Source organism: Budorcas taxicolor, chromosome 9 (genome assembly GCF_023091745.1).
Source record: "Budorcas taxicolor isolate Tak-1 chromosome 9, Takin1.1, whole genome shotgun sequence".
In the NCBI taxonomy this organism is placed as follows: Eukaryota; Metazoa; Chordata; class Mammalia; order Artiodactyla; family Bovidae; genus Budorcas; species Budorcas taxicolor.
This window is the reverse complement of record NC_068918.1, coordinates 15,552,617-15,696,795: the sequence shown is the minus strand read 5'-3', so window position 1 is coordinate 15,696,795 and position 144,179 is coordinate 15,552,617. Positions and strand designations below refer to the sequence as shown.

The following is a 144,179-nucleotide window of genomic DNA, read 5'->3' as shown; positions in this document are numbered from 1 at the left end:
CTGTTTCAAATCCTGAAAGATGATGCTGTGAAAGTGCTGCACTCAATATGCCAGCAAATTTGGAAAACTCAGCAGTGGCCACAGGACTCGAAAAGGTCAGTTTTCATTCCAATCCCAAAGAAAGGCAATGCCAAAGAATGCTCAAACTACCGCACAATTGCACTCATCTCACATGCTAGTAAAGTAATGCTCAAAATTCTCCAAGCCAGGCTTCAGCAATACGTCAACCGTGAACTCTCTGATGTTCAAGCTGGTTTTAGAAAAGGCAGAGGAACTAGAGATCAAATTGCCAACATCTGCTGGATCATGGAAAAAGCAAGAGTTCCAGAAAAACATCTATTTCTGCTTTATTGACTATGCCAAAGCCTTTGACTGTGTCGATCACAATAAACTGTGGAAAATTCTGAAAAAGATGGGAATACCAGACCAGCTGACCTACCTCTTGAGAAATCTGTATGCAGGTCAGGAAGCAACAGTTAGAACTGGACATGGAACAACAGACTGGTTCCAAATAGGAAAAGGAGGACGTCAAGGCTGTATATTGTCACCCTGCTTATTTAACTTCTATACAGAATACATCATGAGAAATGCTGGGCTGGAGGAAGCACAAGCTGGAATCAAGATTGCCAGGAGAAATATCAATAACCTCAGATAGGCAGATGACATCACCCTTATGGCAGAAAGTGAAGAGGAACTAAAAAGCCTCTTGATGAAAGTAAAAGAGGAGAGTGAAAAAATTGGGTTAAAGCTCAACATTCAGAAAACGAAGATCATGGCATCTGGTCCCATCACTTAATGGGAAATAGATGGGGAAACAGTGGAAACAGTGTCAGACTTTGTTTTTTGGGCTCCAAAATCACTGCAGATGGTGACTGCAGCCATGAAATTAAAGACACTTACTCCTTGGAAGAAAAGTTATGACCAACCTAGATAGCATATTCAAAAGCAGAGACATTAGTTTGCTGACTAAGGTCCGTCTAGTCAAGCCTATGGTTTTTCCAGTAGTCATGTATGGATGTGAGAGTTGGACTTTGAAGAAGGCTGAGCGCCGAAGAATTGATGCTTTTGAACTGTGGTGTTGGAGAAGACTCTTGAGAGTCCCTTGGACTGCAAGGAGATCCAACCAGTCCATTCTGAAGGAGATCAACCCTGGGTGTTCTTTGGAAGGAATGATGCTAAAGCTGAAACTCCAGTACTTTGGCCACCTCATGCGAAGAGTTGACTCATTGGAAAAGACTCTGATGCTGGGAGGGATTGGGGGCAGGAGGAGAAGGGGACGACCGAGGATGAGATGGCTGGATGGCATCATTGACTCGATGGATGTGAGTCTGAGTGAACTCCGGGAGTTGGTGATGGACAGGGAGGCCTGGCGTGCTGTGATTCATGGGGTTGCAAAGAGTTGGACACGACTGAGCGACTGAACTGACTGACTGACTGATGTGGAAAGATGGAATGGTTACTAACTGTGATAGGAAATACTGCAGGTAGGGTCTTAGCATTTATTCTTTCTTTTCAAGTTTAACCTTTCTCCTCAATGAACAGTAATTGTTACTGTATACCAAAGCTTTGTAAACATACCTTGTTCCCTGAACAAAAAAATAATCCTAAGAAAGCAATCTCATCTCAAATTGTACAGTGAGATAATGACAAGTTGCGTGGATCAGTGTGTTCTAGATACTCTGATATCCCATATGGTCTAAAGCACACTACAATCCAAACTGCATCCATAATAAGTGAGTCACAAACAGGAACCATTTAAGGCTTGGAAAAAATACAATATAAATGCCAGAGTGGATTTTAAGATTTATTATGAAAAACTGCTTTTTCTTTAGCTCTGTTTTATAACATTTTTCCTCTTCATCCTCTCTTCCTCTCTTCTGTTACCTTCTATTTACTTTGCTATTCTTTTCTCCTTTCTAAAATGGCATTTTTTTTTCTTGGTTTCTCTTTGATCTGTTAAATTTTCAAGACATCGGTTTTACCCTTAAGTTAAAATGTGATTTTGAAGCATGTGTGGATGAAACTCATCCAAATTCATCACGTCTTATTTTCATCAGCCTGTTTCTATTAGTGATACAAAAGACCTAAATCTACTGCAAAACCTAACCGGTAACAGAGAGGCACTGGTAATTCTTTTCACTGAGAGTAGGTGAAATACGTATTTGCCTTATTTGCTCAAGCAAAGTACACACACTCTTTTAAAAATAGAAAGTCCCAGGGTAAGGATAATCAAATATTTATGTCAGCCTGGGAAAAAAAAAGAAAGCATAAATTTTAAAGCCAGAAGACTTGGGAACTACATATTATAGCTTGTAAACTGAATTCAGGCAAGTCATTTAATCTGAGTCATATGAGTTGTAAGGCATCATTCTGTAGTTTTTGTCTTTCTTTTCTTCCTGTTTTTCTTATTTTTCTCCTCCCTTTCATCTTTACTTTCTTCCACTTCCTCTTTCTACCTCTTCTTCTCTTTCTCTTTCCCTTCCTTCTTACCTTCTTTCTTCCTTTCCTCCTTCTTCCTATTATACTTCATGCCATATAGAATTTAAGGCAGATTTCAAAACAAACATACTGAGTAAAAAATAGAAAAATGAAAATAGGAGTAAGAAGCCAGGAGTACAAATAGGTAACCTAAAAAGCACTGACAGAGCTGTGATAGTTCGCGACCCCATGGACTGCAGCACACCAGGCTTCTCTGTCCTTCATTATCTCCTGGAGTTTGCTCAAACTCATATCCATTGAATCAGTGATGCCATCCAGCCATCTCATCCTCTGTCATCCCCTTCTCCTCCCACCCTCAATCTTTCCCAGCCTCAGGGTCTTTTTCAATGAGTTGGCTCTTCGCATCAGGTAACCAAAATATTAGAGTTTCAGCATCAGTCTTCCCAATAAAAGTTGAAAAGATTTGGCTTAGTTTACTATGCTATAATTAGAATAAAGATATTCAATCAACACTGTCATCTGCACAGAAGCAATTACACCACTTTATGGAGGTGTTTGCAGCCTCAGTTCTCAGTCTGCTCCATCATTTGCATACATGTATACATGATGGGGGGATTTCCACCTCTAATATGATCTTTCTATTAAACTCTCCCCATCCTTCCTTACACTTACGAGGTTGGCAAACACTGACCAGTTGTTTAACCTCTCTGAAGTCAGTTTCATTATCTGTAAACACTGAAGTAAAAACATAAATCTGTTCATCTCCCTGAGAATGAAGTAATATATGTAAAAGTGTTTGTCATAGTTCTCTATTACTGTATACAATATTGTCATATACCTAAAGGCTTAAAACAACACAAATGTATTATTTCAAACTCCCCAGGATGAATTGTCTGGGCATAGCTTAACTGGATCCACTGCTCAGGCTCTCATAATACTGCAGTCAAGGTGCTGGTCTTGATGCTATTCTCCTTTGGAGCTCAGGCTTCTCTTCCAAATTTAGTCATTTATGGGAGAACTCAGTTCCTTGCAGTTGTAGGACTGAGGTACCCATTTTCTTTCTAGCTATTGACTGGTGATCAAAAGCCGTTCAAAGTTCCTTGTCATGTGTCTCCCATAATGAGTCCACAATACCTTCTAGTATATCTTCTGATAGTTCTTACATCTTTTAAGAGCTCACTCAATTAGGTCAAGATCACTGAGAATGTCAACTAAAAATATAGTCACAACCTGAAAGTAGAGAGTTATTTTATTTGGTAGGAATGTTAAGGACCCTGAAGCAAGGAAGGAGATAGCATCTCAGTAAGTGACTTCCCCCTGGTGGCTCAGATGGTAAAGCGTCTGCCTACAATGCAGACTTGGGTTCGATCCCTGGGTTGGGAAGATCTCCCAGAGAAGGAAATGGCAAGCATCTCAGTAGCCCTGAGAAAACTGCTCCGAGGAGGCAGGAGGAGGAATCAGTCTATATACAAGTATGCAACAAAGGGAGCAGAATCTGAACATCAAAAATTGTTGTGAGGTAAGAAAACTCAGAGATCAAGTTAAACAATTTAGCATTCTATGTATGAGAAGTTGCAAGCCTCTGGGTTCACCGAATTCCTTCCTTCTGTACATATCTCAGCTGTGTGCTGTGCTGTGCTAAGTTGCTTCAGTCGTGTCTGACTCTGTGGGACGTTATGGATGGTAGCCTGCCAGGCTCCTCTGTCCACAGGTTTTCCAGGCAAGAATACTGAAAGGGTTGCCATTTCTTCCTCAAGAGGATCTTCTGGACCCAGGAAAGGAACCCGCTTGTCTTAGTCTCCTGCATTGGCAGGCAGGTTCTTTACCACTAGCACCACCTGGGAAGCCCCATGCACCTCAGCTCTCTGGGGCCAAATCCTGTTTCCTTTTTCACCTTGAGGAGTGGCAGATGGCTGCTTCTTGCAATCCCCCAGCTCCTCAGCAATCACCGTGGGGTGGCAGCATCTGCTGGTTCACAGTTTGGGGAGCCCTCATTTACATTTGGAGGCCAGAAATCACTGATGGCTGTGATAATTCTTCTTTATTGATATGGCAGGAGATGTTTTCATTTCACAAAGATAATCTCTATCTTGAGATTGGTCAGTCAGCTAGTTAGTAACCTAGTCAGAAGAGTGATACCCCACCATATTCAGTTTTACCCACACTCAAAGGGTGGGGGCCATACAAGGTCATGAATCCTTGAGTGTTAGTCTAGAATCCTGCCTATTTATGTAGCATATCATTACACCCACTCTGCACGTATAAACAATTAGAGCAAAATTTTATATAAAGTGCAACTTGGTTTAATCTTTTGGCACACCAGATCTTGACTGGTTCACTCTGCATAATGATAGAATAATGTTACCTAAAGGATTTTTCATATTCATGAATTTTTGCTTTCTTCATTCATTGTCATTCATTTAGCAAATATTTGTTGACTATTTACTATATACTAGGCACAATGCTAGGCATTGGTGACATATGCTAGGCATTGGTGACGTAATAACACAGGCATAGCTCAGCCTTCACTGAGCTTATAGTTAGTCCTGAAAGAATAAAACAAACAAAAACCCCAAACAAATAGATACAATCTTTGCTAATTATGTTAAGAGATTTCAGTCATTAAAGGGCTTTTAGTATAATGGTGATATTACTCAGATGGCATTTCTGAAAGTAACACTGAACATTGTGAAGACATTAATGTTTGTTGAGATTGATTCGACTTATTCGTGAAATGTGAATTTGGGACTTTTCACCACATATAAATATAAATACATTGCCTTTGGGAGGACTCAAGTGTCTCTCATTAGCCTACCTTAAATTCTACTCACAATGCAGAATAACTCTAGACTGTGTGGATCACAAGAAACTGTGGAAAATTCTGAAAGAGATGGGAATACCAGACCATCTGACCTACCTCTTGAGAAATCTGTATGCAGGTCAGGAAGCAACAGTTAGAACTGGACATGGAACAACAGACTGGTTCCAAATAGGAAAAGGAGGACGTCAAGGCTGTATATTGTCACCCTGCTTATTTAACTTCTATGCAGACTCCATCATGAGAAACGCTGGGCTGGAGGAAGCACAAGCTGGAATCAAGATTGCTGGGAGAAATATCAGTAACCTCAGATATGCAGATGACACCACCCTTATGGCAGAAAGTGAAGAGGAACTAAAAAGCCTCTTAAGTGGAGAGTGAAAAAGTTGGCTTAAAGCTCAACATTCAGAAAACGAAGATCATGGCAACTGGTCCCATCACTTCATGGGAAATAGATGGGGAAACAGTGGAAACAGTGTCAGGCTTTGTTTTTTTGGGCTCCAAAATCACTGTGGATGGTGATTGTAGCCATAAAAGTAAAAGACACTTACTCCTTGGAAGAAAAGTTATGACCAACCTAGATAGCATATTCAAAAGCAGAGACATTACTTTGCCGACTAAGGTCCATCTAGTCAAGGCTATGGTTTTTCCTGTGGTCATGTATGGATGTGAGAGTTGGACTGTGAAGAAGGCTGTGCGCCGAAGAACTGATGGTTTTGAACTGTGGTGCTGGAGAAGACTCTTGAGAGTCCCTTGGACTGCAAGGAGATCCAACCAGTCCATTCTGAAGGAGATCAATCCTGGGATTTCTTTGGAAGGAATGATGCTAAAGCTGAAGCTCCAGTACTTTGGCCACCTCGTGCGAAGAGTTGACTCATTGGAAAAGAGTCTGATGCTGGGAGGGATTGGGGGCAGGAGGAGAAGGGGACGACAGAGGATGATATAGCTGGATGGCATCACGGACTCGATGGATGCGAGTCTGAGTGAACTCCGGGAGATGGTGATGAACAGGGAGGCCTGGCGTGCTGCGATTCATGGGGTCGCAGAGAGTCGGGCACGACTGAGTGACTGAACTGAACTGAACTGAGTCTAATTCAAGCCTCAGAGCACTGAGCTTGTGCCACAGTCCTAGGTGTTTTCTCCAGTTTAGTCACTCAAGTCTCTTCTTTAATTTCTGGATATTTTTGCGTCTGATCTTAATTAGAATTTTCTCCCGCTGGAGTGACTCATCATTTAGGATTAGCTTGGCTACATATAACAAAATAATATTGACTTACACAAAAAATAAGTTTATTTCTCTCTCATGTTTAAAAAAATGCCTGAAGATATGTTTGCCAGGGGTGATATGGAGCTTCATTATATCATTGACCCAGGTTTCATCAACTTCAGCTCATGCCTTCCACCTCATGGTGCAAGGGAACCAGTCAATTTCCCTGGGAACTGGTAAGAGGGAAAAGCCAGTTGAAAAGAGGGAGGCTTGAAGAAGAAAGGAGGCAAAGAACACATACAAGCTGATCAGTAAAGAAGGTATTTGAGAAACTGTAAAAACAAAAGCCAAAAAAAAGAAAAAACCAAACCTTCTGCTTACATATCATTCACTTCAATTGCATGCCATACCTAGCTGCTGGGAAGATTAGAAAGTAGAGCTTTTTTCTTCCCCAGGTAATCATGTTTCCATCTAAAATCCGCAGTTTTCATCACAAGGAAGAAATGGGGAATGGAAAGTGGAGTGGGCAACTAGCAGTCTCTGCCATGAGGTCTAAGCCAAGACATGAGTTTGGGTGGAATAGGCAAAGTCCTCCCCTTTTGGCCAGTTTTGTTTTGGGTCAGTCAGGCTAACTTGGTCTAGACAATAGGGGTGCTCTACCTGGGCCAGCACCGTCAACTAGCATTCTCAGTACAGAATCTAAAGGTTGAAGCCAATGAGGACACATAGAGCAATTTGGGGGGGACTGCACTGGGTCAGGTACTGCATGCAGGCTTCCTCTGTCTGCAGTGCATGGGTTTTTCATTGCAGGGGCTTCACGGACTTTAGGGCATGCCAGCTTCAGTACTTATGGTGCATGGGGTTAGCAGCCCTGAAGCAGGTGGAATTTTCCCAGACCAGGGATCAAACCCATGTCCTCTGCATTGGCAGGTGGATTCTTAACCACTGGACTATCAGGGAAATTCAGCCACTTTTATGTTAGAAAAAATAGAACAATTGAAGGTCTTGATGTATTAGTCAAGATTCTATCATATATGAGTGACAGAAACCCACCTTGAACTAGCTTAAGCGAAAGGGGAAATTTTATTGGAAGGATATTTGTCTAATGTTCAGAACTTAGAAAACAATCAAGACTTTGGAAGAATGCGTGTTGAACTAGCCTCAGGAATAAATCAATACTGAAGGACTCTTCTGTATATGGTAACATTCTCAAGACATTCTCTCTACTTCTCACCTCTATTTTGAGGGGTAGGAATTAGCTTTATTTTCCTGGATTTCTTGTTCTGGTCAATATGTAGAATGCTTCCTGACTATTTACTTACATCCCTATAGTTTATGACCAGACAGAAGATAGAAAGAGACTGATTTGCCCATTCTGGGAAATATTACCATCCATGGACCAATCACTGTCAGCTGCCAAGTGAATCAAACAGATGAAAACAGAAGTAAATGGGAGCTGTACATGAAGAAGCAAGAAAACAACTGAGCAAATAATCTCAACAAAAGTTGCTAGACTTGGAGCTGATATACTACAGTTTTGAAAGTCCTATACATTGGTTTTAACAGCAGAGTGAGAGGCTGAAAGAGTATAGATGGTTCTGTATATATTTTAATATTTCTTCAGGAATACTTTGAGAGTAAGACCCCTTTGGGCTTCTTGTGGCTCAGCTGGTAAAGAATCTGCCTGCAATGTGGGAGACCTGGGTTCGATCCCTGGGTTGGGAAGATCTCCTGGAGAAGGGAAAGGCTACCCACTCCAGTGTTCTGGCCTGTAGAATTCCTTGGACTGTATAGTCATGGGGTCACAAAGAGTCATTCTCTTGTGATAACAAAGAGTATTCTTGATTAAGAGAACAGGTTCATTTTGCTGTTTTCATTTTCAGTTTTATAGAAAGCAAACTGTTTTCAGACACTTCATATTTCGCGCTTTCATCTGGTCTATGTTGCATAGCCCTGGATAGTCCTTCCACCTAGCTGCATAAGAAAAGCCGAGGGATCTTCACTGAGTTCCTCTTCCAGACAACCCCAAAAAATGGAGAAGGAGGGAATCCAACCAGCTTTGCCCTATGCCTTGAGCCAAATACTTTCTTGATTTTTGTGCTTTCTTCCTATTTGTTGCTAAATGATGTGCTTTCCTTGAGTGCTGATATTCAGAATTCAGATTTAAACCTTGGACTAGAAGCAAAGAAAACAAGAGAGTCTTCCTCTGAACTCGGTCCTAGGCCACTTAGGACCAATCAGCCAAGTCAAAAGAATTAGTGTATGGTCTAGGCTAGCCCAGCCACTGAAGATCCCCATGGGACTTTGGAACCAACACCAGATAACAAGAGTGTTCCTCTGTTTTTTCTGTGCATGGCTTGGGTGTTTTTGTTTTTATTTTTTTTAATATGGGTAGGTTGCTCAGCTTGTAAAGAATCCGCCTGCAACGCAGGAGACTCTGGTTCGATTCCTGGGTATGGAAGATCCACTGGAGAAGGGATAAGCTACCCACTCTAGTATTCTTGGGCTTCCCTGGTGACTCAGATAGTAAAGAATCCACCTGCAATGTGGGAGACCTGAGTTGGAAAGATCCCCTGCAGGAGGGAACGGCTACCCATGCCAGTATTCTGGCTGGAGATTTCCATGGACAGAGGAGCCTGGCAGGCTACAGTCCACGGGGTCACAAAGAATTGGACACACCTGAGTCACTTTCACTTTCACCTGTTAAGACTAGAACTGAAGTGTTCTGTCTTGGCTAACCATGTCTCTTTCCATGAAAGTCAGTTGCAGTCTACACATATGTATATATGCACACTCACACACTCACATACTTTTATACAGCTGTGCCTGGTGGCTCAGCAGTAAAGCATCTGCCTGCAATGTAGGAGATCATTTACAACATAGAAGACATACGAGATGCAGGTCCATTTCCGGATCAGGATGAGATCCTGGAGAAGGAAATGGCAGTGTCCTTGCCTGGGAAATCCCATGGACAGTGGAGCCTGGTGGGCTACAGCACTGGGGTCACAAGAGTCAGACATGACTGACATACTTCTGAACTAGATGTTTAGTTCTTTTTTACTGAGGAGCTTATGAGAGCATTTTAGTCAGTGTAGATGAGAATACATAGTACATATACTGCTTCAATCTGGAATTCTCCTATATTCTCTTCTCTGGCTGTGATAGTTTTATCAGGCCACCCACATTGGGATTTGTGTATTTCTTATTTGAAAGCCCTCGTTACTATTTTCAGAGTATCTTCATTTTTTCTATCTACATGCTCAGATTTCACTACCAGTTGATTTCTATGGAGAGTTGATTCCTCTAATTTGTTCCATAAAATGCTTTCAGCCTGCTTTACTTCTTAACCTTGAAATGTGCCTTCTCTCTCTCCTTCCCCCTCTCCCTCCCTCTTTCTCTCTCTCTCCTATCTGTTTCTTCCCTGGATGGATGGATGGATGGATGGATGGATGGATGGATGGATGGATAGGAAAGAAGGGAGAGAAGGAGGGAGGGAAGAAAACAGAAAGAAAGAAAGGAAGAAAAAAAGAAAGTTCTCAGAGAGAAATAGTCTGTAGACATTGGTAAGATGGGTTATCTCCAGATGAGTTGCTAAAAACTTAGATATTGATTAAAACATGAGTATCATATATGACATGTCCTGTGTCAACACAGACCATAGCAGTTGAAGATGTGTCTATTTAACAGCTTCGCACACAGCACCAAAGAGGTTAAACATGGTTAAAACTCAATTAGTTCTCTATTGGTTGAGGATAAATTCTCAGGAGCCCCAGCTAAGGAAAAAAAAAAAAGCTCAGAAAAGAGAGACCGAGGCTGCCAAGTATAAACTTTACTGCCTCATTGCTTAGCTTTTTCGGGGCCTTTGGAATGAGGTGGGGAAGGGCTTTTCAGGGCCTAGGAGTGAACTGAATGATCCATTTGGTACATTTGAAATCAAAGAATCAGTAAGAGATGGCATCTCCCTTAACTTCCATTGTTTTGTGGTGGCCGGCTCCTGTCAGAGAGCCCAGCAGTCATTAGAAGTTACCTCTTGCCCCCTCATTTGGGCTTCCCTCGTAGCTCAGTGGGTAAACAATCTGCCTGCAATGTGGGAGACCTGGGTTTGATCCCTGGATCGGGACGATCCCCTGGAGAAGGAAATGACAACCCACTCCATTATTCTTACCTGGAGAATTCCATGGACAGAGGAGTCTGGCAGGCTACAGTCCATGGGGTCACAGAAGTCGGGTACAGCTGAGTGAATAAACCACCACCACACACTCATTTAGAAGACTTCTTAACCTGAAAATGTTAATGAGCTTGTGATATGCATTAACCTTGGAAAATCTCTTTTATTTCCTACATCATTATCACTTGTGCCAACTTGTAAGTATAATTATAAGAAAAGTGAGTCTGAATTACGTTTCAGACAGACTATAGTTACTATTCTTAAAAAAATGGAACTAGTGTCTAATCTAACTAGGTATGTGTTGTCACGACTCAAGAAGTAGGACAACCAGATGTGGAAAATGCCACCTGTGTTAAAGCTCCAACACTTATGAAGGACTAAAATTTTAAAGTAAATTTGAACCTATTCAAATTTTATTCCTAAAATATTGTCAATTCATCCTGCATTTTGATATGTGTAGGGCTGGGGACTTTCTCAGTGTTCTGCCTAGAGTTCCTTGGGTCCCCATTTCCTTCCCTGAGTGGCCCTCTGCCCATTTCTAGCCTGTCCCTGAGTCTCCTCAGAAAACTGCCGAAGGCCACCTGAAGCTGTTTGCCTGTAGACTTGGAGCGAAAAAGTGAAGGCACCTGAGAGCTTATGTACCTCCCATGGTCCCAGCCCTTATAACTACTGACATAGAAATATGAAAGCCTAGTTCTTTCCCCCTCCAGTCAGGACAAATGTTGAGGGGAAATTCGCATTCTGGAGAATGTGACATTCCCTCAAATCAGGCTGTGAGGCTCCTCCCTGGTTTCTTTCGCTTCCCTGTCCTGGTAACGTGGCCCCTTTCCTGTGGTCTCTGAGCACTTCCTTTACAAATCATGAACCTGGGGGCTCCTGTGCTTCTCAGAAACTTGGCCTAAGACTATATGTTATCTTGAATAGAAGAGAAGCTGATAAACCTTTTTCTCTCTTCCAAGGCACAAAGACTGAATATGTTAGAAAGATTCTCCATCCAGGCTTAATTGTGGAGGGATTGCAAGGTTTCTTTTGGAGTGACACCTCTGACAGATGGCATTCCAGGAGGGATGGTTCTGTGGGTGAACTTGGAGTCCTAAACAGTTTTTGACAGACCATCTCGAAGTTAGTCTGTGTCTATGATTGGGCTCTATTATCATCTGAATACTTCAAATGGGAAAACTGCAACTCTGAGATGTGAAGATCTTTGTCCAAGGTTATCTCACAGTATGTGGCAGAGCTGAGGTCTGGTCCCAGGCAATCTGACTTCAGTGTATGTCCTCTAATCCACTCTGCTCTACTACCTGCCCTGGGAGAGAGTGAGAGAAGTAAGTAGAAAGTGGCAGAGGCAGAAAAGGAAAAAAAGAGAAAGTGAATTCAACACGTAAAAACTGACCCATACATAAAGATAAAGGATTGGGCAGGAAGGTATGAACAGAGAGAAGCACAAACACATCCCAGAGAGGCAACAGGAAATTGATATTAAAAAATTCATACGGTGACACAATCACAAGGAGAGATCCACACATATGAAAGAGGCATGTACTTTATAAAGTACATTTTATAAAGACAGATCAATATACAAACCAAGACAGGAAAGAGCATACATATACACAAACAAGCAGAACTCAGGAAGAATGGGAAGATGGGCCACTAAAGGAGACTGGGAACTGGAATTCAGGCAAAGAAACCTTTGTCTAGTGCAGGACTGGCTTTGTTGGTGTGATTTGAAAGGAACCACTGGGGCTTCCCTGGTGGCTCAGACAGTAAAGAATTTGCCTGCAATGCAGGAGACCCAGGTTCGGTCCCTGAGTCAGGAAGATCCCCTGGAGAAGAGCATGGCTACCCACCCCAGTATTCTTGCTTGGAGAACCCCATGGACAGAGGAGCCTGGCTGGCTGCAGTCCACAGGGTCTCAAAGAGTCAGACACGACTGAAGAGACTTAGCATGCATGCACACACCCACATATAGCACCATCAGGATAACTTTTCTGCTTGATTTGGTCCTGATGTATCCAAGGAGAGAGATGTGCTCCACATCCACCAATTCCTCCACCCTCTTATTGCCCCGTCCCTGCTTGATTTGTTAATTGGAAGATACAGACAAGGACTTCCTTGGTGGTTGGTCCAGTGGTTGGGGGCTGAGACTCCTCGCCCCTAATGCAAGGGCTGGAGTTCGGTCCCTGGCTTGGGAACTAGATCCTGCATGCCTCAACTAAGACCTGGTGCAGCCAAACAAGCAAAGACTTTTTTTTTTTTTTTTTTTGATGTCAGACACAAAGTGGATACATGCCTGATAACAGTACTGTTGCTCAGTCATGTCCAACTTTTTGCAAGCCCATGAACTGTAGTTGTAACCTGCCGGGCTCCTCTGTCAATGGAATTTTCCAGGCAATAATTCTGGAGTGGGTTGCCATTTCTTGCTCAGGGGATCTTCATGACTCAGGGATCAAACCTGCATCTCTTGTGTCTCCTGCATTGGCAGGTGGAGTCTTTACCACTGAGCCACCAGGGAAGCTGATAGTACTGACCAATTAGTAATTAAATCAGCAGGATTTTCTTCTTCCAAGGTGAAAATAGAATAATTCGAAACAAAGTAAGTGGTATGGGCAAAGTACTCACTCTGGAGTCAAGTATAAATCTACCATGCCATTTGAAAGGTTACTTTTTAATTTTATATTTAATATGAAGTTAGTAATATTTATTTTCTAGGATTGTTGGGATTATTCAAGAAAATGCATGTTATGTGGATAGCACATCATAGTCATTCAACATATTATACCAATCATTATGAATACCATAACAATTCAATATCACAATGCAAGTAGGGAACTAAAATAAAAGAATAAAACCTACAGGTGTAGCCCTTGAATCCAGTTAAACCTCTTCACCTCTGGAACTTTAATTTCTAATATTTTACTTATTTTATGGTTCAACTCATATAATTACATGAATATTATGTGGATAGTTTATATGTATAACTCATATGATTATGTACTCTCCTTAAATCAGAAACCACACATTACATTGAAGTTTTCACCAAAATTTATTTTTTGAAATATTGTTCATTCTATTGCAAATTTGGTTTGACTAGTGTTATCTATTTGCTTATCCATTCTTCATTAACATGAAAATGTAGAAGATATTACTGTTAATGAGAAGCAATAGATTTAAAAGCGACTTTTTAAGATCATAATGACTGCTTGATGGATTATTTCTAGATCATCCCCAGTATATTTAAAAGGAATACACTTAAAAATCTGTGTAGCACTACAAAAGAAAGACCCCCAAAAGTGAGTCTTCTAATATAGAAGAGACTTTAAAATAGGTCCCTATAGGGACTTCTCTGGTGGTCCAGTGGTTAAAAATCTGCCTTGCAATGCAGGAGACAAAGGTTCAATCCCTGGTTGGGAAACATGCGACAGAGGAACTACTGAGCCCCTGCTCTGCAGTGAAAGATCCTGTGTGACGTAACATGTACCACAACCAAGACCCGATAAAGTCAAGCAAATATTAACAGGCCTCCCCATATCTGTTTTACAGGTTCCCTTACACTAGAATTTTCTACTTTCTCTATGACCAGGATCTGGTCACCAGTTTGTAACATATTATTTGTTAGCTCTTCTCTGTATACTTCAGTTAGAATTAATCTCTCTTTCATCCTCCTCTGTTTTTAAAGGGGGTATGTTGTATTTTTTAAAGAACTATTTTAACATTTTTATTTGATGCTTTATATAAAGTTGTTTGTTTTCTGCCTGCCTCCCTCACTTACTAATGAGTTCATGAAAGATTAAAGACATTAACCTATGCTTAAAATATAGCCCAAAATACAAGTCAAGAATCTTTGTGCATAAAAGTTCTTCAATAAAAGGGATTAAATTTGCTAAAGCATACACGTAAACTAAGCATGTACTTTATTAACCAAGCAAAACCAGATGATAATACAAAACAATAAATACTGGCTTTATATAGCAACAGAAATATTTATATGATGAACTCTTCAAAACACTGTCCTTACTGGAGTATTTCTGACTAGTTTTAATCCAAAAATTTATCGTCTATTGTCTTGAAACAGAATTGCAACTATAATTTCTAAAGTTTAGACCAGTGTTACTCCAAGTATAGTCTGAAGACCACAATAGAATCTTGACCTCAGAATTTGTCAAAAATGCAAAGTATCTGGCTTTACCACAGATCCACTGAATCAGAAACTCTCAATGCAGAAATCAGGAATCTATGTTTTAACAAATTCACTGGGTGATTTTGTTGCCTGTTAAAGTATGAAAGATACTGTTAAATACTTCTTTTAAAAAAAAAAGAAAAGAAAGGAAAAACTCTATGCTGGAAGAAAGTTAGAGAATCTTTTGAGTCTAGCCTTTTACTTATTTATTGGATGAGAAATTGAGGCTAAGAAGGGATAAGGTAATTGCCTAAATGGCAGAACCAAGATCACAATCAGAACTTTTATTTCCAGACCAGTGTTTTGTTTTGTTTTGTTTTTTTCAATGTAACTTCCCTAAAAAAATCATCACCTCTTAAGCAAAACAAAAAGACTTTGGGCTAATACTATGTAGAATTTGGTTGAACTGAATTCAAATTGAATCAATGTGAGGTAGAATTTGGGACTGAAAATAAAATCATCATTTGTTAAAAACTGTCAGGGTCACCAAAAGTTCTTAAAAAGCATGGAAAGGTTGTATTCTTTTGGCTTCTGGGAAGGAATCGTCCTATATGTGACCTCCCTATTCGTGACCTCCCTATTCGTGACCTCCCTATTCGTGACCTCCCTATTCATACTATCACTGAGCAATAAACAGTTAGTCACTTGCATGTATTCTTACAGATATAAACAAGGGAAATTTCACTTCAGATATGCAACTCTGTCATGATGTAGCCCTTCCTCCCAATGATGAATTTAGGAAGAGCCAACATTTATGTCTTGTTCCTGCCCTTAGAAGAAAAACATTTGTTCTTTTACCATTAAGTATTACATCAGCTGTAGGTTTTGTTTTTGTTTTTGTTTTTTTTTACAGATTTCCTTTTTCAGGTTGTGGGAGTATGCTTCTGTTATTTCTTTGCTAGTATTTTTACAAGGACTAGATGTAATTTTCTCAAGCATTCTTTCCATTTGTTGAGATGTTTTTGATATGATTTTTCTTTTTTAACTTGTAATTTAGTGAATACATTGTTTTATTTTCTGTAAAACCAGCTTTCTATTCCTAGGCTAAAACCCATTTCATTATGATATATTATCCAGTTAATATATTTAGGGGCTCAGTTTGCTAAACTTTTGTTTGGAGTTTTTTATAGATGCTTATGAGGCATGTTGCTCCATAGTTTTCTTAATTGTTTTATTTTGTTTCTTGGCACAACTTTGCTTGGTTTTGGTATCAATTTAGTGGTAGCTTTACTATCTTTGTGCGAAGTTATATAATTGTTATATAATTATATAAGTTATATAATTGTTATCTCTTTAACAGATGTAGGAGCATTAAAATTATCTGTTCCTGCTTGAGAGAGCTTTGGTAATTGACGTCTTTCAATTTAACGATTTCCTCCCTCTCCACAGCCTGGAAACTGCTTCCCCTGGCCCTTTGGGACTACTTTGCCCCCCACATGCACCCCCCCCCCCCCATGTATTCCTCTATGGCATATGGAGACTTGGGTTCAATCCCTGGGTTGGGAAGAACCCCTGGAGGACAACCCATTCCAGTATTCTTGCCTAGAGAAACCCATGGACAGAGGAGCCTGGTGGGCTACACATCCATAGCATTGCAAAGAGTCAGACACAACTGAAGCAACTTAGCATGCACACATGTCCACTCCCAAGCTGTGAGTGTATGTAGCCAGTAAACCTCTGCCAATCTCCTCTGTCCATTGTTGAGTGTCATGTGTTTGGCCACTTTATACTATTTAAGGTTAAGTCACCCTCCTTCATCAACAGGCTAAATAGGAGGTCATCAGAACAATGTCCAAAGTAGCTTCAGTCTAGAGCTAAAGTAGTCCCACTAACGTGATGCTCTTTGGAGAATATCATCTGATGAACTTTGTATTGTATGGTATTTACACACTTGTTGGTAAGAACATGAACAATTCCCAACCGTGAGTGATCTCTAGGAATTATTCTGCTTATTTCTTCATGACAGTTCTTTCTATGATCCTCAGATAGTTTTTCTTATTTATGCGTAGGTTGCTTTTCAGCTAAAACCTCAAGAGATCCCTCTGAAAAATCTATGGAACTCTTTTTGTGCAGCTTTTTATCTCTTCAGAAATTTTATCAGCAAATTCTAGTCAATTTAGGCTCCCAAACTCTTACTTTTTTTCTCTTCAATTTAGTAAGGCCTTGGTTATTCAGTTTCCTCTAACTATATTGCAGCATGAAAACTATCTGTGAGAATAAACTGGTAAAAACATAAGTCTTGCACTGTTTATTTCCCTTCTCTCAGGAGTCATGGTCCTGTGCTATTTGCTGTCCAGTGTCCAAAACCATGTATTTCCCATGTGTCTCTTTTTCTAGTTGTTTAAGGCAAGGGGTGTGGGTTTCTGGTCTTGAAGGCAATCTGTTCTCTATTAGTTCATTGTGACTGGAAGAGAAAGTTCTAGTTAAAAATTTTAAATTGTATTTTTTAAAAATTATGTGCTCACAAAATTTTTAAAATATAAATAAAAGCCAATTTTCCCTTTTAAATTCTGAAAATTTATAGATGTATGAAGTACAAATTTTAAAGATTTACTTTGAAACTCTGGAAACTTGATTTTCATCAAGATTTATGTGATATTACTGACAAGGGATTAAGCTCCAAAACATGCAAACAGCTCATGCAGCTCAGTATCCAAAAAAAAAAAAAAATCAATCAAAAAATTGGAGGAAGATCTAAATAAACATTTCTCCAAAGAAGACATACAGATGGCTAAAAAACACATGAAAAGATGCTCAACATCACTAATCATTGGAGAAATGCAAATCAAAACTACAGTGATGTATCACCTCACACAGGTCAGAACGGCCATCATCAAAAAATCTACAAACAATAGTGCTGGAGAGGGTTTGAAGAAAAGGGAACCCTCCTACACGGTTGGTAGGGATGTAAACTGGTACAATCACTAGGGAGAAAAGTATGGAGGTTCCTTAAAAACTAAAGATAGAGCTACCATATGATCCAGCAAAACCACTCTTCGGCATATATCCAAAGAAACCCATAATTTGAAAAGATACATGCATCCCAATTTGCAGCATTATTTACAATAACCAAGACATAGAAGCAACCTAAGTTTCCATCAGCATTTATCTACTCCTCTATGTCCATCAACATGGAGGAATGGATAAAGAAGATGTGGTATGTATATACCACAGAACATTTCCTCAGCCATAAGAAAGAACAAAATAATGCCATTCGCAGCAACATGAATGGATGCAGAGATTGTCATACCGAGTGAAGTAAGTCAGACAGAGAAAGACAAATGTCATATGATATCACCTACATATGGTATCTTGGAAAAAAAAAAGCTACAAATACAAAACAGACACAGAATTACAGATGTAGGAAATATACTTATGGTTACCGGGAGTAACAGGAAGTAAGGATAATTTAGAAGACTGGGATTGATATATACACACTACTATATGTAAGACAGATAACTAATAATGGCCTGCTGAATAGCACAAGGAACTCTTCTCAACTCTGTGCAGTAGCCTACATGGGAAAAGAAGCTAAAAAAGAGTGAATATATGTATATGTATAACAGGTTAAATCTGCTGTACATCTGAAACTAACAACATTGTAAATCAACTATACTCCCCCCCCAAAAAATTTTTTAAATAGATGTATGTGATATTTCTCGGCTTTTTTTCCTTTTTTTTTCCTTTTGTCAATTTTGCCTTGCAGCATTCTTGTCATCATATATCTCTCTCTAGATTAAAATAAACTCAGATCTCTTATTCAACAGTGCCAAATAGATTGTTCTCTACCACTATCTTCACCATAGTATCCTGTTCAAAACTGAAAGATAGGCTTCTAATGTAGAGGGACAAGAAGTAATGCTACAAATGAAAACTAAGAAAATGATATTCAAGGCATATACCTCTCCTTAGAAAATTCTTCGTGGAAAAGTCAAAATTCTTGAGTGCTTTTACAAAATTAGTACAAAATAATGACAAGAAAATAAGGAGTCCAATCCAAGAGATTAGAAAAAAGAATGCAGTAAGTGAAAATAAGGGAGACACAGGTGAGTGGAATTAATAAACGTAAACGTTGGAATATTTATCTTAGTCGAAATTCAAGGCAGAATTGGAAAGCAGAAGAAAAGCGGGAACAAACACAGCAAACCTAGCTAGTGTAGATGGTTTCCCTCTGACAATAAAGGAAATTCTGAATGAAATATTTTTTTAATGGCTTAGCACAACTTTCAGCTTGAAAAGAAGACAGGAAAACTCCAGGAGCCATAAACATAGAAATAAAGTGATAGTAGAGAACAAAGGTGAAGCTAGGTCTCAGCCCATGGAGTATTCTATCAGATATATCAATGGAGGCTGGAATTCGCAGGCAGAAAGGAAAAGTGAGGTGTGACAAGGTATCTGCACAATGGAGACAGGTATTTTAACACCTGTCTCCAGGAAACTGACAGTTGTGGATAGTTACTGATGGTTAGGGCTTCACTGGTAGCTCAGACAATAAAGAATCTGCCTTCAATGCAGGAGACCTGGATTCAGTTCTTGAGTTGGGAAGATCCCCTGGAGAAGGGCATGGCAACCCACTCCAGTATTCTTGCTGGAGAATTGCATGGACAGAGGAGCGTGGCAGGCTATAGTCAAAGAGATCACAAAGAGTCAGACAATACTGAATGACTTAACACTACTACTACTGATAGTTAATTTTAAAACATTTTTTAAAAGATGTGAGCAACAAAATTAATAACTTAGTGAAGGTACTAAATTAGTATATTGGTGGATGCACATTCTTTTCAAGCTCAAATGAGGCATTTTCAAATGCTGACTAGGTTTCAGACCACAAAGTAGTCTCCACAAATGCCCCAGAATGAATAACATACATTGTGTTCCATAACTACTCTGCTACAAAATGAAAAACCAGTAATGTATAGCCTAAAAACTAAACAAATAAAAATCATAGTAACAAATATCTGGGCATTTAAATGAGCAGGAGTCTAGATAAGTCATGAGTCAAAGAAGAAATCATAATGGACAGTGTTTATTATCAAATATTAGGTCATGAATTATGACTAGACTCCCATAAAACAAAACGTGTGGAGTTCAATCTAAACAGTTTTCAGAGGAAAATTATTATGTTACAAAACAAGAGAAACTAAAAATGAATGAGTCAATCATCCATCTAAGAACTTAGAAAAATAATAGGATAAATCCTAAAAATAGATAAGGAGAATTATAACCAAGATCAAATATCTATTACTCTAAGAAACAAAGATACAAACCAGAGAATTAAATAATCAAAAATTATTTTTTTACAAAACTAGCCTTCGACTGTGTGGATTACAATAAACTGGGGAAAATTCTGAAAGAGATGGGAATACCAGACCACCTGACCTGCCTCTTGAGAAATCTATATGCAGGTCAGGAAGCAACAGTTAGAACTGGACATGGAACAACAGACTGGTTCCAAATAGGAAAAAGAGTATGCCAAGGCTGTATATTGTCACCCTGCTTATTTAACTTATATGCAGACTCCATCATGAGAAACGCTGTGCTGGAGGAAGCACAAGCTGGAATCAAGATTGCCAGGAGAAATATCAATAACCTCTGATATGCAGATGACATCACCCTTATGGTAGAAAGTGAAGAGGATCTAAAAAGCCTCTTGATGAAAGTGAAAGAGGAGAGTGAAAAAGTTGGCTTAAAACTCAACATCAGAAAACTAAGATTATGGCACCTGGTCCCATCACTTCATGGGGAATAGATGGGGAAACAGTGGAAACAGTGTCAGACTTTATTTTTTGGGCTCCAAAATCACTGCAGATGGTGACTGCAGCCATGAAACTAAAAGATGCTTACTCCTTAGAAGGAAAGTTATGACCAACCTAGATAGCATATTCAAAAGCAGAGACATTACTTTGCCAACAAAGGTCTGTCTAGTCAAGGCTATGGTTTTTCCAGTGGTCATGTATGAATGTGAGAGTTGGATTGTGAAGAAAGCTGAGCACCAAAGAATTGATGCTTTTGAACTGTGGTGCTGGAGAAGACTCTTGAAAGTCCCTTGGACTCCAAGGAGATCCAACTAGTCCATTCTAAAGGAGATCAGTTCTGGGTGTTCATTGGAAGGAATGATGCTAAAGCTGAAACTCCAGTACTTTGGCCACCTCATGTGAAGAGTTGACTCACTGGATAAGAGTCTGATGCTGGGAGGGATTGGGGGCAGGAGGAGAAGGTGCAACAGAGGATGAGATGGCTGGATGGCATCACAGACTCAATGGACATGAGTCTGAGTAAACTCTGGGAGTTGATGATGGACAGGGAGGCCTGCGTGCTGCGATTCATGGGGTTGCAAAGAGTTGAACTCAGCAACTGAACGGAACTGAACTGAACTGAATAAAACAGAAAAATATATAATAAGTTTGATGGAAAAGAGAGAAGACGAGAGGGAAAAGGGAACCGAAAGAGTGGGCAAAGAAAGAGAGAGGGAGTTATGCTGGTTAATCAGCTCTCTTTGGGGTGGAGGTAGACTCTAAGTTGTAAGATTTCTGATTCCTATAGTGTAAATATTTGCACTTTTGCTGATTTTAATCTATCAACATTATGTCACTGTACACATTAGGAAGAGACCATATAAGTGGCTCTGGGCAGCTGGCACTAACCAGCTCCAGCACACCACTGGAGAAAAGTCACAAACACATATTGTAAGAATTGAAAACTAGGGCCCAAACTCCAAGACTTAAAACATTATAAGAGACTATCCTGAATAATTCTATTGACATAAGTGAAATTGTGGACGATTTCTTAGAGAGATATAACTTTCCATATAGACCCAAAAGAAAACTAGACTAGAATTAGATCTACAATGAATTAATAGTTTCAAATGCACTCATTACTTAAGAACACAAAACTGAACAACTTGGCCCATCAGATTTTATAAATAAATTTTACTGAATACTTAAAGCAGTAGTTTTTGAAGTTGAGCCCTTAGAACATGAGCATGAGCATCACCTGAGAACTTGTTAGACCCACAAATTCTCAAGTTCCACTTCACATCCACTAAATGAGCTATCCCAAGCGAGAGCCGAGGAGTCTGCACACAAGGCACGCTGAAGCTTGAGAATTTTGCTTCAAGGAAAAGATCAATCTAAAATTATACAAACTATTTTAAAGGACAGTAAAAACAGAAACCCCTCTCTAATGACTTCATTTTATAAAGCCAAGAAAGCCTCCAGTCCAAAGTCAGATACAAATATTACAAGAAAGAAAAATTATAAGCTGATGTCACGTGGGATAAAAACCCCTCTAAACAAATGATTAATGAATGGAATCCACCAGTGTTTATGTGTGTTTGTTTCTGTGTATGCCTTGACTAAGTTATGAATATCTGGAAATCTGTTACTATATTTACCACATTGAGAAATTAAAGGGGAAAACTACCATATGATGATCTCTATTGATACAGAAAGTATTTTTGATGTTTAAATACCCATTCAGTGTAATAATGATTAACTCTTAGCAAACTAGAAATAGAAAAATTTTAGCCTGATAGGAATTATCTATTAAAGACCTTCATAAACATAAAAGTTTGATAAAATTATAGACATGATTTTTTTTTTAATTGAAACAAGACAAAGATACCTGCTATTACCACTTCTTCCCAGCATTGTACTGGAGATCCTTTCTGTGCAGTTAAAAAAAAAACAAACAATATGGGTTAGGGACTTACATAGTGGTCCAGTGGCTAAAACAGAGCTTCCAATGCAGGGGACCTGGGTTCAATACCTGGTCAGGGAACTAGATCACACATGCTGAAACTAAGAGTTTGCAAACTGCAACTAAGAGTTCACATGCTGCAACTAAAGATCCTGTGTGCCACAATTAAGACCCAGTGTAGCCAAACTTAAATATATATATATATATATGTATATATATATATATTTTAAAACACGGTAAAAAAATATGGATTAGAAAGAAGCAAATAAAGCTCATTCTTTTTAACTGATGTTATTGTAAATACACAGATAAGGCAATGGCACCCCACTCCAGTACTCTTGCCTGGAAAATCCCTTGGACAGAGGAGCCTGGTAGGCTGCAGTCCATGGGGTTGTGAAGAGTCAGACACAATGGAGCGACTTCACTTTCACTTTTCACTTTCATGCAGTGGAGAAGGAAATGGCAACCCACTCCAGTGTTCTTGCCTGGAGAATCCCAGGGACAGGGGAGCCTGGTGGGCTGCCATCTATGGGGTCGCACAGAGTCGAACACGACTGAAGTGACTTAGCAGCAGCAGCAGCAGCAGCACTGTAAATACAAAAATTCAGGATAGTTTATAGACAAATGTATTAATAAAGTTCAACAAGACTGCTAAATATGAGATCACTAAACAAAAATTAATAGAATTTCTGGAGAGTAACAAATTTTCTCATTTAAAATAACTTGAAAAATTTTAAGTCACCTAGGAATAAATCTAACAAAATGAGACAGATATACAACCACAATAATTTAGTGATACAGACACTAAATAGATGGAGAGGATATAGTATTTGTGAAAATGGTGATAGTATTTTAAAGATGTCATTTCTTCCCAGATTACATTGCCAGAGTTATCAAATTAGAATAGAAAATAGTTAAATTTCAATTTCAAATGAATAATAAAAAGGCTGTTTTGTATAAATATGTCCCAAGTACTATACTCTTTGTGATCCCATGGACTGTAGCCCACCAGGCTCCTCTGTCCATAGAATTCTCCAGGCAAGAATACTGGAGTGGGTAGCCATTCCCTTCTCCAAGGGATTTTCCTGACCCAGGGATCGAACCTGGGTCTCCTGCATTGTAGGTAGATTCTTTACCATCTGAGTCAACATGGAAGCCCTATATGGGCTGTACTTATACTACAAAATTATATACATACAAGAATTATACAAATATATGCATATATTTTGATTACCTGAACTTCAAATTTAATTGAATATCTTGGATTTTACTAGGTAACTCTATAATGTATTCATCTATTGATCCAGTATGATCCAAAATAATCCCAACAGGTTTTAAATGAAATTTAGAAATAACCTTAAAAATCACATGGAGGAGTAAAACATGCAATATATTAAATATGAACATGGCTTTTCTAAGAATAATGGATAAGGTAAAGAAAATCTATACTATTCCTGTGTTTCTCCTTTACTCTCATATTACTATCAGACTCACAATATCTCACATTCAAAAATTTTTATTAGAGTATAGTTGATTTACAATGCTCTGTAGTTTTTGCTCTATAGCAAAGTGAATCAGTTATGCACACACATAAGTCAACCCTTCTTTAGGTTCTTTTCCCATATAGGTCATTACAGAGTATTGAACTGGGTCCCCTATGCCACAGTAGGCCCTTCCTTTTTAGCCGTCTATTTTATATATGGTAGTGTGTATATGACAATCCCAGTCTCCCAATTTATCCCTCCCCTGCAACCATAAGTTTGTTTTTTACATCAGTGACTCTATTTCTGTTTCGTAAACAAGTTCATTTGTAGCATTTTTTTTTTAGATTCCACGTATAAGTGATATCACATACTTGTCTTTGTCTTTTCGCTCAGTATATTTCTTGTCTGTTTCGCTCAGTACAAAAATCTCTAGATCCATCCATGTTGCTGTAAATGGCATTATTTCATTCTTTTTATGGCCAAGAAACATCCCATTGTATATATGAACCACATCTTCTTTATCCGTTCTTTTACCAAGTCCAAGGTTGCTCTGCTCACCACATGACAGGCCGATGAATCCGAGAGATGGAGGTGTTGAGGCAAAGAATACATTATTTGGAAAGCTGGCTGACCAAGAAGATGGCAGACTAATGCCTCAAAGAAATCATCTTGTCTGGGTCTGGATGCAGGTCCTTTCACAGAACTAGAGATTTGAGAAGCAATGCAGAACTAAAGTCAAAAGGCAGAATAGAGAGGAAGAGGCAATGAGGAGGTGAAGTAAAAAGGGTCTGCAGTCTCGCACAACATCTTTGGGAAGGGCCAGCCTTTAGAAAGGGTGTGGTGATCCCTTCCATTCACAGGCGGGCAGGGTCAGATTCTCTCTCTCAGAGGCGAACACAGGCACTTTAAGTCAGGCAGAGGGCAGGGTCTTTTCAGGCAGTCCATTATGTATGATTACAATAACAACAGCAACAAAAGGCAAATCAAAGAAACAGTTCCAACATGGAGTCAGAATCAGTTCTTCTAACAAACAATTGCTCTGTGGATGGACATGTAGTTGGTTTCATATCCTGGCTATTGTAAATAGTGCTGCAATGAATACTGGGAAGTATGTATGAGACTCACAACACTTCTGACACCAGATGTGTGGGGGTTTTCCAAACACCAAGCAATTCTATGACACCATCTGTGTGTCCTGCAATTGAATTCAATTCTGACACTATCTATTAAGAGCATCTTATGCCGCAAGGTAAGGGTTCAGTCTCACAAAGCTGCCCGCAGTCTCAGAAGCTAACAGCAAGTCCAGAGTCCAGGCTGTTACCTATACTTCTGACTGATCAGCTATAAATCAGAGTTCCTGTAACCACCTCCTCAGGTTCCATTCATTTTCTACAGCTTTTAACAGAAGACAGGAAGAGTTTAATTACTATTTACCAGTTTATTTTAAAAGAGTATGACAAAGAACACAGAAGAACAGCAATGGAGGAGATACAGAAGGAAAGGTATATGGGAAGTAGTGTGGGGCATCCAAGCTCTCTCAGCCACACCACTTTCCCAGCACCTCCACTTTGTTTAACAACCCAGAAGATCCCTGAACCTAGTATCTTTGGGATTTTTATGAAGGCTTCATCATGTAGACACGATCATCACTAACACGTTGAGGAGCCCGTCAGGAGTCACCTCATTAGAGTGAAAGACACTGTTATCACCCAGGAGATTCCAAGGGATTTAGGAACTCTGAGTTTGGAAAAGGTCAAACACCAAATATTGGAACAAAGTATAATCCTAGTTCCATTATCACTTAGGAAGTTACAAGAATTTTAGGAGCTTTGTGCCAGGAACCCAAGGCAGACACATAAACTTAATTTTTTCTATTATCTCACAGACAGATTTTTGCTTTATAACTGTGATGAAAGCAATTAGGGCTTCCCTGGTGGCTCAACAGTGAAGAATCTGTCTGCAATGCAGGAGACCACCTGTGATGCAAGAGACATGGGTTCAATCTCTGGGTCAGGAAGATCCCCTGGAGTACAAAATGGAAACCCACTCCAGTATTGTTGCCTGGGAAATCCTATGGACAGAGGAGCCTGGTGGTCTACAGTTGTTGGGCTCTCAAGGAGTCAGAAATGACTTAGCCAATAGACCACCACCAGGGCATCCCTGGTTACTCAGGTAAAGAATCTGCCTGCAGTGTAGGAGACCCAGGTTTGATCCCTGGGTTAAGAAGATGCCCTGGAGAAGGAAATGGAAACCCACTCCAGTATTCTTGCCTGCAGAATCCTATGGACAGAGGAGCCTGGCAGTCTACAGCCCATGGAATAGCAAAGAGTTGGACACAACTGAGCTACTAACACTTTCACTTTAACTTTTAGACCACCACCGCCAAAGAGATTAAAGAAATACTTAGACATTTTTAAGAAGTCTAATACAAAACAAGGGATTGTCTTGCCCAAAGATAAACTCAATTTTTCACCCAGAACTCATAAGCCTCAGTTCTGATTACACTTGCATTGACCTATTCATTCCTGCCAGGTGGCAGGAAAGGGGAAAGACCTTCCACATCTCTGGTCATTATTTCCATTCTTCTCTTCTCTTTCAGTCATGGACACAAAGAGTGCTTTTGATTTGAAGCAATAGAAAATCAAAAATGAAAGTAGTATTATTTGAAAATGCGTCCTGAGAGTTATTTTACCTTACCAACCACATTCCAGGAATGACCTGATCTTGACCTCATGCTGGGATAGATTCAACATCTCAAGAGAAAAGTAGACCAGATGGGTGAATGGAGTTGGTAAGATCAATGTAGAATTCCATCCTGATAGATGCAGCTGAGTAACAGGAAGTTGGGCTTCTCTGGTGGCTCAGATGGTAAAGAATCCCCCTGGGATTGGACAGGAGACCTGGGTTCGATCACTGGGTCGAGAAGATCCCGTAGAGAAGGAAATGGCATCCCACTACAGTATTCTTGTCTGGAGAATTCCACGGACAGAGTTACCTGGCGAGCTACAGTCCACAGCATCGCAAAGCGTCGGACACGAATGGGAGACGAACACACACACACACACACACACACACAACAGGAAGTTTAGAGAAAAAGCACACTTACACAAAATTATAATCATGAGTAGAACTTGTATTACTTAGACTTTTAGGTACAAGAAAAAACCATAGAGGAATATATTGGAGGATTGACGAACATGGGACATCTTTACACAACTTCAGAGTCAGTCCTGGAAAAGTCAGAAGCCAAAGTTTCTATGGCGAAAACGAAAAGGAATGAAAAGTCACAGCCAGATGGAGTGGATCCATCTGCTTTTTCCACCTTTCCCCACATTCCACATGAACTTCAAATTCCAAGGAGAGAAAGGATCTGGTTGGTATAGCTTGAGTCATGTGTCCATCCCTTGGCCAGGGGAAATGGGGACATCTTGATTGATCGTTCCAGGGAACGAATAGTGAAGGAGTAGTTTTCCCAATGTTAAGCTCAGGGCACCATTTCAAAAGAAGGGGAAGTGGATTTTTGGCAGCCTTAAACAACAGATGTCCAGTGCATGACTGAATAACACAGGTTTTGGAAATTGTACCAATACAGAACAACACTGTGATGCAAGTTGAACCTTGGTGCATGATCACGGTATTTTTTAGTAACAGAAAGGATTTTTCAAGATCAGTCATTCCAGGAAGTGGTTAATACTAGAGTAGGAAATGAGATGGGCCTCTGTCTGGGAGAAGAACGGTCTTTCTTCACTCTCTGGAGCTGAAGGCATCATGATGACACCAAGATGTTATCCTAGAACTACTTTTGCCTAGGGTGGCTTCTGGGAATCTCTGTGTGCTGTGTGAGATGCAATAGCAACAATGAAGAAAGATAAGCTATTTTCTGGAGCTTTTTGCGGTTGTAGGATTCTTCTGTGTCATGGACGGCACCTCTGAGTAATAACTCAGTTCAGTTGCGGTCGTGTCCAACTCTTTGCGACCCCATGGACTGCAGCACACCAGGCTTCCCTATCCATCACCAACTTCCAGAGCTTGCTCCAACTCATGTCCATCAGGTCAGCGATAACTGGTGCATGGCAAAAAAAACTTCAAAAACAAAATAAACACATCCCCCCAAAACTGTTCTTTCCAAAAAAAATAAAATAAAAACTTCAGTCATTTGGACTGCAGGAGTATTTTCTTTGCTTAAGATCAGGAAGGGGTTTCCTCAACAGTGACCAATAGATGGTTTGTGGCCAACAGAGTAACACTCAAGAGAATCAGCAGCAGCAATATAGCATAGAAGCCAGATGAGAATGCTGGCGTGAAAGAAACTACTTAGTCCGAAGCAAGCATTTAGTGAAAATTCATGTAACTGTTTTTTGCACAATGAGATTCATATAAAAAGACAAAGAGGAAACTAGAAACACACACGTGTGTAACATGTAAATGTGTATTTCACTTAAGAAATAACTGCTCCTAATAATCCCAGCAGTTTTTCATTCCCCTTTTAATTTAAGGTATTTTTGATGTACAGAAACTTGTCATTTTTGTGGCATCAAATATTTTCTTTTCTCTTGTAATTTCTTCCATTTCTTTTATACTTGGAAAGGGCTTTTTCTGCAAAATGCCAGTGGTGGTGCTAATACTTCACTTTGAAGAACCTGAGCATAGACAGCTACGAGGTACACGCTCCTTGGCTTTAGCTACTCCTTATGTGTAACTATTTGTCCTAATTAGAATTTCCCATCCACATGGTGATTAACTAGCACTCAATGAGGAAGGCCGCACTCCAAAGACTCTGAATGATTCAGCGAGTTTGTCTCTAATACTGCTAGAGCTTTGGCTAATCAATATACAAATTGTGGAAAAGGGGTTTTTTTGGTGAGAGGAGTTCTTATTGGTGAACTCTTTGGTGAAATTCATGGCATTTGAGATATGCACATTGGATAAAAAATTTCAGAGACACTTCCTACTCTTGTTTAATTAGGATATAAGAATTTTCTTGTTCAGTTGCTAAATCATATCCAACTCTGCAACCCCATGGACTATCGCCTGTCAGGCTCCTCTGCCCATGGGATTCTCCAGGCAAGAATACTGGAGTAGGTTGCCATTTCCTCCTCCAGGGGATCTTCTAGACCAAGCGATTGAATCCATGTCTCCTGCATTGGCAGGTGAATTCTTTATTCTTGAGCCACCTGGGAAGTACCTAGGTAAGAATTTCAGTTCAGTTCAGTTCCGTCGCTCAGTCGTGTCTGACTCTTTGCGACCCCATGAATCGCAGCACGCCAGGCCTCCCCATTCATCACCATCTCTCGGAGTTCACTCAGACTCACGTCCATCGAGTCCGTGATGCCATCCAGCCATCTCATCCTCTGTCGTCCCCTTCTCCTCCTGCCCTCAATCCCTCCCAGCATCAGAGTCTTTTCCAATCAGTCAACTCTTCTCATGAGGTGGCGAAATTACTTGGGTTTCAGCTTTAGCATCATTCCTTCCAAAGAAATCCCAGGGTTGATCTCCTTCAGAATGGACTGGTTAGATCTCCTTGCAGTCCAAGGGACTCTCAAGAGTCTTCTCCAACACCACAGTTTAAAACCATCAATTCTTCAGCGCTCAGCCTTCTTCACAGTCCAACTCTCACATCCATACATGACCACAGGAAAAACCATAGCCTTGACTAGACGGACCTTAGTCGGCAAAGTAATGTCTCTGCTTTTCAATATACTATCATCTAGGTTGGTCATAACTTTTCTTCCAAGGAGGAAGCGTCTTTTAATTTCATGGCTGCAATCACCATCTGCAGTGATTTTGGAGCCCCCAAAAATAAAGTCTGACACTGTTTCCACTGTTTCCCCATCTATTTCCCATGAAGTGATGGGACCAGATGCCATGATCTTCATTTTCTGAATGTTGAGCTTTAAGCCAACTTTTTCACTCTCCTCTTTCATTTTCATCAAGAGGCTTTTTAACTCCTCTTCACTTTCTGCCATAAGGGTGGTGTCATCTGCATATCTGAGGTTATTGATATTTCTCCCAGCAATCTTGATTCCAGCTTGTGTTTCTTCCAGTCCAGCGTTTCTCATGATGTACTCTGCATAGAAGTTAAATAAGCAGGGTGACAATATACAGCCTTGACATACTCCTTTTCCTATTTGGAACCAGTCTGTTGTTCCATGTCCAGTTCTAACTGTTGCTTCCTGACCTGCATACAGATTTCTCAAGAGGCAGGTTAGGTGGTCTGGTATTCCCATCTCTTTCAGAATTTTCCACAGTTTATTGTGATCCACACAGTTAAAGGTTTTGGCATAGTCAATAAAGCAGAAATAGATGTTTTTCTGGAACTCTCTTGCTTTTTCCATGATCCAGCGGATGCTGGCAATTTAGTAAGCCCTATATATTCTAATGCCCTGGAGGAGGGCATGGCAACCCACTCCAGCATTCTGCCTGGAGAATCCTCATGGACAGAGGAGCCTGGCAGGCCGCAGTCCATGGAGTCGCAAAGAGTCAGACATGACTGTGCCACTAAGCACAGCACAGCATTTATCCTAATGAGATGTTTTGCCAACTTTCTCATAAAAACTGCTGGATAAATGGCTGCTTGTGGGGAAGAATTTGGTGTGAGGATTGCTTTCTCTAGACTCTAATAGAGAGTTGTGAGGAAGTACTTAATCCTCACTCACCCCTAAACCCTGGAGCCTACCATTCATTAACAAGAATAATCAAAGGGTTAGTCCAGCTCTCGAGAACCAGTTAAATATCCACCTGTGTTTTCATCGAATTTATTTCATGGTTTCATCTTTTACATCAAACTCTTGATCCATCTGGCGTTTTTCATCTCAAATGGCTACAGGACTGGAGCCACTCACATAAATGCGTGAGGCAAGCTGGCACAGCACAGGAGGCAGGAAGAGTTGTGCCAAATTGCTGAGCACCAGGAGGGCCGCCACTCCTCTGTTCCTGCCAATTAGTGCCATCTGGAAATGTGGGTCCAGCCTTGCTCTATCTTCCGATTTGCTTTTCTTCCCAAGCTTTTTTTTTTTCTTTTAACTTTTATATTTTGATGTAAAATTTTCTGATTTTTAAAATACAATGCAATAAACATATACATCTGTGGCCCGATTATGGTAAAAGGGTGGCCAGTTTGTAATCTTGGCTTTACAGTAGAAGAGGTGGAGAGAAGATATTTTTTCTTCAAGTACGCAAGTTTCCTCCCAAACTGGTTGCTGAAAACAGACTTTCTTAAGATCTTTTTCTTGCTTCATCACACACTGTACACTTGTTTACTAGCCACTGTGTATTATTTACTGCGTGCACGCATGCTTAGTTGCTCAGTCGTATCTCACTCTTCGTGACCCCATGGACTGCAGCCCACCAGGCTCCTCTGTCCATGGGGATTCTCCAGAGGAGAATACTGGAGTAGGTTGCCATGCCCTCCTCCAGGGGATCTTCCCAACCCAGGGAGAAAAACCCAGGTCTCCTGCATTGCAGGCAGATTCTTTACCAGCTGAGCTACCAGCATATTGGGGTAAATTTAAGACTAACTTGTCCATCTCCAACAACATCCTTCCAGATTTTGATTTGAAATTTTAATTTCAAAGTAAACCATTATTAAATCAAACAATATTTATAAAATAAATAGTTCTCTTGCTATTTTAATAAAATTTTAATTTTTTATAATCTGTTCTATATCTAAATATTTGACTTAATTTTTTCTAGTTCTAAGTATTTTGAAATTTTTATTTTTTTGGTTTTCTAAATGTATAACTGAATAAATGGTCATCATTTTCTGGGCTATCAAACATTTTATATAACACAGAGAGTTTCTATTTACCGAATATTTAAAGGGTTCAATACTAACACTGTCATGCCTTGAAATTATTTTTTAAAGTAATACCATGATTATTGTATATATATTTTATGATTCTTATCATATTTTACTTTCCTAAACATGATTTTAATTATTTAAGGCTTTTATTGATACCAGATCTGTGCCTCTGTTCTATGAGCGTTGGGCAATAAAGGTTTACAAGGTTCCTAATCTCAAAAGACTTACATTCTCAGAAGAAAAAGCATAATAAATTAAGAAAAATTTTTTTAGATACCAAGTTAACAAAAATATTTTGGTGAAATTAAGGATGTGATATGATAGGGAATGACAGGCTGAAGGATGCCAAAGAATTTTGAAGAGTCAGAAGAAAGCTTCCATGAGCAAGTGACAAATATTTAAGGCTAAGACATCATTGACAAGAAAGAGCCAGCAAAAATCAATGGAAAGACATCAAACCAATCAATCCTAAGGGAAATCAACCCTGAACATTCAGTGGAAGGACTGATGCTGAAGCTGAAGCTCCAATACTTTGGACACTGGATGTGAAGAGCCGACTAATTAAGAAAGACCCTGATGCTGGGAAAGACTGAAGGCAAAAGGAGAAGAGGGTGGCAGAAAATGAGATGGTTAGATAGCATCAACAACTCAATGGACATGAATTCGAGCAATCCTTGGGAGATAGTGAAGAACAGAGAAGCCTGGCATGCTGCAGTCCATGGGGTCACAAAGAACAGGACACAGCTTAGCAACTGAAGAGCATCTGGGCTGCTATACCAAAGGGTAGCTTATAAACAACAGAACCCTACACCCACAGTTCTGGAGGCTGTAAGTCCAAGATTAGGGTGCCAGCATGGCTGGGTGAGAGCCTTCTAACAAGCTGCAAACCTCTCCCTTATAGCCCCCCAGGTGGAAGGGCTGAGGAGCTCTGTTGTTCAGTAGCTCAGTCATGTCTGAGTCTTTGCAACCTCATGGACTGCAGCACACCAGGCTTCCCTGTCCATCAACACCTCCAGAAACTTGCTCAAACTCAGGTCCGTTGAGTTGTTAATGCATCCAACCATCTCCTCCTCTGTCATCCACTTCTGCTTCTGCCTTCAATCTTTCCCAGAATCAAGGTCTGTTCCAGTGAGTCACTTCTTCACATCAGGTAGCCAAAGTATTGGAGTTTCAGCTTCAGCATCTATCCTTCCAGCGAATATTCAGGACTGATTTCCTTTAGGATTGACTTGTTTGATCTCCCTGCCATCCAAGGGACTCTCAAGAGTCTTCTCCAAAACCACAGTTCAAAAGCATCAATTCTTTGGTGCTCAGCTTTCTTTATGGTCCAACTCTCACGTCCACACGTGACTACTGGAAAAACAACAGCTTTGACTACGTGGACATTTGTCAGCAAAGTAATGTCTCTGCTTTTTAATATGCTGTCTAGGTTGGTCATAGCTTTTCTTCCAAGGAGCAAACGTCTTTTAATTTCATGGCTGCAGTCACCATCTGCACTGATTTTGGAGCCCAAGAAAATTAAGTCTTTCACTATTTTCATTGCTTTCACATCTATTTCCCTTGAAGTAACGGGGCCAGATGCCATGATCTTCGTGTTTTGAATGCTGAGTTTTAAGTCAGCTTTTTCACTTTCCTCTTTCACCTTCATCAAGAGGCTTTTTTGTTGCTCTTTGCTTTCTGCCATAAGGGTGGTGTCATCTGCATATCTGAGGTTATTGATATTTCTCCCGGCAATCTTGATTCCAGCTTATGCTTCATCCAGCCCAGCATTTCTGATGATGTACTCTGCATATAAGTTAAATAAGCAGAGTGACAATATACAGTCTTGATGTACTCTTTTTCCTATTTGGAACCAGCCCTGTTGTTCCATGTCCAGTTCTAACTGTTGTCTCCTGACCTGCATACAGATTTCTCAAGAGGCAGTTCAGGTGGTCTGATATTCCCATCTCTTTCAGAATTTTCCACAGTTTGTTGTGATCCACACAGTCAAAGGCTTTGGCATAGTCAATAAAGCAGAAATAGATGTTTTTCTGAAACTCTCTTGCTTTTTCAATGATCCAGCAGATGTTGGCAAATCGATCTCTAGTTCCTCTGCCTTTTCGAAGACCAGCTTGAACACTAGCATGTAAAATGATTGCAATTGTGCAGTAGTTTGAACATTCTTTGGCATTGTCTTTCTTTGGAATTGGAATGAAAACTTACCTTTTCCAGTCCTGTGGCCACTGCTGAGTTTTCCAAATTTGATGGCGAATTGAGTGCAGCACTTTAACAGCATTGTGTTTTAGGATTTGAAATAGCTCAGCTGGAATTCCATCACTTCCACTAGCTTTGTTAGTCACGATGCTTCCTAAGGGCCACTTAACTTTGCATTCCAGCATGTCTGGCTCTAAGGAGCTTTGTAAGGTCTCTTATAAGAGCACTAATCCTATTCAAGAGAGCTCTACCCTCAAGATCTCAAAGGCCCCACCTACTAATATCATTGCCTTTGTGAATTTAGTATTTCAGTCTGAATTTTGGCTATGCACAAATATTCAGACCATAGCAAGATTTTATGTAGAAGACACAGTTTTCTGTATCAGTTAGTTCATTTGAACAGTTAGTTCAAAATGTAGGAAAAATTTCTGTGCACACAGAGATTGGTATGTTCCAAGTTACTCAAGTCACTAGAAGTTTTAGATTTATTAGTATATATTGTCTAATGATCCTAACTTCTCCCATTATATGTGGCTCTTTTTCTTATTCTGAATAATAATACTTATTTGTACTTTATATCTCTTCTTAATAAAATTTGTCTAACTTTATCTGTTATATTGTGCATTTATTTCTAAATCAAAGAAAACTTTCAGATTATTGATCCTTCTTTGATTTTTATACCTAAAATTTTATTTCTCTATTCTTGTCCTTTTAAAAATTCCTTGTTTTATTCTTTATTTTTAGCAATAAAACATTTTAAGTCTATGAAATTTTCTCTGAGTCTAGTTTTGCCCATGTTCAAGAAGTGCTAATACATTATGTTCTTGTTATTCTTGTTTTAAGATTGTCTCAGATTACAATACTAATTTTATTATTGGTCCAAGATTTAGAGACTTGGAATTTTGAAATGATACCAGATTTTTTCCCATTTAATAGTTTCTTATTAATACCCAGTTTAACTACATTGCTATCAGAAAAAATATAGTCCAATAAAGCATTCAGAAATTTATTGAAATATTCTTTGTAGTTTAAGTTCATGAATTTTTTTCTTCTTTCTCTGTTTAGTAATTATTACATGGCCATCTGAATATAAGGTACCTTCTCATAGATATAAAGTTTATTATGTATCCATTGATTCAGACTTAAATGATCATGCAATTTCTCCTTATCATTATCTTCTTTTTTCCTGTGTATATTGTGAAAGGTTGAAAGATGAATCAGTTGTGCAAAAGTTTTTTTTTTCCCACACTTGTCTTAAACTTCTAACAGTTTAGAAGGATTATGAAAGTGTGAGAGCCAGAAATATGAAAGTTTATAGCTCAAGTATGCAATCATTTTTTGCTAGATTCAGGAACTGAATCATGTATCAGATTGTTTTTTGTTGCAAATACTACATGAAAAACGAACTCAAACTGACAAACAATATAAGGGCTATATATGAACTCTGAAAATTGAGAAGTCCAGACAAAGGACAGCTTTTCTGCGTGCTTTGGTGAGGCCCTTGCTGTTCTGCCAGCCCTTCTGTCCTCTATCTATTAGTTTCCCCTTCAGGCTGGTTTTCCTCAGGATATCAACATGGATGAGGCAGGTCACGTGTCACATCTGCACTCGATGCCCTCTGAAGAAGCAGAGGCTCCCTATCCCCAGACTCTCTGTATATGTCCTCAAATTTCAGATGATAGCACCGTCTTGGGTCAAATGTCCACATCTTATGGTCATTAGCCAGGGGTTCATGCGTCCTCAATGACTTCATCTAGTTTATATTCTCCATTTACAAGAATGAAGTCATATAACCCGGAATCTCATGGACTGATATGGATATCAGGGGACAATAGGGGGAACTCAATTCTAGTCAGAGTAGCAGCAAATTCCTTGTCTGTTGATGCCCAGCCTCTCACTGGCACTTGCATATTCTATTTTATATCAAAGGGATCTGGAAAAGTTATTTCCCAGAAGCCATTGACCACTGGTTTCCTGTGTGGTTCTAGTAATGCAAGGAATTTATATGAAATAGAAGGAGGGGGAGGGAGAATGTGATTCTTTTCTTGTTCCTGGCTCTGGCAGTGGTAGGGTAGGCGACTGCTAATCACCATGAGTTCCTGTAGGCTTAGTGAGCTTATGAGTCCTGGCTTCCTTCTGCAGCAGTTCATACAGAGGTGCTTGAGCAGCCTATGGGAGGATATGAATAAGCTCTTGGAAACATCAATGAAAATTTTGCTCCTCCATCCTTAGGAGAGCTTGTGAGCGTCCACAGTTACTGATTTCAAGGTATCCTCATCTTCCTTCTCTGGGTCCTCCAGTTTCATAATATATTGCAGCGAATTCACTGCATTAAAGTCCCTTTGTTCGGAATACTTACGGTGGTGTCAGTTTTTCAAACAGAACCCTAACGGATATACCACTGTGAAAAATATGTCAAACTTCTAGGTTATAATTGCATTAAACTGATCATTGATATGTATATAATTCCTAAATAAATAAAAATTCAAATATGCATAATTATAAAACTATTTGACATTGGTTTCCTAAATCCTAACCATTTGGAGGAAAATGTGGCATCGCAAAACATATTTGCTGCCCATATGACTGTAAGCTATTTCCTTTATGGAACAGAATGCACTGTGTCAGTTCTATTAAAGTAATGATCTAGCTTTAAAATAATAAGCAATTCTGCCAATAAATAAAATAGTTATTCAACATAATGCTCAATGAGGTCATGTCCAATGAAGCAAATATGAACTTTGGAGATAATAGCTAATGTTGTCAATATAAGATATCTAAAAACTAATACTTATATAATGTACACATACAGTCAAGGTTAGGAAAGGTGTGCTTGCCTTTACAGTCAAACTATAACATCTTACTCAGGGACTGTTGTGTGTTGGGCTATTTCCCAAGCATACAATTGTCAGAACTCAGCTGTAGCTTCCAGGGCTGCTGTAGAAACACTAAGAATGAGCCAAAGGAAGAGCACTGGTTATCATGTTAGGTAAAGGATGAGCACAAGGAAAACTGTCCAGTCTGCTACTATTTACAGAGGAATTCTACTCAAAGAGTAGATATTTTTGATTACTGAACAACATGTCAGATAGTACGACAGAGATCAAGCTACATATCAGCTCTTGAAGCAAAATCTTCAACTGGAAATGGAAAAGTTTGGTTTCCAAAACTTCCTTTTGGCTTTATTTCTATTCATCTGCTAGCTATAATGACTGGGTGCATTCCTGAATCTGGTTTGTTCTGGTTCCAAACACATGAGAAAGTTGTGTCCACAGTTATCAGATGATTGCTGGCATGTGGGAAGAAATCTAGCTTAGGGCTGGTGCACAAAACTGTCCCAGACTATTCTAGACTATACTAGAGCTAGAGTTCTCAAAGTTCTTGGTCTTGGGAACGTTTAATACTCCTAAAAATTATAGAAGCCTCAAAAGAAGTTTTATATATGTTAATCTATCAATAGTTACCAAACTAAAACTGAAAACTGTTTAAAATATTCATGACTACTTTACATTCATTAAAATTAATTCATCAATTACAATTAAGTCATTTAAAATAAGAATCCATTAATGTTAAAGTATATAAATATTTCCTGAAAAATAACTATATTTTTCAAAGCAAAGTTAACAGTGAGAAAGAACAGTATTATCTTAAGTTTTACAAATTTATTTAGTGCCTGGCCTAATTAATATAGGTAAATTCTAGAATCTACTTCTATATCAATCTGTTGGCCACACAGATAGTCACACATCATGTGACCTCTGGAAAACTCCACTGCGGTAAAGTCAAAGGAGAGGGGTGGGAGAAAGAGAGAGAAGGAGAAACAAGGCAGCTAGAGTTTTTGTATGTATTATTATCCAGATAATTTTTTACCTCTAGGACCCTCTGATAGGATCTGAACAACCCCAGGGAACACTAGGAAACACTCTGAAACTCACTGCCTGAAACTAGTTACAGCAATGGTTTTCAACACATTTTCCACTGAAACACATATAATTTTCTCAAGCACATTTTCATGGATGTCTTCAGAATTGACCAAACAGAATATTTTGATCACTAAACTAACAACATCAAACATTTTTATATGTTGGAGGAATAGTATGGGGAAGAAGGGGTGCCTGAGATATGTGGTATTTATGAACACATTTTATATGCTTGGGGGAAAGAGTTATCAATAGTGAGCAGATCCTAGTATTCTGTTGCCACTCCTTTCTCTCTGATTCAATGAAGCAAAACAGAATGCCAAAGGTAGTAACATTATTACAAAAATATCTTGAATCTGTTGGACTCTGATTTAATGTCTTTCAGTAAACCATTTGAAAGAGATAAGGTAGGCTGCAGCAGAGGAGGTCAGGAGTCCGATTCTGAATGTGTTTTGAAGGAAGAGCCAACAGATTATTTGCAAAGTGAATATGGGGCATAAGAGAAAGAGAGAAATTAAAGTTTTGATCTCGGATGGCCTCAGCCTGCAATGACTTGAAGAGGGGCTTGAGTTCCCAAGTAGAGATAGAGGCTGGGTTGTGGCGGTGAGAGGAGCAAATCCTAACCACTGGACCAGTGGTCAGTGACAAGGGCCCTGGCTTTTTGGCTTTGCAGAAAAGAATTCCCACAAAGATGGAATGTAGTGAAGCCAGTATTTATTGGGAGGAAAAAGAGTATAGCATGTGTGGATAGACACATGGGCAGACTCAGAGTTTCTGAGTCAAACCCTCATGGAAAACTGAATTACTTTTATGGGTCAATTCTTCTGATTTTCCTTTGGTCAGTCATTTTGATTTGCCTGGTTCAGAGTCCATATTTGGTATATCTCAGGTTCCTCTCTTGTGTGCACTCAAATCTCTTTGCTAAAAAGGATTCTACTAAAGAGGCCTCTGGGTATAGCATCTCTTCCATCATCGCCCTTTGACCTTCAAGGAGCCTTTCTGCCTGTGGTCAGGGAGGTCTCCTGACTTAGAGAATGAGCATTATTAATATGGGGTCTGGGCAGGCCCCAGCCTCCTCTCTCAGTTGTCCTGCTATTCTCATCTTGGCCAAAGTAATGTCTCAGGAAATCAACCCTGAATATTCATTAGTAGGACTGATGCTGAAGCTAAAGCTCCAATACTTTGGCCACCTGATGGGAAGAGCTGATTCACTGGAAAAGACCCTGATGCTGGGAAGGATTGAAGGCAGGAGAAGGGGACAACAGAGGATGATGAGATGGATGGCATCACTGACTCAATGGGCGTGACCTTGTGCAAGCTCCTGGAGATGGGTGAAGGACAGGGAAGCCTGGCATGCTGCAGTTCTTGGGGTCACAAAGAGTCGGACATGACTGAGGGACCGAACAACAACAAAATTCTCCTCTTGGAGTTTCAACCACAGGGAATGGCTCACAATCCCTTTACCTTAGGAGGAGCCGTGGGGCAGCTACATCCTGCCTGTTTGAATAAAGAAAGATAGAGCTGTTCACTGAAATGACTAACACTACCAGTGCTGCTGAGACAGAGCTCGAAGCCCATAAGGGCATTTTAGTGAGATTCCTGTAGACTAATTCCGTTTCTGCATGCAGATGGATAGATCAGCAGACAGATAAACAGAATAAAATAAAATGCACTTATTTCTCTACATATAAGAAATGAAAATTTTCGAACCTTGACTAAACAGTTAATGAGAGTTGGAAATTCAACAGCATTGCAAGTAGGAAGATACTGGCAAAGAATGTTGAAATAGAAACCATGCTCTTCCACCTTCATTTTACTAAGAATTAAGAAAGTACAATCAGTTCCAAAAAAGACAACGTACAGGCTCAAATGAAATGGAGGATACAGCCAAGAGTTTGATGTTTAAAACCACACACGTCCCACAAATTAAACCATGTCTTTAGTTTTTAGATTTGTATACCGATTAATCTCTTTTTCTTGTTTCTGCGTTTCTCTGGTGTCTCAGACGGTAAAGAATCCCCCTGCAATGCGGGACACCTGGGTCGGATCCTTGGGTTTGGAAGATTCCCTGGAAGAAGAATTCGCAACCCACTCCAGTATTTTTGCCTGGAGAATTTCAGGGACAGAGGAGCCTGGTGGGCTACAGTCCATTGGGTCGCAAAGAATCGGACACGACTGAGCGACATTCACACATGTGAGCCAGTCTAGGAAAAAAGGGCCCAAAAGGAAAGCAATTCTTTTTTGCCGATTAAATTAATCGCTCAATGGTTCAAAATAGGAATAAACTGGACTTTTTTTGAACGGGAACGCGCAGTGTTGCCACAGACTCTTCAACCTCAAATTCAGCTAGGTGCCCAAGGGGTTCTCCTGGGTACGGAAGCTGGGTTTCTGAACAGCACCACCTGCTGGCCCTACACGCGTCTCACTTCCTCGACCCCAATCTCTCTCTCTGGTGGACTTGCAGTCTTTCAGAATTCTTCGGCACCTAATTACAAGCACAGCAAAATATAAAGCAGTTAGAAAGACCCAAGCCGCGAAACTGCACGTCCCCAGAGATCCGAGAAGACGAGCCGCGCGGGCTTCACGGATGGAGCGCGGGGAAATAAGGCGGGGGCGGGCCGGCGCGAGCTCCCGTGGCGCGGCGCTGCTTCCGCCTCTCGCGGCCCCGCCCCCGCCTCTCGCGGCCCCGCCCCCGCGACACGACCGGCGGGCACGTGACGGCGCGCGCGCGCGCGCGTTCCCGGCCGCTGCAGGCTCGGAGGCCGAAGAGAAAAGACGGCGAGGCGGCTTCGGCTGTGGCCACAGAGGTGGGAGTCGGGGCGAAGCCCACTCGAGGGGCACGGTGAAAGTCAAGCCACTCGTGGTTCCTCCTCGGGGAGAGGAGTGACGGCCCGCGGCACCTCCCGGGGCGGCCCTGCTCTCCGGGCCTGAGAGGGGCGGCGGCGGGGTCAGGGGCTGGGACGCGGGTGGACGCCCTTGGGCCGGCGCGGCCGCGGCAGTGGAGCCTAGCCGGCGTGGCACAGCTCAGCCCTTTCCGGCGCCCCTAGCTTGGTTGCTGTCAGAGGCAGGAAGACTGTGACGGACGCCGCGTTGCCTGTGGCCGCCGCAGCCGCTGCCCTGGGCGAGAGCCCGGGGCTGGTCACGGTCGGGGTGCGAGAGGCGGAGCAGCGGCCATTACTGCGCAGCCTCTTCCGCCGGGGTCCTCGTCGCTGCCCTCGGTGGCAGCCGGGTCCGTTTCCTGTCCCCTCAGCGCGGGTGTCAGGCCTCTACTCGGGTACTGTGGGCATCAAGATGTAGGGGCGGCGATGGTTGGAGGGGTAACCCCCCCGCCCCCCGCATCCCGTGCGGAGGCGTCCACTCGGGCCTTGGGTCCGGACGTACAGTTCCTGCATTTTGTTTTTCCGGAGTGTCTTTGGCATCTTTCTCTCCCCTCTCTCCCTCCTCCTCCTGCTCAGTTCCTGGGTCTTGCTTAATCCGGCGAGCAGTCCAGTCCCTCGTCTTGTCCGGGTTAAAGCCCAGCACTGTTGTTAAAGCATCAGAACCACTGAGAGGGGTCTCAGTACCCGCTGAGCCTCCAAAACCTCAGTGCGTCTTAAAAGACCGGGCCGTTGCTTTGTTCTGGTTGCTGGGTGCGGAGTTCTCTCCCTACCACCCCTCCACCTCCCCCCGCATCCCGTCTGAAAGGGTAAATGGATGTTCCATTGTGGCCACTATTTTTTGTTTCCTGTGCGCACCTAGAGAAAGGCAGAAAAATTGTTTTTACACACTTCTGGCAACTAGATCTTTTTCTCTTGATATCAGATTTAGTACGGCTTTTTTTCTGTTCCGTAAGTGCCATTTTACTGAGCACTTATTTCTCAAGTTTCTAAAGAAGGTACATTTTGTTTAAGTAATAGTGAAACTGGAATTGAGAGAAGAAAGCTAAGAAATGGTAGAAAAACGCATTGTCTTTGTGATTGATATTTTCAGGTGCCCCTCCAATGTGTGTACTTTTCTTTTTTTTGATTAAGTTTACTTTTTTTTTCTTCACTTAACATATTTTATTGAAGTATAGTTGACTTACGTTGTTTCAGGTGCACAGCAAGGTGATTGAGTTATACATACATTATTTTCGAAGTTATTTCCCATTATAGGTTATTACAAGATACTGACTGTAGTTTCCTGTGCTATACAGGAAGTTTTTGTCTCTTGTGTATTTATTTTTTTAAATTAGAAATCCGCATTCTATTCATAGTGATTTAAGCAAGTGGAATCAAAATGCCCTAAGTTTTTTAGTCAAAAATTCACAAGTTTTCTAAAATGTGCATATTGTATATATGTGTACAAAAACTTTTCTACTATGCTTGATTTGAGAACATCAAAAAGAAAAGATGGAGAAATTGGAAAATATAAATGAAAATATAAATTCAGTAGCAGCTGCTGCTACTGAATATGAAATAGAAAATAGAAAAAGTGAAACAAACTAGATAAAAGTAAAAGATCGTCATATAGTCCAGTTGTTTTTAAACATGATTGCTCATTAGAAACATATCTGGAGCTCTGGAGAAAAGCAATACCTGGGCATTTATGTTTTTCAAAAAATTTCAAGGTAATTCGGGTATGCATCTGGATATTAAAAAGTGATACAGGTTTTTCTGTTAAATCATAGTTTTGGTGATACTGAGTTCTATTATTTTTCTGTTGATCAATCATAAATAATATTAAGTGAATAATAGTTACATAATCACGATAATGAAAGATGTTATCAGTTTTCACAATCAATAGCAAGATAAAAGATAATTACAATTGCAGGCCATAATGGGAACATGATTAACTTAACTATAAAATAAGTATATACAATTTGGGTGGTCAAGCAGAGTGATGTGGTAAGTGGAAGTACTTACAATGTGTGTACTTTTAAAATAGGGTTTGAAAATATGATATGTCATTGAAAGCAGTATACATGTCCAGAAATTGGAAGGCTTAAGGCTATTTTGTTTTTTAATAAGTGAGTCTATATTCTTACTTTTAAAAGACGTGACATAGAGGACACTGGAAGAAAATCACCTGCTCAAGTAACAGGATTTATGATGTTGGCCTTGCTGTTTTTGTGACCAGCAAATATTGTTCGTGTTGAGTGTCTGGGAGTCTGAGTGTGCTAACAAAACATGAAAATATGTCCAGTAAATCTAATTTTAAAGAGCGAACCGGAAGAGTGAAAACCCACTCTAAAAATAGATTTTGGATGTGTTTGTTTTGCTTGTACATCTTAAATTGGAGCGTTAAGCTCAGTCTTTGATTTAGAATTTTGTTTCAAATGGGCCAATGTAAATTGTGGGCAAAATGAAAATAATTCTGCAGATATTTACCTGGTAGTAAACATTTGTAGAATTTTGTTATTTACTCATTGTTAAAAACTTGATAGAATTACAGTCATCAGGAATACTGTTATTCCAAATAGCTGGTCATTAGACAAGAGGAAGAAAAGTTTTTTGTTTTTTTTTAAAAGGAAACATGTATTAACTGGTAAAGTATTTTGCTTTGAATTGTCAGAAGGATAGGGCAGGTTTTTTTCTTTTTTGGACATGATCTAAAATGATTTCTCCATAGAAGAAGAAAAAAGTATTGAATCTTTTCACAATACTGATCTGCTTAGAGAACATTATCTTATGTATTGTAAATTTGCTAGCATGAAACACCTGACAGACTTCCAGTTGGATAGTTGCTTCTCTGTCAGTGTTAGTAAAGGCTGGTACTGAACCTTTTCCATTCTCTTGCCTGGTTTTTTCTTGTGCCCAAGGAACCTGATTTTGTGCGACCAGCTGGATTAGAAACAGTCTTTCCATGGTATGGAAACCATCTTATTTACATTCTGCTACAACCACCTGTGCTTATTTATGCAGTGTTGAGTGTTCAGGGCTTACTACCTTTTGGGTTAATTAAAACAGAACCTGTTGTTAAATGCCTACTAATTTAAGTATTTAGAATTATGGAAGTGTAGAATAGGGTGAAATAACTAAGACATGGGAGTTGTGACTTGACCAAGGTCAAACATAATTAGCAGCAGAACCTTTCTTCTTTGCAAAATGGTTTCAGACTATGCAACTTCTGTTTGATGTGATTAAAAGACATTTTTCATTCACTTTCACATTTAATGTTAAAATGCAAAGCCCACATTTTTGGGTGAGAAGTGTAAAGGTTTAAAGCTTGGATATGAAGTTGTGAAGCCCAGAGATTGTCATGCAGTAACTTTTTTTTTTTTAAATGGGAAATATTAAATGCAGTGGTGGAAATAATTCTTTAACACACAGTAGTGTAAAATATTGGACCCCATTTGGTAGAAGTGAGTTTTGACTGAAGACTTTTGTTTCCTAGTATGACTTGTGCTTTCGGTAAGCTGTTTTAACAGGAGATGAGAAGGAAAGCTAAAAATGGAAAAACGTTAGGGCATTTAGTTACATCTTTCAATTTGGGACTCTCTCTCGAAGTATTAAGATATATCTGCTAAATTACACCCACTCTCTCTGTTTCTTTTACTGGTCCTTAATTTTTTTTCTTCTTCTTTTTTGACTGTATAACAAAAGTTGTAAGATGTGTAGTATTTTTCTTTTCTGTCACTGATCTCTTTTATGTAGAACATTTCCAGTTTTGTATATTTCGAATAGAGTAATAACTTTTATTAAACATTGGCTGTTAATAATTGGAAAAATACGGGCAATCTTCACATCTTTATAATTTGATATTTTAACTGTCACATGCTTTTCTTTGATTTTTTTAAAAAAGATAATCATTTATTTGAATCTTTTATCTAAAAAAAGAACTTGGTCCATGACTGATTTGAAAAGTAGAATCGTAATTAATCCTAAATATTTTCAGAGACAGTAACAGTGGGTGCAAATAATAGGCGCATGAATTTGTTGAGTGGTCACAAAATTACAAATAATACAATATTTGTTTTCAGTTAAACTTGATTGGTTGAATGGGTAAATGATAATCTCTAAACTTTTATATATTTTAAAAAATAGTCTGCCACTTTTTCCCTTTAGAATTGTTAAGGTGCAGAAATAACTGATTTAGTTTCAAATCTTTTCTCTTTTTATATTACCTTCCTAATAGTTTGTTTCTGTATAAATTTGCACCTTGAGAAGGAAACTTAAGCCATTAACTAGTTGATAGATGCATGTCAAAATATAATGGTAGCTCTTTCGTTCAGGCCCGTGGCGCCGGCAGGATGGGCAAGTGTCGCGGTCTTCGTACTGCCAGGAAGCTCCGTAGCCACCGATGAGACCAGAAGTGGCATGATAAGCAGTACAAGAAAGCCCATCTGGGCACAGCCCTGAAGGCCAACCCTTTTGGCGGCGCTTCTCACGCCAAGGGAATTGTGCTGGAAAAAGTAGGAGTTGAAGCCAAACAGCCAAATTCTGCTGTCAGGAAGTGTGTCAGGGTTCAACTAATCAAGAATGGCAAAAAAATCACTGCTTTTGTACCCAATGATGGTTGCTTGAATTTTATTGAGGAAAATGATGAAGTTCTGGTTGCTGGATTTGGTCGCAAAGGTCATGCTGTTGGTGACATTCCTGGAGTCCGCTTTAAGGTTGTCAAAGTAGCCAGTGTCTCTCTTTTGGCTTTATACAAAGGCAAGAAGGAAAGACCAAGATCATAAATTTTGATGATGAAAGCACGATAGTAATAAATTTTCCTATACCAAAAAAAAATATATATATATAATGGTAAATTTTTACTGAATAACTCATAAATTGTATTTAGTTTGGTGATAATTTACAAATCATTGCAGAATGAATTATGTATGTTTGAGTTATTTATGTTTGCCAAATTATTTGTGGTCTGCAGTTAGAATTACACTATTCTTTTATCTTTGGTTAAAAGTAAGACTCCCCCTCCCTCCCTTAAAAAAATTCTTTGATTTCAAATGTATAAATCTTCTGAGGGCCACTCGACTGTTGTGAGTATTACACATGGCTATTCTGAATATCACAAGTCATACCATATGTTGTGCCCAATTGGCATTACAGTTCTCAGAGGCTAGAGTTGATGGATCTAATTGGTGGAATTGGGATACCTAAACCAGTCAGTTTTGATCACAGTAGAATATACAATTTTTTTTAATCTATGCAAGCAAAGGTGTGAGTAAAGTAACATGGAGTTCATTTTCTTTATTCAACAATTCTTGGACTAAATTGCAGGTTCTTTTTTTTTAAGACTGTTGGTATGCAAGACATTCTAAACCTGCATCGCGAGCGTGCTAGCCACTTGCCACATGGAGCTATTGAGCAAGCTGCGTGGCTGGTCTGAACTGAGTTGTGCTGTAAAGTAAAACATGCATCAGATTTCAAGGAGTGTACACACACGTACACAAACACACGTATAAAATACCACATTAATAATTTATCTAAGTACATGTGGAGATGGTAATGGTTTGAATATATTGGGTTAAATGAAATACACTCTCTAAATTTGCTTGTTTCTTATTATTGTCATTAATAGAAAATGTGAAATTACCTATGTGGCTTGCATGGTATTTCTATTAGATAATGATATTCTTTGAGATATAGTACATTGAGGAAAATATTTTTTTAAGGATATACTTGAGTTTGAATCTCATCTCCCAGTATTGATAGCTTTGTGAATTGGTGCTAAATCCTTGTGGGCTTGGGTTTCCTCATTTATAAAATTTCTCACAGAGTCATTTTGAGGATTCAGTGATATAATGTGTCTACTTAGTGACCTTCAATATGCATATGAAATACCTGGAGATCGGATTCTCTTGGCAGAGAGTGGGGCTTTGGATATTTGTTTGTAAAGAACTTTCAGGTAATACTGATACTGCTGGTTGAGGACCACAGTTGTCATATCTGGAAGTCTAGATTACTATATAGGTTTTAGTTCATTTTCTTCCCCTCAGCTGTTATCCATTTACAGCTAGCTTTGAAATTTTAGCCACGGGAGATAGTGATTGAAAAGGTCCCTGTAGCTGACAAGATTTACTCAAATCTGTTTTATTCCTGGATTTCTATCTGCATTCTGGAGAATTCACTGCAGTGAAGAATAGCTAGGTAAATTATATACTTGTCAGAAGATACAAAGATGGCATCAGTTTTATATTTGTAAATGTGTTAACTCCCTCTGTTGGATTTTAAGTTGTTTAAAGAAAGGATTGAAAGTTGTATAACTTTATAGCTTTTGTGGCTGGGTGCCTGTTCACAATTAGAATGTAAATGTTGTGTTAGGTGACTTAAATGAATTTAGTTTTTCATTCATCCAAGGAATACCAGCTCAAGACAGCAACAACTAATTGGCAGCTGACTAGCCGCTTAGAGATATAAATAATCCTTATCTCAGGGGTCTCACGGTTTACTGGAAGAGTCAGAAGCAAACAGATCATTGCAATGCATATGGTAAATTCAGTAACAAAAGAATTACAAAATATAGGGGAAGGAACAGCTTTTTCAGAGGCAATCAGAGAAAGGTAGTAGCGTTCATAAATCTTAAAGAAAGACTGTACAGGTAGGAGGAAATACAGAATTACAAAGGGAAATTTGGAGAACTGAGTAATTTGGTATAACTAGAGTATTAATCTATGAGAGTGGTTGTGGGAGAGAGTTATTTAGGTTTCAAGTCTTTAAGGCTGTTGAATATTGTCTGAGGAGCTTTACTTTATTATATAGGCTGGAGAGCCCATATAGGGCTTTACGCATGGAGGGTTCATTTTTCTTTTTAAGTGTATCACATTCAGAGACTTAATTTAAGGGGTGATACTGAAGCAAAATAATCAGATGGAGCAGTAGTCCAGTGATGGTAAAAGTCTGAACTACAGCACTAGTAATGGCAAGAGAATGGGGGATAGAGTCCCAAGGTGGTAGGGTTAAAAGTTGACAATTTGATGTAATGTGTTGAAAGGGGAGTGAGAAAATAATTTTGTATTTCTCCATTGGCATTCATTGGTTAAAGCACAGAAGCCAAGATGTCACGTTGTAAGATACATGCAGAGATGGGGGTGTGTAGAGTATGTGTAGATGAGAGACAGAGATGTGAGAGAGCCAAGCATTCTCTCAAGAAGTTAAAATTGTTGGACTCCAGATTGGGCAGAAAAGGAAATGGAATCAGGTATTGGAGAAAGGAGAGGAGGTGGGCAAGAGACTGGAGAGGCACTTGGAATTAAAGAGCGGGTGTGAGAATGAATGAGTAAGTGAGCTGGAAGAACCAGAGCTTGTGGTCTGAGAGTGAGTTTAAGATTTTAGAGAGGCAGCAGTTTTAGGTGGCATCTAGTTCCAAACGTGGCCATCATATTTTGTTGGGGCAGAGGGTGAAGTTTGTTGAATTTAGGGATTGAAAAATGAGGACAGTGTTTCTCAAATTGTATTTGATGCACTACCTGTATCAGCATCACTTGAGGTGAGATTCCTGGGCTGAAACCCATGTCTACTGGGCTACAGTATCTCGAGTTAGAGTCTGAGGATGTATGTCTCTGGGGAAGTTCGAGAACCTCTGAGTTAGGTGTTGAATGGTTTATTCTCAAGGATATTTAATAAATTCATAGTCGTCAGGAATTACAATGAATTGGATGACCAGTAGTGAGTAGATAGATAGTATTGTAAGAGTTAAGAGAATAGCTTTAGGGGATTACAGCCAATGGTTAGGGACTTCGAAGAATAAGTGGGGTTTTGTTTGTTTGTGCTTAAGAGTAATGATGTTAGAATAGTAGAATGTTTCCTATTGTCCTGTGTGCAAAAGTGGGCGGTTTCTAATATTTTGAGTAGACTGTAGAAGGGAAGTGAATGATGGAGTCCTCTTTGGTGCCACTGAAATTGTAGGCACTTAGTAAAGTGAAAGGGTTGTGGAGGGAAGTCAGGACAGTGGAGTCCTTGTCATGGAAAGACTAGGTTCTAAAGTCAGAGTAAAATAAAAAGTCAAGTTGTTTATAAACACTTTTAGTTACGTTGGAAGGTCTTCAGTTTTGAGATAGATTACATATTGTTTGGTCTGTTCTGTTAAACATTTGGTGAGATATGCTGACTTATCTTAAAAGGACATATATCTAAAAAAATCTTAAACACTAAAATTCCAGGTTTCTTTGGGAGATAGATTCCCTCACTATTAAGAGGTGCATGGAACTGAAAGAGTAGTTGTCTCTTCTGTCTTGTTCCTGGAAAGCCTATCTCTGTCCTCATCATGTACGTTCTTTGCAGTAAATGAGCCTCCTGTAGTGGGCCTGAAGTGGATGGAGGTAACACTAACTGAAGAGAGAGGACTAATGACTGAGATGATGTTTTGCTTGGTGCCTCAAGATGCCTGCTGTCCAGGAACCATCTTATTGGTTTGTAAACTGGGACATTCATATAGGTACCAGGAGGTCCTAGTTAATGTGATGACCTTGCCTTCCCGTGCGTTACCTCCTGTAGGAAGGCAGAGGCTGTGAAAGACATATCACATCCATATAGAACTTGTTTCACTTTTTTAAAAAATGCTTTTTTCTTGTAAAATATCAGTTGGCCATAGAGATGGGTTTATTTCTGCACTCTCTCTTTTGTTGGTGTATTTGTCTATTCTTATGCCAAAACCACGCTTACATTACTGTAGCTTTGTAGTAAGTTTTGAAATCTATAAGTGTGAATTCACCGTCTTTGTTCCTTTTCAAAATTGTGTTGGCTGTTTGGGGCCCCTTTCAATTCCATATGAATTGGAGGATGAGTTTCTTCATTGCTGAAAAAAGAAAAAAGAAAAAAACTGTTGGGATTTTGATAAGAATTATGTTGAATCTGTAGATCACCTTGGATAGTTCTGTCATCTTCATAGTCTTCCAGTCTATGAACACCAGTTGTGTTTCCATTTTTTTGCTCTTAATCTCTTTAAGCAGTGCTTTGTAGTTTTTCAGTGTGTAAGTCTTTCACCTCCTTGGTTAAGGTATTTCATTCCTTCAGATGCTGTTATAAGTGGGAATGCTTTTTTGATTTCCGGTTTGAATTGGTGACATAGAAACAGAACTGACTTTTTGTGCATTCAACTTATAAAGTGCACCTATGCTAAATTTGTTTTAGCTTTAGCAGCTTTCTTCGGGATTCTCTGGAATTTTCTGTGTAGAGAACAGAGAAAATTTTACTATCTCTGCAAATAGATCTGGTTTTACTTTTTCTTTACCAATTTGTATGCCTTTCTTATCTTTTTCTGATCTGATTGCTCTGGCTAAAACTTCCAGTAAAGTGTTGAATAGCAGTGGGGAAAGCTGGCATCCTTGTCTTGAAATTTTTCCACTTTTGAGATAACATTTGCCACTGAATTTTTTAAATGAAAGAATCATACATAATTGACTAATTTTGTTGAGAAGTTGATGTTGAAATTTTTCTTTTGCAGCACAGGATGATCCAGCAATGGAGGAGAAAATTCTGCAAACTGGCTGATTACTCATGAAGATGAGATTTTATTTTTGTGGCAGGCATCTGTGGGGTCTGTAATAGAAATGTAAGTATGGCATCATGGTTTTTACAAAGCTGCAACAAGTTAAATGACTGGTATAAAATGTAATAAATCAAGTATCAGTTTTAATCAAACAAAATGAATGTTTTATATTGATTTTTAGATCTTTAATTGAATTGACAAGTTTATTCACATTTAATTACTATTAATACAGGCATCCAAAAAAAAATCTCTTCATAGGGAATAATCCCTATAAAAGTGAAACTGAAGACAGAGAAATTTGCACATAGAAAGCTAAAAAACTGGAAAGATCTCCAGGTCTTCTAGGTTCTACTTATTCTTTATATAGTAATTTATTTAAATAAACAAAGTTAATTTACTTTTTTTTAAGTTCATTATTGCATTTTAATTCTTATTGGAGTCCCCAGTTTTACTAGTTCTATTTTCCTATCAGTTTCTTTTTGTGAAATATACTTTAAAATGTTAACACTACCTCTCTCTTGGCCATATTGAACTTTAGTCTGTTATTGATGAAACTTTTTTACACAATGAACATCATATTTCCATCTTCCAAGTTAACAGTTTTGGTGATTACAGTAGTTAAAATACTTGACCAAAGAGTAACCCTTATAGATACTATTTCACATGTTCTCCCGTTTGACATGTAACTATTGTTATCTACTTTTCCAGTATGATGCTTTGATTATATACTCCCATTAAAAGTATTACCATATCATTTTTAGTGTTGAGAATTTTAATAAGACAAATGAAACCAGTAAACATTTTTCTTTAAAATTGGGGCAAATATAGTTTTAATTTAACCCTGTTTACATGTTACCTGTCTGTCTATATACTTCTGTATATTTTTTAATCCTGTAGGTCAGATAGTTTGCCCATCAGACTATCTCTGCCATCAGGGAATTAGACTGTAGTCTAGTAAGACACACTGTATGATTAATACAGTGGAAGAAATACTATATTTAGGCTCCAGTAAAACACTTTCAGAAGTGAGAGAATTTATTCCATCTGAAGAGTTCAGAGTGAACAGGGGAACTTTTGGTTCGGTCTTAAAAAATGAATAGAATTTTAACAATCAGAAAATTAGGAATTATTTTCCAAGCCAAGGGAATGGGGAAGGGCACAGCTGCCTAAATATCCAGGCATCTTAGGGGAGTGAGGGAGCAATCCTATGTGTGAAGGTCAATGGGAAATAGAGACTTCACAGTTAGTAAAGGGATTGTGTGTGTTTATTTGTACCTACTTGTTGCCTGGTGCTTACTGGATATTTTACTTGGATTATTGAACTCAATCACAAGATTGTAGTAGCCTTATTTACTGATGAAGAAACAGAATTAGATAAAACTCATTTTCCCTGGGTCAGTGTTTACCAAATTTCTCAGAATTATCTGCTAGGACACTTACTGAAAACAGATTTTTAGACTCTTAATGCAGATGAGTCCAAATTTCCAAGATAGCACATCAGCTAATTCTTATCTTTGGAGAAGTTTGGTAAACACTGTTCTAAGTTAACATAGTAAGAATAAATGATGAATTTTTAACTAAGTCTTGTTTTACTCTGAAGTCTATGTCAGTGTATTGAAAGTTAGTGCTTAGCAATTTTGATGACATTATGTAGGCAGTAGAAAACTACTGAAGACAGAGTGGAGGAAGGACTAATTAGACATAATTAAACTGAGGAAAGATGAGAGGAAGAAAAGACTGAGGTCAGGAAGGCCACTTGAGAGGTCAGTATTTTGTATAAGAGTGTGCCCAGGAGGCCAAAATTAAGGTCACAGGCTTTAGTAACAAAGGGGACACGTTCTATAAAGGTTTTGTTGCAGAAAAGCAAAGTGGCCAAGGAGTAGGGGAGCGCTGAGGATAACTCCTAAGTTTTATCCAAGATAGAGACCAAAAGAAGAGGATGTGGGTTTAAGGCAGTAGATAATTTTGGTTTTAGTCATGTTTGATTTCAGGTGACTGGAGAGTATTGAGGTAGACCTTTTGAATACAGAATTGGAAATATAGCTCTTAGGAATCTGGAGCAGTTCCAGGTATTACATTTTGAGGATATGAGATTTACATTCATACATATAAATTTGGAATATCCTGTAGATTGTCTAGGCATAAAATGTAATATTGAAAATTTGGTCACTCAGAGCCTCTCTGAGGAATACTGATATTTCAGGGAAACTAAAGAAGGTGGTGGGGAGAGGGGGAAACGATAACTGGGAGAGAGTACCATCATGGAAATGAATAATATAAATTTTTAGATAGAGTCTGTGGTTAATATCATTTAGTGCAATGGAATCAAATAGATAAGACTGAAAGAGATCATTAGACTTAGCATGTTAGTTGATTTTGAAATTTAGGAATAGAATATTAATTGAAATCTTGGAGGAAATGGGATGGTTTAGCTTGGAAAGCTACCAGTACTCCATCCTGAGCCAAGAGTATTAAGATAGAATGAAGATAAAGATAAATTTTGAGGAGTCACTCATACCTAATTTCTTAATATGAGGGTTGAGGATATCTCTTAACTAAGAGGTTGGGTAAGTTTTATAACAGTCTTTGGGACAATAAGGAAAGAAAGGTGTCTTGGCTAAGTAGAAAGTAATTGATACCAGGCACAATGGGTTCTGGGAACTCAAAATAGCTAATCAGTGTGTGGTGTTCACACATTTTGCACCATATATTTCACTACAATTGTGGAAATTTTCATAAGTTGAGTAACTTTTGTAACTTTGCTCCTTGCTTGATCTTTTTTTTGGGGCAAATGTCTCCCCTTGTGGCTTTTGAGGGGATAGTCTCACTTTATTCCCCATTTTTCTCTGCCATTCTTCTTGTTCACTGCCTCACTTACAAATGTTGGAGTAATCCAAGGTTCTGTGATTAGCCCTTTTGTGTGCTGTCTGTGCAGATTTAATTTGGGCATTCATCCATTTTCATGTCTCAGTAATCATGTATGTGTTGGTGGCTCAAGACACTTCTTTCTGCTTAGATTTCTTGAGCATACCTGTCCAGTTAACTCAACTGTCATCTGCCTGTCTTCATTTGAAGACTTTATAAATATCTCAAAGTTACAATGTCAGAACTCAGCTCAGATTCTGAATCTTGATCATCCATCAGTAACTAAGTGCTTTCATTTCTATTTCCTTAGTATTTCTTATGTTCTACTGTTAGAACCTTACATCTGTCCCTTCCTTCCCATTATCTTTTACCTGGGTTATTATAAATTCTAGTTTCCTTTTGGCCTCATGCTGCCAAGTGTTCCTCCAAACTTCTGTCCAACTGGTCTTGATAAACTAGTAAACCGACTTGTCACTTCCTAACATAACCTTTCAGTGAATTCCTGTTGACTCCTTAGGAGTTAGTATAAAGACCAACTTCATAGAGATCCTTGAACTCCTTAAATTATATGTAAGATTTCACTAAATTTTTAATAAGGCTGTGACCAGAAGTGTTTACAAACCATTTGCATTTAAAATGTTTAAACTTTATTAAGATTCCATAATCTAGAAGGTCTCTGTTGTACTTCTCTGCACAGTACTTTTCATCTATTCAAATGTATCTATCCCCTCCTTGCTAGTTACCATTTCTTCTTTGTACTCCCTGGTGTCTGTTACACTTATCAAAAAATCATTAGGTAATGCAGTGTTCTTTAACTTTGATGGCAGACTTTATTATGCATTTCCCTTCCTAGTGTCATGGGCATGGTAGATGCTCAAACACATTCTCTGTTCAAAATTGAAAAGGAATAAGGAGAAATACATTACAGCTCTTGCAGCAGGTGATAAGATGTCATTATTCTATCAGTCTGAAATTTCTTGTAACTTCCTGAAGCCTTATCTTTCCTAAAATTACTGATGGTGGTTCTTCTATTTGGATAGACATGGTTGTTTTAGAAACAATGTGTAGCAGTTAAGAGTAAAGACTCTGAAGTCAGATCATCTGGGTTATGGAAGCTAGATTTGAGGCTGGCTCAATCACTTAATGAACTATGACTTTGGGTATATCATCTGAGCTTTTGGTACCTCAGTTTCCTCATCTGCAAAAAGGAAAATAACAGACCCAGTTCATAGGGTGATAGGAGGATTAAAATATTTCACAAAATATCTGCCACATATTATGCAATCAGTAATTGTTAGCTGTTAAATAGTTTACTATAATAAAATATGCATCAATAGACATCCAACAGAAATTAAATGACTTCCCTTGTAGCTCAGTTGGTAAAGAATCTGCCTGCAATGCAGGAGACCAGGTTCAATTCCTAGGTCAGGAATATCCCCTGGAGAAGGAAATGGCAACCCACTCCAGTATTCTTGCCTAGAGAATCCTATGAACAGAGGAGCCTGGCAGGCTACAGTCCATGGGGTTGCAAGAGTCGGACACAACTTAGCAAGTAAACCATCACCACCACCAATTACAAGACACTGTACAATAGGAAAAGTTAAGAATTTTGTCTTAAGGACTTAGGAATGGTCATTGTTAAAATTTTAATGTTAAATTTTTAACTTGTATTAAAGTTCAAACTCTATATTCCAACAGAAGTAAAGATTTGGGGAATTAAAAAAAAAAGTTTTGGGAAGGAAGATGACATTCTTTTTTGATAGGTCTCCACAAAAGACCTTGTGGTGCTTTATTCTTTGTTCTCTTTCATGTTTTTAATTGGGTTCTGAGCCCATACTTTAAAAAAATCGGTTTTTCAGTATTTGTAGTTTTTATTGGTGGCAGAAAGTTCCTCAATACTATGGAAGCTAAAGATCTTTCTCATTTATAGTAATTTTACCTTTCTTTTGATGAGATGTCTTTAAGATTAGACAAAATCTGAATACTTACAGATTTCCACTGAATCTGCCTATATCTCTCTGTATTTGATCTTGTTGCACAGAAGTCTTAACTAGCATTAACAGGCATTTTTGTCTTCGAGAAATATTTTACATCATTTAGAAGAATGGAATTTATGCATAAAAGTAATAATAGCACATTAAGGGTTCAGTTGGTTAAAAAAAAAGTCTTGGGAAGTGAGTGATACATTTATGTTCTTCAGTAGAGTTGGACTAACTTCATTCCAAATTTCTTCATATTAATTTAGTAACCAGGAAATAAATTCCCTTTTTTAAAATGATCTCTAAAGTTTCCTAAGATATTCATTACTTAGGGAATATTTCTCTTTAATTAGCACTCTCTTTATCAAATCCTTGCCCTACAAAAGAGAAAGAAAAAAAAGCATTTCTTACTTATATATTCGTATAATCCTCTGCACACATTTAGCCTCCAGCCTATTTGAAGATCATCGAAGGCTTCCCAGGTGGCTCTAGTGGTAAAGAACCTGCCCGCCAATGCACGTGAAGTAAGAGATGCAGGTTGGATCCCTGGGTCAGGAAGATCCCCTGGAGGCGGGCGTGGCAACCCACTCCAGTATGCTTGCCTGGAGAACCCCATGGACAGAGGAGGCTCGCAAGCTGCAGTCCATGAGGTCACAGAGTTGGACACGACTGAAGCAGCAGCACACATGCACAGGGTGGGTCTTATAGGTGGGCAGGCTAGTGGTTTGTGTTGCTTTGTCTTTATCTTGTTTCATATCTTAATGGTATCTTGCCTACTGCATGTACTTAATACAGAATTATGTAAAAAGTACTTAAAGTTTTTCCTCCCCATGTCTCACTTGGGATACACTAGGAGTATACTTGGTGAGCTACACAGAATCAGCATTTGGTGTTTGCTATGGCAGATTGGCAGTTGAAAGTTGCTGTCCCGCCCCTGAGTCACATCTGACTCTGTGACCTGTGGGCTGCAGCATGCCAGGCTTTGCTGTCCTCTGCTTGCTCCCAGAGTTCGCTCAGGTTTGTGTCCATTGAGTTGGTGGTGCTGTCTCACCATCTTATCCTCTGCCCCCTTCTCCTTTGGCCTTCATCTTTCCCAGCAACATTCCTTTCAAAGTATTCAGTGTTGCTTTCCTTTAAGATGGACAGGTTTGATCTCCTTGCTGTCCAAGGGACTCTCAAGTCTTCCCCAGCACCACAGTTTGAAAGCTTCAATTCTTCAGTGCTCAGCCGCCTTCATGGTCCAGTGCTCATATCCGTACGTGACTACTGGAAAAACCATAGCTTTAACTATACAGACTTTGCTGACAAAATGATGTCTCTGTTGGTTAATACACTGCCTGGGTTTGTTACAGCTTTCCTTCCAAGCAAGCGTTTTTTAATTTCATGGCTGCAGTCACCGTCCACAGTGATTTTTGGAGTCCCAAGAAAATAAAATCTGTCACTGTTTCCATTGTTTCCCCTTTTATTTGCCACGAAGTGATGGGACTGGATGCCATGATCTGCTTTTTTGAATGTAGACTTTCAAGCCAGCTTTTTTACTGTCTTCTTTCACCCTCATCGAGAGGCTCTTCACTTTCTGCCTTTAGATCGGTATCATCTCCATATCTGAGGTTATTGCTCTTGCTCTTGGCGATCTTGATTCCATCTTGTGATTCGTCCAGCCTGGCATTTCACATGATGTACTCTGCATAGAGTTAAATAAGTAAAGTAACAATATACAGCCTTGATGTAATCCTTTCCCAATTTTGAACCACTGAACCAGTCTGTTGTTCCATGTCCAGTTCTAACCTGCATACAGGTTTCTCAGGAGGCAGGTAAGATGGTCTGGAATTCCCATCTCTTTATGAATTTCCACAATTCGTTGTGATCCACACAGCCAAAGGCTTTAGCATAGTCTATGAAGCAGAAGTAGATTTTTTTCTGGAATTCCCTTGCTTTCTCCATGATCTAGCACATATTGGCAATTTGATCTCTGGTTCCTCTGCCTCTTTGAAACCCAGCTTGTACATCTGGAAGTTCTCGGTTCACTTACTGTTGAAGTCTAGCTTGCAGGATTTTGAGCCAAATTTTCCTCGCATATGAAATGAACAGAATTGTATGGCAGTTTGAACAGTCTTTGCCATTTCCCTTCTTTGAGATTGTAATGAAAACTGACCTTTTCCAGTCCTGTGGCCACTGCTGAGTATTCCAGATTTGCTGACATACTGATTGAAGCACTTTTAATAGCAGCAGCTTTAGGATTTGAAATAGCTCAGCTGGAATTCCATCATCTCCACTAGCTTTGTTTGTAGTAATGCTTCCTACGTATGACCCATTTGACTTCACACTCCAGGTTGTCCGTTCATTAAGACTTTTTTGTCTATTTCTGTGTATCCTTGCCACCTCTTTTTGATCTGTTCTCTGAGGTCCTTAGTGTTTCTGCCCTTCATGTTTGTCCTTGCATGAAATGTTCCCTTAATATCTTCAACTTTTTTGAAGAGCTCTTGATAGTTGGCCTTACAAATAGCTGTGAAAAGAAGAGAACCCCCCCCCCCAAAAAAAAGGAGAAAAGGAAAGATATCACAGTTTGAATGCAGAGTTCCAAAGAATAGCAAGGAGAGATAAAGCCTTCCTCAGCGATCAATGCATAGAAATAGAGGAAAACAATAGAATGGGAAAGACTAGAGATCTCTACAAGAAAATTAGAGATACCAAGGAAACATTTCATGCAAAGATGGGCTCAGTAAAGGACAGAAATGGTATGGACCTAAGAGAAGCAGAAGATATTAAGAAGAGGTGGCAAGAATACACAGAAGAACTGTACAAAAAAGATCTTCACGACCCAGATAATCACGAAGGTATGATCACTCACACTCACCTAGAGCCGGACATCCTGGAATGTGAAGTCAGGTGGGCCTTAGGAAGCATCACTACGAACAAAGCCAGTGGAGGCGATGGAATTCCAGTTGAGCTATTTCAAATCCTAAAAGATGATTCTGTGAAAGTGCTGCACTCAATATGCCAGCAAATTTGGAAAACTCAGCAGTGGCCACAGGACTGGAAAAGGTCAGTTTTTATTCCAATCCCAAAGAAAGGCAATGCCGAAGAATGCTTAAACTACCGCACAGTTGTACTCATCTCACATGCTAGTAAAGTAATGCTCAAAATTCTCCAACCCAGGCTTTAGCAGTATGTAAACCGTGAACTTCCAGATGTTCAAGCTGGTTTTAGAAAAGGCAGAGGAACCAGAGATCAAATTGACAACATCCGCTGGATCATGGAAAAAGAAAGAGAGTTCCAGAAAAACATCTATTTCTGCTTTATTGACTATGCCAAAGCCTTTGACTATGTGGATCACAATAAACTGTGGAAATTCTGAAAGAGAACGGAATACCAGACCACCTGACCTGCCTCTTGAGAAGCCTATATGCAGGTCAGGAAGCAACAGTTAGAACTGGACATGGAACAACAGACTGGTTCCAAATAGGAAAAGGAGTACGCCAAGGCTGTATATTGTCACCCTGCTTATTTAACTTCTATGCAGAGTACATCATGAGAAACGCTGGGCTGGAGGAAGCACAGGCTGGAATCAAGATTGCCAGGAGAAATATCAATAACCTCACATATGCAAATGACACCACCCTTATGGCAGAAAGTGAAGAGGAACTAAAGAGCCTCTGGATGAAAGTGACAGAAGAGAGTGAAAAAGTTGGCTTAAAGCTCAACATTCAGAAAACGAAGATCATGGCATCTGGTCCCATCACTTGATGGCACATAGATGGGCAAACAGTGGAAACAGTGGCTGACTTTATTTTTCTGGGCTCCAAAATCACTGTGGATGGTGATTGCAGCCATGAAATTAAAAGATGCTTGCTCCTTGGAAGCACAGTTATGACCAGCCTAGCTGCTGCTGCTGCTAAGTTGCCTCAGTCGTGTCCGACTTTGTGCGACCCCATAGATGGCAGCCCACCAGGCTCCCCTGTCGCTGGGATTCTCCAGGCGAGAACACTGGAGTGGGTTGCCATTTCCTTCTCCAATGCATGAAAGTGAAAAGTGAAAGTGAAGTCGCTCAGTCGTGTCCGACTCTTGGCGACCCCACGAACTGCAGCCTACCAGGCTCCTCCGCCCATGGGATTTTCCAGGCTAGAGTACTGGAGTGGGTTGCCATTGCCTTCTCCAGACCAACCTAGAGAGCATACTAAAAAGCAGAGACATTACTTTGCCAACAAAGGTCCGTCTAGCCAGGGCATTGTGAGAGTTGGACTATAAAGAAAGCTGAGTGCTGAAGAATTGATGCCTTTGAACTGTGGTGTTGGAGAAGACTCTTGAGAGTCCCTTGGACTGGAAGGAGATCAACCCAGTCCATCCTAAAGATCAGTCCTGGGGATTCATTGGAGGGACTGATGTTGAAGCTGAAACTCCAATACTTTGGCCACCTGATGTGGAGAGCTGACTCATTGGAAAAGACCCTGATGCTGGGAAAGATTGAGGGCAGGAGGAGAAGGGGGCGACAGAGGATGAGATGGCTGGATGGCATCACTGACTCGATGGATGTGAATCTGAGTGAACTCTGGGAGTTGGTAATGGACAGGGAGGCCTGGCGTGCTGCGATTCATGGGGTTGCAGAGTAGGACACGACTGAGCAACTGAACTGAGCTGAACTGATTGTTGAAAGTTCTTTAGGTGAAATAATGAAGCTTTAACTCTCTTCTACCTGTTTTCTGATGATGTTTATCCAGTTTTATCTCATTCTAATGAGGGAACCAGAATACCTGCCCCAAAAGAATTGTTTTGCCTTTTCTAGTATGTTACTTTGACTGTTCATGTCTTCCCCTGGGATGGCTATCATTTTTTTTTAATTTGTTAATTATATATTTACATTTTTTTATGCATGCAAGAGTAAGACTCTTGCATTGGTCAGGATGGAGAGTAATGCTTTTAGGTTGAAAACTTTCTTTTTCATAGATAAGGTAACTGCATCTAATGGGAAATTGATATTTGGGGTTAATTTTACTTACAATACAACAGGGTTTGAGACTGTGTATCTTTTAAAAGTATGGCATTCATATAAGTTGCACTGTTAGATACTTTATTTACATTTTAGTAGACTTCTATTTTTCTTTTTAAAATTTTTAAATTTATTGGCCTTTATTTTGTCCAGAAGGCACCTAGATCATGTAGGTGTATATGAGATGTTGCCATTGTTTCTCCAAAGTAGTGATGAGCAGTAGCTCATTTAAACATTTTGTTAACTCAGTTAAATTATTACTTGCTCGTGAAGGACTTCCTTATTTTTAATTGGGCCTTAAATGTGGAAATTTAAAAAAAAGATTTTTCAGAATTTCATTGACAGTGAATTTTTTTTAATTGAAAGGAACAAAAGAATATATTGTTCACCCTTTCTAGCTAATTTTAGTTTTTTTGTTAGTAGAATGTTTCAAGTTACTCTATGATTTAAATGTAGCAATAGGACCTGATGAATGAAACCTAGTCAGTCAGTGCCTTACAACTGTTTTCAAAGAACAAAATATATATAGCTTTTGCCAATAAACAGAAAAGAGAAGAGCTAATTTCAGTTTAGCAAGTATTTATTATGTACTGTGTATATGATATCTTAGAAAAGGGAATTGAGTCAAAACATGTGAGATGAAGCTGGCATGGGAGCAGGGCATATAGATCCTGGTCCTCTAATTTGAAACCAACTTTTTAATAAGACATAAGGCTGGACCCATTAAAAGGCATATGCAGTAATTTAATAAATAGTGTTTACTTGATGACTTGGGAAGGGCAGAGATGGACTGTAGTTGGATTTAGAGGATATTGAGGAGATAAAGTGTAGGACTTGCTGAAGTTTTGAATGGGGAGGGGTTAGGAGAAGGGCAGCTTCAGTGATGGATTTCTGGCTTGAAAAGCAAATGAATAGAGGTGTCTCCAGAGGGGCATTTAGGGAGTAAGTAAGGAGGAAACATCATAAATTCAGTTTTTGTCCCTTTGAGACAGCCAAGAAGAGAGCTAAAGTAGGCAATTAAAAGATAGTTCTAGGGCTAAAACGAAAGGCCTGGGCTGGTGATTATCATTTTAGGAGTCGGTAACAACTGAAGCCCTGAATGTAGATGGGATCGTCTTGAAAGAGGACAGCAAGAGGAATGCACGTGTGGTTAGAGAAAGCCAGCGACAGCAAAAAGGCCGTTAAAAGAAAGGCGTCTCACAGAGGGGGAATGAGCTGACTGGTGCAACCAATGTTTTTAAGATCATACAGCAGAGAAAGGGAGTTTCTAGGATTTCAGCTCTAGTCATTTCACATGGTCTACTTGCCAAGTACCAGAAGTACATTAATGCATGGAGGTATTGCACAGTTGTACTTAGTGGTCCTAAAAGGCCACAAAATTTGTTACTTTCTGTGATTGTAATCTGAATTATTTTTAACCATTTTCTTTGTTTTTCTCTACTTTCCAGACTGATTTTAAAAGTCTAGATGGATTGTACATTTTAAAATCTTAGCATTTAGTTCTCTTCTGTGACTAGAAATGGTGTATTTATTTCAAATCTATACTTTGGTTGTACTTTTTTATTTGTGCCTCATTACCCCCCCCCCCCACAAATAAGAATAAATTCAAATCAAAAATATTTTTCTGCGTAAGTTTTTTCTCTACTTTCAGTTTTGTGTCCCCAGTGTCTAGGACATGACTTGCATATAATTGGTGCCTAATAAGTGTTTTCTGAATGTTGAATAGAGATTTTAGAAGAGTTAAAACAAGATTTTAATATTATGTGTTTTTTCTCTCATTTTCTCAGGATGGCTGGCTGTGGAGAAATTGATCACTCTATAAACATGCTTCCTACGAACAGGAAAGCAAATGAGGCCTGTTCTAATACTGCACCTTCTCTAACTGTCCCTGAATGTGCCATTTGTCTGCAAACATGTGTTCACCCAGTCAGTCTGCCTTGTAAGCATGTTTTCTGCTATCTGTGTGTGAAGGGAGCTTCATGGCTCGGAAAGCGATGTGCCCTCTGTCGACAAGAAATTCCCGAAGATTTCCTTGATAAGCCAACGTTGTTGTCACCAGAAGAACTCAAGGCAGCAAGCAGAGGAAACGGTGAATATGCTTGGTATTATGAAGGACGAAATGGGTGGTGGCAGTATGACGAGCGCACTAGCAGAGAGCTGGAAGATGCTTTTTCCAAAGGTAAAAAGAGCACTGAAATGTTGATTGCCGGGTTTCTGTATGTTGCCGATCTTGAAAATATGGTACAGTATAGGAGAAACGAACATGGACGTCGCAGGAAGATCAAGCGGGATATAATAGATATACCAAAGAAAGGAGTAGCCGGACTTAGGCTGGACTGTGACGCTAATACCGTAAACCTAGCGAGAGAGAGCTCTGCGGACGGGGCGGACAGTGCGCCGGCTCAGAGTGGCGCTTCTGTCCAGTCGTCGTCTGTGAGGCCCCTGGCGTCAGTCGATGGTCAGCTAACAAGCCCCGCCACGCCATCCCCTGCTGCAGGCGCTTCTCTGGAAGACTCTTTTGCACATTTACAACTTGGTGGAGACAGCATAGCGGAAAGGAGTCATAGAGGGGAAGGAGAAGAGCATGAGTCACCATCTTCAGGCAGGGTACCAGCACCAGACACTTCGACTGAAGAAACCGAATCCGATGCCAGTAGTGACAGTGAGGATGTATCTGCGCTTGTTGCACAACACTCCTTGACCCAACAGAGACTTTTGGTTCCTAATCCAAACCAGACAGTATCTGATCGATCAGCAACTGATCGGTCAGTGGCAGCGGGTGGAACAGTGAGTGTCAGATCTCGAAGGCCTGATGGACAGTGCACAGTAACGGAAGTTTAAATAAGTTTTCAGATCCATGCTCAAGATGAAAATGGTTATCTGTAAATTTCTGCCCACGTAACATTATACTCATCCCTAGTAGTGCATTTTGGGAGTTGGGGTGGGAAGGGGTATGGGAAGGATAGCCCTGTAATTAAAATGTCTAACACATCTCTGTTGAGAAATTTATTTAATATAAAGAACTTGGGTGTTAATAGTTGAGAGCTGATTAGTAATAATGCAGTTTCCTTGAGGTCTGTTTATTTTATAGTCTTTTAAAATACCTTCAGTTCTTTCGGCCAGCGTGTGTGTATTATCTGTGCATTAATGGTCCTCATCTGACTACTGCATTGGTTCATGTTTTTCTGCATGGGTTGACATAAAACCATTACTAAAATTTGGCACCTACTAGATATCTGGTATCAGTACGAACAGAAAGCTTAAATAACGTGAGAACAAATGTGAATTTGGGGTTTTAAAATAGAAGAATAACAACTACTTAATAGTAAAGTTACTGAAATGGAAATGTAAAGAAAACAGCTTATGTTTCAGAATCTTGTCTGTAACACACTTCATGGCGTTCTCATAGGCTTTGCTGTCTAGTCCTTGTAGTTAGAAGTTTCTCTTGATCCACATTTTTTTTTGATTACAGACTTTATAATTTAATAAATACTAGAATTTATCAAAATTAATCTGTCTCTTGTTTGAATCTGGAAGGAAATGGAAACATTTTGTGGCCAAAGATCACTAAAAGGGTGGTGGTTTAAATTGGTATGTATTCAGCTTACATGGTCACTTGCTCGGAAGAGTTTTGATTTCTTCATAGAGAAGATTTAAAACAGTCTCCAGGGAATTTTCATGGAATAAATATGTGTGGAAATAAACCTAAAGCCTGTCTTAAATAACTTGATAGAAGAGGCTATGTATATACTGGGTCTTCCTTGCCAGTCTTCATTAATGGCTAGCACTTACATGAATTAAATGGTAGGTTTATTTCTAAACAGCCTTAGTAGACACAAACTGACTCAACACAAAATGTAGAATCTACAGCAAGGTTTGAAATGTTGGGTTAACTTGGTAATCCAGAATTTGATTCTGCAGAAAAGAAACATGAGTTTATCTTCTATATTATCCTAAATCAAAACAGCAGGATCATGTTGATGAAGCATATGCAAATTGTCTTTAATACAATTTATCAAATATGAGTTGAATGTTACAATGGCAAATATAAAGAGTCACTTATAAAATCACTTTATCTCATAAGATTAGGACTTAATTCTTTGACTTAGATTTTTAAGTGTATTCCTAAGATCATAGAAGTTTGTCATCCATTATTATTAAATTTACTTTTAAATATAGCTAGTTATAACTATAAGAAAAGATGGCTACTCCTCAGGAAAAAAAAAATAGAAATCTGATTCATGTGTAACATAATGCTTCATGAGATTAGGACTTAATTCTTTGACTTAGATTTTTAAGTGTATTCCTAAGATCATAGAAGTCTGTCATCCATTATTAAATTTACTTTTAAATATAGCTAGTTATAACTATAAGAAAAGATGGCTACTCCTCAGGAAAAAAAAAATAGAAATCTGATTCATGTGTAACATAATGCTTCATGAGATTAGGACTTAATTCTTTGACTTAGATTTTTAAGTGTATTCCTAAGATCATAGAAGTTTGTCATCCATTATTATTAAATTTACTTTTAAATATAGCTAGTTATAACTATAAGAAAAGATGGCTACTCAGGAAAAAAAAAATAGAAATCTGATTCATGTGTAACATAATGCTTCATGAGTCTCTGATTAAAGAGAATTTGATTACTACATAAACTATAGTAACTGCTAGCTTGGAAATTCTGGTGCATACAAATCAACTGGCCAATTTTGTAGAGTCAACAGACTTTTTGTATGGTGGCCATCATTGTTTCATAGATAACCAAAAATAGAAATTATTTGAAACATCAAATAAGGTCCAAATTTGTAGAAGGGTAGGGTGAGGAGCATCCTTAAAAGAAGGGCCAGTCCATGACCTCTTTGATGCAGCTGCATGGAGCAGAAGAAGAGGACTAATCACAATCTTCCTGTCCCCTGACCCCTTCCACTTTTGTTGTCTAAGCTTCATTACATTATTTTTGTAAATTATTTCCAGGTTAAGACAAGACAAAGACTTTATGAGAAAGAACACCAGGAATAGGTTTTGTGTAGTTTTTCCTTTCAAAAACTAGTCTGGTTATAGCCTGGTAACTATCATGGGAATCTGGGAATTAATGACTGTTTAAGCCAAAAGTGTATTTTAGAGGTTCAGAATCACTTAGCAACTACCTGAATAAACTGAAAGCGAGGCCAACTGAGTTCAAGTAGTCAAACAGTTGTTATACTACAAATACTAATATTACCTTCTAAGTAGTTTTGACATTCATATTTGATATCATTCAACTTTTATCCATATTGATCATTGGGGTTTTAACGTGCTATTTTAAAAAATTATTTATTAAACTTTCCCTTCCTAGCAACAGCCTCTAAATTTGCTGGTCCACCCCAAACTGTTCCTAGAAGATCTCTCTCACTCTGTAATGCCTCCTCTAAACAAAGCTCTTTGCAGCAAGAAACAGATTTTTTCAAAGCTCTGATTACTTCTGGTGGCCCCTTGATAAACTGCTGTAGCCACTCTTGTGCCTCTTTGAGACATTCGGTTTCGTCTGAAGACTGCAAGATGTCCTCCACCATTCCTATATGGAATGCTTTTTCTGAATCCAGCTTAAGGGCCCCACTTAATACTTTGAGAGCTTGTCTACTGCCGATGATCTCAACCAGCCTGGTGGCACCACCCCAGCTTGGTATTATGCCCATCTCCTTGTGGACAAATCTGATCTCACTCTCTGTAGTCATTAATCTGCAAAAGAGAAAAGAAAACTAATTGAAAGTATGTATGCTTTAGTCACAAAGTACTACCTATTCATAATCTGACCTGAAATCTCCATAGATCTTTATAGGTAGCTGTGTCATTAAAAATAATGTTCAAAAACCTGGCGAAGTATAGAATTCAATTCACTACACGGCATTTAACACTTCTGTCTGAAAACAAGGTCCCCAATCTTGTGTTATCTTTTACTTTGCATATACGAATCTAATCTTTACATTTATCCTGAAAACCCAATCTAAACTGAGTGGTAGCCTAATGAGAAAACCTGGATTAAAGTGAATATATGGGAGTAGGAAATGTTAGGTGCATACTATAAAAGAAAATGTATAATAAGTTAAAGTCAGTAGTTCTCAGGGTAAAAATACTCTTTTCTAACTTGGGATTTGTTTTTTAACTCCACTCTTTCCACAAGTATTTACTAAGCTCTACCAATGCCAGGTGGTCTAGACGCAGGACTACAGGAATGACCAAAATAAAATCTCTCTGCTCAGTTTCCATTCCTGTTAGCAGAGAAAGACACTGAACAACAATATAATGTCAGTGGTGATAAATGCTACAAAGAAAACGGGGCAAGGGACTGGAGAATGAGGATACATGTGTTGGGTGTGTGCCATTTTATATGGAAAAGGCCGCTGAATTTGTGAGCAACTACCCAAGTGAGTGAGCAATGCAAAATTCTGGAAGGGAATTCCAGGAAGAGGGAATTACAAGTGCAAAGGCCTTGAAGCAGAACTGCTTAGTATCTGGGGACCAGGCTTATGTAGCAGGAAGAGAGCCAACAGAAATGGGGAATGAGATCAGAGTGAGCTTATAGGCACTTGGATAGGAGGTCAGATTTTATTTTTTAAGTGTGAGGCTCTAGGAGGAGGCTGTCCAAAGGAGTAATACCTGATTTATTTTGTAAGAGTTGCCTATTTAGCATTTAACAGCACACCAACTATTTAAGGAACTTTATGTTAACTAATCCTCAGAACGACCCTGGAGGTAGAGTAATATCCTCATTTTGCAGACGGAGACAGAGGCAACAGATTAAATAAATAGCGTACCCAAGGCCATGCAGCTATAGCAGGGACAGAATTTTAAATCCAAGTAAGTTAACCTCTCAACCTCCCACTACATACAATAGGTAGCTAGAGGAGAGTGGAAGCGGGGATGCCAGGAAGAAAGTTGACAGCGGCTTCGGTTGGACTTGAGAGGGATGATTTCCTACAGCAGGGATTCATTTTCCCCAAATACTGGGACTTTTATGTACAGGGTGATTAATCAAGTGGAACAATAAAAGGGAATAAACAAAGACTAGTAGGCATGGCAATCATATTTACCAGTTAAATATGTGTATGCTGTTATTAATAGGCTGCATAAAGCCACAGTGTTTGGGGAATGCAGCCTATCAGTATTTTGACTGCATGCCCCAATGCATTCACTATTAAAATATAATTTGGTCTAAAGGTCATGTCTGAATTTTAATTTTTTAAGAAAAATTACTACTTTCAAGCTACTCATTACAAAAATGAAGACTAAGTTCTGCATTTCCCAAGTGTTCAATGCCCAGCTGCAGGTGGTTGGTGCTTTTAGCACCAAGAACAACAGACTCTCAGTCTTTGACCCTTTAATCAAGAGAAATATTCCAATAGAGAATTCTCACAAAAGCCTATTTACTAACCCACTGGTAAAGAGGACATTCTCCTTGCAGCTGTGAATTCCTACGAGGGAAAATCTGTCTCAAATATGGACCACAGCTTTTAGAAGCAAACAGCCATGAAAGTAGTAGTTTTCAATAAATAATTTTCAAATGGGAGGGAAGAAGGAACCAAGTGTCTTGAGAATCTGAACTAGCCCCAAATTGTGAGGGAAGAACAGCTTCCTTAAACAGAAATCAAGGTCAAAAGAAAGTAGAAATTACAGTAATGTCTAATAGAGTTGGAAATAATATTATTACTATTGAAAATCCTATAAAGCTTTTCACAGATAAAATTGTCACAGTTCCTAATTATACCCTGGAACTGACACTGATGGCTCAGAGCTATGTCTACAATACAAAGAAGGACTATGTCAGGAAAAAATTCACTTAAAATCATCTGAACATAAAAGCTGGTTAAAGTCCTAGATGTTGGGCTAATGCAGGTAAACTTATGACAACAAAAGTTATTATGTATAAAGCATATATATATTTGGAATTGCTTCTAAAGAATAACATTTATTATCATCTTTATACCATGTGTGGTTGTTTTCCTTTTGCCATGTTTTATAAGGTGAGGTATCACTTGTAAAGGACACTAACAAATCCGGAGGCTGTCCTTGTATAAGCACCTGTTGCCATCAAACTCTGACATCTATTCTTTATATGTCATGCCTAGGGTGTACTTGTGAACTGAAGTGCATATTACATTAGTAAATAAGACCAAAAATTTTATTAGTGCCAAAAGAACACAAAGTAGTTTAACAATGAGAGAAATATGGGACATTTAGATGATAACCTTTCACAAGACTCTTTATTAATCTAAAAGTTCAAGGTTAAATATAAAATTTTCAATGGTGATAATCAGAATTTATGAAGAAAATGTCATATCAACAGGATATATCCAAAATTAGAAACTTCTTCCTAACAGCCCTTATAAGATTATCTACTGATTCCTGCTAGTTTAGATGCAGTTACCTGGTACCACCTATCATGTAGTTTATTGCAAGTGATAATCTATTAATCTATGTAGAAAACTGGAAGACCCAAACCTTAAGATTCTGAAGCCCTATAGCAGACTCATTAAACCACATTAACTCTCTTATTTTGACAAGTAAAAGAATTGTAAGTATCCTCTGACTGTTAGTATCACTATCATTGGCAAGGCTGAAAATTTCCTGTGACACCCACTGAGAGGGGTGATGAGGAAATTAACCTAAATTGGATATACCTGGTGTTGTGGTATGGCTATATCAGGAAAAACTAACCATAACTTGGAAGAGTATCTTTTGACAGGTGTTGCAAAGTCAATGTGGATACCTGAAAGGACTGTTCATTTTGCTACTAATTTCTGATGAGTTTAGCTATAAGTTTCAGGACTTTGAACAAAGGTATTCAAGAAAAACAATTACCAAATTGTACTAAAATAGGAAACTTTTTAGTAGAAGTTATTTTTTAAAAGTGTTAAAAATATTTATTATTAAAGAAAGGTACTTTTCACGAACTCCATGGCAAAGAAACGAGAAACACATAGATAATTGCACTGGGGAAGAGTATAGCTTAAGCCAGACTACCAGGCCTGACCACTAGACCAGCTGCATTTCACACCTTGTAAAACACAAAAGAGACCAAAGACTCAATGGTATAAAGGAGGATGAGGAAGGGTAGATTATTTAACATCCCTGGGCCTCTGTATGCTTGTCCAGCAAATAGATATAAAGATAGTATTTATGCCTTAGAATTTCTATGAGTACTACAATAAATGAGTTAATATATGAAAGTTACTTAGGACATATATATGCCACAATTCTGTTAATCCCAGAGGAACTTGCTTATATATATTAAAAAAAAAAATCAGTGTGGGACTTCCCTGGCAGTTCAGTGGTTAAGACTTCACCTTTCAGTGCAGGGTATGTGGCTCTGATCCCTGATTAGGGAGCTAAGATTCTAACATGCCTCCTGGCCAAGAAATCAAAATATTAAAAAAAGCAATATTGTAACCAATTCAATAAAGACTTTAAAAATGGTCCACATCAAAAAAAAAGTGTGAAATTTTCTGCCTCTGCCACATCTATAGAACACAGTATTATTTATACTTTTATTTGGTATATAAAAACTATGTATTTTATAGCCTCACCATACACATATTACACTCTCTGTGTACTATCTTTCATTATTATCAAGTTGGTTGCCTTAATAGGTAAGTCACTACAAATAATAGCAGTGTTTCTGCTAGAATGGCATTATAAAGTTTTTTCCTGGACTAAAGTCATTCAATCCCCAAAGTATTGAAATGTAAAAGAGCTATACTTGCACTGGAAGCCCAGCAAATAATGATACACTACCTTTCCTCAATATCTGTTAATGGAGACTGCAAAATATATACAATTCTCAATTTCCAAATAAAGGTAGAAATAATACTGTGTTCCGTATAGATACGGCTGAAGTGGAAGACTCCAAGTTGATTTTTTTTTAAAAAACAGACATATACCTAAGACTAACTTAAGGAATATTGTGCAATATAATAAAAGCGTAAATATTTAAAATTTTAAAGACAGCAGTCCTGTTATAAAATTAAATCACATGATGTCATAAATTTAAAGTCTGGAATCATTGATTTAAATAAACTTTTAGGGTCAGAAATTGCTGGTCGTTTACATGACATTAAGAACAAACCAAATACAACAAAGCAAACCGTAGTGACATGGGGAAATATGGTACATAAGCAGCAACATCTTTGATCACAAACAGTACTTTTTAGAATCATGCCTTGAACACAGACACTTATTTGTTTGTGCGTGTACCTTCCTGGCATTTTCTTCCTCCTGTTGTCTACCTGCCATCACATCACAAGACAAATTATAGAAAATGGAAAGATCTCAAAGATCCTCCCCTTATCTCACCTTTCTGATTTCCTTCTCTTGGCTGATTGGTCTCATCAGGCTCCATGTACTTTATGTAAAGAGACTGCTTGATTAAGAAAGCATGTGGTTGAATGAAGTTTTTTTCTATTTGTGCATGTGTGTGTGCATTTGTGTATGATGGTGGTGGTACAGTGGGAGAGAAACAAACAGGAGAATGTTGGGGGAATATAAAGTCTGATTTTAATATTCAGTTGTAATCCTAGCATGCTCAGAGAAGGGGATATTCTTGATATCACAGGCTCTGAAGTAAGACTTTCCACATAACACAGTGATAACTACAGAAAAAGCAGCATGCACAGGAAATGTGACTGCTTCCTGAGGTGGACATCTCATATTCAGAGTACAGGCACTGCCACAGCAAAAATGGGACTTGCTTTTTAATGACTCTGGGATGTGTTGGTTCGAGTGTTTATGCGTGTTTGTGTGCACATTTGTGCAAGTATGAATATTATGTTGTATTTCATGTTTGACTTATTAGGTTAGTACTTTAAGAAAAGGGCTATGTATAGGAGCTCCCTTGGGACAAGCCTGTTTACAGCTCCCTTTCTTTGTAATATACTTTGATCTAATAGGTAGCAGCTGGAAATGCTAATACCTTTGGCTGAGAGTTATTTATATTCACGAAATCAATGTTCAAGATTGAAAACAAATTAAATAGCAGGCTCTAAATTGCATAATTGAGAATTTTATTCCCCTAGGGAGATGATGGAATAAAAATGTGTTTTTCATCCAGTGTATAAACAGCAAAATCTTAAAACACTCCAAAGAAAAACAAAAAGAAAACGCAGACAATTCACACAGATACACATCAATGAACATACGAAAATGTATGCCTCACCAAAACCTTAAAAAACACAAAATAAAATTTAATTTTTGATTGTCAAAGTTAAAAGAATAACACTTACTGTAAAAAAGGATGCTCTCAAATAGACACTCATACTGCTGGTCGTAGCATTTGAGTTTTTTTTTTTTTTTGAAGTCGCTCAGTCGTGCCTGACTCTTTACGACTCCATGGACAGTAGCCTGCACCAAGCTCCTCCGTCCATGGGATTTTCCAGGCAAGAGTACTGGAGCGGGTTGCCATTTCCTTCTCCAGGGAATCTTCCCAATCAAGGGATCAAACCCAGGTCTCCTGCATTGTAGGGAGACGCTTTACCATCTGAGCCACCAGGGAAGTCCAATGCGTAGTCGGCAAGATTCGAACCTGCGCGGGGAGACCCCAGTGGATTTCTAGTCCATTGCCTTAACCACTCGGTCACGACTACATATGCGGTCACAAACTAGCAGAATCTTTCCTGGAGGGTAACTTGGCACTATATATCAAAACTCTTAAACATGTTCACATTCTTTGACTAAGTACCTGAAGTACTTAGTAAGTGTTAGGATTTATAGAATAAATCAAAGGAAATACTCCAAAATGACAAAGCCTTGCATATAAGGCAGTTATCACAGCATTAATCATGATAGAGGAAAATTAGAAACAGCTAAAAGGGGATATTTTAGTACCTCCAAACTGACGGAATGCACACAATATCCTTTTACAATTAGAAAGCACAATAAACATTTTTGAAGTATCATTATCTGCATTACTTTCTATTGATGTTATCACACAAACTTAGTGGCTTAAAAAACATTATCTCAGTTCTGAACATGAAGAGTTCTGACGACTAAGTGCAGTACATGATCCTGCAGTAGAGGAAAAATGTCCAGGAGTGCTATAAGGACGTCATTGCCAAACTGACACAATTAGAATACGGATAGTGTATTAGATAAAAGTAGGGCATCAATGTTAAATTTCTTGCATTTGACAACTGTGTGCTGTGGTTATATAAAGAACACTCTAGTTCTTCATTAGAGTATAGTAAGTTACTATACGGACTTTTTGCTGACAAAGGTCCATCTGGTCAAACCTTTGGTTTTTCCAGTAGTCATGTATGGATGTGAGAGTTGGACCATAAAAAAGGCTGAGCGCTGAAGAATTGATGCTTTTAAACTGTGGTGTTGGAGAAGACTCTTGAGAGTCCTTTGGACTGCAAGGAGACAACCAGTCAGTCCTAAAGGAAATCAGCCCTGACTATTCATTGGAAGGACTGATGCTGGAGCTGAAGCTCCAATCCTTTGGCCACCTGATGTGAAGAGCTGACTCATTGGAAAAGACCCTGATGCTGCGAAAGATTGAAGGCAGGAGGAGAAGGGGATGACAGAGGATGAGACGATTGAATGGCATCACTAACTCAATGGACATGAGTCTGAGTGAACTCCGGGAGTTGGTGGTGGACAGGGAAGCCTGGCATGCTGCAGTCCATGGGGTCGCAAAGACTCAGACACAACTGAACAACTAGTTCTTAAAAAAAAGAATATATATTTATGTGTGTGTTTGGGTGTATAAAGGAGTAAAAGGGTAAGATGTTTGTAACTTACTCTCAAATTTCTCATAAAAAATTACATATATATGTGTGTGTGTATATATATATAAAACATACTATACACATACACAAAAGAGGTGAAAAAAGGAACAGCAAAATGTTAAAAATTGGTGAAGTTCCATTATAATATGGTACAGGGAGTCTTTGTCCATTCCATGACTGGTTCCAGGATCCCTCACAGATATCAAAATCCTCAGATGCTCAATTTCCTTATATAAAATGGTATAGTATTTTTATATAACCTGTACACATCCTCCCATATAGTTTAAATATCTCTAGATTACTTATACCTAATTCAGTGTAAAAGGAACATCAGTAGTTGCAAGCACATGGCAAATTCAAGTTTTGCTTTTTGAAATTTTCTCGAATTTTTTTCCAGAATATTTTCAATCCTTGGTTGAAATCTTGAATTTGGAACCCACAGATATAGAGGGCTGACCGTAATTTCAAACCAAAAGCACAATTCCAATTTCTCTCTTATACCAAATTAAGTAGCAAAAACTGAGTAACAGACAATTAAACGGATGACATGTTTCTGACTGCCAAAAGTTGACGCTGAAACCTCAAGCAGTCTGAGTTTGCAATTTCCTATTTTCTAGGATATTTCTGAGAGATTTTCCTTCCTTTCGCCTTCCCTCTCCCACCCCCTTCCTTTTGTTGAATGATAGGGCATAAGACAAGGGGAATCAAGGAATGAGTGTTCTAAGTACCTCCTAATGCACACTCTAGAATCTTGAGCTTGAAACCAACCTAAGAAACTATAAGATAATAACACATTAAGTAATTTTTGGATCAATGAACCTTTATCAATTTCCTGTATCTAAACAAGTTTAAAAAGATGCAGTTCACAACGGTAACTTAAGAGTAACAAAGTTACCAATTTTAATTGGTGATCAAATAGGAATATAAAAGCTAGCAAAAAAAAAAAAAAAAAAACCAAAACTGGCAACTATATTCTCTATGACAAGCCCTTGTGATGGAGGTAGAACAGTCCCACAAAGATGTCCAGGCCCTAATCCCAGGAAGCTGTGCATATGTTACTTTACATGATAAAAGGGACTGTGCCGATCTAATTAAGATTATATGTGTGTGTGTGTGTGTGTGCGTGTGTGTGTGTATCTCTCTCTCTCTCAAAATAGAGGCATGATCCCAGATTATCTGAGTGGGCTCATTCTAACCAGTGAGCTCTTAAAAGCAGAAAACTTTCCCCAGTTGGAGTCAGAGAGATGAAGCAGAGGGAAAAGTGAGAAAGATTTAAAGTATGAAAGGAACTTAACCCACCACTGCTGAAGGGGGTCACATGGAAAACAAGAGAAGGAATACAGGCATCCTCTAAGAGCGAAGACTGGCCCCTGGCTGGCATGCTGACAGAAAAACAGAGACCTCAGCCTTACAAGTGCATGGGACTGGACTCTACCAGCTGTAACCAGGATGAGCCTGGAACTGCACGCTCCCCTGAGTCCCTAGAGCTCAGTCCGGTCAACCTACTGACTTGTGCCTTTCGTGACCAGGTTTAGAGAACCCAGTTCAGCCCAGCCAGACTTCCAACCTATATATCTGTGAGATAAACAGCTACTGTTATAAGCCACTAAATGTGTGGTGATTTGTTATTGCTGCAATAGAAAAGTAATATTCAAATACATATTCCTTAATTTGTGCTTCATTTAATCAAGACAAATTTAAAAGTTAGAATCAGATTATTTTATCACAGTTCTAGCTTTTCATTTCCTCATCAATTTTGTCACTGAAGAGAAACATGATGTTTGAGTGACTAGGTTTTGAACACTGTGGAATGACAATTTTTAAGTTACCAGCTTTAGAGAATGTTTTTTACAAGCCATTTTCTCTAAGCAAGTTTTACATGAAAATGATGACTCAACTGAAGGTAATTCAGTATGAGAGTCTATATATGTTATGTAGACCTGAGTGTTTCTGACATATTAATTCATGACATGTATTATCAGCTAGTGCTTAAAGGGTTTCAGGGCAGGGAGTGGGGTAATCCTGGAATGCTGTATAAGCTCACTTATTAGGAATATTCATATTAAAAATATTTCTCAAAAAAAGTATTTCTCATCTCCTGAAATAGTTTCCAGTTTGTTATAGAAAATAACCAACAGAGCAATGGTGAAGTTAGGTGGAAGATCAGCTAGAGTAATTTATACTGGTTTATCACTATCTTGTAACTAGTGGTTAGTAATGTACTTCAGTTATACAAGCCTCTCTATTAGCCTTTATCTTTAAGAACTCTTATATTGAGTGTGGACATTTAAAAGAGCTGAATAGTCTAGGAGAGTTTTTCACACTTCTATTGTGAAGGACCAGTTTCTATGTTTTTAAAACGTCTTGTAAATTGTGAACCAAGAATTTTATAAAATGTAGTAAAACTGCATTACTAAAAATACTAAACGACAAACCAAGACACAACTTTCTTGAATGGCAGTGCCAAGCTAGCATCAGTCAGTTCAGTTCAGTTCAGTCACTCAGTCATGTCTGACTCTGCGACCCCTTGAATTGCAGCACGCCAGGCCTCCCTGTCCATCACCAACTCCCGGAGTTCACTCAGATTCACGTCCATCCAGTCGGTGACGGCATCCAGCCATCTCATCCTCTGTCGTCCCCTTCTCCTCCTGCCCCCAATCCCTCCCAGCATCAGGGTCTTTTCCAATGAGTCAACTCTTCGCATGAGGTGGCCAAAGTACTGGAGTTTCAGCTTCAGCATCAGTCCTTCCAAAGAATACCCAGGGCTGATCTCCTTTAGAATGGACTGGTTGGATCTCCTTGCAGTCCAAGGGACTCTCAAGAGTCTTCTCCAACACCACAGTTCAAAACCATCAATTCTTCAGTGATCAGCTTTCTTCATAGTCCAACTCTCATATCCATACATGACCACTGGAAAAACCATAGCCTTGACTAGACGGACCTTTGTTGGCAAAGTAATGTCTCTGCTTTTGAATATGCTATCTAGGTTGGTCATAACTTTTCTTCCAAGGAGTAAGTGTCTTTTAATTTCATGGCTGCAGTCACCATCTGCAGTGATTCTGGAGCCCAAAAATAAAGTCTGACACTGTTTCCACTGTTTCCCCATCTATTTCCCATAAAGTGATGGGACTGGATGCCATGATCTTAGTTTTCTGAATATTAAGCATCAGGCCAACTTTTTCACTCTCCTCTTTCACTTTCAGGGCTTCCCTGGTGGCTCAGAGGGTAAAGCGTCTGCCTGCAATGCGGGAAACCTGGGTTCAATCCCTGGGTCGGGAAGATCCCCTGGAGAAGGAAATGGCAACCCACTCCAGTATTCTTGCCTGGAGAATCCCATGGATGGAGGAGCCTGGTAGCCTACAGTCTACGGGGTCACAAAGAGTCAGACATGACCGAGCAACTTAACTAACTAACTAAGGACTAAGTAATCCTTAATTATTTTTTCTGTGATTTTGCCTTTTGTCCTAAACCCTAACTCCACCCAAACACAGATCAGGAATGAGTATAAAAGATGAAGCAAAAGTCTAATAAGTGCTTAAAGATGAGCACACAACTCTGTGTTAGAGGGTACATTTTGTCCAGAGTACATCTATAAAGTTTTAATTTTCACTTTTATGTAGAGGATTTTTAAGTGTAATAATGTATACTTACATATAGCTTAGGATTCTTTAGATATATTACATTATATCTAAATATATACTTTATATTTATATATCATATATGCTTAAATGATATATTTCACAAGTACCTTTATTTCAGGGTAAAGTGAGAAAAGCATTTAGTCCTTTCACACACATTTTCTATTTAGTCTCATATTGTCCATAAAGCCAATATAACTGATTCCTCCTCACAGAATGAAAATGTAGCCTCCTGATAGAATCTGCAATTAGGGCCATATAGTCAAAGCTATGGTTTTCCCAGTAGTAATATATGAATGTGAGAGTTGGACCATAAAGAAAGCTGAGCATTGAAGAATTAATGCTTTTGACCTGTGGTGTTGGAGAAGACACTTGTGAGTCCCTTGGACTGTAAGGAGATCAAACCAGTAAATCCTAAAGGAAATCAGTCCTGAATATTCATGAGAAGGACTGATGCTGAAGCTGAAACTCCAATACCTTGGCCACCTGATGCAAAGAACTGACTCCTTGGAAAAGACCCTGATGCTGGGAAAGAATGAAGGCAGGAGGAGAAGGGGACAACAGAGGATGAGATGGTTGGATGGCATCACCGACTCAATGCACATGAGTTTGAGTGAACTCCGGGAGTTGGTGATGGACAGGGAGGGCTGGCGTGCTGCATGCAGGCCATGGGGCTGAGCGACTGAACTGAACTGAATACAATCTGCAATGATGACAGCAGAGGGCACTGTCATGTGAAATGGCCAGTTTCTGTTGTATACAAGAATGCTCCTCAATTAGCAAGTACGAGTTTTGAAAGGGGCTTCCCCAGGTGGCTGTGGCTCAAAGGTAAAGAATCTGCATGTAATGTAGGAGCCGCAGGTTCAATCCCTGGGTCAGGAAGATCCCCTGGAATAGAGCATAGCAATCCACTTCAGTATTCTTGCCTGGAAAATCCCATGGAGAGGAGCCTGGCAGGCTACAGTCCACAGGGTCACAGAGTCAGACACAACTGAAGCAACTTTAACACAGTTTTCAAGGAGACTAGGATCTTTGTAATTTGTTTTATATACCCAAACTACTTTAAAATCTCAATTTATTTGTTTTATATACCCAAACTATTTTAAAATCTCAATTTATTTGAATACAAAGTGACATGTTTCAACTTATAAACTGAAACCTGAGTCACAAATTTTTAAAAGTTACCTCTTTTGCATGAATTAGCTAACTGACTCTTTCCTCATAGTATTTCTATTAGTATGCTATTTATATTTAGTTCAAAAGGAAAATAAATAGAATATACTGGTTATAGAATGGTTATAACTTATAAAACTATAAAGGAAAATGAGAAAGTAATTATAAAATTCAGGGTAATACTTTCTTACAGATGGAACTGAAGGGGTTATGACTTAGGGAGTTCAGGAATGCTGATAATATTTCAATCTTGACCTAGAAGATGGTTACATAGCTTCCTATTTTGTAGCAAGTCATTAAACTGACATATATGTTTGTACACACAAATGTTTATAAAACATTTATGGTTTATACACACGAAACCAAAACATAGAAAGCCTTACAAAAACTGTACCATTCCTATAAAGTACAGCTGCATGTGTTGGTCACTCAGTCGTGTCCGACTCTTTGCGACCCCACAAACGGTAGCCCACCAGGCTTCTCCATCCATGGAATTCTCCAGGCAAGCACACTGGAGTGGACTGCCATTCCCTTCTCCAAAAGTACAGCTATCCAATACTAAAAAGAATTCTAGGATTAAAGGGTTAATTGATACCAAATAATTTTCTCTAAATGAATTCTCTAATCAGCTCAAAATCCCCACAAAGTTTCTACAAATCACAGTAGAGACAGGGTCTCAGAAAACCTCTTGTCATTAGTAAGAGGAAGACCCAAGCAGACCCTTTCCCCATTCTCTTTACTTCTTTGGGTTTTTTTTTTTTTTGGTTCTTTTCTTGTATAATTCTTGTGACTCTTAAAGTTTCATGTATTTCCTTCGCTTCATTCCCCGGGGACTTTGTTAATATGGATTTTTTTCAAAATCATTTTAACTTTTTGAAATGCACAGCAATGAAGTAATTATGGAGTTATATTAGACTAATTATCTACTTTAATGATATGACTGGCAGAAAAAAATATTTGCTCATCATCATCTATTTAAAAATATATTAAATACCTATAATTCAGGCAAAGAAATAAATTTCACATGTTAATTATATTGGGCAAGGAGTAATACAATTTTTACCCTACCTGAAATCACACGCTGTAGTAACTTCTGCTCCTCCACCCAACGCCCGACCTTGAACCAATGCAACACTTATTAAAGGAAGTCTGTATATTGAAGGAAGAAGGAAAAATAGATGTTAATATTTTAAATTCTGATAGTAAGCTACAAATATTTTAAAAACTTGAGATATAGTAGAAACAAAATTAGTCATCTATGTTTATAAAAACAAGCACACCTCAAAGTACAGTAGAATCATTAGCCTGTAAACCATGAGAAGCAAAATAGTATAATAGTGAAATTATAACAATTCACACTAAATGCCACGCAAACATCAAAGTGAAGGTGTTAGTAGCTAAGTTGTGTCCGATTCTGTGCCACGCCATGGACTGCAGCTTGCCAGCTTCCTCTGTCCATGGAATTCTCCAGGCAAGAATGCTGGAGTGGGTAGCCATTCCCTTCTTCAGGGGACCTTCCTGACCCAGGGATCGAACCTGGGTCTCCTGCATTGCCATCTTTACCGTTCTGAGCCACCAGGGAAGCCCCAAACTGATCAACATACCTCCCCAAATCATTATTTATTTTAAACTTCAGGCATATTAACTTTCTTCCAAATAAACAGCTGTTTCTGTATAATGCAAGCACACCTCATTTTTTTGTGCTTCACTTTATTGGGCTTCCCTGGCGGCTCAGCTGGTAAAGAATCTGCCAGCAATGTGGGAAACCTGGGTTCAATCTCTTGGTTGGGAAGATCTCCTGGAGAAGGAAAAGGCTACCCTCTCCAGTATTCTGGCCTGGAGGAATTCATGGACTGTATCCAGTCCTTGGCGTTCCAAAGAGTCAGACACGACTGAGCAACTTTCACTTTCACTTATTGAGCTGGATTAGGCTTTGGCTAACAGTTAGCCAAGTTGTGAATGCAAAGTAAAAGTTCTTGAAGGAAATTAAAAGTGCTCCTCCAGTGAACACATGAAAGATAAGAAGGCAAAACAACTTTATTGCTAACAGGAAGAAAGTCTTATTGGTCCAGATATTAGATCAAATTACCCACATTTCCTTAAGTCAAAGCCTAATCCAGAGCAGTCCTAACTCTCTTCAGTTCTATGAAGGCCGAGAGAGATGTGGAAGACATAGAAGAAAAGTGTGAAGCTAGCAGCGGTTGGTTTATGAGGACTCAGGAAAGAAGTCGTCCCCATAGCCTAAATGTGCTAGGTGAAGCAGCAAGTGCTGATGCAGATCAGATGTCAGCTGCAGCAAGTTATCCTGCAGATCTAAGATAATTCATGAAGGTGACGATGCAGACAAAACAACCTTATATTAGAAGAAGATGCCATCTAGGACATTCACGGCTAGAGAGACATCAATGCCTGGCTTCAAAGCTTCAAAGGGCAGGCTGACTCTCGTTTCAGGGGCAGCCTGTTACTAGTTGAAACTAAATGCTCATTTACCACTCTGAAAATCCTAGGGCTATTAAGAATTATGCTCAATCTGCTCAGTTCAGTTCAGTTCAGTCACTCGGTCATGTTCAACTCTTTGCGACCCCATGAACTGCAGCACGCCAGGCCTCCCTGTCCATCACCAACTCCCAGAGTTCACCCAAACTCACGTCCATTGAGTCAGTGATACCATCCAGCCATCTCATCCTCTGTCGTCCCCTTCTCCTCCTTCCCACAATCCCTCCCAGCATCAGAGTCTCTTCCAATCAGTGAACTCTTTGCATGAGGTGGCCAAAGGACTGGAGTTTCAGCTTCAGCATCATTCCTTCCAAAGAACACCAAGGACTGATCTCCTTTAGGATGAACTGGTTGGATCTCCTTGCAGTCCAAGGGATTCTCAAGAGTCTTCTCCAACACCACAGTTCAAAACCATCAATTCTTCGGTGCTCAGCTTTCTTCACAATCCAACTCTCACATCCATACATGACCACTGGAAAAACCATAGCCTTGACTAGACAGACCTTTGTTGGCAAAGTAATGTGTCTGCTTTTGAATATGCTATCTAGGTTGGTCATAACTTTCCTTCCAAGGAGTAAGCGTCTTTTAGTTTCATGGCTGCAGTCACCATCTGCAGTGATTTTAGAGCCCCCCAAAATAAAGTCTGACACTGTTTCCACTGTTTCCCCATTTATTTCCCATAAAGTGATGGGGCCAGATGCCATGATCTTCGTTTTCTGAATGTTGAGCTTTAAGCCAACTTTTTCACTCTCCTCTTTCACTTTCATCAAGAGGCTTTTTAGTTCCTCTTCACTTTCTGCCATAAGGGTGGTGTCGTCTGCATATCTCAGGTTATTGATATTTCTCCTGGCAATCTTGATTCCAGCTTGTGCTTCTTCCAGCCCAGCATTTCTCAATCTACTTAGTGTTATGTAAACAGAACAACAAAGGCTGGGTGAGCACATCGGTTTACAACGTGGTTTACTGAATATTTTAAGTCCACTGCTGATTTACTACTCAGAAAAAACAGATTTCTTGCAAACTAGTACTGCCCATTGACAATGAAATGCACCTGATCACCCAAGAGCTCCGATGAAGGTGTACAGTGAAATAAAAGCTGTTTTTCATGCCTGCTAGTACAACATCCATTCTGCAGCCTGTGGATCAAGTAGTAATTTTAACTTTCAAGTCTCATTATTTAAGAAATACAATTCATTAGTCTTTAGCTTCCACAGAGAGTGATTCTTCTGATGGATCTGGGCAAAGTAAATTGAAAACCTTCTGAAGAGGATTCACCATTCAAGATGCTCTTGGGGCTTCCCCAATGGGTCAGCAGATGAAGAATCTGCCTGTGATGCAGGAGACCCAGGAGACTGGAGTTCGATCCCTGGGTTGGGGAGATCTCCTGGAGGAAGACATGGCAACCGACGCCAGTACTCTTGCCTGCAAAATTCCATGGGCAGAGGAGCCAGGTGACACTATTAAAAACATCTGTGATTAATGGGAAGAACTCAAAACATCACCATTAACAGGAGTTTGGAAGAAGCTGATTCCAAACCTCTTGGATGACTTTGAGGAGTTCAAGACATTATTAGAGGAAGAAACTGCAGATGTGGTGGAAACAGCAAGAGAACAAGAAGTGGAGCTTGAAAATGTGACTGATTTTGCTGCAATCTCATGATAAACTTTAACAGATGAGGAGTTGCTTCTCATGGATGAGCAAAGAGAGTGGTTTCTTGAGATGGAATCTATTCCTGGCGAAGATGTTGTGAAAACGATTGGAATTATAACAAAAGATTTTAAATATTAAAAAACGTATTTGATAAAGCTGCCACAGGGTTTGAGAGGACTGACTCCAATTTTGAAAGAAGTTCCTCTCTGGGTAAAAATCCTGTCAAACAGCACTGGATGTTACAGAGAAATCGTTTATGAAAGGAAGAGTCAACTGAAGCTGAAAACTTCACTGTTGGCTATTTCAAGAAATTTCCACAGCTATCCCAACCTTCAGCAATTTGTTGATATCAAATTATAGATGGGAAAATTAAGGCTGTATCAAAAAGGAAGAAATGTGGTATGGAAGGTTCCTACCAAAAATCTTTTCATTCCTCATTGAAATGATCCAGAGACTGATCCTACATAAAAGAATGGTTCTGAAGTAAAAATACTCTTCACCTTTCATGTTTGCAAAGACCCATTTTGCAGAACTGTGTATTAAAAGGTGAATTTAAAATGTTTCAAAAATATGTAATTTTTTGTAGGTCTAACCAAAATGAAAAGATACAGGTCTTAAGAAATTACACATTTCTTAACACACACTGCTTCCAAATAAAAAGGATTACCTAAAGAAAAAAACTTTTAAGATTTACTTAAGAAAAGGTCAAATGTGGTAAGAAGTAGGTGAATAGGAACTAATACAATGAAGATCACTCTTTCTAGACTCTCACATACAAACAGTAACAAAAATACATTCATGTCCAATAAATAAGTGTGCTAAACAAGTATGAATTTCCTTAGTTTCCCTGAATTTTAACTTTTTTTACATTCAGAATATGGAACTAGAAAGCTAATCACCCCAATCATGTCATAGTTTGTAACCCCAAATGCATAATGACAGGAGCCAAATTTTTTCCCTTTTCTTCCTCTTCTAGGTGCAAAGTGAATCCATCTTTCTCAGAAATACATAAAAGCTTTCTCTCTCCTTTCTCTCTCTCCTCTCTTTTTCTCTCTCCGTGTGGATGTAGATCACTTCACTATACATTCTACTAATTTTGAATATTAGGTTATCTTTATGCATCTTTTCTACTCTAGTATCAGTATTTAACTTTCACATGGCTATCTTAAATATATCCAGGTTATAACTAAATACAAACTCTTTAAGGAAAAGAGCTAAGTCTTAAACTCTTTTTACCTCTCAAGGTTCTTATTTTTAAAATATTTGTATGTACCTCACTAACACCTAATAATATGACTGTCCTTGATGGCAAAAATAAATAGTTCATCATTAGAATAAATATGAACCAGAATATATGAATATTGAATTCATATATTCTAAATATGAATAGACTATCAGTGACTGTTTTTTAACTAGCGCAAAGCATAGACTAATTAAGAGTTATTTGGGGTTTTTTAGAAATTGTGTTTTTTTTAATTGTTGCCTTTTTTGTTTTTTAAATTATGAAAATATAACTTACTTATAGGAGACTTGGAAAATACAGAACAAAGTTACATACAGTTCTACTATATATTACAATTATTTTTTTAATAGATAAAGATTTTTAGTTGGAGTTTCACTAGCAAACTCTCAAAAATTAATGGACTGAACATACAAAAAAGTAGAAGGATACAGTAGACCTGAAAGGCACCATGAACCAATTCAACATAATTAAGATTTATACAATTTTCACACAACAGGAGGATACAAATTCTATTCAAGTTCTCATAGACTATAAACTAGGAGGCCCTGGAACATATCCAGGGACATAAAACAAGGTGCAAAAATTTCATGGTCTAAAGGTATCAAAATCAAAGTCTGTTCTCTTACCACTGTGGACTGATGCTAAAAATCAGTATCAAAAGTATTTGAAAATAACCCATGTATTTTCAAGTACCATGTGACATTTACCAAGAGAGATCTTTGACTTAGCCACTGAAAGCCTCAATAAAGTTAGAAGACTGAAAAAACACGGAGGGTGGTTACAGAGAAGCAAGCATAGAAATCATGTTTTAAAAACAAAGATACATTACCTCATAAATCGTGTTAAGGTGTTTTGCATGAACATGCATATGGCCATTCCATCCTTTAAATAAGAATAAACACAAAGACACAATGTAAATGTTTTACATAAGAAATTAAAAAAAAAAAACCTTTTAGGATTTAGAAAGTAATAGAGCCAAAAATAATGAAATTTTTAAAATGAGGTTTTCATTTAAAAACTCTTTGAAGCTGTCTGAAATGCAAATGATACTGTATTTATTATGTTGATCTTCAAGGGTTTTTTGAATTCAGCTTTGTATGAGGTATTACCATGGACTTAGGTGTGTAGTGGAGAAGGCAATGGCACCCCACTCCAGTACCCTTGCCTGGAAAATCCCATGGACGGTGGAGCCTGGTGGGCTGCAGTCCATGGGGTCGCTAAGAGTCGGACATGACTGAGCAACTTCACTTTGCCTTTTCACTTTCATGCATTGGAGGAGGAAATGGCAACCCACTCCAGTATTCTTGCCTAGAGAATCCCAGGGATGGGGGAGCCTGGTGGGCTGCCGTCTATGGGGTCGCACAGAGTCGGACAGGACTGAAGCGACTTAGCCATAGCCGTAGGTGTGTAAGAGTCAGGTCTCAGAAAAGTGTAAAGTTCTATTCAGGGTAATTTGGAAGGACAAGGCATAAAACATACCCACCTATTATCCCAAATTCTGATCCCCTAAGAATATAAACATATAAAAAACAAATTTCTTAATGGTAGTATAAACTCACTGCCTCTTCTTTTTACCCTCATATACTTTCTTAAACCAAGTATAATGGGTCTTCAGCCTTCTCTCAAAAGACTTTCCTCAAAGGTTTCTAACAATCTCCTATTTGTTAAATTAAATGGCTTTTCCTTATTCTCATCTCCTTCTGTATCTCCATAACATATAGCATCTTCCTTTGACCAGTTCTTTCATTTGGATAGTCTCAGTTTCTAGTGATACTTCAACTCCCAATCCTCTTCCTAATTCTTTGATTACTATATTCTAGTTTTCTTCTTTGTCTCTTTTTCATTCAGCTAAATACATGTTACCGAAAATCCACTCCATGACCCTCTTTCTCTCCCTTATCTACACTTTCTTCCTTGGAAGTCTCATCCATTCCATTGCTTCAACTAGTGTTTCCTTTAGAGTACCAAAACCTGCTAAGAGATTTCACATTCTGCCAACGTTTCTAATTTGGCATGGCAAAACAACCGGTTACGAAAAAGCTGACTTTTAACCCGAGTATCACCACATAATAAAAAAATAAACTTGAGCAAGTCATAACAATGAACTTCAGTTTTCTTACACAAAAAGGAAGGAACGAAAAATTTTAAAGACTTGTTCCATTTGATTTAAAGAATGGTTAGAAAGATGCAAATGTACCTAGATGCTTTGTAATAGATCACAGAGTTCTGAATTAACAGGAATGGTTTTTCTAGTCCAACAGGTTCAGAATTCTTGGCATTATCTTTAACTCCTCCATTTCAGTTTTCCTGTGTTTGCTGAGTTACCAAGCATGTCTCCTCAATCCTTCTTTGAAATATTTCCAATTTAAATCCCTTCATCTTCTATTTTCACAAGTTTGAACTTGTGTTACTCATGCTTAGATTATTACAACAGCCTTGTTTCCTAACTGGCCTCTCTGTATTTAATTTCTTTTTCCTCTGTAATGTATTTTGCATCCTGCCTGAAAAACCTCCTTATAGGATGATAATTTCATATCACCAATAAAATAAGGTCAGAATTGCTTGGGAAGGATTGATCCCAAACTATTTTACCAACTTTATTGACTACTGTACCCTTCAGTCAAGCATCCTAACTTCTTCTGCAACAAGCTATTTGCCATTCCTTTAACACCTTACATTTATTGTTGTTCTATGTCTTGGCTCACATCATTCCCACTATTTGGAACAGCTGGTCCTTTTCTCTACCTATTTCAAGGAATGCCTGAATCAAACATTTTTTCAACAAGATTTTCTAAATCCCAGAGTAACAACTTTTTCCCTTTGTGTTTCTGTAGTATTTTCCTTTTTCTAACTTAACTAGAGAATTTATAGATTGTATACATTGTATTTAGATTTATTTTTAGTCACATCATCTATACAAGATAAAGATAGGGAACATGATCAGTAGAATGTGGCCCTGGTTCCCAGTCTTCAAAAATCTTGTGAGAAAACAGAAATGCATCATGCATCAAGGTATAGTACGTTAAGTATTCTGAGAAATGCTTAAACAAGCTGAGAATAGTGGCAAATAAGAAACAATTCACTGGGTTGGAGTAGTTGAGGAGGCTTTATAGAGGAGAAGAGGAGATGGCATTTGCTAGACAATTTGAGGCTGACAAAACGCATTCTTTATCCTCAGAAGCTAGCAGTGTAATCAACGTTCTGCATATAGTATGTGCTTGTTGAAGTTAACTGACTCAGATGAATTTGAGATGGGGAACTACGTTGTTTCACAAAACAAAGGCAATCAATAAGTTAGTAAAAAACAGTATGATACAGCTGGGAAGAATTTGGGAAGGGCCAAAAGGAGGGAGGAGATGCCAGCCCATAATATGTTCTGCCAATCTCCCAGAAATCCTTTTGCTGGACACCACTGAGACTGAGAGATGTATGTGCTGCCAGGAATCAGACCAAATATGGATATAAGTAAGATGAATGGCTGGAGATAACCTGGAAGGCTAACTCCCAGTTACAATAAAACCTGAGACCAAGAGCCATGTGGCAGAGCAGCTCTCCTGGGTTCCTTTACCCTGCTGTTCTCTGCCTGGCATCCCTTCCCAATAAAGCGTTTTGCTTTGTCAGTATGTGTGTCTCCTTGGACGATTCATTTCCGAGTGCTAGACAGGAGCCCACTCTTGGGCTCTGGAAGTGGTCCCCCTTCCAGTAAGAGAACCATAAATGAGCCTTCCTTTTTTTCCCTAAGTGCCTGTTGTATGAATTTACTAATTTCCTCAAAATACACAGAAGGGTTTTGAGAAATTTATAACAGCTTCTCTACAAGTCAATAAGGCCACAATGGAACTGTACAATAATCACAGCAAAAGCAAAGAAGTTAAGACAAGAACTTTGAGATTGCTGCGAAAATTTAGGCAACAGAGAAATAGGGGGCAACAGACTGGCAGAAACTTAACACGGGAAGTCACTGGACAAAGGAGGATACTTACTATCTTCAAGGTACATAGAGAAATATATAGGTTTCTAAAAGGGCAAACTTTTCTCGAGGCATCAAACCCATTCACTGCAGAGTAAGAAGGTTTTTATTTCCCCCTATCTGAAAGCTTCAACTGGACTTTTATTATTTCTGCCCTCTGAAGAAAGACTTCTCAGAGTCTGCAGCACATCTGCAGCATCAAGTCACACCTTAGAAATGGGTTAATACTGCACTAGACTTTTTTCCTCTTTTATTCTTTTTTTCTGTTCCATAACTTTTCAGGGCTAATTCATCTCTCTGCTTGGACCACCTTAATGAAGGATTAACTGTCTAATAGGAACAATTAGGGACTTCCCTGGTGGCCCAGATGGTAAAGAATCTGCCCGCAATGCAAGAGACCTGGGTTCGATCCCTGGGTTGGAAAGATCCCCTGGAGAAGGGGACAGCTACCCACTCCAGTATTCTGACCTGGAGAATTCCATGGACTGTATAGTCCATAGGAGTGGCAAAGAGTCGGACAGGAGTGAGTGACTTTCACTTTCTTTCACTAGAACAATGAGGGCTTTTTTTCCCTGCTCATTAAAAAAAGGGTATCAAAATGAAACCAACCTCTTGAGACCAGGTCCTAAAGAAAAAAAGGGAAAAAACTACCGATAGATAAGCAAATACAATGCTGATGACTGTTGATTCTGAGTACAGGAGGGTTTCAACATATTAGTCTGAAACATAAAATACTGCCTATCTTATCGGTAAACAAAGGATGGAGCAATCATCAGCGATTACAGTCAACCCTGATGGTGAGCCCTGAGGGAGCTTAGCATGGAAACAGGGAATGTACGCTCATCGAGCAGCAGCCACTCCCAACAGTGCAGCTTGAGGGAGCTCAGGATGAGAAAACAGGATACTGGCCCCTACAGCTGAGGTACATACCAAAGGAAATGATTTCAGTGGGCCCAGACTCTCGAACCCACCCATACACAGAGAAGTGCTGGATTCCTTAACTTCAGATGTCTGGCTTTCTTTAATTAACAAGAATCTCCTGACTACTTGCACTTTGTTGCAAACACACCCATATATCTTGGCTCCCCTTCACAGCCTCAGAGCGATTTCTCAGGGTTATGAGATACTGTCTCCCCTTAGGTTTGAAGTCCTAAGAATGTCCGCAGAATAAAATGTTAACTCACAACTTCTAGGTTGCCCATCTTCTTTCAGTTAATAAGTCTACTTTTTTTAGTATTTGGTAATTTTCATTAGCAAAATATTTTTCAAAGCTTTGAAAAAACACAGTGGCAAAAACATCAACATAATTATCTTTTTCAAAAAAAGGCATTTAATAATCACTTTTGAGTACCTTATTAATAATCTGAAAGAAAAGCAATTCAATTACTAAAATCATCATCTATTGTACTTATCCATCCTCAGAAGAGTGAATTCACCAAACAAGCAGATGCAGTGACACGTCTCTGAGAACAAAGAGTAAGTATGCGAGATAAAAAGAGCTTTGTTCAGAAAAAGGCTGTCTATAACTTTAAGTCATGTTAAGCATCTCAGAATCTCTTAGCTGTGAGGGACAGGAATGTTCATATGTGCAACTGCAACTCATAAACATGTATGAGCCTCAAAAATCCCAAGGCCATTTAAAATTTCAGTTTTACACATTTATAGTTACTTTTCAGGCATATAGGAATAAGCTCTATATGAGAAATGGAAACAGTTATAAGGAATTTTATTTAAACTGTTTCTAGTTCTTATTAATTTGAAAGTCATCATGTGACAAATACACCATGCATGCGTGTACATTATACGTGTGTGCTAAGTCATGTCTGACTCTTTTACGACCCCATGAACTGTAGTCTGCCAGGCTCCTCTGTCTATGGAGTTTTTCAGGCAAGAACACTGCAGTGGGTTGCCCCTTCCTCTTCCAGGGGATCTTTCTAACTCAAGGATCGAACCCATGTCTCCTGCATCTCCTGCATCGGCAGGTGGATTCTCTATTACCATGCCACCTGGGAAGCCCAATATTGTTCATAAAGAGAATTTATTCAAATTATTTATTTCTACGCTACATATTTCCTATAACCATGACTAAAGATATTTCATAGAAGTACAATAAAGGATTCACCTACACAAGACAATATTTTGAAATAAGGTATTTTAAAGCCAATCTGGGCCTGAAAAATAACACACTGTAAAGCAGAATCACAATTCCAGGTGGGTTTTTTTTTTTTGTTTGTATGTTTTTTATCGATATTGGCAGATGTGCGTGACTACAAGGGATGGACACCTGCAGTGCTATTTAAGCACTGGGGTCACAGCACCCGAGTTCCCAGCTGTAGATCAAAATCCACACTCACTCTACTGCAAACATTCAACAAGTTATCTGGAGAAGGTCCTCACTGGAAAGAATAAACTTTATTAAGTGATATCTTATCTGAAGTCTGATATTTTCCTACCTGATTTACATCAGGCCCACTATATATATGTGAAACAATTAGCATGTTCCACTTGTAGTTTTTACATATATAGCAGAAAAAAAAAATGCTGGCCACATGATCTAAAGAGACAGAAACAACCTTCTAACTAGAAGAAATAAAAATAACTTTTCGCATTTTTAGGGATGACTTCCTATCTGACTGAAAAGGTCAGGCCACTCAAGGTGGCTCTTCTCTGGCTCTCTGTACGTCCCTTCCTCAACCACTGCCTGCTTCACTTACACCCTACTCACATGGCTGGCCTTCCTGCATCCCTGCAAGTCACTGTCCTCAAAGGTGTGGTGAGGGGCATTCTGCTAGTTTCCCTGGTAACCAATGAGCCAACATGAAGCTAATTCCCCTTATAAGGGGCTCCCCTTTTCCATGAAGCAAAGACTGTCCTGCCCTGTCTGCCACAGCTGGTGGGGTGCTGCGTCAGGACTTTGCTTCAGACATGTGAGTTCCCCCTTTCCACTGGCCCACTGACAGCTGTCACTGACTCCAGGCTCTTTCTTTGGTCTTGCAGCTGGGCAAGTGCAGGCTTTCCAGGCCTGAGAGTACAGCCCAACACTGACTTATACCAGACCCACAATTATCTACCATTACTATCTCATTCTATCTTTATAGTGTCTTTTGTGAACAGAATAAGATGTCTAGCAACAGAAACATTCTGCTGCTGCTGCTGCTAAGTCGCTTCAGTCATGTCCGACTCTGTGCGACCCCATAGACGGTGGCCCACCAGGCTCCCCCGTCCCTGGGATTCTCCAGGCAAGAACACTGGAGTGGGTTGCCATTTCCTTCTCCAATGCATGAAAGTGAAAAGGCAAAGTGAAGTTGCTCAGTTGTGTCCGACTCTTAGCGACCCCATGGACTGCAGCCTACCAGGCTCCTCCGTCCATGGGATTTTCCAGGCAAGAGTGCTGGAGTGGGGTGCCAGTGCCTTCTCTGCAGAATGATTCTACAGGTGAAAAATTATAATCAAATGACCTGCAGGCCCCATAGTAAAATTACCTGTAAAGCCTGGGTAAGAATCCATATATTCAGATTGCCGGCTTAGTATTCTTGATAGGGATAGAGTAAAGGGACAAAGCAAGTGGTTAAATATTTAATCCCAGGAGGGGATTGTAAATAAAACCAAAGCATGGGAGAGCCAGTAAGTTAATGATCATTTAACACAGCAGTTTTGCTTCACCACGAAACCAAACAGGCTTCCTTAGCAGCAAAACCATGCAACAGACACATAACATGTGCCCCAAAATAACAAAATAACGGTGGAATGAGACCCACCTCCTGCCCAGGAAGCTCAGTAAGTTAATGATTTCTATGATGCGATTCTCTATACACAGTAAAAACAAAAATATAAGGAAAAGGTGATATTACACTGAAACCTGAGATGATTTACCATACTTTAGCATATGTTAGCACCTTTTTGCTCATTTCCATTGCACCATGACAGTGCCAGTTTGACCACATAGGGACAAGAAAAATCCCCCACCCAACATGGAGGAGGAACTATAAGGAAGACGGTGGTCTTCTCCCTGTCTTCACTTTTCCTCAGATTATAAAACTGTAGCCCACTCGGTTCTTAGGCTGGCACCCTCCTGCCTGCCAGAAAATGCTGAAACCAACTTTCAAGTACAAATCTATCAAAATTACAAAACCAGAGATCTTTCCTCATAGATATTATGCAAACTGAAATCTTTACACTACATAGAGTGGTGCAAGAGCTGTCCAATAACATTAAAACATTATTACCTACATACAGTTCACATTTATCATTAAATGGTAACAGATACATTTTTCTCCCTTTTTCCTCTCTCTCTCATCTGCTTTTTTTTACTTTTTCCTGCCTAGGGAATGTTAGTGGAGGGTTGAATTCAAGAAAAATAGCTTCCGTGGAGGACAAATACTGAGAGATGATTCAGACTGCTTTTCTGTCACCATAATTCAAAAGCAAATGTTTCAACTCCCAGCATTTGTTGGAGCCTACCAAGTGCCAAAGCCTTGCTAAGTATTTTATATATGTACCTCGTGCAAAACTCCGTATCATGAGATGCTAAAGGGCTTCCACTTAAAAAATTCACATCCTTGCTGGTTTTAATAGTGGACGTTTTATTGCTAACCTTCCTGTCCTTCATTTTTTTCCCATTTCTTCACACTATTACAAGCTAATCTTTAAGATGCAAAATAAAAACTCCGATCTTTGGAAAACTATTAGATAATAGCTGTCATCATAATAACCACATAAGTAGAATATAAATATCTTAGCCATAGATGGCTGACAAACATGTAGAATCTACTGCATAACTGATATAATACTTGCCTCTGGAGTTCCTAGTGCTTTCACAGCATTCAGATCAGATCCTGAGGAAAAAGTATTTTTTGCCCCACGGACAATGAGACCTTTCCCCTCTGTCCAATTTTCCAATTCAATCACTTTTTCCAGAAGTTGTAGCATCATAACACCTGCCAGAGAGGGGAGGGGGTATCACAGACACATAAAATATTGGACAAATAGAAATAATTTAGAAACTGTAAGGTGTCAAACAAGAATTTTAGATCACAAATTTTACAAATACTGAATGTCTATCAAATGCCTATAATGTTGGTACTGAGTATATATGAAAAAGATAAGCATGACAGTCTCTCTGCTTTAAAAATTTACAGTTTGTTAGTGATCTCTCTCTCTCTCCCCCTTAATTAAGAAACCACATAAATATGTGGTTAGGTAGGGAAAAAACGCTGGCCCTGAGTATGAGAAACATATACCAGTAGTTAAACTAATCTTATTGACTCTGTGAAATAAACATAAGAGATGAAACGGACCATGAAGAGTATCTGCTTGGGTGATCTTCAGGCAAGGACCTGAGAGTTGTGAGTGCAGGGCTCATTCATCGTCACTCAACCCAACCCAACCCCATCACTCTAATCAAAGTAGCTCTGCTTGTATTAGTTTTAAACACTAGGCATCAAATTAATACTTGTTTCCATTTGAATAAAAAGCTTTACTGATATAAATCATAAAGTACAGCTATTCAGCAGTTAGTAAAAATTAGTAGCTAGCTACTCTAAAATCTCTACAACAGTCTTACCTTTCTAATTTAATTTTTTTCTAGGCTCATGTAAAAGTTGCCTTTTATTCTCTGAACCAATTGAAGGTATGGAGCTGCACTGTCCAATGAAGTAGCCACCACCCACATGAAGTCCCAGAGTACCTGAAATATGGCTAGTCTAAACTGAGATGTGCAGTAGTGTAAACAGTTTATGGCAGGAAAGAGCTCTCGACAGGAAGCCCCTTCTGCCTTGTCACTAACCTTAGGCCAGGCAACCCCATCCTCTACTCATCTCTGGCCTTAGGCACAACTATCAGATCTCTGGATGACACAATACATTGCCTAACCTGTTGGTTCTTTCCATAGGTCAGAGAGTAGAGATGAAGAATAAGTAACAGAGGACTAGATCTCTTCCCTAGCTTCTTCTTCAGAAATCTCAAGAACAAATCCGTGCAAACAAACTGAGTGAACGAGAGCATCTAAAAAAAAATCACAAGAAGTCAACAAGCCAGCACACAGTGTGGGATGGCAATGACTCAGACACCTTATCTCAGAGACTGAGATTATGTCCCCTTCTTCCTTTAAAACTTTCATGGCTCAACAGAATCTTCAGAGGTGGTTTTTGTGGGACACTGAGTCCACCATCTCCCCAAACTGCCAGCATTCTGACTAAAAGCAACTTTCTTTCCTAATAACACTTGTCTTGAATGCTGATTTTTGAGTAGCAAGCAGCCAGACCCAATTCGCTAACAGTAGTGTAAAATAGATAGCAGATTTCAAAGACTTGGTATGAAAAAAAGAGGAAAATATCTCATTGATACTTTTTATATCAATCACAAGTTGCAATATTCTGAATACACTGATTAAACACAATATTATTAAAATTAATTTAACCCTTCTTTTTCCTTTTAAAAATAGGGCTACCAGAAAATTTTAAATGATATATATAGCTGACGCTTGTGTCCTACATTATATTTCTATTCGTTAACATTAATAGCAAGAGATATTTCTGAATTCTGCTGAGTGTAAAGAAAAGTCATCTTATGTTTAAAGACTCATCATTGATAATTTACAAAGTTTACAGTCTATTGAATTATGTCTATAGTTATGATTATATACAGACAAATAAAACTTTATTGGGATATTTTTGAACCCAATATTTCAAATGCTACTACAAAATATAATTCACAACCCCCTCCTTCCATGAAGCATATAACTGATAAACAGAGACTGCCAAAATCACCCTGAAACATGAGGGCTGGGCAGTCAGCAAGGTTATTCATTGGCTTCTGTATTACATCATGGTAGAATAACACAAATTTGAGCTTTGGCAAAAAATTACAAATTATCCAGGTCCTGGACCTTGAGGTCTCTTAAATGTAAAATTCTTATATGCCAAGAGTGTTGCCTAGCAATACAAAGTATTTACCTGTATCTCAGAGTTAGAAAAGGGGCAGCAAATAGGCAAGTGCAGTGCTTTCACTGATTATTAGAATTACATGGTTAAAATGACAGTCTATTTTAGTTCCCAAAAAAATTAAACTAATTTTTTTTTTTCATTTTAGGCTTTTCTCTTTAGTTTTTAATCTTTGAAATATCCTTCCTTTTGTCTCCTAGTGACAGCTGAACACAAATGAAGTTATTAAGCACTTAAAATTTCCATGGAAAAAATAACCAAGCTCAATTTGATTAATTTTATCAACATCTGTATTCATATATTTAAAAAAAATTAAAATATACACAATTAGTAAAAAATGTTCTTAGTTCAAACAAGACAATGGTGACCACTCTCACCACTATTATTCAACAGAGTTCTAGAAGTACTTGCCACAGCAATCAGAGAAGAAAAAGAAATAAAAGGGATCCAGATTGGAAAAGGAGTAGTAAAAATTCTTACTGCTTACAGACGACATGATACTATACATAGAAAATCCCAAAGATATTATCAGAAAATTACTAGAGTCAATCAGTGAATTTAGTAAAGTCACAGAATACAAAATCAATCAATACACAGAAATTATTTACATTCCTATATACTAACAATGAAAAATCAGAAAGAGAAATTAAGGAATCAATCCCATTTACCACTGCAACAAAAAGAATAAAATACCTAGGAATAAATCTACCTAAGGGAGACAAAACAGCTGTATACAGAAAACTATAAGACACTGATGAAAAAAATCAAAGACAACATAAACAGATAGAGAGATATACCATGTTTTTGGATTGGAAGAGTCAATATTGTGAAAACGACTATACTACCCAAAGCAATCTACAGATTCAATGCATCCCTGTCAAAGTACCAATGGCATTTTTCACAGAACTAGAACAAAAAAAAATCTCACAATTTGTATGGAAACACAAAAGACCCTGAGTAGCCAAAACAGTCTTGAGAAAGAAGAATGGAGCTGGAGGAATCAACCTTCTTGATTTCAGACTATACTACAAAGCTAAAGTCATCAAGACAGTATGGTACTGCCACAAAAACAGAAATACAGACCAATGGAGCAAGATAGAAAGCTCAGAGATAAACCCACATACCTATGGGCACCTTATCTTTGACAAAGGAGGCAAGAATATACAACGGAGAAGACAGTCTCTTCAATAAGTGGTGGTGGGAAAACTGGACAGTCACATATGAAAGAATGAAATTAGAACACTTCCTAACACCCATACACAAAGATAAACTCAAAATGGATTAAAGAACTAAATATAAGACGAGAAACTATAAAACTCTTAAGAGGAAAACATAGGCAGAATACTCTTTGGCATAAATCATAGCAGGATCCTCTATGACCCATCTTCTAGATTAAGGGAAACAAACAAAAAAAAACAAACAAGGGGGACCTTATAAAACTTAAAAGTTTTTGCACAGCAAAGGAAACTATAAACAAGGTATAAAGACAACACTCAGAATGGGAGAAAATAACAGCTAATGAAACAAATAACATAGGATTAATCTCCAAAATAGATATGCATTTCATGCAGCTCAATACCAGAACAACAAACAACTGAATCAAACAGTGAGCAGAAGACCTAAACAGACATTTCTCCAAAGAAGGTATACAGATAGCTAATAAACATATGAAAAGATGCTCAATGTCACTCATTATTAGAGAAATGCAAATCAAAACTATGAGGTATCACCTCACACAAGTCAGAATGGCCATCATCAAAAAACTACCAAAAAATAAATGTTAAGAGAGGGTGTGGAGAAAAGGAAAGCCTCTAGCACTGTTGGTGGGAATGTAAACTGGTACAGCCACTATGGGGCACAGGATGGAGATCTCTTAAAAAACCAGGAATAAAACTACCATATCACCCAGCAATCGTACTACTGGGCATACACCCTGAGAAAACCAAAACTGAAAGAGACACAAGTACCCCAATGTCCACGGCAGCACTATTTACAAGAGCTAGGATGTGGAAGCAACCTAGATGTCCATCAACAGGTGAATGGATAAAGAAGATGTGGTGCATACATACGATGAAATATTACTCAGCCACAAAAAGGAATGCATTTGAGTCAGTTCAGTTCTAATGAGGTGGATGCCAGAGCCTAATATACAGAGTGAAGTTAAGTCAGAAGGAGAAAAACAAGTATTATATATTAACACATATACACGGAATCTAGAACGATGGTACTGATGAACCTATTTGCAGGGCAACAAAGGAGACACAGACATAGAGAACAGACTTGTGGACATGGTGAGGGAAGGAGAAGCTGGGGGAAATTTAGAGAGGAGCATGGAAACAGATACACTACCATATGTAAAACAGACAGCCAGCGGGAATTTTCTGTATGATGCAGGGAGCTCAAACCAGTGCTCTGTGGCAACATAGAGGGGATCAGGTGGGAGGTGGGAGGGGGGTTCAGGAGGAAGGGGCCATATGTATACCTATGGCTGACTGATGTATGGCAGAAACCAACACAATATTACAACATAGTTATCCTCCAATTAAAAATAAATAATTTTTTTAAATATTCCTGGTTCATGTGACAACTTTTCGTTTTTACATGTTCTACAAAGAGTACCATGACTTTCAAGAATTCTGTCTACAGAGTTTAAGAATAAAAATCACAAGATAGCAGGTTAGATTTGGTATCATTCTTTAACATAAGAAAGATCTCTATACCTGAGAAGGCGTTCATTTTGCTTGGATTGTTCAGAGTAAGAATGCCAATGCCATTGTTTTCCTTCTGAAGGTCAATGGATCCACCAGGAAACTGTTCAAGTTTTTTTTTCACTTCTTCTTCATGGAAGCCATGAGAAGTATTATAAAGTGACAATCCTATCTGATGCAGCAATTTTGTCTTTACAGGGTTAGGCGATGTCTTCAAAAGACTTCTTGCCATTTCTGGAAAAAAGAGAGAAGTGTGCAGTAGTCTAGCTACACAGACACTTCTAATATAATACATTAACGGTCTTTAGCGAGAGACCTTTCTGTTTACTGAAAGGACTTCCCTCCTTCTCAAAGCACCCTAAGCACCAGATTGCTTCCCTTCTCCCAGCTTCTCAAACCAAACAATTCACAAAGTACATTATCTCAGTACATCACTGGGAGATGATGACATAGTTACAGGACATTTAAGGAGATCCAACACACTAGGAGTGTTTAGAAAACTGTTGCTGTTCTGTAGTTTGCACCATCTCCTGCCTTCAGGGACTCTTCTTCATGATGGCAGTTCTCCTAACTCTAAATCTAAGAAAAAATTCAGTCCAAAAGTCCCTTTGGAAACAACCTCGGGGCAGAATTGCAACAGAGCAGTATTCTTGGTATTATCCTTATCTTATGTAATGCTCTCACAGAAACAGCTGGAAGGAGTCCTGAGGAAAACAGGGAAAGAAATAGGAACACATACGTAAGGTTTCTGCATCCCCCAAAGTTCTGTCAACCCTTCTCATTTTATATATCTCATCTCCAAGTAATCACCTATTTGTTCAAATGCTTTTTTGTAAGTATTTTTGCTGACATAAATAAATACACTCAGAAATGATACAAATCATAAGTTACAGTTCAATGAATTTTCACAAGGCAAATACATTCAAGTAAATAGCACTCAGATCGAGAAACAGAACATGAACCTTACAAGGTCCACCATTCATTGTGCCACTTTTTGGTCATGACTCCAAATAAGGATAACAACTATCTCGACTTCGTCAAGATTAGTTGGCCTGCTATTGAACTTTATATAAATTGAAAAACATGGTGTATCTTTTTTTGTCTGGTTTCAACTATGTTTGTGACACCTATTACTATTATCATGTGTAATGAGATTCTAAATAGTCCATTCTTTTCATTGTTGCATTTCATTATATGAATATACCACTACTCATCAATTCCAATGTAAATAGACATTAGGGTTGTTTCTGGGTTTTGGCATTACAAGTAGAGCTGCTGTGAACATTTTAGTATCTGTCTTTGGGTCAACACATATGCACTTCTGCTGGCTATATCTAAAAACAGAAGTAGTGGATCAGGCAGCAGCTGGCTAAAACTGATTGTTAAACAGTGAAGAATTTTGCAAGTTGTTTTTTTTAAACCACTGGTAGCTTGAAATTGTAAGAAATAAAAAAACTTAAAATGGTCCATTTTCAAGGGTGTTGGCTTTGGGTGGAAAAATTACTACCAGCCAAAGTGGCCTAACAGCTTACTGATACAGTAACCATAAGGGTTATAAAACTGGAAAGGCCGGGAAAACAAAGGGAGGGTGGAATGTCTAGGATTTTCATGGAGGCTCATTCTACTGGTGAATTCAAAACAGAAAGCAGGAATGGGTGCAGAGGAAACGAAGAAACAAGATGTCAGGGAGGGGCAAGCCCATAAAGAGAGAGGGAACAAACCTAGGCAACATCCAGGAAGACTGTTCATCCCACAGTACTCAGCCAAGAAGGAACTTGGGGAAGGGCTTGCATGCTAGGGGATAAAATTGTTTGTTTTAATGACACTGGGTATGGCTGCCCACCAGACACCAGATCTTGCAAAACCGTCATTAAATCCTCTCTTCTAGCTGCACCTAGTGTTTCCAAGTTCATTCTTTCAGTCTGGGTCGGTGGGCTTTATGTCCAACAGAAATTACTCATGGTGAAAAGTATTAGCAAACTCTACATATCAATCTCTCCCTCTTATACTCACACACATCACACACATATTGCCATTTTCCAAGGACTGGCCATAATGATCATATCTGTTCATTTGTTCCACTTTAAGAGATATTGGCTAATAAGAGTTTTCATATCCACAGAGAGTGAACATTCCAGTTGCTCCACGATCTTATTAATCATTTGCTAATGTCTTTTTATTTCCTTTCTTTCCATTTTAAGTATTCTAGATAGTGGTACAGTCATTATGGTATCACTTTGCATTTCTATGATGTCTAATGAAGTGAAGCTCCATTTTCATATGCTAATTTGTTATTTCTATATCATCTTTTGTAAAGTGCCTCTTCCAAGTTTTTTTACCCATTTTTTCTATTTATTTACCTTTTATTCCAGCACACACTGGAATCAAGATTGCCGGGAGAAATATCAATAACCTCAGATATGCAGACGACACCACCCTTATGGCAGAAAGTGAAGAACTAAAGAGCTTCTTGATGAAAGTAAAAGAGGAGAGTGAAAAAGTTGGCTGAAAGCTCAACATTCAGAAAACTAAGATCATGGCATCCGGTCCCATCACTTCATGGCAAATAGATGGGGAAACAGTGGAAACAGTGTCAGACTATTTTTGGGGGCTCCAAAATCACTGCAGATGGTGATTTCAGCCATGAAATTAAAAGACGCTTACTCCTTGGAAGGAAAGTTGTGACCAACCTAGATAGTACATTCAAAAGCAGAGACATTGCTTTGCCAACAAAGGTCCATCTAGTAAAGGCTATGGTTTTTCCAGTGGTCATGTATGGATGTGAGAGTTGGACTGTGAAGAAAGCTGAGCACTGAAGAATTGATGCTTTTAAACTGTGGTGTTGGAGAAGACTCTTAAGAGTCCCTTGACTGCAAGGAGATCCAACCAGTTCCTCCTAAAGGAGATCAGTCCTGGGTGTTCATTAGAAGGACTGATGTTGAAGCTGAAACTCTAATACTTTGGCCACCTGATGTGAAGAGCTGACTCATTTGAAAAGACCCTGATGCTGGGAAAGACTGAGGGCAGGAGGAGAAGGGATGACAGAGGATGAGATGTTTGGATGGCATCACCGACTCGATGGACATGAGTTGGTGATGGACAGGAAGGCCTGGGGTGCTGCAGCTCATCATCTTTTGTAAAGTGCCTCTTCCAAGTTGCAGAGAGTCGGACAAGACTGAGCGACTGCACTGCACTGAACTGAACTGAACCTTTTACTACTAACTTGTAGAAATTCTTTTATTCATTTGCCTATAGTTTTTATTAAAATTCTTATGACAATAAATCCCGCATTTCCATCTCCATTGGAAATGCTATGCCTGTGTACTCCTAAATCAAACAAAAATCTACTTCTGTATTCCTCACCTCTAGATGTATCATGGGCTTCTCAAAATCAGTTTAAACCTGAACTCACCCTACTAAAACCTGTAACTACTTTATTCCTTCCCTTAACTATCTGTAGTATCAACAACACAGAAAGCCAGAGCAGAAAACCCAACCTCCTTCCCCTCCTTCATATCTCATGTGCAACCTACCTTTTTTATTTTTCCAATACTTTGTTTCCCCTACAACAAAGTTCAAACCTTTGTCTCTGGATGAATACAATGACCACCATTAGTTTCACATTAGTCCTTAAAATCAGAGCTATCTTTCTACGGTATGCTCCTAAAAGCACAAATCTACAAATACATTTTCAAAGAAACTGGAAAGATTTAAAATAGGGTAACTTCTCAGGACTTGAGCATGAACCTAAAAAATGAACATGAAGAAGAAATAAAGTGATAAAGGTTGATAAACTTAGGTCTATGGGAAATGGAAGGTGAAGTTCAAAAATATAATATTTTTACTAACTAAAATATATGAAAAAATAAAGGATTTTAGAGGCTTTCTAAATTATTGGCTAATTGCAAATATCAAGTTTTCTCAAGATTCTCTTAGCTAGCAGAGGAAATCTACACTAAAAATTTCAGGAGTTGTTGAGAAATGACAAGCAATGGAGCTAGAAACAAATTAAATTAGCAAACAAAACTTATATTCTCATGCCTATATACTATATACATATATATTAGGGGAACCACTGCCCAAAACCACCTACCCTGGCCAAGGTAGACAGTAACTACTTGCATGAGTTATCTTACAACAGGAGACCTTGGTAGGGAACATGGAAGCTACCACCAACCAGAAGAACTCAGGAAAAGTCAAAAGGAGTGAGACACCAATTCATATGTCCTGCCAACTTCCCAGAATCCTTCTTGCTGGAATCCATCTTGGCTGAGCAATGTGCAGGCCACCAGGAAGGAACCTGAGTCAGAATGATTAGCCAGAGACAACCCAGAAACTAACTCTATTACCATAAAACCCAACACTGGAAGCCAGCCATATGGCAGAGCAGCTCTGGGTTCCCTTACCTTACTGCTCTTCACCTGGGAGCCACTTCCCAATGAAGTGTCTTGCTTTGTCAACACGTTTATCTTCTGGAATAATTCATTTCTAAGTGTTAGACAAGAGCCTACTCTTGCACCCTGGAAGGCATCTCCCTTGCTGCAGACCCTTTTCTGCAACATACATAAGCTCACAACTCCAGCCATGTGCATAAAAAATCCATCTCAACCCCAAACACTGCTCTTTCTTTTTCATCTCCCCTTTCACTATCCCCAGATTCAAGTTCAGTGATCAATATTTGTGGGAAAAGTAAAGAAGTAGATCAAATTACTGTACATCATTTCAAAATGAGTTTGGAAGACTTTTCGCTTTTATGAAGACGAAATTTGAGATACATACATAACAACTAGATTAGCAATTAAGATAAATCTTTTAAAAAAGTACAAGATTCTTTATTGGATTATTTAAAATAGACAACAGTTTCATTCTAAGAAAAAAAAATGGGTTGAAGAGTTTCTGTGCATAAGAGCCATTAAGTAAATTACATACTACATGTAGGTTTTTATAGTCAAGAAATTCATAGGACTGGGATCCTAGTATATAAACACATGTGCATATGATAAGATATATTTGGTAAGATATAACTGGTAACAGTTCAATGAAATTAACTGAGTTCTTATTAGTCATCTCCCCTTCATTAACTAGCTATTTCAGGGGAAAAAAAATTTTACCCTCAACAAATTTTCAGTTTTATCCAAGAAACAAAGTATGTACTAAGCAAAAATAACTCAATTCTCTAATTGAAAATAGAACAAAATTCCTCCTTTTATTAAGCTTTATTAGAGACCTGTGCAGAAGGCAATGGCACCCCACTCCAGTACTCTTGCCTGGAAAATCCCATTGACGGAGGAGCCTGGTGGGCCGCAGTCCATGGGGTTGCTGAGAGTCGGACACGACTGAGTGACTTCACTTTCACTTTTCACTTTCATGCCTTGTGGAAATGGCAACTCACTCCAGTGTTCTTGCCTGGAGAATCCCAGGGATGGGGTCGCACAGAGTCAGACATGACTGAAGCGACTTAGTAGCAGCAGCAGCAGAGACCTGATTTTTTTTCCTCTCTTCACCAGTAAACTTTCATGAAGTCTAAGAATTTTGTATAGGCAGAAAAGGACCTGAAGATACTAAATCACTGCATAGGATTATGATATTTTATTTCCCTTCAATCTTTCCAAGTTTTAACATTTTAAGCAGAAGTAGAACAAAAATTAAGCAACATCCTAATTCGCTGGGGAGTAATGAAAGGAAAAAGTAAACTCAGATTAGCTTTTCTCTACAGTGTCTTGTGGCCAAAATATTGGCAGAGTGGGCTACCTTAAGAAACTCTCACCTTATATACTTTCAGAGTATCAGTTCTTCACCTAACTATATTCAGTCCTCCTTGACCATCACCAACTCCCGGAGTTTACCCAAACTCATGTCCATTGAGTCGGTGATGCCATCCAGCCATCTCATCCTCTGTCATCCACTTCTCCTCCCGCCTTCAACCTTTCCCAGCATCAGGGTCTTTTTGCAGTGAGTCAGTTCTTCACATGAGGTGGCCAAAGTATTGGAGTTTCACCTTCAGCATCAGTCCTTCCAATGAACACCCAGAACTGATCTCCTTTAGAATGGACTGGTTGGATCTCCTTGCAGTCCAAGGGACTCTCAAGAGTCTTCTCCAACACCACAGTTCAAAAGCATCAATTCTTTGGTGCTCAGCTTTCTTCACAGTCCAACTCTCACATCCATACACAACTAACGGAAAAACCATAGCCTTGACTAGACGGACCTTTGTTGGCAAAGTAATGTCTCTGCTTTTGAATATGCTATCGAGGTTGGTCGTAACTTTCCTTCCAAGGATTAAGCGTCTTTTAATTTCATGGCTGCAATCACCATCTGCAGTGATTTGGAAGCCCAAAAGAATAAAGTCTGACACTGTTTCTACTGTTTCCCCATCTATTCCCTGTGAAGTGATGGGACCAGATGCCATGATCTTCATTTTCTGAATGTTGAGCTTTAAGCCAACTTTTTCACTCTCCTCTTTCACTTTCATCAAGAGGCTTTTTAGTTCATCTTCACTTTCTGCCATAAGGGTGGTGCCATCTGCATATCTGAGGTTACTGATATTTCTCTCGGCAATCTTGATTCCAGCTTGTGCTTCTTAAAGCCCAGCGTTTCTCATGATGTACGCTGCATATAAGTTAAACAAGGAGGGTGACAATATACAGCCTTGGCGTACTCCTTTTCCTATATGGAACCAGTCTGTTGTTCCATGTCCAGTTCTAACTGTTCCTTCCTGACCTGCATATAGGTTTTTCAAGAGGCAGGTCAGGTGGTCTGATATTCCCATCTCTTTCAGAATTTTCCACAGTTTATTGTGATCCACACAGTCAAATTAGCACTAATCAATTAGAATGAAAATGATACAGCCTCACTTCCCTTCCAAAACAAATCTAGGAAAACAAGAAACAAGGCCCACATTTCCATTTCACAAGTAATGAAAGCTTACCTATATGCGAAGCTTTCCTCTAGGGAGTCACCTACTTACTGTCAAATTCTGAAGCAACAGGAAAGATCTCAAAGTTCTTACTCTTTTTCTCTAAATAAATACATATATTTTTATAGCATATTAATTTATTCAAAAGCTTTAAAACTTGAGGCATCACTTCAAGTAACTAAACAGCTGCCCAGAATCACAAATTTTTTAATAGATAAGAATATATTTTACATAAAATATATATCTGATGAAATAAAAATATTTATGTTATGAAACCATGATATTATTATTCCAAAATTACTTCTATAAAAGACTGTTGTCTTAAACTTGAAATCAGGTTTTAGTACAGTGGCTAAATAAACGTAGACATGAAGAAAGCTAACCTAACATACTTTTGAAAAAGTGAGGTTTCAGAATGAGTGTGTTGTATTTGTTAACCTAGACAATGGATACACGCGTTATTTATTTTCGTTGTTGCTGTTCTTTAAACTCTTCTTATGCTTTTTAAACTATGTGCAAATATGCTACATTTCTCATTCAACTTTTTTTTTTATTAAATGATACCATTTCAAATTTGGAATGGAGAGGTGTCTCTGCCTTTGCCAATAATCTCTCCCAATCTTCTAAAACACTAATTTCAAAACTAATTTTTCTAAGTATTCTGTTTTTTGTATAGAAGATATTTAATAAAGAACACACATATTGCTATAGGTGGCCACACAGGTATCTGGAGTCTCTGGCAGTTCTGAAAACTAATAAGTGTCCTCATTAAAGGTAATAATATTTCTTAAAACTTGATGTATGACCAGAAACCAGGTAAGAAAGAATTAGAGACACTCCTGCCTCCAGTAAATTATAATGACCCATAATGACGCTCCTGCCTCCAGTAAATTATAATGACCCATAATGACGCTCCTGCCTCCAGTAAATTTAAAAACTCCTGTCGGCAGGGACCACATCTTATTCACGGTTTTAGCGCACAGAGTTTTTACATTTAACATTTGTGGTACTAAATGATACCTAATATGGTTATTACTGTATAGGGATTACTATAATTGTTGTTATTGTTGATGTTCAGTCATGTCCAACTCTTTGTGACCCACGGACTGTTGGCCCTCCAGGCTCGTCTGTTCATGGAATTTTCCAAGCAAGAATACTGGAGTGGGTTGCCACTTCCTCCTCCAGGGAATCTTGCCCACCCAGGGACCAAACCAGCATCTCTGGCATCTTCTGCACTGGCACGGGATTCTTTACCCCCAGAGCCACCTAGGAAGCCCAGTGATTACTGTATATCTAACCATCATTTCCCAAACTAAATAAAAGATCTCTATCTTCCAGACAGAAAAATTTTATTTCATTGTAGGGATTTTAGGAATTCCAAGTCCAGAATATGTAGCTCCAAGTGCTTAAGGGTATTAGAGTCAGCCAGAGAAGAAGGTCTCCCTTTAACTGGCCCCTGGTCAGTTTGATGCAGAACCACCACTCCACTCTCATGGAGTCCCTACCCCTCTTCACAAGAAGGATAAGAGCTGTGGGTCTTTTTTTTTTTTTTTTCAGGTATACAAATCAGGTTTGCATACAACACAATCTTTACCACATCATTAATAAAAGTACTGACACTTTTTAAGAAATGAGGTTAAGTTATAGATAAGACATTACCTACTTATAATGTCTGTGGCTAGTAATTCACATTTTACAAGGATTTGGTTAGTAGTGTACTTCATATTTTAACTATATAATGATTTCTCTCACAAGGGTTAGAGCGAGGCAGTTCGGTTCTCTGACTTTCTCAGAATCAGAGGCATTTTACCCAGGGAGTACTGAGCCTAAGACCTAGTAACTGTTAGCGGCAAACTTAAGCAGAGAACCCATGACTTGATCTACTTTCCCCAGTCCTTCTTCCAAAGAACGAAACTATTGGTTTTGAGCCAAGATAAGTAATTCAGTCACAGCACTAGAGCTTTCCATAAAGTGAAACTATTTCCACTGGTACTGCTGCCACTTTGAATCTTCTTTGTTCTGATTTCCCTTCTTTCCTCCTTTTCGTCTCCACTGCCTTCTCTCTCACATTCCCCTCTCTGCCTCTCAGCTTGTGTGGGACATGGAACCAGGGGCTGCCTTTATCTTGGGAAGGCATTTGAAGATTAAAGCTGTAGGGCTCAGGGTTCCTTAGGCCTGCTTCTAGTCTAGGAAAAATAAGCTCTCAAGGTCCCTGGCCAGATCAGTTCACAAAACTGAGAGGCCTACACAGAAAGAGCCAAACACAACATGACCAAGCTGGCTTTTGCCTAGAATATGCTCTCTGCGCGCTTTGCCTCAAGGCGTAAGTCATATATAGAAGAAACAATTAAATGTAAAATTCATTTGGGGGTGAGGTCTTTTCCACGTTGACCGTGACTTTAATGTAAGAGAACTGTGCCAAAGAAACTTGATGAGAACTTAGATGGCTATTTAAAAAAAAAAGAAAAAAGTTTCCTATGTTTTCCATAGTATTCTGTTAAGGGGAAAAAAAAAAAAGAGTTAAACTAGAAAATAAGGAGTAAGACTTGTAAAATCATTAGCATTTTTAATTATTATGAAGGGATAATAGAATCAATAAACAACATATCTTTTCTCATTGTAAGGAGCCTGTTCCGTCTTTACATACATCCCCCCGACTCTACCACTTCCAATGAAGCTTCCCAGGTGGCACTAGTAGTAAAGGAATCTGCCTGCCAATGCAGGAGATGTAAGAGACGTGAGGTCGGGAAGATCCCTTGGAGAAGAAAATGGCAACCCACTCCAGTATTCTTGTCTGGAGAATCCCACAGACAGAGGAGCCTGCTGGGCTACAGTCCATAGGGTTGCAAAGAGTCAGACATGACTGAAGTGACTTAGCATGGCACCCGACTCCAATATCTAAAACAAGGGCAATGAGTATAGACATCATCAGATGTACCTTTTTACACTTAAATCATTACCAAATTTAAACATTATGTCACTAATATTTTTGCCTCATTGGACATCTTTGATATACTCATTTTTCCATGGAAACCTCATCATAAAAACTTCATGGGTCCTTTTCTCTATTGATTCCATTTTTTTTGGCCCCCCCAAACTCCTGTCCTCCTTCCACTAACTCTCCCTTCTTTTCTCTCCTCAGATCCCCTTGTCTGTGCCAGAGAGTAGTACCTGAGAAACTCAAGTACACTGCTAAGCCTCTCAAGTTTGCTGATTCCAAGATTAGGGGTCCAATCCTTGACACTGGATAAGAGCCTATTATGAATACTTTCTGGAGAATGGCATGGCAACCCACTCCAGTATCTTGCCTGGAGAATCCCCACGGACAGAGGAGCCTGACAGGCTACAGTCCTGGGGGTTGCAGAGAGTTGGACACGACTGAGCAACTTATTACAAATCACATGGATCAGTTCAGTTCAGTTGCTCAGTCATGTCTGACTCTTTGTGACCCCATGGACCCCTGACCCCATAGCTTGTCAGGATTGCTAACCCATCCTGCTGGTTGCTTTGCTGTCCTACCACAACCAGATTCAGCCTAGCTGAACAAGCTCACAACCATGCCATCAGAAAGGGGAAAAAGAAGGGATCTGAGATCAAAGGTTTCACTCTCTCCATGTTTTCTAACTTTTTCAAAGGCAAACAAGTAAGCTCCCTTCCCTACACAGAGACTAAGCTCTCTGTTCTCTTAGAAGCTGTAACCCGTTTCATCAGGTGCTGGAAATATCCAGAAAGTAAACACAAACACATACTGAGCAAGAAAACAATAAGCATAAGGCAGGGAGTAAACAACAAAAGATCAGAACTATTCCGTTTCAGACTGTCAGCATATGACCCGTTTTTGGCATTTGAATTTGGTTTGAGGCTGTCATTAATTAACACTTCACTCCCCTGGTGGCTCAGACAGTAAAGCATCTGCCTACAATGTGGGAGACCTGGGTTCGACCCCTGGGTTGGGAAGATCCTCTGGAGAAGGAAATGGCCCCCCACTCCAGTACTCTTGCCTGGAAAATCCCATGGATGGAGGAGCCTGGTAGGCTACAGTCCATGAGGTCACAAATAGTCAGACAAGACTGACCAACTTCACTTTCTTTCTTTCTTAATTAACATACCTTTCAAGTTTCACTACTGAAGTCATACACTACTGTGTAGGTACTGAGTATGCCACACATACCTTTTTTCCTCCCAGCCAAAATGAACTTCTTTCAGTTGTTCATATCCTTCAGTCGCTCTATTCATTTCAACCCTCTGAGTATGTGATTCCCTATTACACTTTTTTCTTCCTCAGAGCAACTCCAAATCAACCCCTCTAATACTCTCAACTACACAAAATACTGTCTGCTCTCACAATGTTTAGATCCTTCATTAACCCTCACTCACACTTTGCTGTAACTAGTCCTTTAAAAAAATCTTCCCACTAGATTTAGCTGCAAGAGGACATTTGCAATGCCTGGTACAGCACTTGACAAATAGTATTTGCCAATAACAATGTGGCACACAAGGCTTGAGAATCCACACCAGGAGACAAGGCTGAAGAATCTGCCCGTAAGTCAACTCTACCTACCCGGTTCATTAATCCCACCACTCACCCTGTCTCAGTTCCACTCTTCTATGCAAGCTGGTCTCTCTTCTTGGAATGCTGATCACTGCCAACTCACCAGCTAATTAAGATCTACTCATCATTCAGGTCAGACCAATAAACTATCAAGAAAAGATCAGCTGTTTTATTACTATGCTCCTCCCTCCCCCAGCTGATTTCACAATTACATGTGTGTGTGCAGTATTAAAAGAATTGTTGAGGCTCAAAAAGAATACTAGAATGAAAGAACATTTACCAAAAATGAGTTTTTCATTTTTGTTGTTGAAAAGCTGGCTGCGTGAAATTAATGATGCAAATTTTACTTAAGATAACTTAATATGGGCAGTGAGAAGGACAATTATAGAGTTCCCAGAGAACATTACTGATGGTTGGAATCAATTTCTAGGCACAAAATAGAGCTACTGCTGCCAGGGCTGCCTCCTCAGCAAATCGAAACTGACACAACCTCCAGTAGATAACTTTCTGTATTAAAGGCTTTATCCTTCCTGTGAGCACTCACGCATTTAGCATTTGGCCCAACTCCTTTGAAATTAAGCTGTTCCCACTGGAACTGTACTGGGCTATGACCTGCAATTTGTTTAGGAATTTTCCCCTTTCAGGGACTCTTGTTGCTGTTCAGTCACTCAGTCGTGTCCAACTCTTTGTGACCCCATGGACTGCAGCAAGCCAGGCTTCCTTGTCCTTCACCATTTCCTGGAGTTTGTTCAAACTCATGTCCATTGAGTCCGTGATGCCATCCAACCATCTCATCCTCTGTCATCCCCTTCTCCTCCTGCCCTCAATCTTTCCCAGCATCAAGATCTTTTCCAATGAGTTGGTTCCTTGCATCAGGTGGCCGAAGTATTGGAGTTTCAGCTTCAGCATCAGTCCTTCCAATGAATATTCAGGATTGATTGCCTTTAGGATTGACTGGTTGGAACTCCTTTGCAGTCCAAAGGACTCTCAAGAGTCTTCTCCAGCACCACAGTTCAAAAGCATCAATTCTTTGGTGCTCAGCCTTCTTTACAGTCCAACTCTCACATCCGTAGATGACTAATGGAAAAACCACAGCTTTGAATATACAGACCTTTGTCAGCAAAATGATGTCTCTGCTGTTTAGAATGCTGTCTAGGTCTATCATAGCTGGATGGTGTTATATGTAAAAATTACAGTCCTTGGACTTCCCTGGTGATCCAGTGGATAAGACTCTGCATGACCAACACAGAGAGCCCAGGTTCAATCCCTGGTCAGGCCACTAGATCCCACATCTGCAACGAAGAGTTGCATACCACAATGAAGGTCAAAGACCCTGGGTGCTGCAACTAAGACTGGCACAGCCAAATCAATAATTTTTTTTTTAATGCAGTTCTTCCTCATGAACATTTCAAACAAATTAAAAAAACAACATGTCTTCTGTGGTCTCTTTCCCCTCCTTCACTTTCTTTTGTCTCAGGTCCTGCCTCCAGTCCCAACTTCCTCCTTCCCTTCTCCAGGACAGGTATTAATACGGTTCAGACTGTGGGAGTCTCTACCCTAGGTTCCTACCTCTGTGCCTATTCCTTTTCAGGCCATTTGAGAGATACCCACTCTTCTCTCCTTAACTTCCTCAGCCCTATTCATTCATTAGGCCAAGACTTTTTAGAAAAGAATCATGCTGGGATTTCTTTCTCCCCCAAAAAGGAAATAATAATTCCAGAACTTGATAGTAGATAAATATCTTTCAAAGCAATAAACACATTCCCTGTAATACATCTATTTTTCCCATGAAAAAACCCAAGGCCAGAGGGATAGGTTTGCCCAGAACCTCGGAGCAATAAATAACACTGTTATTCCTTGACACTTGATTGTTCCCACCTTTTACATGCTACTGACATCCATTCCTACTGAGATCAAATTTTTCGATAAAATCTTCTATTGTCTACTGTGTTATACTTCTGTAAATAATCTGTTTCTTTCCCACCCCGCCCCACCCCCCGAAATTTCTCAATTTCTTCATAGAAAGACAGCACCTACCTTTTAAAACATTTGGCCTCAAGGGGATATAAATCTTCAAAACAACTGTAGTTTTGCTCAAACTCAGGTTTGATATTTGGGGCACCTGATTTCAAAGACGATGGAATGCTTTCTTTCACTGGCATGTAGAAATTGCTAAAAAGACAAATGAGTCTGAAAAGAGCTCTAAGAGGGTCCTTATAGCATGCAAATAAACAGGTAGGCTTAACTTAGTTCATCTGTCAGAAGAACAACTTGTATCTAAATATTCTCCTTTGAGTTTTGTACCAGGCTAAAAGATCTCTGTGTATGGCTATATGCTATGTCACAGGTATGTCTTATTTTTATACTGCCAGATGGTACTGCCAAAATTAATTTATAAAAAGAGCTCCATTTAATTGGTCTAAAAATATTACTCATATAAATTATCAGAAATATAAGAGCAACTCACACGAATGCTTTTGTGGTTCATGTGATAGTTTAAATTTGTTAGTCTAACTGAAATAGGCATGTTTTTAGAGTCATCAGCACTGAATACTTTAATTCCACATGCATTTACTAGTCAGATAAATTCATATTATCTCTGCTGCAAATCTGTCAGAAAAAAAATTTGCTTGAGATGATGGCTGACTTTGTCTAATGACTCATTAAGTTTTTGTGAGTAACTTAAACATAAATGTTGGAAAAAAATAATTCAGGTAGATGAAAATGGGATAAGAGTTTTTAGGTGTGACAATTATATTTTATGATATATGTACTTAAAAATAGCATACTGAAATCTTTTGAGGTAACTTGTCAGAGTTTTGCTAAATTACATGATTGACTAGAATTGTTTTTATCATACACACTAATTTCCCACCTACATGTGTCTTTTCTAAACGCTTCTGTTTCATCCTTTGTCTCTGCTTTTAATAGGCTGTCTAGACTGGTCATAGTTTTTCTTCCAAGGAGCAAGCATCTTTTAAGTTCATGGCTGCAGTCACCATCTGCAGTGATTTTGGAGCCCCCCAAAATAAAGCCTCTCACCTTTTCCATTGTTTACCATGTATTTGCCATGAAGTGATGGGACTGGATGCTATGATATTAGTTTTTTGAATGTTGAGTTTTAAGCGAGCCTGTTTACTCTCCTCTTTCACCTTCATCAAGAGGCTCTTCTATTTCTCTTTGCTTTCTCCCATGAGGGTGGTGTTATCTGCATATCTGAGGTGACTGGTATTTCTCCTGGCAATCTTGTTTTTAGCTTGTGCTTCATCTTCTCTGGCATTTCACATGATGTACTTTGCACATAAGTTAAATCAACAAGGGGCAATATACAACTTTGACATACTCCTTTCCCAATCTGGAACCAGTCTGTTGTGCCATGTCCGGTGCTGTTGCTTCATGACCTGCATACAAGTTGCTCAGGAGGCAGGTCAGGTGGTCTGGAATTCCCATCTTTTAAGAATTTTCTATGGTTTGTTGTGATCCACACAGTCAAACACTTTAGCATAGTCAATGAAACAGAAGATGTTCTTCTGGAATTCTCTTGCTTTTTCTACACCACGGATGTTGGCAGTTTGATCTCTGGTTCCTCTGCCTTTTCTAAATCCGGCTTGAGCAACTGGAAGTTCACAGATCACGTATTGTTGAAGCCTGGCTTGGAGAATTTTGAGCATTACTTTGCTAGTATGTGAAATGAGTGCAGTTGTGCAGTAGTTTGAACATTCTTTGGCATGGCCTTTCTTTGGGATTGGAATGAAAACTGACGTTTTCCAGTCCTGTGGCCACTGCTGAGTTTTCCAAATTTGCTGGTATACTGAATGCAGCACTTTACCAACATCATCTTTTAGGATTTGAAATAGCTCAGCTGGAATTCCATCACCTGCACTAGCTTTGTTTGTAGTGATGCTTCATAAGGCCCACTTGACTTCACACTCCAGGATGTCTGGCTCTAGGTGGGTGATCACACCATCATTGTTATCTGGGTCGTTAAGATCTTTTTCGTATAGGTCTTCCATGTATTCTTGCTACCTCTTCTTAATATTTTCTGCTTCTGTTAGGTCCATACCATTTCTGTCCTTTATCGTGCCCATCTTTGCGTGGAATGTTCCCTTGGTATCTCTCATTTTCCTCAAGAGACCATTTCATTGTTAGAGAAATTAGTTCTGTTTAGGCTTCAGAGACAAAGCAGAGCAGACCTATGACGTTGCTTCTAACCTGCCTCGACACTGCCCTGGCTGTGAGTGACAGCTATGACTGTAAGAACTGCAGCACCATAGATAAGACTGGGGACGAATCTTGAGACTGTTGAGCCCCTCAAGACAGGGTGGCCAATCAAGCCCCGGGCTTAACAACATTCCAAGTTTAAAGAATAAACAGGAACTCAGAGCTGCAATTTGCTCACAGGTTGATGATGATATCAGTTTGCATCCTAGGATTATAAGCAGGAACCCTGAACTGCAGTCTTTGAAGTCTCTTCCACGGAGTGGATGCGCTGCCTGGGACCTTTTCCCAATTAGGACTCCAGATGTGCTGTGTCACGGGACTTCCCAGCGCTGTTTGAGTCTGGATGTTGGTTAAAACCCAATTTGATGACGTATCCTCTGCTATTTCTATTTCTCTTTTCTTTTAATGTTACTATATATTGAAAGTAAGCTAGAAAATTCTCTAATAAATATTGGTATTATTTAGTTTGTATAGAATGAGTGGCTTATTAGGTTAACAAACCCTTTGAACCTGAGACAAAAGTGAAAACTTTTGGCAAAGCATTAATCAAAATTATCTCAGGTGCTTTAAGTTAAAAGTTGTCTTTTTTATAAAGAAGAGCTAAGGGTTTGGTTTGGCTTTTTTGTTTTGCAGCTATGTAACCTTCTCTATTTATCTTCTGAAATCTTTTTGTCATTTTGATTAAACAGATACTTAGCGTTTTGTAATCTTCTGTAATCTTATTTGTTGAATTGCTCAAAACCTTTTGATATTTTTGAAAAGTTTCCCCCCAAAATTCAAACTCTAAATTAAGTTTTTTTGACCTGAAAATAACTTTGGGAATGTCCAGAGGGGCCCCTAGAACTTCTTAAAGGACACGTTCTCTGTTCTTATAAAAGGAGATGGTAATTAGGTTTATTTGATATGTCAAATTTTATGGGAAGCTTTGTCAAAGAAATTATAATAAACTTTCTTAGGTTATCTTGTATACATGAATGTTATTAAAATGAATGTTATTAAAACAAATGTTCTAAATATTGTATGAAAATTCTGACAATTCTCATGTGTTCTAGTATAATGTTATCAGTTCAGTTCAGTTGCTCAGTCATGTCCAACTCTTTGAGACCCCCATGGACTGCAGCACACCAGGCCTCCCTGTCCATCACCAACTCCAGGAGCTTTCTCAAACTCATGTCCATCAAGTCAGTGATGCCATCCAACCATTTCATCCTCTGTCGTCCCCTTCTCCCGCCTTCAACCTTTCCCAGCTTTAGGGTCTTTTCGAATGAGTCAGTTCTTCATATCAAGTGGCCAAAGTATTGGAGTTTCAGCTTCAGCATCAGTCCTAACAGTGAATATTCAGGACTGATCTCCTTTAGGATGGACTGGTTGGATCTCCTTGCAGTCCAAGGGACTCTCAAGAGTCTTTTCCAACACCACAGTCCAAAAGAATCAGTTCTTCAGCACTCAGCTTTCTTTATAATGCAACTCTTACATTCATACATGACTACTGGAAAAACCATAGCTTTGACTAGATGGACCTTTGTTGGCAAAGTAATGTCTCTGCTTTTAAATATGCTGTCTAGTTTGTCATACCTTTTCTTTAAAGGAGCAAATGGTTTTAATTTCAAGGCTGCAGTCTCCATCTGCAGTGATTTTGGAGCCCCCCAAAATAAAGTCTGTCACTGTTTCCACTGTTTGCCCATCTATTTGCCATGAAGTGATGGGACCAGAAGCCATGATCTTAGTTTTCTGAATGCTGAATTTTAAGCCAAACTTTTCACTCTCCTCTTTCACTTTCATCAAGAGGCTCTTTAGTTCTTCACTTTCTGCCATAAGGGTGGTGTCATCTGCATAACTGAGGTTATTTATATTTCTCCTGGCAATTTTGATTCTAGCTTGTGCTTCATCCAGCCCAGCATTTCTCATGCTGTACTCTGCATATAAGTTAAATAAGCAGGCTGACGATACACAGCCATGGTTTTAAAGATGTGGTCACAGAAATGACCAAATAGACTTGTCGATTACATTAAATTGAACCTTCATCTTTAATTATTACTATTTTTAAGTCTTTTGTCATTTATAATTATTGTTTATACACCAAGGCTTTTGCAAATGTATTTATCTTCAAAGAAATTCATGGAAAAGATCCTGACAAATACTCTAGGATGAAAGTATTATGCCGGAAGCCAGTGTGAGGAATTCCACCCGTGACAAGGTCATGCGGCAGAGATCTGATGGGCAGGGTCGAGTCAGATCTCAGGTTTTCCCCCTGGCATTTTCTGAGCAGGTACCCCCCAAAATAAGAATCTGCCTGCTTTTCCACTCTTCTGACATTCTCTGAAAAAGTTAATTCAGGGCTTTAGTCTTCTGCATTTGAAAGAGTGTTTCAATCCAAAACCCCTCTGATGGCTTTCTAGCCTGCCTGCAGGACTCGTACAGCTGCGCATGTGATTGTTTGAGGCCTCCTGACCACAGGAGGCACAGGAAGCTTAAAACATCCTAGGAATGTAGGGGTTTCCGAGGAGTCAAAGTCATTAGAATAGGACTGATTAAAGGTTTCATTTGTTGAGCCAATACTTGCTGCCAAATTTTCATATCCTTTATTTTTAGATATAGTTGGTATATAGAAAAACAACTAGTAGACCTGGTATTAGCAACATTAGATCTTTGAGTTAAGTACCTTCTTTGTTATAACCCACTGCACCTTTGTTCTATAGAGATGTAACTTTAGTGCTTTAAGGAGATGCAGATTAAAGAAAAACACTTCAGGGGAAACGAGATTAACATTCATTAAGAAAGAGAGCCAAAAAGTGTTAACAAGCCTCTTGGCCAGAAGATAATGTAAATCACCTGAGACCTTTTGTATATGAAAAAGATGTACAGAAAGGGTCAGGACTGCTGCCCCTGCGTGACTCTATATCTTCCATTATGTAAAATTTAGGGTATATAAACACCTTTTAAATAATAAAGTTGGAGGGGGTTTTTGCACAAGCCTGGCCTCCCCCTTGTCGATTCTTTCTCTTGCTCCCTCCTTCTCCTTTTAAGGCTGATCCTTTGGAACGTGGAGGCTCACTGTGTCTACTTACTTGTCCCGGTTTCTAAGATCCGTAAGAGAGAGAGCCCAAGGCGGGGCACTCTCCGATATTCAAACGGGCGAAAGCGGCCGGCCTACCGTACACGGTGCAAGTTCCTTGTCCGGAATTTTATTGGTTTTCCACATAAACCAAGCTAATCAGCCTCTTTTCTCCACTTAATTTTCCTACTACACGATTTCTTCCTGATCTAATCTTATTTTAATAAATAAATAAGTCTTTCTTTGCCAACGCCGTCCCCGCTTCGAATTCCCTGGATCCACTGGGGCTGGACCCCAGCAGTATTAGATAAATTTAAGATATTGCACAGAACTGGATTTAAAGGACCCTTTTTTTTCCTCTCCTTTAAGAAACTGTATCTTTACAACAAGGGTTAAAGCATTTATTTTTTTTCCCTCCCTTCCTGATTCCTCCAGAATTTAAAAACCTAAGTATTTTTTTTTTCATGACAATATGTGTATTTGCATAAATTCACTGGGAATCTGTTCTCCTCATAACAAGACACCACTGGAAATACTGGCTATATTACCATGGCCTTGGTTGTATTATCATACTTAGGAAAGGTGTACATAGACTCAGATGTGACCAGACAGCTTTAAGGAAGAAAAGAAAAATAAATAAAGAAATGGGCCGGGTACCTTGTTTACAAGGTTCAAGCAAAACAAACTTGAAAAAGAGCTTATATGGTCAGTCACTATTCTCATGGCATTTATGTAAATAATCAACCCAAGTTTAATACCAACAAGTTAGTTTTACTATGATTGTCTTTAATAAAAGGATAAACATGGGAGAAAGAAATCATGTTTTCACTTACACAGGTATTAAGTTCTATTCCTACCGGTGATCTTCAAGGTTTTGTTACATACCATACGCTGGACTGGATTCCAAATTCTTCTGCTGTTGTTGTTCAGCCATGTCTGACTCTTGGTGACCCCATGTACTGCAGCACGCCAGGCTTCTCTGTCCTTCACTACCTCCCACAGTTTGCTTAAACTCATGTCCATTGAGTCAGTGATTGAACCCAACCATCTGAACTTCTGTCGCCCCATTCTCATCCTGTCCTCAGTCTTTCCTAGAATCAGGGTCTTTCCCAATGAGCCAGCTCTTGGCAGCAGGTGGCCAAAGTAACTCTTTGGTCAAATATTTTTACTATCCTTAAATGTCTGGCTACTGCTCTTCAAACTCATATTTTCAATTTTTTTCCACTTTTCTGGTTTGAAATCAGTAAGAAAAAAAGACTGCTCTTGAATTTCCTTAGAACGGTCTATACCAGGTCCTCCTCACGACCTGGAAGGTAACCAAACTTCAAGGACTTGAAACTTGAGTACACATCTCACAGCTAAAGAAGGCTGCACCAGACACATGGTCCTGTACAAACAATAGAAACGCCCAAATCAAACTGAGTAGGAAAAGCAGCAGCTAATAACTGAGGCAGACAGTGTTCCAAAGATGACCTGACTAGGTTTGTAAACCCATTTTGTCACTGTTGCTTTTCTCTTTCTCTCTTTCACGGAAAGACAACACCCTTACTGGTATTTCTCAAATTATACTGAAAGGGGACAACCTCTTATTTTGATTATGGCCTTTCAGAATCTCCATGACAAATTAATCTTTTCACTTGCCAGTTTTTTTGTTTGTTTTTCTTTTTTTTAAGAGTTAGAAGGTTAGGAATTCACTTAAGTTTTTCTTTGTCTGGACTATTAACTATTCTGGATTCTTACCTAGATTCATGGTTTCTGAATTTGCAACCTTACAGCCTGTATTATTGGGTAATACATTTGGTTCTGAACAGTTATTTTGAAATAACAATACTATTTTAATGGCCTTCCTAGGTGGTGTTAGTAATAAAAAACCTGCCAATGAAGGAGACGTAAGAAATGTGGGTTAGATCCCTGGGTCGGGAAGATCCCCTGGAGGAGAGCAAGGCAACCCACTCCACTATTCTTGTCAGGAGAATCATATAAGAAGAAATTGCCAGGCTACAGTCCATAGGGTCGCAAAGAGTCAGAGACAACTCAAACGAATTAGCATGCATGCATGGTCACCTTGAGTGGGAACTTCCAGGAAGCATATCTGACTCCAGGTTTGCCTCAGTAGGAAGAGCCTTTTTTCCCTTGGGTCTGAGTAAATGTCAAAGAAAACATGATTAGAGAAGCAGAAACTCAACTGCATAGAAGAATCAGAGAGAAAGACCACTTGCAAAAGGGTCACCTCCCCCTTTCCCAACATGATTTCTTCTATTGGCTACTCTCAGGCTTATTAAGGTCCTAGTTTAGAACCATCACACAATTTGGTTCTAAACTTCTAATTCTGCTTTGTATAACTATTTTAAGTTCTGTATTTTGTTGCCTGTCAAATCTTTGTAAAACCAGTTGGTCCAACAAGCTGATGCGTGCTCCACATTTCAAAATGATCAGAACAATCTCAAACGATTTAAGATCTTAAGAGGATTAGACCGCAATTTCTCCCTCCTAATCCTTGTTAGGTTTTCTCAATAGGTTTCCAATCGGTGCACCTTCCCTCCAAGGTGGGGCACAACACCCAGCAAGAAGTCCTTCCTGGCACCAAAGGACAAAGGCCACTGAAACTAGAAAACCTGCCTCTTGATCAGTGATGCTTTCAGAGAAAAGTAGAAAAGGTCAAACTGAATAAAACAAACATCGTTTTAAATAGTTGGAAGGACACACTACCAAAAGAGGCATCAATTACTCCTTGTTAATTACATACTCCAACAAGAGAGCATCACTTACAGACCCACTAGAAAGGAACATTTCCTATGTACCTAGCTACTTAGCCTATGAGAAACCATCACTACCTGAACTCTCACCTCAACCCAGGGACTTTCTTCGGAACAACTCCTGTCAACTTCCTCCTTCTCTTTAACATAATGGGACTCTCCTTTGTTTGTTGAACTTATCTATGGCTTTTGCTATAGTTCGCTTGTCCCAATTCCAATTTCTTGGCCACACCCAAATAAGCCCATTTTGCTGGTAAAAGAACTGGCTGTTTTATTTTTATCTTGAAAGCTTCATGCCTTCCACTTTATTTTGCACTTCTCCAAAAGAAGGCTGCCCACTTCATGGCAGAACGTGAAGTCGCTCAGTCGTGTCCGACTCTTCGTGACCTCATGGACTGTAGCCTACCAGGCTCCTCTGTCCATGGGGTTTTCCAGGCAAGAGTACTGGAGTGGATGGCCATTTCCTTCGCCAAGGGATCTTCCCAACCCAGGGATCGAACCTGGGTCTCCCACATCGTAGACAGACGCTTTACCGTCTGAGCCGGCAGTGTGAACTTAAAAGTATCACCTAAATTATCTTCTTTCGTCTTTTTAACACTACTGAGAAAGATTGAGGGCAAAAGAATTCGGCGACAGAGGATGAGATGGTTGGATGGCATCGCAAACCCAATGGACGTGAGATTGTGCAAACTCAGGAGAAGGCAATGGCAGCCCACTCCAGTACTCGTGCCTGGAAAATCCCATGGATGGAGGAGCCTGGTAGGCTGCAGCCCATGGGGTCGCTAAGAGTCGGACACGACTGAGCGACTTCACTTTTCACTGTCATGCATTGGAGAAGGAAATGGCAACCCACTCCGGTGTTCTTGCCTGGAGAATCCCAGGGACGGGGGAGCCTGGTGGGCTGCTGTCTATGGGGTCGCACAGAGTCGGAGACGAATGAAGCGACTTAGCAGCAGCAGCAGGAAGATACTGAAGGACCGGGAAGCCTGGTGTGCTGCAGTTCACGGGGTCCCAGAGAGTCCGACACGACTTGGCCACTGAACAACAACTGAGTACAGGAATTGGGAAGCAGTCAGCATTTAAATGAAATTTAAATAAATAAATTCGGCACTGAAATCACGCGTCTCTATCCTTTTGAAAACGTCAACATCAGCTATTTCTTCACCTTCACAGGAAAGTTCCACTGACCTTTTTCCGTCACGTTCCCTCACCTGGCAAAGGGCTCTGCGTCGCTCTGCACAGCGTCCCTGCGCCCAGCACAGGGCAGTGGACCGGCGGCACGGCCTCACACGGACAGCGCCGCCGAAGCCCCGCGGGTCGGCGTCTGGAATTCCAGTGAAGAAACGCTAAAGTCCATTACACAGTGACTGCTAGGGTTCGCCAGGACCTGGTCCTTAAAGTGCAGCCCCCGCAGCCACACGGCCCTGAAGACCACACTGGCGACGACTTCCCCTTCCGCCCCTTCATGCCCCTCTTCCGCTCCGCCCGGCTTCCCTTCCGCTTTCCCACCCGGCCCGGGACGCGCTGGCCCCCCTCTCTCTGGCCCGCGGCGTCCGGGTTCCTGTGTGAAGTGTCTGCTCCTTCTCCGGGCGCCTGGGTTTTCCGCTCCTCGGCGGGCACCCCAGACCCAGGAGCCCCTCCCCCGACGCGGAGCGCCCGGCTCTCTGCAGGTGCTCGTGTAGTAAGCGAGCTCGGAAGGCGGGCGGGCCTCTGGGCCCGAGCTTCGCTACGCAGGGCTGGGGCCCTTAAGCTCTGAAATCCTGCAGTCCTGCTTTTTTTCAGGCTTCCATGTAAACGTGGAGGAGAAGACAGTTCAGGAGAATTTCCAAAGGGGAAGGGAGAGAAGTCACCGAGGCTGTACGTTCTTAAACATCTCTTCTGCGTTCTTAAGCAGAGAGAGGTTTTTTGTTGTTGATTTGTTAAAGACTGAGCATATATACCACATGTGATAAGGGCATTGTGTGTGTGTGTGTGTGTGTGTGTGTGTGTGTGTGTGTCTCAGTGTGTCAGTAGTAGACACTCAGTCATGTCCGACTCTGCGACCCCGCGGACTGTAGCCCGCCAGGCTCCTCTGCCCATCTAATTCTCTAGGCAAGAATACTGGAATCCGTTGCCATTCCCTTCAGGGCATCTTCTGGACCCAGGGGATCAAACCTGAGTCTCCTGCATTGAAGGAAGATTCTTTATCGTCTGAGCCACCAAGAAGCTTCATTATAGTTCAGTCACTCAGTCCTCTCTGACTCTTGGCAACCCCATGGACTGCAGCATGCCAGGCCTCCCTGTCCATCACCAACTCCCAGATCTTACTCAAACTCATGTCCATTGAGTCGGTGATGTCATCCAACCATCTCATCCTCTGTCCTCTCCTTCTCTTCCCGCCTTCAACCTTTCCCAGCATCAGGGTCTTTACCAATGAGTTCTTTGCATCAAGTAGCCAAAGTATTGGAGTTTCAACTTCAGCATCAGTCCAAACAATGACTATTCAGGACTAATTTCTTTTAGGATGGACTGGTTGGATCTCCTTGCTGTCCAAGGGACTCTCAAGAGTCTTTTCCAACACCACAGTTGAAAAGCATCAATTCTTCAGCACTCAGCCTTCTTTAGAAAGCAACGGTCACAGCCATACATGACTACTGGAAAAACCATAGCTTTGAGTAGATGAACCTTTGTTGACAAAATAATGTCTCTGCTTTTAAATATGCTGTCTAGGGTGGTCATAGCTTTTCTTCCAAGAAGTAAGCATCTTTAAATTTCATGGCTGCAGTCACCAACTGCAGTGATTTTGGAGCCTCCAAAAATAAAGTCTATCACTGTTTCCACAGTTTCCCCATCTATTTGCCATGAAGTGATGGGACTGGATGCCATGATCTTAGTTTTCTGCATGTTGAGTTTTAAGCCAACTTTTTCACTCTCCTCTTGCACTTTCATCAGGAGGCTCTTTAGTTCTTCTTTGCTTTCTGCCATAAGTGTGGTGTCATCTGCATATCTGAGGTTATTGATATTTCTCCCGGCAGTCTTGATTCCAGCTTGTGCTTCTTCCAGCCCAGCATTTCTCATGATGTACTCTGCATATAAGTTAAATAAGCAGGGTGACAATATACAACCTTGACAAACTCCTTTTCCTGATTTGGAACCAGTCTGTTGTTCCATGTCCAATTCTAACTGTTGCTTCCTGACCTGCATACAGATTCCTCAGGAGGCAGGTTAGGTGGTCTGGTATTCCCATGTCTTTCAGAATTTTCCAGTTTGTGGTGATCCACACAGTCAAAGGCTTTCGCATAATCAATAAGGCAGAAGTAGATGTTTTTCTGGAACTCTCTTGCTTTTTTTGATGATCCAATGGATGTTGGCAGTTTGTATACTGCTCAACAAGCTTACAATTATTTGCTAATCAGAGATGCTTTGAAAGGTGGCTGAAAGGAGGCTTATGTTTCTCCAGGAATGGGATTTGGGATTGTTTTGTCAAAGAAGATGGATGGATGTGATGTCATGTATGGATGTGAGAGTTGGACTATAAAGAAAGCTGAGTGCCGAAGAATTGATGCTTTTGAACTGTGGTGTTGGATAAGACTCTTGAGAGTTCCTTGGACTGCAAGGAGATCAAACCAATCAATCCTAAAGGAACTCAGTCCTGAATATTCATTGGAAGAACTGATGTTGAAGCTGAAACTCCAATACTTTGGTCACCTGATGTGAAGAACTGACTCATTGGAAAAGACCCTGATGCTGGGAAAGATTGAAGGCAGGAGGAGAAGAGGAAAACATAGGATAAGATAGTTGGGTGGCATCACCGATTAGATGGACATGATTTTGAGTAAGCTCCGGGAGTTGGTGATGGACAGGGAAGCCTAGTGTGCCACAGTTCATGGAGTCGCAAAGAGTCCCACATGACTGAGCAACTGAACTGTCAAAGAGGAAGAACTGAAGGTGGGTCTTAGTAAATACAGGGTTGATAAACAAGATGTGTACAAGAAGGAGGAAGTGGTAAACAAGATTGAACCAGTAGGAAGAGATTTTTATTGGAAGTATTTCATTTCTATTAAATACAATTGGATCATTTCATGTCTCTTCCTTGGTTCTTATCACAACAGAGATTTGGAATGACAGGCTAAAGAGTTTAAAGCAATAAACAAGTCACAGTTCAGTTCAACTCAAACAGACAGATCTTTCCTCAGACCTTTCCTGAGACATGGGAGCAGGCCAACTCTGAAGGAGTCATAGTCTTCGTACTCCCTCTTGGCATCCCCCTTTTCATACTTCCCATAGCCTCCTTTTGGTTCCTATGCAAAATAGAGCTTATATCCACTGCCAATCAAGAAAGGAGATGCAGATGGGCATATATTCAAGGCCAACTGACAATTTCAAGTTATATAACAACAGGCTCAGTTGTGTATGTCTTCCCATAATTTAGTCTGTTATAATCAGATGTGTATATGTATATATGTATAGATTATTTATGAGCCATTAATTGGCTCCTGGCTGCCTACGGTTACTTGAGGAAGACCCTGTGGTTAGTTTTTATCCACTGTGTGCTTAGGGCGCCTGTGCAGAAATTGGAAAACTCTCTGTGGTTATTTTTGTAGCATATCTGTGAACTCTCCTGGGAGTACCTGGATGGAATTTAAAGGTCAGCTTGTATCCCTTTCTGCTAGGCCACCTCTCCTTGCTCATGAGTAAATTCCTATCTAGCAATATGAAATGGGGGGCTTCCCCGGTGGTTCAGAAGTAAAAGAATCTGCCTGCAATGCAGGAGATGCAGGAGGCATGTGTTTGCTCCCTAGGTTGGGACGATCTCCTGAAGGAGGAAATGACAACCCACTCCAATATCCTTGCCTGGAAAATCCCATGGACAGAGGAACCTGGTGGACTATAGTCCATGGGGCTCACAAAGAGACATGACTGAGCACACACTTGTAAATATGAAATGGGCAACTTGGGCCATTACACGCTGTTGAACAAAATATTCACTTGATTTAAAGGTGATTCAGGAGCACTAACTAGTTTGCATAATGAACAGGAGTAACAAAAAAAAAAAAAGGAGTAGCTAGATGTCTGGTTTGTGTCATGAATTTGTATAGGACGTGTGGTATTGCACCAGCTCTGTGTATTGATACAGGATATTGCATTTTTCCAAGGTTGGCAGCTTCAGCAGCTTGTGTAGATCCCTGATAGCATCTTTCTTTATTAAAGTATGTCATTTAAGGATGAGTCTATCCAATGTCTTATCTTTTCTGTGAGTATTTGGTTACTTGCCAGTTCTCAAAGAATTTAGTGTCAAATTGAGGAGATAAAATGTGTAATGTTTTATACATATATTAATATATAGGTTATAAAATTATAGACATAATCAAAAGGGGTCCAAAGCACTTAGGAGTTTGGCCAGTTGTGCTGGCAACAAGTGAAGATCATGGGAAGTAGCACAGATGATACACATGCATTTCAGTTCTGTAACTAATATGCTAAGAGATTAGCCAGCATTTCTTGTCTCTTATTATGCTTCACCCACAGAAGTTCCTCTTCACCCACAGCTATAGGCATGTAATTGGAAAAGACGAGAATCTGCAGTAACATGTCAGTTGTGTCATGCAGTGACACTCAGGGATCAAACCTGGGTGTTCTGCATTGTAGGGAGATTCTTTACCAACTAAGCCACCAGGTAATTAGCCTTGATAAACTGGGATCTACTTTGAGTCTAAACCACAGAAAAGAATTTAAGTGTCCTGAGAGGACAGGAAGGTGGGAGCTGGGAACGCTGATACCAGGATATCTGATACTTGCTTCTCATATCCTGTAGGATAAACCTTTCTATTCCAAGACCTGGTCTTTCTCATTCTTTTGTTTTCCAGTAGCATTCTGTTTGCTCATCTGTATGTATACCATTTCAGTGTATCTTTACATATAACTTATTGTAAATATACCTTTTATAACAATAACCTTTGTTCCAAACCACAGACTGAAAAACTAATGCTCTGTAATATTACCATGTCAGTGCCTCAGTTCAGTTCAGTTCAGTCGCTCAGTCGTGTCCAACTCTTTGCGACCCCATGGACTGCAGCATGCCAGGTTTCCCTCTCCATCATTGACTCCTTGAGCTTGCTCAAACTTGCGTCCATTGAGTCAGTGATGCCATTCAACCATCTCATCCTGTCATCCCCTTTTCCTCCTGCCTTCCCCTTCTCCTCCTGCCTTCAATCTTTCCCAGAATCAGGGTCTTTTCCAATGAGTCAGTTCTTCACGTGGCCAAAGTCAGTGCCTAGTCCATGTTTAACTGCTGGCTCAATCTGCAAATATTAGTTTGTCATTTCTTTAATTGTTTCCTGCTGCTGCTGGTGCTAAGTTGCTTCAGTCGTGTCCAACTCTGTGCAACCCCATAGACCGCAGCCCACCAGGCTCCCCTGTCATTTGAGTTTTCATAAAATACCTATCCAGTTATTCTTAACACCCTTCTCTTGACTTGCTGTTAACCTACCTTTCTTGCTTTTACTCCATCTCATGTTCTGCAGTCAAGACTTTTGAGTGTCTACTCTTCTGAGAGATTGGCTCAAAATAGCTTTCAATCTTGAGACACATAAAATTGTCTTTTCTATGTCACGCTTAATTACTTTCTGTGTGTGTGTGTTTATAACAATCCCAGAAGACTTTTTGAAACCTTAAAAAGCATTTTGACCCAATTTTATATCTGAATAGGTCACCATTCATCCCTTCCTAACAAGTTTGAATGTCCAAGAGCCTTTCCCTCTCCCTCCCTCTCATTCGGACACTTCACCACTTCCAAGATAGCAAGAGATATTCCCTTGTATCCTCCCATCTCTTTTTAACAATCTAATTCTCTCTGTAACTATTTTTTCTGCTTAGGAATAAAATGTTACTGTGCACATAGGAAAAATTTTAAAAAGCAACAAAAACATTCCCTAGTCACATAACACAGTGAAAATTGCTAATATATGAGCATATTCTAAAAATATAAATTAATATATTCTATATATAGCAATATCTATACCTGATGGATATATATGTATAATTACAAATGTATAAAATAATATTTTTCAGCCATAGGAATGAAAGGACTCATTCCATTTGCTACAATATGGATGGACCTTGAAGGATATGGTAAATGAAATGTCAGACAAAAAAGATAAATACTGCATAAAATCACTTATTTGTAAAATATTAAAAAGTCAAACTCACGGAAACTGATATTAGAAAGGTGGTTACTATGGGGTTGGGGGATGGGGAAAATGAGAAGATATTAGTCAAAAGATACAAAATTTAAATAACATAGGATGACTAAATCCTGGAGATCTAACATATAGCATGATGACTGTGTTGTATAATTGAAATTTGCTAAAAGAGTAGATATTATGTGTTCTCACCACACACACACATAAACACACACACAAGGTAACTGTGAAGTGATTTAAAACAGTTCTGTTCGGTCGTTCAGTTGTGTCTGACTCTCTGAGACCCCATGGACTGCAGCACACCAGGCGTCCCTGTCCATCACCAACTCCCTGAAGTGAAGTGAAGTGAAGTGAAGTGAAGTGAAGTGAAGTCGCTCAGTCATGTCTGACTCTTGGCGATCCCATGGAATATAGCCCACCAGGCTCCTCTGTCCATGGGATTCTCCACGCAAGAATACTGGAGTGGGTTGCCATTTCCCTCTCCAGGGGTTTTCCCGACCCAGGGATCGAACCCTGGTCTCCCACCTTGTGGGCAGACGCTTTAACCTCTGAGCCACCAGGAGACAGTGATGCCATCTAACCATCTCATCCTGTCTTATCCACTTCTCCTCCTGCCTTCAATCTTTCTCAGCATCAATGAGTCAGTTCTTCACATCAAATGGCCAAAGTGGAGTTTCAGCTTCAGGATCAGTACTCCCAATGAATATTCAGGGCTGATTTCCTCTAGGATGGACTGGTTGGATCTCCTTGAAGTCCAAGGGACTCTCAAGAGTCTTTTCCAACACCACAGTTAAAAGCATCAATTCTTCAGTGCTCAGCTGTCTTTATAGTCCAACTCTCCATTCATGACCACTGGAAAAACCATAGCCTTGACTAGACGGAACTTTGCTGGCAAAGTAATGTCTCTGCTTTTAAATATGCTGTCTAGGTAGGCAGCTGAGACACAAAGATTGCCCTGAAAATCATTTTGCTGTTTAGTTAGTGGTAGAGTTGAGCATGGAAGTCCAATCCTGGGTGAATGTTGCTCATTATCCGGACATGACTTGCCTCCTAAGTAAAATGTCAAGGAGGTGTATAAATTGACTCTCATATTCATTATTTGCAGACACTAATGTCAAGTAACTGCAAAACATGTACAATCCTGTAGTATTATAACTTTCGTCTCATATGAATTATGTTAACTATTGTAATTTAAAAAAAGATCTTACTAGGGGCATGGTTAAGAAGGCCTCTTCCTTTTAAAGCCATCCTGGAAAATTTGATATCTTTTTCTCCTATGAAGACACCTGCAGGGAAACAGAGGCATTAGTAATTATTCAATTGGGCATTCTTTACAAAGAGAGCTGGGGGAGAAATTAAAAACAAAAAAAGAGGAAAGGGGTGTACCAGCATGGAAGAGTTCTTTCAAACCATAAATGTAGGTGCTCTTTTGACATTGCGCAATGCATAACAGAAGAATTGAAAGTTAACCTGAAGAAGTATATATTTTTTCTAAATTGTGAATATGTTAACACATTTACAGAGACTTGGAAAATAAAGAGCAATTATATATAGTTCCACTATGTATTATAATTATTTCTAAAAGTAGATAAATTAAGATTTTTAGTTGGTGTTTCAATATCAAACTCTCAAAAATTACTAGAATGGATAGATGGAAAATTAGGATATAGTAGAACTGAAAAAGCGCTATGAATCAATTCAACGTAATTAAGATTTATATAATTTTCGCACAACAACAGAGTACAAATTCTATTCCAATTCCCATAGACTATAAACCTGGAGACACTGGGGCATATCCAGGGGCATAAAACAAGATGCAAAAATTTCATGGTCTAAAGATATTGAAATCATATATCCTGTTCTTTTATCACTATAGAATTAGTTAGAAATCAATATCGAAAGATACTTGAAAATAACCCACATATTTTCATGTGCAATGTGACAGTTACCAAGAGCGTCTTTACTTAGCCAAGTAAAAAGCTTCAATAAAGTCATAAGATTGAAAAAATGAAGAGGGTGATTGCAGAGAAAAAAGGTTTTAAATGAGAAATTAATATCAAAATGAGAAATTAACATAAAAAATACTTAACCCCATGTGTTTGGAAATTAAATGTCTATTTTAAAATAAGTGTATCAAAGAAACCATAACAAGGGAAATTCGAAAGTATTTGTGACAGAATAGAAATGAAAAGAGAAGTTATCAGAATTTGTTGCATGAGGCTGAAGCTGCTCAATGCAATTAAATGCAATATGGAATCTTGTATAAGGGATGAAAACAAATAATGGACACTAACATAAAGTTTTTTGATATTTGAACAAAATCTTCACTTCATAATACAATGTGATACAATAATACTGTATCACATGTTACTTTCCTGGTTTTTTCTTTTTGCAACATAGTACTTCTTTATATTCTCAGAATTGGATTAGAAGTTTCAAGCCTCATTCAAAAAAAATGTTTTTTTAAATCACCAAGATAATAATCTTTCTAGACTTTTCACTTTCTTGCATTGGAGAAGGAAATGGCAACTCACTCCAGTGTTCTTGCCTGGAGAATCCCAGGGACAGGGGAGCCTGGTGGTCTGCCGTCTATGGGGTCGCACAGAGTTGGACACGACTGAAGTGACTTAGCAGCTTTTCTTCCAAGGAGCAAGCATCTTTTAATTTCATGGCTGCAGTCACCAACTGCAGTGATTTTGGAGCCCCCCAAAATAAAGTCTATCCCTGTTTCCATTGTTTCCCCATCTATTTGCCATGACGTGATGGGATCAGATGCTGTGATCTTAGTTTTCTAAATGTTGAGCTTCAAGCCAACTTTTTCAGTCTCCTCTTTTACTTCCATCAAGAGGCTCTTTAGTTCTTCTTCGCTTTCTGCCATAGAGGTGGTGTCATATGCATATCTGAGGTTATTAATATTCCTCCTGGCAATCTTGATTCCAGCTTGTGCTTCATGCAGCCCAGTGTTTCTCATGATATACTCTGTATATAAGTTAAATAAGCAGGGTGAGAATATACAACCTTGACAAACTCCTTTCCCAATTTGGAACCAGTCTGTTGTTTGTTCCATGTCCAGTGCTAGCTGTTACTTGTTGACCTGCTTACAAATTTTCAGGAGGCAGGTCAGGTGGTCTGGTATGCCCATCTCTTTCAGAATTTTCCACAGTTTATTGTGATCCACATAGTCAAAGGCTTTGTCTAGTCAATAAAGCAGAAGTAGATGTTTTTCTGGAACTCTCTTGCTTTTCTGAGGATCCAGTGGATGTTGGCAATTTGATCTCTGGTTTCTCTGCCTTTTCTAAATCCAGCTTGAACATCTGGAAGTACACGGTTCACATACTGTTGAAGCCTGGCTTGGAGAATTTTGAGCATTACTTCAGTAGCGCGTGAGATAAGTGTAATTGTGCAGTAGTTTGAACATTCTTTGGCACTGCCTTTCTTTGGAATTGGAATGAAAACTGACCTTTTCCAGTCCTGTGGCCACTACTGAGTTTTCCAAATTTGCCGGCATATTGGGTGCAGCACTTTCACAGCATCATCTTTAAGGATTTGAAATAGCTCAACTGGAATTCTATCACCTCTGCTAGCTTTTTTGTAGTGATGCTTCCTAAGGCTCACTTGACTTCACATTCCAGGAAGTCTGCCTCTAGGTGAGTAATCACACCATCATGGTTATCTGGATCATTAAGATCTCTTTTGTGTAGTTCTTCTGTGTATTCTTGCCACCTCTTCTTAAAATCTGCTACTTCAGTTAGGTCCATAGCATTTCTGTCCTTTATTGTGCCCATCTTTGCATGAAATGTTTCCTTTTTATCTCTAATTTTCTTGAAGCGATCTCTAGTCTTTCCCATCCTATTGTTTTCCTCTATCTCTTTGCATTGATCATCGAGGAAGGCTTTTTTCTCTCTCTGTGCTATTCTTTGGAACTCTGCATTCAAATGGGTATATCTTTCCTTTTCTCCTTTGCCTTTTGCTTCTCTTCTTTTCTCAGCTATTTGTAAGTCCTCTTTAGACAACCATTTTGGCTTTTTGCATTTCTTTTTCTTGAAGATGGTCTTGATCCCTGCCTCCTGTACAATGTCATAAACCTCCTTCCATAGTTCTTCAGGCACTCTGTCTATCAGATCTAATCCCTTGAATCTCTTTGTCACTTCCATTGTATAATCATAAGGGATTTGATTTAAGTCATACCTGAATGAAGTGATAGACAAGTTAATTAGCTTGATTGTGGTAATCATATCACAATGTATATATATATATCAAAGCATCACATCATGTACTTTAAGTATATAGAATTTTATTTGTCAATTATACTTCTACAAATCTGGGGAGAGGGAAGGAAGTAGGGTAATATTGAATTATTACTGTTGAATTTGTGTTTTTCTAAGTCTATTTCCCCCTTCAGTTTTGTGAATTTTTCTTGCATTTTTTGGCTCTAATTTTAGATAAACATGGTTACAAATGTTTTATCTTTCTAAGAATGACACTGTTACCATTTTTTAAAATCCCTCTTTGTCTTTTGTAATATTGTTTCTGAAAGTCCAATTTGCCTTATATTAGAATAGGCAGTCCAGGTTTCTTGTTATTGTTTACATGATACATATTTTCCATCTTTTTACCTTCAACTTATTTGTACCTATAAGTCTAAATTTGTCTGTTCTAGCAGCATATACTTTGTTGTTGCTTTTTTAATCAGTGTCACAATCTCTGCCTTTTATTGGATTGTTTAATTCACTCACATTGGGCTCGATAAAGGACAGAAATGATATGGACCTAACAGAAGCAGAAGATATTACGAAGAGGTAGCAAGAATACACAGAAGAACTGTACAAAAAAGATCTTCACGACCCAGATAATCATGATGATGAGATCACTCATCTAGAGCCAGACATCCTGGAATGTGAAGTCAAGTGGGCCTTAGAAACCATCACTATGAACAAAGCTAGTGGAGGTGATGGAATTCCAGTTGAGCTATTTCAAATCCTGAAAAATGATGCTGTGAAAGTGCTGCACTCAATCTGCCAGCACATTTGGAAAACTCAGCAGTGGCCACAGGACTGGAAAAGGTCAGTTTCCATTCCAATCCCAAAGAAAGGCAATGCCAAAGAATGTTCAAACTACCGCACAATTGCACTCATCTCACATGCTAGTAAAGTAATGCTCAAAATTCTCCAAGCCAGGCTTCATCAATACGTGAACTGTGAACTTCCTGATGTTCAAGCTGGTTTTCGAAAAGGCAGAGGAACCAGAGATCAAATTGCCAACATCTGCTGGATCATCAAAAAAGCAAGAGAGTTCCAGAAAAACATCTATTTCTGCTTTATTGACTATGCCAAAGCCTTTGACTATGTGGATCACAATAAACTGTGGAAAATTCAGAAAGAGATGGGCATACCAGACCACCTGACCTGCCTCTTGAGAAATCTGTATGCAGGTCAGGAAGCAACAGTTAGAACTGGACATGGAACAACAGACTGGTTCCAAATAGGAAAAGGAGTGCGTCAAGACTGTATATTGTCACCCTGTTTATTTAGCTTATATGCAGAGTACATCATGAGAAACACTGGACTGGAAGAAACACAAGCTGGAATCAAGATTGCCAGGAGAAATATCAATAACCTCAGATATGCAAATGACACCATCCTTATGGCAGAAAGTGAAGAGGAACTAAAAAGCCTCTTGATGAAAGTGGAGAGTGAAAAAGTTGGCTGAAAGCTCAACATTCAGAAAACGAAGATCATGGCATCTGGTCCCATCACTTCCTGGGAAATAGATGGGGAAACAGTGGAAAAAGTGTCAGACTTTATCTTTTTGGGCTCCAAAATCACTGCAGTTGGTGACTGCAGCCATGAAATTAAAAGACGCTTCCTCCCTGGAAGAAAAGTTATGACGAACCTAGATAGCATATTCAAAAGCAAAGACATTACCTTGCCAACAAAGGTCCAGCTAGTCAAGGCTATGGTTTTTCCTGTGGTCATGTATGGATGTGAGAGTTGGACTGTGAAGAAGGCTGAGCGCCAAAGAATTGATGCTTTTGAACTGTGGTGTTGAAGAAGACTCTTGAGAGTCCCTTGGACTGTAAGGAGATCCAACCAGTCCATTCTGAAGGAGATCAACCCTGGGATTTCTTTGGAAGGAATGATGCTAAAGCTGAAACTCCAGTACTTTGGCCACCTCATGCGAAGAGTTGACTCATTGGAAAAGACTTTGATGCTGGGAGGGATTGGGGGCAGGTGGAGAAGGGCACGACAGAGGATGAGATGGCTGGATGGCATCACTGACTCGATGGACGTGAGTCTGAGTGAACTCCGGGAGTTGGTGATGGACAGGGAGGCCTGGCGTGCTGCGATTCTTGGGGTCACAAAGAGTCGGACACGATGAGTGACTGAACTGAACTGAAAGAATGCTATTATTGATATAGTTGATTTACATTTGTCATTTTACCTTTTGTTTTCTGTCCCATGTCTTTTTTTTTTCTTTTTCCTTCGCTTCTTAGTTTTACATTAATGAATGTTTTTCTCTTGTCACATCTTTTTCCCATTTACAATTTTTTCATTATTTGGGGATTATTTTCTTAATGGTCGTTCTAGGATTTGCCATAGGCATCTTACCTTATTAGAGTCTTCTTCAGGTTTATAGTAACTTCATTCCAATAATATATAGAAATGCTACTTCTTTAGTTCTTTTTTTCTGCCTTTTGGTTCCATAATTATTACATATTTCATCTACAAATGTTATCTACAAATGTTACACACCCCTAGTATGGCACCCCACTCCAGTGTTCTTGCCTGGAGAATCCCATGGACGGGTGAGCCTGGTGGGCTGCCGTCTCTGGCGTCGCACAGAGTTGGACACGAATGAAGCGACTTAGCAGCAGCAGCAGCAGCAGTACCTTGTTATAAATGTTAATTTATATAGTTGTATATCTTTTAAAGAAACTGAGAGAAGAACAAATATATACTCATAGCACTTATTATATAAACTGTGTTTATCATTTATGGCTGTCTTCAAAATTTGAGCCTTATTCCAGTATGGTTTTGCTCCCACCTATCTCCTCTGTGCTGTCATTGGCAAATGTTAATTTCTATACGTTATAGGCCTACTTATATACACATTGTTTTACATAATTGATTTTTAAATCAACTAGGAGAAGAAAGGAGAATCAATACAGATTCAATGTTTTTTTCATTACCTAATTATCCTTACCAGTATCTTTTTATTTTATTTTATTTTTTATATGATTTTTTTTGTAAGAATATGATTTATCTATATATATATATATATATATTTTTTTTTACTTTATTTTACTTTACAATACTGTATTGGTTTTGCCATATATCAACATGAATCTGCCATGGGTGTACACGTGTTCCCAATCTTGAACCCCCCTCCCACCTCCCTCCCCATACCATCTCTCTGGGTCATCCCAGTGCACCAGCCCCAAGCATCCTGTATCTTGCATTGAACATAGACTGGCAATTCGTTTCTTATATGATATTATACATGTTTCAATGCCATTCTCCCAAATTATCCCACCCTCGCCCTCTCCCACAGAGTCCAAAAGACTGTTCTATACATCTGTGTCTCTTTTGCTGTCTCGCATACAGGGTTATCATTATCATCTTTCTAAATTCCATATATATGTGTTAGTATACTCTATTGGTGTTTTTCCTTCTGGCTTACTTCACTCTGTATAATTGGCTCCAGTTTCATCCACCTCATTAGAACTGATTCAAATGTATTCTTTTTAATGGCTGAGTAGTACTCCATTGTGTATATGTACCACAGCTTTCTTATCCATTCATCTGCTGATGGACATCTAGGTTGCTTCCATGTCCTGGCTATTATAAACAGTGCTGCAATGAACATTGGGGTACACGTGTCTCTTTCAATTCTGGTTTCCTCGGTGTGTGTGCCCAGCAGTGGGATTGCTGGGTCATAAGGCAGTTCTATTTCCAGTTTTTTAAGGAATCTCCACACTGTTCTCCATAGTGGCTGTACTAGTTTGCATTCCCACCAGCAGTATAAGAGGGTTCCCTTTTCTCCACACCCTCTCCAGCATTTATTGCTTGTAGACTTTTGGATCGCAGCCATTCTGACTGGTGTGAAATGGTACCTCATTATGGTTTTGCTTTGCATTTCTCTGATAGTGAGTGATGTTGAGCATCTTTTCATGTGTTTGTTAGCCATCTGTATGTCTTATGATTTCTGACTACTGTCTGAGGTCACTTGTTTTCAGGCTGAAGAAGTTCTCCTAGTATTTCGTGTTAGTTGGATGGACTTCCAATGAATCTTTTTCAGTTTTTGTTAATCTGACATTGTGTTTATTAGAGCTCCATTGTGCTGCTTTCAAATTTTTCCCTTTAGACAAAAATATCTTTGAACATTTAACTGTCATGTTTCTGGGTAATCTCTCTTTCTGTTTTTCCAACTTGCAGTTTGTTGAGCCTCCTGGATAACTTTTTAGTGAAACATAATAAATTGTTATGATATCTCTGAATACATTTTTTGTAGTTTTGTCTGCTTGCTTCTTTCCCTCCTCTCTCTGCTCTGGTAATCCTATTACATGTATGTTGGTGAGCTTAGTGGTGTTATGCATTTCTCTTAGGCTCTGTTCATTTTTCCTTCATCCTTCTTGTCCCCTCTGTTTTTTCAGGTTGCATAATCTCTGTCAACCTTTATTTTTATTTGCTGCTTTTTTCTTCAGCCAGTTCAGTTCTGCTTTTGAGCCCTGTAGTGATTTTTGTTTCCTTTGGTTATTGTATTTTCAATTTTAGAATTTCTCTTTCTTTTTTGTAATTTCTTTCTCATTTTAGATATTCTCTCTTTGATGAGACATCATAATACTGTACCTTCCTTTAATTCCTTAGCCATGATGATGTCCTTTGAAGGTATTTGTGATAGTTGCTTTGAAGTCTTTACAGTGGTCAACATTTGGGTCCCCTCAAATAAAATTTCTATTGTCTGCTTTAAAAAAAAAATGTATGTGTCACACTTTACAGTTTCTTTGCATGTCTCATTATTTTAAAATTTACATTTTAGGCTTAAATTCTATTTATTTATTTATTTTTGGCTGCATGGTGTGGCATGTGGGACTTTAGTTCCCTGACCAGGGATCAAACCTGTGCCCCTGCATTGGAAGCGTAGAGTCTTAACCACTAGACTGCCAGGGAAGTCCCTAACTTTACATTTAGACAATATACTGTAGCAAGTCTGCATATGATTCGCCCCCACCCATTTGGTGCTTTTCATTGTTTGTCTGTTTATTTATTTAGCTACTGGTGCTACTGTTTTAGTTTGGAGACTCTAATATTGTCTGGAGACAGTACTGCAAACAGTTCCTGGGATAATAGTGGTTTTAGCAGGGCTCTCTTTGATTGTCTCTTTCCCTGATCACACTAAGATGCCAGACTCCTTTAATTTCTGACTGATCTGCTGTATTTTTCTATAATGCCATTGGGCATAAATTGCTCCACAGTTAGATGCAGTTAAATCCAGGCCTCATTACAGGGGTAATGTGTGAAGCCAGTGTATGAAGATTGCTCTGACCCCAAGAGTGATTTCCTTAGGTAACTTTTTCCCTGTTTCCCTCTAACAAACTTGTTGGTCAGTCTTTTAGCTTGTCATTCTCACTCCCAACAAACAGCTCCACTATTTCTCAGAGCACACTTAGGTTCAACCTTTCCCCGCACTCTGTTTCATATAAAGTTAGTTCATTTGGTAGAGCTCCAGAACTTTTTGTTCTAAAGGCCTACTTGTCCTCCCAAGGAGAAAATAAATAAATCTCTGAGCCATGGAACAAAGAATGGGGACTTCTTCACGTACTTCTTTTCCTTTAGGAGGAGGGTGCAAGGTGTATGCAGTAGCCTCTGGTCCCCTTGACTTGCCTCTCCTATAGTGGAACCCCCACCTCCGCAGGAGCTAGCATGCGAGAAATCAAGGTCCTAGTCTTTTCAGCCTACCACACTTGTAGTAGAGCGTCGGATCTATGAGTTGAAGCTAGGTGAAAGAAGAGAGCCTGTGACCTCTATTGCAGTTACCTGGAATTTAACCTCTACAAAGGGTAGATGGGGTGTTTGATAAACACTGGCAGCCTGTCCCTTGCATAGCACTAAAGATGAGAGGGAACTATATATTCTTGGCTGCATTTGTCTGGAATGAAGTTTCTTTCATGCTGAGCTGGAACAGAGGAAGGGACAGAGGAATAGGTGGTGATCAAATGGCCCAGATTCTCAATGTCCTTATTGCACTTAGTAGATTTTCTTGAATAAATGTGTCTATTTGTTGTATGTCCTTATGTCCCAATTTCCATACACATTAAATGGTTGTCTTTTAAAAACAGTTTTTACTAATTATGCTTATCTGGTTGGGGGAATGGGTCCATAGAAGTCATGCTGCCATCCTAGAGGTGGGAGTCCTGAAATTGGTTACCTTTGAGAGACCAGTTTTCATTAAGGTTGGAAGAAACAGTGCAACTGATTAAAAACTCAAAGGATGATAATGAAGTGAAAGCAAAGGCTAGAAACTACTCTTTAGATGTTTTGTTGCAGATAGAGTGAAGCGACTTAGCAGCAGCAGCAGCAGCAGCAGCAGGGTAGCTCTAGGGCTTCCCAGGTGGCGCTAGTGGTAAAGAGTCGCCTGCCAATGCAGGAGACACAGGTTCGATCCCTGGGTTGCAAAGATCCCCTGGAGGAGGGCACAGCAACCCACTCCAGTATTCTTGCCTGCAGAATCCCATGGGCAGAGGAGCCTCGTGGGCTACAGCCCATAGGGTCGCAAAGAGTCGGACACAACTAAAGCAACTTAGCACACACACACACAGGGTAGCTAGAAAATCATAGACAAGAAGTGGTCTTCAAGGTCACCTTGGGAAATATGATTCTGAGTCTACAAGAAATGAATTAAAAGGTTCCTGGAACTGAGATGAAAATTGCAAGAATCCATATGATTCAGAATCATCTTTGACATACAGGAGCATGAAGCATTCTAAGGGAAAGAAGGACATGAGCCTGGCAGTTATGAAGATTTTTGACCTGATTTTGTATGTTGAAGTTTAGAGATTAAGGATTTAAACGCGCCAGGAAAAACAGGTTAAAGTTAAAATGTGCATGCATGAAAAAAGGGCAGAGTTGAAATGTGCTTGCATGAAATTAGGCTAAATAGAAAAGTAAGAGAAATCAAAGGGGCTCTAATGTACTAAAAGAATACAGAAGGGAAAGGAAACCAGAGGTCTTGAAGAGTAGTGGCAACAAATATGAGAAGAAGGAAAGATTAGATAGAAGTGGAGCCTTGGGATTTACTCTTTAATGTGGAGCAGTTTAGATCTGTAAGACTGTGACAGAGGTGAAGTGGAGACAGAAGGTTTTGTAGCTGTGGAGACTGAGAAATTATAAGACTCAGTAGCAAGGAAATTTTCTGATGCATCATTTAGAGATGTATATAATGGCAGGCCTGAGAAGGAAATGGCAACCCACTCCAGTATTCTTGCCTGGGAAATCTCATGGACAGAGGAGCCTGGCAGGCTACAGTCCACGGGGTCACAAAGAATCGGACATGATTGCGCACTCAAACACACAAATGCAATGACAGGAGATGGTTCACTGCCAGTGATGATTACTGTAGACAAACTAAAGGGTGGGAAGAAGGTAGGAGCAACGGCATTTCCCCATTTCCTGGCCCATGGTTTCATAATCGGTGGCAGCTGTGCTTCCTAATGTGACTCCAGCTTCCAGGAGGCCTTGGCCTTGGCCTCTGTGTTCTCATAATACCACCTCTGCCTTTTTGTCCCTTCAGACTGAAGTGGGAGAAGAACAGGTTCCTATTGTTCCAGCCTCTGACTTGATAGCCTCATGGTCCTCTGTTGGGTTTCTCAGTTTGTCATCACCTTTATCACCAGTCCTTTGCAATAAGTTCCCGCTGTTTTAAATACTCAGGGGGTTTTTGTTTTCCTGATTAGCTCTTCACACATACCCAATATACTTTGTACTCCATTACAAAATTCGGTGTGCTTGTGATTATATTTAATAAATGTCTTCTTTGCCAAACTCTGTTTCATGAGGGCAGAGATCATGGCTGTCTCCTGTAGCTCTGCATTGCTGTGATCACCAGATGAGAGGTGCTTGATAATTATTTGTTGAATGAATGGATAGATAAAGATGCGCAGTAGTTTTTCACTCCCGCGAGTTTCTCAGTCACCTCTTCGTTTCTTGTTCTTGCCTTGGAAGAATGAGATGAACTGCTAACAGACCAAGCAAAGCTATACTTGATGGCACGTCCTCATATCTTTCCAGCACCTAGAAAAGTCAGTTCGTACAAAAATCAAATAACATCTGCCCAGATAATTAAAATGAGAGTGGATTACTTGAATGTATCAAAGGGAAAAAGAAGAACTTTATGAAACTCACTCGAGAAGCTGACCGAGAGAAAGCTTAACCTGATATAGCTTTATAGGGCCTGAGGGAAACCAAGTGAGCACTGAACTAGTTTTATTTTAACATGGAACTTATCTCTTTCTGTCCTTTTCACCTGTCAAATGATTTGAATTTGATTGAGTCACACCAGTGATTCAAACAGTTGGAAATGATATTACTATTTACCAAATTTAGTAGGAAAGAGAGGAAGAATTTATTTTGAAATTTCATAAATCTTAAAAGATATGTTACTTTGTCAGAGTTCAAATTCACATGTGGTCTCTCCAGAAGTACAGTGTGAGCAATGCGTCTGGATTCTTCAAGTCTGTTTTCATCACAGCAGAGCTCACTGTGTGTGCTCCTAGCATTTTTGGAGGATCCTCTCTCCTCCCTTTTCCATTGTTATAGCGACAGCAGGAGGGCCTCACGGTGCGAGAAGGAAAGGAGATGCCACTCAGTCTTCTGCTGGCCATGACTGTGAAAAAGTCACCCCGCTCCTACAAAAATTAAGTGGGAGAAAGTGAAGCAATACTCAAGCCAAAATCATTTGGTGAGCATCAACAAACAATAAGCTGGAAATGATCTCTTTGTGTAAAGAAATTGCATAACATTAAATATCCTTCTGGAATCCAAATTCTCTTATGTCAGGAATATATCTGAAATGCTACTCTGGGATGTTCTTATGCTCAATTTAGGGTAAGGGGGAAAAAGACTTCCAGCTGTTGTCTACATTTAAAATACAGACACATCTTCTTTTACTGTGCTTCACCTCTGTTGCACATAGAAAATACTGTGTTTTTATACAAACTGAAAGTTGGTGGCAAGTCTATAGGTACCATTTCTAAACAGCCTTTGCTCACCTGGTGTCTCTGTATCACATTTTGTTAATTCTCACAATATTTCCAACTTATTTATTATTATATTTGTTATGGGGTTCTATGATAAGAAATCTTTAATGTAATCATTGCAAAATAATTCACTAAAAGCATTTTTAGGAAATAAAGTATTTTTTAATTAAAGTATGTATATTTTTTCAGGCAATGCTTTTACACACTTAGTAGACTGCAAGTACAGTGTAAACATAAATTTTATATGCACTGGGCAACCACAGATTCATGTAACTCACCTTATTGAGACATTTTACTTTATTTTGGTGGCCAGAAACAACCCTACAGTATTTCCAAGGTATGCCTATATGCATACAGAAATGAAATAGGTGAGCTGTATATAGCCCAGAGAATAGCAGACCCATAGCATAGCACATGCAAAAGCCCTCATGTGGCTCCTTTTAGAACAGGAGGGATGAGGCAATTGAAGGACCGTCAAAAAAGATTATTTAATATTATGTAGTGTTATTTAAGTTGTCTTTTAAAGAAAGTGTCCAAAATACATATTTACCATAATATAACAATGAGACAAATATGAACAGATTTAAAGTGTTGAAGTAATGTAATAATTCCTGGCTCTGTTTTGGACTTCTCTGGTGGCTCAGACTGTAAATCCTCTGCCTACAATGCAGGAGACCCGGGTTCGATCCCTGGGTCAGGAAGATCCTCTGGAGAAGGAAATGGCAACCCACTCCAGTATTCATGCCTGAAAAATCCCATGGACCGAGGAGCCTGTTAGGCTACAGTCCATGGGGTTGCAAAGAGTCAGACACCGCTGAGCGACTTCACTTTCACTTTCAGTTTTGACTTACAAAGTCATCAAAAAGCTTTTGAATACCCAGAACATGATAGATGATGGCAATTCAGGTTCTTTTTAGTTAGAATGTATATTTAAGAGTGTGCACGTGTGCATGTGTGTGTGTATACACACTTACAAGGTGAGTATCTTACAGATAAAAGCAAGTGGATAAGTTACAGGATAAACTCACACTGGTGGGTTCATGAAGCTAAATGACAACACAATCAAAGTTACTGAGATCTCTGTGATCCTTTTAACCTTAGGACTTTCTCACAGAGTGCTTGTAGGGATACAGTGAAATACAGTCTGTAAAAATACCTTGTAAATTGGAGTTTCTTTCCAAGTGTAATGAGTTACAAATGTAGTAAAGGAAGTTGGTTTTTAATGACAAATTACTCCAAGGGAGGAAATCATGGAAAACTTAAAATTGGAGGTGTCATGTGACCCAAGCCTTGAGAGATTTGTAATATTTTACTAGGCTTGGAGAGAAAGGGATTTCAAACAGGAAAGAACATGTGCAAAGATATGGAAGTATGCAACCGTATGTTTCATGCAGCAAGTTGGAAATAAGGCTCTATAGTCAAAGTGGGGATAATAACAGACATTTCAAGGCCTACTTAGCGGCCTGCATTTCTCTATTTTCTGGATTACAATTGTTGAGAATTTTAGTGGTGGGTTGAATTACTGACCCTATACTTTGTCTCTGTATTCAACCCCTTGCTATTTCCCAAAAGTGGAAGCTAAGTTTGCATCTCTTACCCCCTCCTTCTGCTGTGGGGATCTGCCTCCAAACACAGCCCTTCTGCCCTCCTCCTTTCAGAGTTTCAATTAAAAGGCAGCTCTGTGTACCAAATCTGCCTTAACTGGGTCTGGAGCACTGTGTGATTCAGTGGTTGGTATTATGAAGCCAGGATTCAAGCACTTCTAAGCCCCATCCTCCAAAGTGAGTCCGTCTGACTGATTTTCATACTCTCTCCTTCTATCTCAACCTCTTTTTCTATATTTATCTCTTTCTCTGTTTCCATTGATTCTGAAATTAGAGTGCAAAAAGAGGTGTTATGGGTTGGTTCCCCTCATGTCAGCTAACGTTTGCTACAACACTATAGAAAAATGAACTGCAGTGTCTCAATAGCAAGAAGCAACAAACGTTTACTTTATTCCTGGATCCATGGATCAAATGCTGTAGTGTCATTTCCTGTGTCCATATTCTGGGTTCCAGGCAGAGAAGGCAGCAGCTGACCAAGAGAGACTCTCTCCGTAATAAGAGTTTACTCGGTCATGTTCGACTCTTTACAACCCTATGGTCTGTGTAGCCCACCAGGCTGCTCTGTCCATGGGGATTCTCCAGGCCAGGATACTGGAGTCAACCCTATGGTCTGTGTAGCCCACCAGGCTGCTCTGTCCATGGGGATTCTCCAGGCCAGAATACTGGAGTGGCTTGCCATTTCCTTCTTCAGAAGATCTACCCTACACAGGGATTGAACCCACGTCTCCTGCATTGCAGGTGGATTCTTTACCACTGTGCCATCCAGGAAATGCAAGAGGGTAAATCTTCCTCCTCAAACACATTTCAGGTTTCTGTCTTACATTTACTCATATCCCATTGGCCAGAGTAAAGGATCTGGAAAAGATACTCTGCTTTAAAGAGAAGAAATTCAGGAGCTGCTTTTTGACAGGGTGATAGAAACACAGAAGGAGTGAACAAAGCCTATCTGTTATGAGACAACAAAGAGGCAACAGGTCCCATTTGCTTAGAGCCCTGTGAAGCCTGAGCAGAGGTAAGGGCAGCCCACAGTGGGATGGAGTGGGGACACACAGAGCATTTGGATGCACCCACTGGACAGAGAGTCTGCTTGAGGATGGTAGTTATCAAGCTTCTGGATCCATCTACACTTGTCATTTCCAGCTTATGTGGCTTTTGGATGTGAAAGGAAATGTTGTGAGGAAATAGCTAAATAACTTAAAAGCCGTGCATCCAAAAATGGTTTCAGTTCAGTTCATTTCAGTCACTCAGTCATGTCCAAATCTTTTCAACCCCATGGACCGCAGCACGCCAGGCCTCCCTGTCCATCACCAACCCCCGAAGCCTACTCAGACTCATGTCCGATGTGTCGGTGATGCCATCCAACCATCTCATCCTCTGTCGTCCCCTTCTCCTCCTGCCTTCAATCTTTCTCAGCATCAGGGACTTTTCCAATGAATCCGTTCTTTGCATCAGATGGCCAAAGTATTGCAGCTTCTGCTTTAGCAACAGTCCTTCTAATGAACATCCAGGACTGATCTCCTTTAGGATGGACCGGTTGGATCTCTTGCAGTCCAAGGGGCTCTCAAGAGTCTTCTCCAACACCACAGTTCAAAAGCATCAATTCTTCGGCACTTGGCTTTCTTTTTAGTCCAACTCTCACATCCATACATGACTACTGGAAAAACCATAACCTTGACTAGATGGACCTTTGTTGGAAAAGTAAACAAAATGGTTTAGGAAGGCAAAACAATTTTCCTAGTTGAACAGTATGAAAATTTCAGCCTACTGTCCATTCATACTCTGAAGGCTCTTTATTGGGGTGAAATATTTTCTAAGATTTGGAAAAAGTAAATTTTGTTCTATAACTCATTTTTGAGCATTCAGTGGACCTTGCTTTCTGTCTTTTTACATTTTCTTTTTCACACACTATAAGAGGCCTACAGTACCCTAAACATTGGGAAAGGAAAGGCAGAACCGTTCATTCATTCCACAACAGGAATAACATTTGCTTCTCTTAAGGACCTGCTTCTCTGATCTTCCCATATTTAGTAAAGTGAAGAATAACAGAGTGACTTGCATTAATAACACTGGCAGTTTTATGTAGCCAAGCCTGAAGGTGCAAAAGGAAGAAAAATTTGGAAATAGTGTAAACTTCAGAGGACACTTCTGCAACTTTTTATCTGAAATATTGTGACAGCCTTTTTGGAAACAAACTCCTGACAGTGGTAAATATTGATTTCCCTTATCTGAGACTTATGACTTGACCACTGGTCTGTGTGGCAGGATTGGGTTTGTTCTGGTATCCTTAACTGGCCTAGGATTATGGGAGAAACATTTTTCTTGCCCCTTTCTCAAGAACCATGAATGGAGCTTTGCTTTGCTGTATGAGGTCAGGGGCAGAAGCCGGGAGGACCCCATGCCCGAAGGGTGGCGGCCAAGAGGAGTTACCCCACGTCCTAGGTCAGAGGCAGCGGCCGAGAGTGCCAGGCTGTGACGGCACAGGAACAGCCGAGAGGAGCTACCCAAGTCTGAGGCCAGGGGTGGCGGCCAAGAGGAGCCACCCCACACCGAGGTCAGGGGCGGCAGGCGAGAGGAGACACCCCGCGTCCGAGGCCAGGGGCGGCGGCTGGGAGGAGCAACTCCACGTCCAAGGAGCGGTGGCTGCGCAGGCGCAGGAGGGCCTAGAGGAGCCATCCCAGGTTGAAGGTCAGGAAGGGCGGTGGTGAGGAGATACCCCTCATCCAAGGTAAGCAGCAGTGGCTGCGCTTTGCTGGAGCAGCCCTGAAGAGATACCCTATGCCCAAGGTAAGAGAAACCCAAGTAAGATGGTAGGTGTTGCAAGAGGGCATCAGAGGGCATCAGAGGGCATCAGAGGGCAGACACATTGAAACCATACTCACAGAAAACTAGTCAATATAATCACACTAGGACCACAGCCTTGTCTAATTCAATGAAACTAAGCCATGCCTGTGGGGCAACCCAAGACGGGCAGGTCACGGTGGAGAGGTCTGACAGAATGTGGTCCACTGGAGAAGGGAATGGCAAACCACGTCAGTATTCTTGCCTTGAGAACCCCATGAACAGTATGAAAAGGCAAAATGATAGGATGCTGAAAGAGGAACTCCTCAGGTCACTAGGTGCCCAATATGCTACTGGAGATCAGTGGAGAAATAACTCCAGAAAGAATGAAGGGATGGAGCCAAAGCAAAAACAATATGCAGCTGTGGATGTGACTGGTGATAGAAGCAAGGTCCGATGCTGTAAACAGCAATATTGCATCAGTTCAGTTCAGTTCAGTCACTCAGTCGTGTTCGACTCTTTGCAACCCCATGAATCGCAGCACGCCAGGCCTCCCTGCCCATCACCAACTCCCGGAGATCACACAGGCTCACATTCATTGAGTCAGTGATGCCATCCAGCCATCTCATCCTCTCTCGTCCCCTTCTCCTCCTGCCCCCAATCTCTCCCAGCATCAGAGTCTTTTCCAATAAGTCAACTCTTTGCATGAGATGGCCAAAGTACTGGAGTTTCAGCTCTAGCATCATTCCTTCCAAAGATATCCCAGGGCTGATCTCCTTCAGAATGGACTGGTTGGATCTCCTTGCAGTCCAAGGAACTCTCAAGAGTCTTCTCCAACACCACAGTTCAAAAGCATCAATTCTTCGGCACTCTGCCTTCTTCACAGTCCAACTCACATCTATATATGACCACTGGAAAAACCATAGCCTTGACTAGATGGACCTTAGTCGGCAAATGTCTCTGCTTTTGAATATGCTGTCTAGGTTGGTCATGACTTTTCTTCCAAGGAGTAAGTGTCTTTTAACTTCATGGCTGCAATCACCATCTGCAGTGATTTGGGAGCCCCAAAAATAAAGTCTGACACTGTTTCCACTGTTTCCCCATCTATTTCCCAGGAAGTGATGGGACTGGATGCCATGATCTTCGTTTTCTGA

General features: G+C 39.5%; 2 protein-coding genes, 1 non-coding gene and 1 pseudogene across 8 annotated transcripts; 2 read left to right on the top strand and 2 right to left on the bottom strand.

The window, feature by feature from the left end:
• Nucleotides 1-40,619: 40,619 nt before the first annotated feature.
• On the top strand, nt 40,620-63,627 carry RNF146 (ring finger protein 146). Of its 4 annotated transcripts, none has more exons than XM_052645703.1 (4): nt 40,620-40,712; nt 50,254-50,361; nt 55,588-55,837; nt 61,917-63,627. In XM_052645703.1, exons 3-4 carry the CDS (start codon nt 55,674-55,676, stop codon nt 62,968-62,970), a joined length of 1,218 nt encoding a protein of 405 aa, XP_052501663.1. In that variant the 5' UTR covers nt 40,620-40,712; nt 50,254-50,361; nt 55,588-55,673; the 3' UTR covers nt 62,971-63,627. The 4 variants fall into 4 exon arrangements, with proteins under 4 accessions (XP_052501663.1, XP_052501665.1, XP_052501664.1 ...); XM_052645704.1 differs by having other exon boundaries at nt 40,649-40,712; nt 50,259-50,361; XM_052645705.1 differs by lacking the exon at nt 55,588-55,837.
• On the top strand, nt 45,103-45,593 carry LOC128053231 (40S ribosomal protein S23-like; annotated as a pseudogene).
• Nucleotides 63,628-64,702: 1,075 nt separating the features above from the next.
• On the bottom strand, nt 64,703-119,636 carry ECHDC1 (ethylmalonyl-CoA decarboxylase 1). Of its 3 annotated transcripts, XM_052645830.1 has the most exons (7): nt 119,419-119,636; nt 98,429-98,501; nt 96,720-96,941; nt 91,853-91,995; nt 83,918-83,970; nt 78,767-78,847; nt 64,703-65,847 (listed from the first exon to the last, which is right to left on the bottom strand). In XM_052645830.1, the coding sequence occupies exons 2-7, from the start codon at nt 98,454-98,456 to the stop codon at nt 65,439-65,441; spliced, it is 936 nt and encodes a 311-aa protein (XP_052501790.1). In that variant the 5' UTR covers nt 98,457-98,501; nt 119,419-119,636; the 3' UTR covers nt 64,703-65,438. The 3 variants fall into 3 exon arrangements, with proteins under 3 accessions (XP_052501790.1, XP_052501791.1, XP_052501792.1); XM_052645831.1 differs by lacking the exon at nt 98,429-98,501 and having other exon boundaries at nt 119,396-119,636; XM_052645832.1 differs by lacking the exon at nt 98,429-98,501.
• On the bottom strand, nt 71,663-71,744 carry TRNAS-AGA (transfer RNA serine (anticodon AGA)). Its single transcript has one exon. It is a non-coding gene; the product is annotated as a tRNA-Ser (tRNA).
• Nucleotides 119,637-144,179: the final 24,543 nt, after the last annotated feature.

Bases quoted from the DNA above. Each gene is read 5' to 3' on its own strand.
- RNF146 (XM_052645703.1), top strand. From the start codon at position 55,674: ATGCAGGTTGGATCCCTGGGTCAGGAAGATCCCCTGGAGGCGGGCGTG. The intron at 55,838-61,916 runs GTGGGTCTTATA...TCATTTTCTCAG, and splicing joins CAGCAGCACACATGCACAGG to GATGGCTGGCTGTGGAGAAA.
- ECHDC1 (XM_052645830.1), bottom strand. From the start codon at position 98,456: ATGAACAGTCTTCCTGGATGTTGCCTAG. The intron at 91,996-96,719 runs GTATAGAGATCT...CCTCTCTGGCAG, and splicing joins CAAAATGAACGCCTTCTCAG to GTGTTATGATGCTACAACTT. The intron at 83,971-91,852 runs GCAAGTATTATA...TCTTATTTAAAG, and splicing joins AAGCACTAGGAACTCCAGAG to GATGGAATGGCCATATGCAT.